A 144,179-nucleotide genomic window follows, 5' to 3' on the forward strand; every position below is an offset into this window, starting at 1 on the left:
GCAAAACAGAATTGAAATATCGTGAAAATCATTATTCTTTGGAATTTGAAAAAAGTGAAATTAATATATATTTTTATTTCATTTAGGTAAACATTACTGTAAATGACAATCCATAGGGCAATTTATGTACAAATTGTATATATTTAAGTATTAATATTAGCTCTCATCGTGAGGAGTTCGGTAATTACATCAGGACAGCAGTCAAAGTCTTCTACGCAGAGAACAAGTAATCAGTGACTTAATTCCAAATACTTGACAATTTACTGAATAGATGTGAAAGCAGTGCCTATTAAGAAACATATATTGAACGCCCAAATACATAGTGAGTGAAGACATAAATGTGAGGTTTAATTATTTATGCATAATCACCTTCACGTAATCCAGGGAACCCCCAGTCATCCTCTACTTCTTGTGCAGTTTCTGCAATGGGCATGTTAATGTAGCTGTTATCGCAGTTGAGACACATATTGGAACAATTGACGCCTGCTTTCTTGCATTCATAGTTGGTCTGACAGGTCTTTTCAAGAAATAAGTTTTATAACTGCTTCCGAAGCTGGTGGCTGGTAGAACTCGTATTCTTCCAAACTCACTGCACGGGATCATTTTCATTACCAATCGATTGTTGTACCCGAAAGTATACTCTTAACGAATGTTTCTGTGCTGCAGCCTCGGCTGAGTATTGTCACAAATATTAAAATGTTGCTAGACATTGTAGGGTGGTTTCGTCCCCCTTTGCGGAGGACATCTTCACAGGGGTTGTAGATTACATGAATGTTCTATTCACTGCCTAGTCCGCTACTGACTGCTGTAATAGTAGCCTTCCCCTGCCGCCACTCAGAGGCATGGCGTCACATAGCTTGAAAACTTGAACGCAGTTAGCTGTTGTCTGTTGCTGCAGTCCGCTATTGCTACCGCTCCACAGTGGAATCGAGAAACTATTCAGTTTCCCCTTCTCCTATTTCGAATTAAACTCGCCAGAACTTTAAACGCACGAAAGTGGATAGGGTTTTGACGTACAATACCTGAAGTAACATACAGTATGAAACCGTATCTACAGAGCGTAATCGATAGCTGTTTACAACGTGCTTCAATGGTGTACTGTTGTCGAAGGGAATTAAATAATATCACTCTTGCCTACAAAATCTGTGTTAACTACAGGACATGTTAGCCGTACGAAATATTGGATAGAATCGTCCTTGAATATTAAAGCACCTATTTCTTGTAGCCTGCTTACAAAATATGAAACTGACGTTTGTGTAAATTTAGCTTCTAAATGTTGTAAATAATAAAGAAAGCATTTTTGTAACGATTTCTTACTACGAAACTGCTTTGCTTCTAACGACGTAGCTCGAATAGTAAACGTAATTATGTTTTCCCTTCGCTTCCATCAGGAGGAAGTTTAAATTAATAATGTTAACGAAAGAGATAAATAGACCGGCGGCGTAAAAAAAAAAAAAAAAAAAAAAAAAAAAGAGAACCGAGAGTATACTGAAAATCTCGCACATATGCGCTACAATTCACGTCGTTTTTTTAGGAATATTTGACGCTGTTTCTCGGATAGGAACAGCGCAAGTGTCCTACATTTAACATTTCTTCTCGGCTTCTCCTATACCACTGTGGTACGTTGTAAGCAGTGGTCGTTTACACTCTATGTATGTAAAGAAGGAACATTTATAACACACATGGACCAGCCACATTAATGTGTCCATCAACGCCAGCGTGTGATAACCATTCACAGACGGCAGGTGGCAGAAGTAGCAGCGAAAAGCGTATAAAGCCTGGGAGAGGGGTGGGAAGCAGACAACAGTACAGTCATTGTCATGTCGTTGTCATCATGCCGAAACGGAACCATTATCTATCTGACGTCCGAAAGAGCACATGATCTTTGTCTTTTGGGCCAAGCTTGGAAGCACCTCCGAAACGACTAAGTTTATAAACTGTTCGGACACCGTCCTGGTTGACACGGGTTCCCAGGTAGATGCCGTGTTTCTTGACTTCCGCAAGGCGTTCGATACAGTTCCCCACAGTCGTTTAATGAACAAAGTAAGAGCATATGGACTATCAGACCAATTGTGTGATTGGATTGAAGAGTTCCTAGATAACAGAACGCAGCATGTCATTCTCAATGGAGAGAACTGTTCCGAAGTAAGAGTGATTTCAGGTGTGCCGCGGGGGAGTGTAGTAGAACCGTTGCGGTTCACAATATACATAAATGGCCTTGTGGATGACATCGAAAGTTCACTGGGGCTTTTTGCGGATGATTCTGTGGTATATCGAAAGATTATAACTATGGAAAATTCTAATGAAATGCAGGAGGATCTGCAGCGAATTGGCGCATGGTGCAGGGAATGGCAATTGAATCTCAATGTAGACTAGTGTAATATGCTGCGAATACATAGAACGAAAGATCCGTTATCATTTAGCTACAATATAGCAGGGCAGCAACTAGAAGCAGTTACTTCCATATATTATATGGGAGTAGGCATTAGGAGTGATTTAAAATGGAATGATAATATAACGTTGATCGTCGGTAAAGTAGATACCAGACTGAGATTCATTAAAAGAATCCTAAGGAAACGCAATCCGAAAACAAAGGAAGTAGGTTACAGTACACTTCTTCGCCCACTGGTAGAATATTGCTGACCAATGTGGGATTCGTACCAGGTAGGGTTGACACAGGAGATAGAGAAGATCCAACGGAGAGCAGCGCGCTTCCTTACAGGAGTAATCGCTAAAGCGTTACGGAGATGATAGATAAACTCCAGTGGAAGACTCTGCAGGAGAGACGCTCAGTAGCTCGGTACGGGCTTTTGTAGAAGTTTCGAAAATAATAATTTCACCGAGGAGTCAAGCAGTATTGCTCCCTCCTACGTATATCTCACGAAGAGACCATGAGGGTAAAATCAGAGATATTAGAGCCCACACAGAGGCATACCGACAATTTTTCTTTCCACGAACAATACGAGACTGGAATAGAAGGGAGAACCGATAGAGGTACTCAAAGTACCCCCCACCACACATCGTCAGGTGGCTTGCGGAATATAGATGTAGATGTTAAAGTACACCCTTCGTGGCAAATCTGCGCTATCCAAAACCTGCTCCGAGGCAACTGTGGTGTACGAAGCGCCATAGACGACAGTGGTGAACGGCGGCTGCGGAGATGTGTGAGGGCCAATAGACGTGGAACTATGGAGGAACTGACCACCCAGATGAACTAAGATGCTAAAAAATGTGCCTCCTCCACGACCGTTGAATGACTGTTCGTGCTTAATGACCACCACATTAGGCGCCTGGTTCATGTACCCCAGCTGACTCCTGTACATCGGCGACGGAGGCTGGCATTTACACCCCAATACCTAGACTGGATGTCCACTGAGTGACGACAGGTGGTCTTTTCAGATGAATCGCGTTTTATGCTCTATCAGTTTGACGACAGCCGTATCGTAGGAAGTGCCCAGACCAGAAGACCGAGAGCTATGGTCTCGGAAGAATTTTCGTGCCATTCGCTGGATAATTTCGTCATTCTGGAAGGCAGTGTGGATCAACCATAGTATGCATCTACCGTTGGGGATCATTTCCACACCTACATTGTTTCACTTTTCTGGACGCGGTGGAATCTACCAGCAGGACAGTTCAGTACGCCACGCAGCTCGCAGTGCTCACCCGTTGCTCGAAGAGCACCAGGATGAACTTGCCGGTCTCCCCTGACCACCAAACTGCTCGGATTAAACTAAATGGAGAATCTGTAGGACCACCTCGATCCTGCTGTCAGCGCCACGGGTCCTCAACTGAGAAAGCTAGCACAGCTGGCCATATGACTGTCGTCGTCACGGCTCCACAACCCCGTTCTTAGCTTCCACAACCTGACTGATCTCTTCCTGCACGTCTTGCAGCGGTCCGTGCCGCGAATGGTGGTTACTTAGGCTCTTGACAAGTGGTCGCATTAATGGGTCTTGACAATGTATATCATTAGAAACATATTTAAGGTTGTGAGGAGCAGTATGCGTTTGCATCAGAATGAAGAGGTAGGAGGAAAGAAAATGAAGCAATCAACTGACTTCATGGGTAGCACGATTTTAACCAGTCTACATATAATTGACTATTTCCGTCTCCTTCTGAAAAATCGATTCTTGAATACTTTCAATCCGAAATGTAGCCTCTTCTACAGGTAGAATTTACTGAAACTAGCAATATTTCGTCATTAATTGACTACTGGGCTACTGATGGACTACTTTGTGTCGAAAAATAAACAAACACACTTAGGTGAGCTGCCATGAATCAGATAGGCATTATGCCTTGCCGGCAGACGTGTCCGCTAGAATTGGCGAAAGCTGCCCCTGCAGGCCAGACTCCGTGAGTGATGAATGGCGTGTGTGCCACTGACACGTGACGGCTCACTCGCTCACTGGCCAATAACGCGTAATATATCGCAAGAGCACTTCATCATTACAGCACTAGCTAACGGAGTTGTTTAGCCAGGAGAGGAAATGTTAAGCACTTCACTCTCAAACAAACAAACAAACAAATACCGTGCGAAAGCACCTGGAAGGCCTAGTTGTACTGTGACAAAGGTGACGATTTCATGAAAATAATATTCTCGTGTAGCAACCGCTTATCTGTCTCTAAGAGCAGCTGTTAAGTAATTATGGATCTATGTCTTTCTAATATGCATTCATTGAACGTATGTCACCCACAGTAGAGGATTTCTGCAGGCTCAGTTCCTCATGGTTCTGTCTGCCTTGTTATTCTTTGTTTATGGGAAAAAGGGACCATGCGAGGCTGGCGCCAGTGGCCACACCGCACTAGAAACAATCTTTTATTGAAACAGTCTTGTATTCCTCAATGGCCTCCAAACATTTAGGACACGAACCGGCCTGCCATCCGTGATAGCGTAGAGAGTGCCTGTCTGTTGGTCCTTGCTCACACACGGTACAATGGACTTCGCGATATACTAAATGGCCTTCACTCCACAGGTTGCAGTGGCACGCGTCTATTGAAAAGGGAACTCTCCTTCACATTTTTATTCTGATCGACTTTGTTCAACATGCATTCACGAAGACTCTAAACGACTCATTTAACTAACCCACCAGAAGTAGAAATCAACGTGGAATTTTAGTACTTAGATGTGACAATGACTGAAATTTACTTTGTCAATACTCGTACTTTCATCCCTCAATGGAAATTCATTTACATTTCATACGTTTATTAATTTAATGGAGTTAGATTGTGATATGTGACACTTCTGATACAGTACTCACTTTTCATTACATATTCATTGATTTCAAAATTTGTGCAGATGTAGCTATGTTTAGACTTATTTGCAGAATTACACCAAGGGTAGTTCCATTGACCTAGCACAGATTTTTCGTGCACCTAAGTGCACGGTTTGTTAGCTAAGGTGAGAAATTTTTGAGAAATTGCTGACAAGTATTCATCCTACTATAAATTAATCACACTTATTGTAAGCCACCATATATTCACGCTAACTGCTGGGATGAAGGTTAAGGTTACTGGGGAGCTCCATCTCACAAAATTCGTTCATCCTCTTAAATTTACTTTGAAATTCTTATCCTTGATGTAAATTCTTTATTCACAGTCGTTTATCTTATGAAAAATGGCATTGCAAAATTTTAGAACTCTGTCGTGGAGGGATTATGGGTTAATTATGATACAATCTTTTTTCAATAAACTTTACTACATCACACTCATCTTTGACGTCAGTGATGCAGTCCCCAATGTGGTGTCTAAATTACGGAAGTTTTTCCCCTACCTCATCATTTCTCATCAGTACTAGAACGCCTTGAAGTGGCACAGCTCAGATGATGCGTCTTGTTAATCTATAGTGTACAGCTTGCATAACAGTGTTATGTGTGCTGGCATACTGAATTATTTACCTTCCTAACTTTTGCTCTTCTCACTGTGTGGTAATGATTTCAGAGCCATACCCGACTTTGGCAATAGTGCCAATCTTCGTGTGCTCCAGATTATGACTGTGACGCATTGTCTCAGTCGGACTTGGTTTTACCATATGTGATGAGGAATAGCCTCGAAATTTTTTAAGTGCACCTGGGAGCAAGGTAGCTGTGCAATAAAAAATTCGTGCCATAAGCTTTATTGTTGGTGACAGTACAACTGGAAAACCTTCACAATTCTTGTAGTAACCCTTTTGGAGGATTAGAAGCCAGGTGGCAACATGATATGTATATTGTCTTTATTGCCTTTGTCCTCTTCTGATACATGAAATTCTTCCACCTTCTAAAATCAAACTGTAGACTGTTGTACTATAGTACTAGTTTTGCTCTACCGGCCACGTGAAGGAAATAGTTATTAAACACCTTCTTTCTGATCTGCCGATTCTTCTTCTCAACGATATGAAGTTTCTGAAGTTAGAAGAGTACCTGATGGTCACAAGAAGCCTCTGCGCGATATCAGAACGTGGTGAAAAATATCTGTGGCATGGATGTCTCGTAATCCTCTTGCTAAAACCGGAATCTTGGGCACAATGTGGGAAACTGTCACAGGCTTGGCTTTTTCGCATGGTGCACAACTAATAAATACCATTCTCACATGTTTATCCATAGTACTGAAATGAACTGACTGCCTTTTTTTTTACTGATCGCTTCCGGGATGGACAGAATCCAATTTATTCATCTAATTAGGATTGGTTTGCATGAACTATATGTTATTTATAAACAGGAGGAATTCTGACTTTGGCTGCAGCACCGTCTTGCCATTTGTTCTTAATTTCCTCCAAGATTGATTCTCTGCCCTGCTCTTTGCCAGTACCAGCAAACATTGTCCCCATAAAATTCGTGATTATTATTCTCTTCATCTACAACACATCAGAATTGGTCTCTTTTAACTCCTAATCTTCAACACATCAAAATTGGTCCTCTTTAATTCTTAATTGTTGTCACATCTCAACTCATTGAGTGCTCATGACAGCATGTCTGCCTTACCTGGGACATGCACATTATGAAACCAGATTTCTTGTCGATACATAACCCTAGTGGCAAGGCGTCCACGCATTACTTTCGAAGTCGTAAACCTTCCACTTTACTACTTTCCCCATGCATCTGCTAAACTGATTTTGCCCTTTAACATTGGTTATTGTTGTTAGCCTGCATTAGAGATGATCACATTGATCAGAATGAACAAGAAGTTTAAAGCAGAAATACTTTAATGAAATCATGGCCCAGTATGATTGTTTTCAATTGATTGGTGATTAATACACCAACACAGAATTGATCTTTTACAGAAGTTATGCACAGGTTTATTGATCATAAAATAGGACAAACAGTTTAATGGTGATGACAAATAAATCATGATCGGTGGGAAAACATATAGACACAACAAACAGTTAACACTCAACTGTGTGGAGATTGTTTGGAAAAGATCAAGGTTCATCTGTTAAACTATTTACTCTGCCTCAAAACATGGTATCTAACGCTAAACAGTCTTTGATGGATTTATATTACAAAGAAGTTATACTACGTAGGTGCAGCCAGCCAATAAGTGGCAGGACTGTGTTTCCGATTGCCCTCTCAAACCGAAGCAGTAGTACTATACCCCTTTTTCAAATGATGGTTGCGGTTGAAGTGTCTGCAGAGCAGTGATGTTCAGCGCCCGCATTTGTTATCGCGGGCACGAAATACGCAATGTCACGGCTGGGGATCTGTCAGGAGCCTCACAATTACTCTTCAATGGAGCCCTAACATATTGGCAGATTCTAGTGTGTGACGCTCCCATTCGTGAGAAAATAATTAACTCCAGTTCTTACTGTGGACCAATTTGATTCATTTGTGTTGCAGTGCACACAAGGAGATCAAACGTCAATGGAGCAGACGTGACATGAATAAACTGGCCCTCTGCACAATGAGTTGTCTGAGATGACAGGTCTAAACCGTAAGTAAGAACAGCTAAGACCTCACCACAGGCTCCCAAGTCGGGACCAATGCTAGTGTGAAGGCATGCTCAGGACAAGTGTCCTAAGCGCTACCCACTCATTACAAGAGTCCAGACCAGGATCTGGAGTCTCAATCAGAAGACCTAGTTTCTCTTCACTTTCCGTCAAACCTTAGCAATCTACAAAAAAAAAAGCACTCTCACAACTGCCCCCCACAAGGATTTCGTGCAAGTCACAAGTCTTCCCCTACTCCATGTCTCCCATATAACTCGCTTGCTCCACCCATCGGCCAGTCCTAATCAAAGTTAACAATATTCCTCTCTTTTCTGGAGAAGCAGCCAAGCCCTGACTCACAACTTCCCACACAGAGAGGAGATGGCATTGTGATCCTGACCTGTCTTATCCCACAGCCACTTTACGCTGTGTGTATTTCGGGTTTCCCTTTAACTGTACAGTGAACAATACATTTATCATACAGATAATTATTTGGATGGTCCAAATGTTACAGTATGTCCGACCAGGGGCCTTGGCTAAACTAAGAAAAGTACTTCAGTGTCCCAATACAGACCGTTTCAAGGACACCTTGAATGTTGCATTCCATTGTAAAACTATTTTAAAGGCGTGAGGCTTTCCAAAAACTCGGCAGGCAGAGGGGCAACACCACCTGTGGCATCCCCGATAGTGTATGGTCCTTCGTGAACATAGAAAGTCGCGAATTTCTATGGCCGCCATCCCACTTCACTAAGGGCTTTTTCGACGCCGTCGACACACCTTGGCAGGGCGACATAATCTTTTGCGTCCCTTTCCTTGCTGTGGCTGGAGATGACTAACAGGTAGATCCAGGTAGGCTGTTTTTCCGCCTATTCGGCCAAAAGCATTGTCTCCACACCAGAGTGAGAAATTCTTCGACCCAGAATTCTGTACCTGGTAAGTGATTCGGGATGTTACCTTCCCTAGTAGCTGCAGATGTCTTCCAAGCCCTAAACATCCACTCTAGGGTTTACTGTTAATGACTGGACTTTCTACTTGCTCTCAACCCCAGAAAATACTGTTTGAAGGAGAGCCACCGAAAAGATCCTGCGTGCATTAATAATGTACATGCTGCCATCAGTTCCTGTTCGTGTTAATAACTTCCTCTTCTCTCACAAAAATGATGTCTTGGGTGTAAAATAAACATTAAAGAGTAGTCCTGAACAAGAAAATTAGTAAGAAAGTGACTCGTCCTCTCTCAAATTCTCCATCCTGGAACAGATGGACCTCAAGACCAGTTCATGACTCATAAATGAACACGTAGAGCCCTCTGCTTAAGACGGGATTAACAGAAGTGCTGCTCTGAACAGTGCCCCCTTCAGATCTTCAGACTTGCATTGTTCAACTTTTTTTCACAATTGATTTGAGTCCTAACTAAACATGTAGATGCCATTTCACTCCAGGTCACAAAATAGTTTTCAGCAGCTTTGAGCTTTTCTGTATCTGGCAGTATACATCAGCAGACATTACATAGCGCAGCAATACTACCTCCTAGCATCCGAAGTGCAACTTTATGAAGTTGACTGTCACTCTCCATTCTTTGAAAGTATTAAGTAATTGATTTAAAATTCTATTGTTGCCTCCAACATGTATTCTGCAACTATTTCATTATTTACATACCATTTCACTTTTTCCCCAATCCTACCAGGACCACAATGCAGTGCCTCTAATGAAGGCAGCCAACAATACACGCAGCATACGTAGTAAATTCATAACTGATATCACTGACTGTAGCATAGACTACTGTGTCTTGTCAAAATGCAGAATCCATTTCAATCTCCCAGTACATCGAAGATGATGCACACCATGGAATCATTGCCATAGTTCCTCGAGCACTTCTAGTCGTTGGGTCTCCGTCTGAATTATAGGGTTTATCAGCTGCCTATAAACCAAGCGTAAACGAAGCATAAACCAATCACAAACTGGATTGGTCCAACCTCTATCCTAATGCACCACAATGAATTAATATACGATCTGACCACTTCCTCTACTACAGTTTCTTTTAGTATTGATTAAATCTCACTCTACACTTTCTGTTAAAGACTAACGTCATTTGATAATGTTTAACTAAAATTTCTGCACACTTTCACACTGAACTGACATAAAACATGCAAATCATCCTTGGTGTACCTGAAAACAAGCTTACACATGGCTGTAATACTTCCTTTAATCATATTATCACGTCATCTGGCTCATTTTGTCCTACTTTCATCACTGTCCCGCTGCCAGTTACTTGAGCATCACTTCTGTTCTTCTGCAAAAGTCTTACAGCAGTCAAATTTTGTCCAGTGTCTCTTTCTACATACTCATCAAAGTGAAGTCTCACCTCATTATTTGCCAGCTGTTCCACAACAAATAATTTATCCAAATGTACAACCATTTGGAATTAATTTAGGCAACCAAGTCCTAGCATTGTATCAACTGTGAAACCTTGCACAGTCATGAAATTCGTATTAAATCCTTGTATCTGACTGTAAAATAAACTCGAAGTATTTCATTGATGTCTACCGTTTTTCCACTTACAGCACCCCATATTCTTACGTTATTCATCTTAAACATCAGTCATCGCTGTTGCCTATCACAAACATTATACGCACATTTATCTAAAACTGACATCTGGTTTTCAGTGTCAACACGCAATGAACTAATGAATCACTTTTCTTTACATTAAAGACGGAATATCCACAACTACCTACTTTACTTTCTACCCCTAGTAGTGCCTGCTGAGGCGCCTGGGAGCCTACATATGATGTTCTGGTGGATATCGTATCTTTCACACCTCTGTCAGAAACGGAAACACATATTTCGGCTCTCTCTCTATACTGATCGTCTCTCCTCTCATTATTTCTCCATTCATCTGGTCTATATTATGGCACCTAGTGTTCACGTTACTTTTGATGGTTCCAACAATTTCCGTTCCTTCGAGGTGGATGCGTGTCTCTCCAATTTCAGTTTCTTGTTCATATCTTCCTGTTTGGAAATTTGTCTGTACAAAGTGCACTGGTTCCTTTGCTGCTGCACCTTTATCATATCTAAACTCCTGAAATAATTACATATATCTGCTTCCTGTCTTAATCTCTCCTTGTAGGGGATGAAACAACTTTGTCAGACAGATACTAATCAACTCTCTTGTACAATGTATAGGAATTGGTTGTGGACAATGATTTACTTAAAATATTTGGCCAGATCGTTCCATCTTGAATTTATATTGGTCTGCATCACAAGAATTCCTAACTGCACTTAATCTTGTTTAGTATTTGATCGATACTCATTCAACGTTGCGTACTTAAAGTCTTCATCTGTTGTAAATTCTCCAGCGATATCATTCATGCAGCTACTTCTTCACGAAAATGCGAACAAATAAATTTATCTTTAGTGTGTGTGACTAGTACATAAGAAGTGCTCCCTGAAACTGCTCTCTCTAAAATCTTGGATGTAATCTGCATGAAGAATCCTGGAATAACGAGTACTTCTGTACTTGAAAGAAGTGTGTTTGGATTTCATCTTCAACATATGGATATTCTATTCCTACTCTTCCAACCGAACTTATAGCTGAAGATGATTGCCCAGACTTTGTTCTGAATTGACAAAAGCCTCTCTGTTATGTATCGTCAGTCTCTGTCTTCTCGCCTCTCCTCTTTTTTGCTCATATCCTCATCAGTCGTTTTTCATTATTCCCTGAAATCTTGCTTCATTCCATTTCCGTCTGTAATGCAACCAACACTTCCCTGTTCTACCGACTGTTGTAGGCCTCTGTTTGTTTAAACTGCAATACTTGCTTCATTGCGTCATCATCGCTCAGTCTGGTCAGAATGCTTTTATTTGAAGTAGTTACCACATACAGACAACTGTTCTATGGCTATGGTCCCAACTCCGATTCACTCCTTTACTTTGCTCATATATTTTTGCAACATGGCACTTCTTTAACAACCTTCACTTCCACTGTGACTTCTCCTTCTCACATGCAGTATGCTTCATGTTATCAACAACACCATTCCTTAATGTGTTGGTATCCCTTACTGTTCCGTATGAGCATCTCTAATTATGGTTAAAACCATGCTCTTGGTTATCTACTTTCTGTGTTAAGTTTACCCGCAATATTTAACTTATCTTTGACCTTATCTAATTTTACAAATTGTTCATCGTGGTTCTTCGATTTTTCTTTGATATTCCTGCCTCTTTGTTGAAATTGCTTTATCTTCTGTTTGCGCTGTTTCTTGAATTTTTTATTGTTGTTCTTCAAATGCTCTTCACTATTCTGGAACTGCTATAATAAGAGACCCTGCTGGAGCCTGATGAATCAGCTCAAGATATGCAACCCTCTGCTGCTGCTTCATGGCCGGCAGCTTCAAATGCTTTTGTCACCTTTCAAATTATCACATTATCCTCGTCTATGGAATGTGTTTCTAAAATATCCACCCTATTTAGTATGTTAACATGATCTATGTTCACTCCACCGTGTGACGCAAATGAACCTGGTGAGTCCTTTCCCTTGAGATCTCCATGTTCAACAAACTGTTTATTGTTTCCAAATTACTGGAAAACTCTCTCTTGCTCTCACTCATTTTTACCAAAATTCTCGCTCATGCACGTTTTGACTTCGGCGGAAACTGATAAAATCAATTGCTGTGTACCCCTTACACTTGCGCGTTAAGCCACAAAATCACAATAATGTGAAATTCTCTTCCTCCACTTACACGAAAGACACAATAAAATCCTAAAATGTGCAAAACACATGCACACAAAAATCCATTTACATGTGTAATAAAGGTTTGATACACTGGACAATGACTGTCTAACTCAAGCTAACTCTTCTTGCTGAATGATAAAACAGCGTTTAGTTATGCACCAGTAACTTATTTTACGGTCATTAATTCAATGACTCTTAAGGTGGCAATTGTGATTAAAATATTGTAACCTAAAGCTCACGAAGGATTAGGTGCTAAATCAGGAGACCACAGGTGAACATAATCCTGGCAGGCATCGCATATTCTCCATGTGAAGTATAGCTGCGCCATCTACATATCCCTATGGAAGTCATAATTACCTGTGCAGGGAGACCTTAAAAATAATCCGATCACTCCCCGCGTGATCACATGAATTTAATTATTTAATTACAGGCATCACACAATGTATGACTTAGTGAATTGATGAATTTAGCAAGGGTCACTCTACCACACACGAAACACGGATGCTGTAACTCACGAAGGTGATATAGGTATCATATTCATGAAATATCAATACAGGCTACAACTGAATCAAAGAACCAACACGCTGCCAAACGTTAGTCAGTGGAACTGGAACGAAAAGTTAGATTCAGCTCCACATTTGGGAAAGCAAATACATTAACTGAAACTGCACCATGTTTGCTGATTAGTAATTGAGAACGTAGGGAAAAACTACAGAAAGTTCATGCTATTACTTACTACTTGACTGAGCACATGTTGTACTTTGGTACTAATAAGCATACTTCGTATTTAAAAGTGAAAGTGCTAACATTAATCTGAAGTCTTCACATTCCACTTACTACCGAATTTGCGAAGCTGCTGTTGTTCACCATAATTAGACTTACCAGTTACTCCTACTGTCTTGTGTGATGGCTCCAAAACTCGAAGTTATTGGTCTTTCATAGACGGCTGCTCTGCATCAGAGCCTGGAATCGAAGTCCATCTCTGACATCCGGGGATCAAGATGTTCTCTGCTGAGCACTCACAGAAAGAACTGAATTTTTACTCTTTCTTTGTGCTATGGACTCTGCCTGATTCTTCCAAGGGCCATGCCATGAGATATGTTATAATAAGGTATTAAATAATTTCCGCTCCATTCTCAATTTCAATATTGTTAACCGACATTGAAGATATTCAGTGCTGGAGCTCTGAAAGAGTCAGGATTTGACACCATCTATATGCTCCATTTCGATTTCCAGCCAATCAGGTCTCCTCCACGTACACTGGGGGGCTCTAGCCCCTCACTCCAGAATTTACTTATACTACCCAAGGGTAGCAGCTCTTACTGTTTGTTAATGAAAGTCAACAACTTCAGTTAGCTTTCCGTTAGTCTCACGGCTGTTGGTATCACACTTCCAAGCATAAATTTGCAGGATGGTCTTTCATTATTCACCGCGTGGATCTCATCTCTGAACTGTTACCCTGACTAATAGCCTTTTTTTTTATTTCACAAGATTCGCTCAGCATGAATTCGATAAGGCTTCCAGCTAATCATTTCAGTAATCTTCCAGAAGATCTCAACATGGAGTTTAGTAGATGGATACGTCAATCACGGAAATTAACTTCATCTGTAGGAGTACTTTTATTTCTCTATAGAAATTGATTTAGATTAGATGAGTTTATCAATTTAATGGTGTTAGATTATGAAACATGACATTTTTCTTGAAAACAGTCACGTATCAAGTAGCCATCTTCCCCATTTTTTCCAGAATTTGGCGCATTTTGCACTGTTTGACACTGATGAGAGTATCTTAAAAGCATATAACTTGTCTTATTTTCTTCTGCCGTACAGCTTTCATTACGTAAGATGACGTCAGAGGTACCTCTTCAGTGCCGTCTCCCTTTCAAATGCCTAACTGATCGTCATCTAACAGATCCACAATTTTCTTTCCCAATCGTTAATATTTAGATGCATGAGCTGTCATTATGACGTATGATAGTGCTGAAATTCATCTGACGAGTGTATCTTCGGGGTTTTGAGGATTACAAATTTTTCCGAAAGTCTTATGTTATTTTTACAGACATTACAGATTTTAGACATCAACTCTATTAGTAAATATTTTGCCCCCTTGCCAATGATTTTAATAATTGCGAAGGTATTTCTATCTTATTTGACCGCCAATCTTACAAATCCCTGTCGAACGCTGACTGTGTCATCCTCATGAACTACCATTTCTTTTTCTCTCACGTCAACAGACAATTCCTCGCCCAAGTACATGCCTTAAACGTAATTATTCCACCTATCTGCCCCATCCTCTGTGTTTACCCATGGCTTTCCCACTTTGTATTTATTGCTAATTCCTTTGTTTTAATTTCATTTTCACTCATTTATATGCTGGAAAAGACATTATACTGACCTTTTGTCGATTTCCTTACATTTTTCCAGCATTCATTTTCGTTTGGTGTTGCAGCACTTGCTGATTATTGAATTCTTAAATGACCTACATTTCGATATGTATGGCTATGATAAAAAATTTGTACGCCTTTCTTTCACCGATCGATTGTAGTATTTCTCCTGCTACCCAAAGTTTCATCTACATCTAGATACGTACTCCGGGAGCCACCATATGCTGCGAGTCGGAGGCTACCAATCTGCAGTTATTTTATGTTTGTGCTACTTCTGTTATTGCTCTTTTCAGAACTGTCCGTTCCTCTTTACCTGAACACCCTACCGAGAACTTGAATTGCGTCTCATTGTTCCTCAGTACTTCATTGTAAAATTTAATTCCCTGTTGAATTTCACCGATATTTCTCTTAAACTTTACTCTCATCTTTCTCATTACTAAACTCTGATTTGAGTTTGTATCTGCTACTGGGTTCGACTTGCATTACAATGTCTGGTACTGGAATCTTCATCTGCCCATGGTGTGCTCTAGCTCGATACTTGGTGGATGAAAGCCCATGATTTAGATAGTTTCCACAGGATTTTTTCAAAACTTTCGTAATTCTACTTCCGAATGTGTAGATGTAAACTTTTTTTTTTGTCATCAGTCTACTGTCTGGTTTGATGCGGCCCGCCACGAATTCCTTTCCTGTGCTAACCTCTTCATCTCAGAGTAGCACTTGCAACCTACGTCCTCAATTATTTGCTTGACGTATTCCAATCTCTGTCTTCCTCTACAGTTTTTGTCCTCTACAGCTCCCTCCAGTACCATGGAAATCATTCCCTCATGTCTTAGCAGATGTCCTATCATCCTGTCCCTTCTCCTTATCAGTGTATTCCACATATTCCTTTCCTCTCCGATTCTGCGTAGAACCTCCTCATCCCTTACCTTATCAGTCAACCCAATTTTCAACATTCGTCTATAGCACCACATCTCAAATGCTTCTTCGGTTTTCCCACAGTCCATGTTTCACTGTCATACAATGGTGTAATCCAGACGTACATACATGAAATTTCTTCGTGAAATAAGGCCGGTATTTGATAATAGTAGACTTCTCTTGCCCAGAGATGCCTTTTTTGCCATAGCGAGTCTGCTTTTGATGTCCTCCTTGCTCCGTCCGTCATTGGTTATTTTACTGCCTAGGTAGCAGAATTCCTTAACTTCATTGACTTAGTGACCATCAATCCTGATGTTAAGTTTCTCGCCGTTCTCATTTCTACTACTTCTCATTACCTTCGTCTTTCTCCGATTTACTCTCAAACCATACTGCGTACTCATTAGACTGTTCATTCCGTTCAGCAGATCATTTAGTTCTTCACTTTCACTCAGGATAGCAATGTCATCAGCGAATCGTATCACTGATATCCTTTCACCTTGTATATTAATTCCACCCCTGAACCTGTCTTTTATTCCTCGATGTAGAGATTGAAGAGTAGGGGCGAAAGGCTACAGCCTTGTCTTAGACCCTTCTTAATACGAGCACTTAGTTCTTGATCGTCCACTCTTATTATTCCGTCTTGGTTGTTGCACATACTGTATATGACCCGTCTCTCCCTATAGCTTACCCCAACTTTTTTCAGAATCTCGAACAGCTTGCACCATTTTATAATGTCGAACGCTTTTTACAGGTCGACAAATCCTATGAAAGTGTCTTGATTTTTCTTTAGCCTTGCTTCCATTATTAGCCGTAACGTCAGAATTGCCTCTCGTCCCTTTACTTTTCCTAAGGCCAAACTGATTGTCACCTAGCGCATTCTCAATTTTCTTTTCCATTCTTCTGTATATTATTCTTGAAAGCAGCTTCGATGCATAAGCTGTTAAGCTGATAGTTCGATAATTCTCGCACTTGTCAGCTCTTGCCGTCTTCGGAATTGTGTGGATGATCCTTTTCCGAAAGTCAGATGGTATATCGCCAGACTCATATATTCTACACACCAACGTGAATAGTTGTTTTCTTGCACTACTTTGCGAGTACAATCGCGAATGTAAGTAGTTGACACTGCAGTACGTTCATTCATTGTTAATTGTCTAACATATAGACCAAGGTATATCAGACAGCGACCTTCACGTCTCTAGCACATTGATAGTAGTGCGTAACTTACGGTCTTTCTCTACGTTGGTGGAGGTCACAGGGCATTCTTGCATTCTTAGGATAAAGTTAGAGACCGAAAGATCTTCTCACATTGTCTTTGACCAACGCTCCCTGCAACTGAGTAGACCGCTACACACCACGTTTCGTGTAGGAACAGTGCGAACAGACGGTGTAACTGCTGTCTCGCACCCAACAAAGACCACAAGATTTCTCCAGATGCGTGAATGTCGTGGAGGTTAGCGCCTCATATCGGTGTGCAGTGGCTATGAAGCGGGAGTGATGATACAGCAGACGGTTAAGGACAAGAAACGGATGGATTTTCTGCATGACGGAGCCCCAGACAGATGGATTTTGCTGTGTTTTACGTAAATCAACAGCGCTGCCAATTCTGAAGTATTGTTCTTGTGTCTGGGGTCATTACCAAGAAGATATAGCTTAGAGATAACGTAACCACATGCACTCCTAAGGCTACAATGTTCTGCACTTGAAGCACGGTGTAATGGTCGATCATTGCAGTTTCCAACCTATTAGTCATATGAAACGCAACACTCTTACTATGCCAATGTACAAAAATGTTTCCAGCGCATGACATATATTCTCCTTGCAGGTTTCTCTACGATAAACTATGGTGATATATTGTAAAATGAAAAAACTTAAAACATCTATTCCTTGTGATACACGTACAATATAGCTTTCCTGAGGTGTGTAGCCCCCACTATTCAATCCGATCACTGATCAGAAATTATATTACGCTCACATCAGTCCTATATAAAATGATCGTTAGTAACGGGGACCGGCTCTTACAAAGAAAGGGACAAACGCATAGCAGCGGTGTTTGAAGTGTGAAATTACACGTCATTCCGCCACTAACTCTGTAAACAGGAATCTGTCGAGCAGATGTCTACACGGAGATTATAGTACCTCATAAACACCTGTCATTAACTTATAATCATCATAGTTATGAAATTGAAGACTCGATTTTATGCCCAAGATGTGGCAGGGACATGGAGTACGTCGCATAGATCTCCGTTCGTCTAAAGGAAAGTGTCGAAACAGGATGGAAGTCGTCTGAGATTTGCTGTTAATGATCGCAAGTAGACAGAAGACTGTTGTATGTGAGTCGAACGCAGGTCATGTCGCACAACCAATGCATCCCGACAGAGGAAAGGAAAAAAAAAATGGTCAAATGACCTGCAACAGCATATCCCTATCTCTCTAGAATGCATCAGCAGTTTACCACTAAATCCTACCCCTTTACATCTCCATCTCACCCTAACACTCCATTCACTCTGTCATCCTTTAACACATATACAAGTAAGATAAGAGGCAGATGGTTCTCTATTTTTCGGGAAAGCATCAAAGACAGAAATCATCTCGCGCGCGTCACTATTACCTCAATAGGCATACAGTAGCTTGCTGCCTCGACGAGAAATAAAAGATTGTATCCCCGATGGTACCCATTGTCTAGGGGTAGCGTCTTTGATTCATAATCAAAAGTCTTCGGTCCCGTGTTCGACCCCCGCCACTGCCTAAATTTTGATAAATAATCAGCATTTGCGGCCGAAGACTTCCGGCATAAGAAGTCAGACTCATTCTGCCAACGACCTTGTCAAGAGGTTCATGGCACCCTCTTGGCCTAGGGGTGGGAAATTGCCCCTAAAGGCGGAAGAATCAGCAATGATAAACGACATGGGGATGCAGAAGGCAATGGAAACCACTGCTGTAAAGACACGTAACGTGTATCCACAGGACATGTGGCCTGTAATTGAAGAAGTGTCATGATGATCTCTCTATTGGCAAAAGATTCCGGAATAGTCCCCCATTTGGATCTCCGGGAGGGAACTGCCAAGGAGGAGGTTACCATGAGAAAAAGATTGAATAATCTACGAATGTCAGAAGCTTGAACGTGGTAGGGAAGCTAGAAAATCTGAGAAGGGAATACAAAGGCTCAATCTAGATATAGCAGCGGTCAGTGAAGTGAAGTGGAAGGAAGACAAGGATTTGTGGTCAGATGAGTATCGGGTAATATCAACAGCAGCAGGAAATGGTATAACAGGTGTAGGATTCGTAATGAATAGGAAGGTAGGGCAGAGGGTGTGTTACTGTGAACAGTTCAGTGACCGGGTTGTTCTAATCAGAATCGACAGCATACCAACACCGACAACGATAGTTCAGGTATACATGCCGACGTCGCAAGCTGCAGATGAACAGATAGAGAAAGTGTATGATGATATTGAAATAGTAATGCAGTATGTAAAGGGGGACGAAAATCTAATAGTCATGGGCGACTGGAATGCAGTTGTAGGGGAAGGAGTAGAAGAAAAGGTTACAAGCGAATATGGGCTTAAGACAAGGAATGAAAGAGCAGAAAGACTGAGTTCTGTAACAAGTTTCAGCTAGTAATAGCGAATACCCTGTTCAAGAATCACAAAAGGAGGTGGTATACTTGGAAAAGGCCGGGAGATACGGGAAGATTTCAATTAGATTACATCATGGTCAGACAGAGATTCCGAAATCAGATACTGGATTGTAAGGCGTACCCAGCAGCAGATATAGACTCAGATCACAATACAGTAGTGATGAAGAGTAGGCTGAAGTTCATGACGTTAGTCAGGAAGAATCAATACGCAATGAAGTGGGATACAGAAATACTAACAAATGACGAGATACGTTTGAAGTTCTCTAACGCTGTAGATACAGCAATAAGGAATAGCGCAGTAGGCAGTACAGTTGAAGAGGAATGGACATCTCTAAAAAGGGCCATCACAGAAGTTGGGAAGGAAAACATAGGTACAAAGATGGTAGCAGCGAAGAAACTATGGGAAACAGAAGAAATACTTCAGTTGATTGATGAAAGGAGGAGGTACAAACATGTTCCGGGAAAATCAGGAATACAGAAATACAAGACGCTGAGGAATGAAATAAATAGGAAGTGCAGGGAAGCTATGACGAAATGGCAGCAGGAAAAATGTGAAGACATCGAAAAAGATATGATTGTCGGAAGAACAGACTCAGCATACAGGAAAGTCAAAACAACCTTTCCTGACATTAAAAGCCACGGTGGTAACATTAAGAGTGCAACGGGAATTTCACTGTTAAATGGAGAGGAGAGAGCTGTAGGTGGAAAGAATACATTGAAAACCTCTATGAGGGTCAAGATTTGTCTGATGTGATAGAAGAAGAAACAGGATCCGGTTTAGAAGAGATAGGGGATCCAGTATTAGAATCGGAATTTAAGAGCTTTGGAGGACTTACGGTCAAATAAGGCAGAAGGGATGTATAACATTCCATCAGAAATTCTAAAATAATTGGTGGAAGTGGCAACGAAACGACTATTCAAGTTGGTGTGTATAACATATGAGTCTGGCGACATACCATCTGACTTTCGGAAAAGCATGATCCACACAATTCCGAAGACGGCAAATGCTGGCAAGTGCGAGAATTATCGCACAATCAGCTCAACAGCTCATGCATCGAAGCTGATTACAAGAATAATATACAGAAGAATGGAAAATGAAATTGAGAATGCGCTAGGTGACGATCAGTTTGGCTTTAGGAAATGTAAAGGGACGAGAGAGGCAATTCTGACGTTACGGCTAATAATGGAAGCAAGGCTAATGAAAAATCAAGACACTTTCATAGGATTTGTCGACCTGGAAAAAGCGTTCGACAATATACACTCCTGGAAATGGAAAAAAGAACACATTGACACCGGTGTGTCAGACCCACCATACTTGCTCCGGGCACTGCGAGAAGGCTGTACAAGCAATGATCACACGCACGGCACAGCAGACACACCAGGAACCGCGGTGTTGGCCGTCGAATGGCGCTAGCTGCACAGCATTTGTTCTTATTTCAATTTCCAGGAGTGTATAATGGTGCAAGCTGTTCGAGATTCTGAAAAAAGTAGGGTTAAGGTATAGGGATAGACGGGTCATATACAATATGTACAACAACCAAGACTGAATAATAAGAGTGGACTATCAAGAACTAAGTGCTCGTATTAAGAAGGGTGTAAGACAAGGCTGTAGTCTTTCTCCCCCACTCTTCAATGTGAACATCGAGGAAGCAATGATGGAAGTAAAAGAAAGGTTCAGGGGTGCAATTGAAATACAAGGTGAAAAGATTTCAATGATACGATTCGCTGATGACATTGCTATCCTGAGTGAAAGGGAAGAAGAATTAAATGATCTGCTGAACGGAATGAACATTCTAATGAGTACACAGAATGGTTTGACAATAAATCGGAGAAAGACAAAGGTAATGAGAAGTGGTAGAAATGAGAACAGCGAGAAACTTAACATCAGGATTGATGGTCACGAAGTGAATGAAGTTAAGGAATTCTGCCACCTAGCAGTCAAATAACCAATGTCGGACGGTGCAAGGAGGACATCAAAAGCAGACTCGCTATGGCAAAAAAGGCATTTCTGGCCAAGAGAAGTCTACTAATATCAAATACCGGCCTTAATTTGAGGTAGAAATTTCTGAGGATGTACGTCTGGAGTACAGCATTGTATGATAGTGAAACATGGACTGTGTGAAAATCGGAACAGAAGAGAATCGAAGCATTTGAGATACGGCGCTATAGACGAATGTTGAAAATTGGGTTGACTGATAAGGTAAGGAATGAGGAGGTTCTACGCAGAATCGGAGAGGAAACGAATATGTGGAAAACACTGATAAGGAGAAGGGACAGGATGATAGGGCAGCTGCTAAGACATGAGGGAATGACTTCCATGGTATTAGAGGGATCTGTAGAGGGCAAAAACTGTAGAGGAAGACAGAGATTGGAATACGTCAAGCAAATAATTGAGGACGTAGGTTGCAAGTGCTACTCTGAGATTAGACTGATGCAAAAAAAAAAAAAAAAACCCGGTTTGCAGTGTTTCCGTCTCGCAATCTTCCCACATTCCACTGTGGTATACTCGTTCCCATGTAGAAGAATTGTTCTACACCAGTCAGAAGACATGCAAGTAATCCTTCAATTTCCCCGCATTTCGGGGTATTTTCCCTCAATTGCGTTGTTTTTCATTTTGGCGATATCCTTTAACGAAATTTCAATCTCCCACCCACACAGGGCGAAACAGGCTCTCAGCATTTGTTTCGTAAACGCTAGTATGATGCAGCATTGGACTGCTAAGAGGAACCCAGTCATAGTGTACAAAACAGCTACGATCTCATGAATTATATATAGCTTCTTGCTATCAAACCTAAAATGAATGGGTTTATTTTTGCGACATGTGTGCTAGTAGTGTGAAGGATTCCTGAAATGTTTGTAATACACAGATGCCAGACAGTTTATTTACAGACACTGAACGCAAGAGACGCCCTCAGGTCGTGTAGTTTGTTCAACAAGCAGGGAGAAGAGAAATTGCTTAATTTAGATTCTTTTTCTTTGGAGTTCACAATCTCGCTTTTTCTTTGCTCCTATGACGGTTGCGAAATAGCAAGGACATTTTGCGGTGATCGATACTTTTCACATCAAAATAGTCGACGTTTTTTTTACCTGATTTTACACAGGATTGGTATATCTTTGCTGATCATTAGTGTTCGATGGCGGTACACTTCACTGGACGTCAGAAAATAATGAGATGCGATTGCAGTCGAACCTAAAAACTGTAACAGTTTTGCTCATAAAACTAAAGGAAAAAGGACTTTGCCTCTTTTTGTGGAAAGAGGACATTTATTATCGTCACGCATGATTTTTCTTCCTTTTTTAATAGTTGCTTAATTATATGAGTCGAGTTTAAGCTAAATAGTCGAGAGCAGAACCGTGAGCGATTTCCCTACGAGGCTGTGGCTCTCCCTTGGAAGGAATAGCGGTCATTTATCATGGTTTTGTGTGACGCCGGTGCTGCGCTTTATACTGAAGATACTGCATGGGGGCTTTTTGTTTTCCAAAACAGTCAACTTTTGAATTAGTCATCTGGAGTGTCCTCAGGATAGGTTGAGTTATGCGACTTAACTTCCCTGTTGTTAGTCTAGGATCGCCACGTGAATTCATGGTGCATTTTGATAGTGCCACGGAGGGCCTGCACCAGAACGATGGTGGGCGGAAAAACAGTAAAGGACGCCAGACACAACCGCTCTCTGTGTAGGAGGGGTGATGCGTGGGGGCTCTGTCGCTATACTTTAGACGAGCAAGTTGCACTTGAGGTGGCCGTCGTTTTACCTTCTATTGTTTAGTTGACTTTACAGGCGTAGAAGTGTTGCCTTAAGGCCAGTTGGTGGAAAGCCAAGTGCGGGCGGCGGCCTTAGAGGGTAGAGGCGGGGGTGCGAAAGACTCTGCAGAGCATCGTAGAGGTTGGAGGGGTAGGCGTTAGGTGAATTGAGAAGGCCTTCGTTTTCGGATGTTTGTGATTGTACATTGAGAAAAGGACACGTTCCACTACCACCCCCTCTGCACTGTGCAGTCTTTTAGGACGACGATTTTCCCACGTACATTTGCTGCAATATGACTCATTCATTACGAGTGCTGGATTTTTCACGGCAATTTCTAAGAATATTACAACTGTGATGCATTTTTTTTTCACCTGTTTTGGTACCGTGTATTGACATCGGTTACCTGGGCTGTATGTGGTTTTTGAGCAGGCATCTGTAGAGAACTCTGATGTCAAACAATGATAGATATTGTATGCTTATAGGTAATACACTTTCTAAACTCATCTCTCTCTAACGCCAGCATCTTGTCAGTTCAACATACACTCCTGGAAATGGAAAAATGAACACATTGACACCGGTGTGTCAGACCCACCATACTTGCTCCGGACACTGCGAGAGGGCTGTACAAGCAATGATCACACGCACGGCACAGCGGACACACCAGGAACCGCGGTGTTGGCCGTCGAATGGCGCTAGCTGCGCAGCATTTGTGCACCGCCGCCGTCAGTGTCAGCCAGTTTTCCGTGGCATACGGAGCTCCATCGCAGTCTTTAACACTGGTAGCATGCCGCGACAGCGTGGACGTGAACCGTATGTGCAGCTGACGGACTTTGAGCGAGGGCGTATAGTGGGCATGCGGGAGGCCGGGTAGACGTACCGCCGAATTGCTCAACACGTGGGGCGTGAGGTCTCCACAGTACATCGATGTTGTCGCCAGTGGTCGGCGGAAGGTGCACGTGCCCGTCGACCTGGGACCGGACCGCAGCGACGCACGGATGCACGCCAAGACCGTAGGATCCTACGCAGTGCCGTAGGGGACCGCACCGCCACTTCCCAGCAAATTAGGGACACTTTTGCTCCTGGGGTATCGGCGAGGACCATTCGCAACCGTCTCCATGAAGATGGGCTACGGTCCCGCACACCGTTAGGCCGTCTTCCGCTCACGCCCCAGCATCGTGCAGCCCGCCTCCAGTGGTGTCGCGACAGGCGTGAATGGAGGGACGAATGGAGACGTGTCGTCTTCAGCGATGAGAGTCGCTTCTGCCTTGGTGCTAATTATGGTCGTATGCGTGTTTGGCGCCGTGCAGGTGAGCACCACAATCAGGACTGCATACGAACGAGGCACACAGGGCCAACACCGGCATCATGGTGTGGGGAGCGATCTCCTACACTGACCGTACACCACTGGTGATCGTCGAGGGGACACTGAATAGTGCACGGTACATCCAAACCGTCATCGAACCCATCGTTCTATCATTCCTAGACCGGCAAGGGAACTTGCTGTTCTAACAGGACAATGCACGTCCGCATGTATCCCGTGCCACCCAACGTGCTCTAGAAGGTGTAAGTCAACTACCCTGGCCAGCAAGATCTCCTGATCTGTCCCCCATTGAGCATGTTTGGGACTGGATGAAGCGTCGTCTCACGCGGTCTGCACGTCCAGCACGAACGCTGGTCCAACTGAGGCGCCAGGTGGAAATGGCATGGCAAGCCGTTCCACAGGACTACATCCAGCATCTCTACGATCGTCTCCATGGGAGAATAGCAGCCTGCATTGCTGCGAAAGGTTGATATACACTGTACTAGTGCCGACATTGTGCATGCTCTGTTGCCTGTGTCTATGTGCCTGTGGTTCTGTCAGTGTGATCATGTGATGTATCTGACCCCAGGAATGTGTCAATAAAGTTTCCCCTTCCTGGGACAATGAATACACGGTGTTCTTATATCAATTTCCAGGAGTGTATTTCCCACCAAAAACAATAAACGTTGTACCTTAGAGCCCAGCCTTTTTCCCACCAGCTTGTAGTTGGGGGGAAAAGCTTCATTGCGTCTGTCGCTAGTTTCCAGTGGTATTGTTAAATTTTTTCCCAGCAGGATAAGACAAGTTGTATAGTATCGTCAGTTTTTGAGTTTTGTTGCGCTTTTATGCTGTCCTTGTGTAGCGCTTTGCATATAGTTGTGTAATTAAGCCCAATCTTTGTGATTAATTACGTTATTAGGATCGATCTTTGCGCCAGTTTCCTGATCAAACCTTGCTCTCCCACATCTGGACAGTTTCCATGTTTTGGGGGTGCACTTGGGCTTTCCATCCAGTAGAATCAGCCTTCGAGTCCCAGAAGGGGTACAGCCATTTTTAGTTTCCCGTCAGTTTTATGTGTCTCCGGTGATTGAATTGCGTTATGGGGTGAAATAGGGCTTTCCACCCACGAGGATCAGGGCTCGAATCCCATAAAGGGCACCGCCATTTTTAATTTTCCCTTATTTCCAAGGACCTGTGTTGGTTCAATTGTGTTCAAGTGGTGCACTTGTGCTTTCCACACAGGAGGACCTGGGTTCAAGTCCCAGGAACAGAAATGCCAATTTTAATTCCCCATCAATTCCAAGTGCCTGTGGTGGCTTAAATGTAAATATGCTCTTGTAACATCGATGTAAATTTTTTATTCCTTATTTATGATAATTTACGTAATTATAATTAATCTATGAATGTAATTTTAAAAGTAATGTGCTGCAAAAGACTGTAGTGGTTCAGACTGTAACCACTATACAGATTAATGCAGAGGGAAAGTAGGTTTGTGATCATGTAAAACATGGAGGAAAAACCCTCCTCAACGGAACTAGATACGCAGTAATAGAAAAGTTGGAACTTGCTGTCGGACTGCAATGCTTGTTTGTGGTGTGAACCAGTCTGTCGCTAGCAGGCAAAGGGTGGGCATATTGTCAACATTAAGAGACGAAAAAAACTTCAAAATTATATAATATAGCCAAAGATGCGGAAGTAATTTGGGTCATTGTTCATGACATACTTTGGCTAGCACCGTACAGTCTTACGCTAAGGGAAGATTGTTGCACAAGAAGAGCCATACATACGTTTACTGCCTTTCTTGAATAGCATAGAACATCGTACTGCCACCACTTTCATCTCAAATCATCGGCCGAGTACTGTAGAACTGCATGAAGCAGTTGTTATGTGGTTTCGATTTCAATAAGAAGTTTGTGTTCTGTGGACTTTGGGTTGAGGCACTGTATTCTATCCTTAGTTACTTACCCCGACAGGATCATATCCTAACTGCCAAGATGAGGCCGAGTATCTTATTTTATTGAACTGAAAAGCAATTACCTCCCTTGACAAAAGTTAATAAATTCTGTGGAGCTCTAAAGAACCTAATTATTTAGGGAGCTCAAAAATGGTTCAAATGGCTCTGAGCACTATGGGACTCAACATCATAGGTCATAAGTCCCCTAGAACTCAGAACTACTTAAACCTGACTAACCTAAGGACACCACACACACCCATGCCCGAGGTAGGATTCGAACCTGCGACCGTAGCTGTCCCGCGGTTCCGGACTGCAGCGCCAGAACCGCACGGTCACCGCGGCCGGCATTTAGGGAGCATACGTTTTGAAATGCTTTGCGTGGTTTTCATAAATGGACAGCCAAAGAATTTGTTTCCAATATTTTTGTTAATGAAATACCAGTGTTTGCAATTTCATTTGTCATTTAGTTAACAGTGATTCCCAAATTGGGTTGTGACTAAAGTATTCTGCCTCAATCTGAGTTTACCGATAGATTAGTTTCGTGGTCCCCATGCTGGTAGTTGAGGCAGATTTAAATGTCATATTACAACAACAGCAATCACAAATAAGCAAATGCTTACAAATATTGAAACTACACTAGATCCAGGTGCCATATGTTCCTCTTGAGCTAAATAATATAAGGTAGCGAATACTTCTTGAGAACTCAAATAATAATCAGAACAAAAAAATTACAAATACTTCATAACTATTATGTCAATAGAAGCAATTTCCTATAATTAACCTGACAAAAGAACCTCTTGCCCAAGTTAGTAGTGCTCCACCATTAGTAATGATTTACTTATAATTATAATTATCTTCCTACTGTAACATATAGTGTTATTGAGACCCAGTTGTTGCCTAAATGCATACTCCTCGTGTGTAGCTCACGTCAAATCACTGGTACATTACCTGATAAACTGTGTTGTCACCTTGTATCTTATCAACACAACAGATGTTGAGAATCAAGTAAAGTCAGTCCCAACAGTTAAATTTTTTCTGAACAGTGCTAGTACTGTGTACCACTTCGTGTAACTGGGTTGGCGACCAGTTCCTTTTTCATATTTACAGTTTACTTGATTACTAATAGAACCTTTGTTCGATTCCCGTTTTTCTTGATGCTACTTTCCTTCAATAGCAAACTTAAGGGAAACAAAATTAGTCCTATAGCTTTCCATTACGTACGATTGTGGTCAAAGACGTAACATTATCAGCATTCTACTAAACTAATTGTAGCCGGTAGTGTTATGATTTCTCTGTGCTAAAGTGGGTTAAATTCAATCTCAAAGCCAAATGGTTCACGTTCCGTATTTTATTTCAGTCTGAATTCTGAATCTGAAGGCGATGCTAAATATTTGGAGTACTACTAGTGGAAACTAAATTAAGAACGAATCAGGTTTTTACAGATGCTTCATTATGTATCATACTTTATGAAACAGATGTTCAGTTACCCAGGACCAACAGTGGCTAATCGCAAAGAACAAATCTATAAGTGATCACATGATTGATTAATGATATGTGACATCTGCGCTGGTGGCGTAGCAATATTCCACGTTTTATATCACAGACTGCACAGTTAATACGATAGGATGATAATTTTTCCATCTCTTGTCAGTCTTCCCTACACTCTAAATGAACAGAAGGAATACAGATTAAGTTATAATAGCAGCAGTAACAGATTTGACGATGCCCATGGAAACTATATATTAGAATTTACTGTTTGTTTTTCGTTCTGTGTTACACATTAATTGTTATAACTGTTTTCGACAAAGTTGGTCATCTACATTTCTTTGTAGTTGTGCAAGCAGCCTGCTATATTCATATGGAACTACAATTCAGTATTCTGCTATCTAGTTCTTCTTTCTAGTTCCTCTTACGCATAGAATTCATTTTAGGCAGCTCTGTTTTTCAGACATACTTTGAAACTTTATCTCATACATTTATTGTAATAGATGTTGGCGCCAGAGACAAACGTTACTGCGCCACCTGCAGAAGGAAGAAAGTTCAGGTGAGTTATGTAACTATGTGTTTATTCTTTTCTTCCCAGTTGCTCAGCCTGAAACATTCCATCACATCTGTCGAGATTAAGTTTGCTGGTATAAAGTCTGCCCGTCAATCTCCGCTTTAGACTGTGAGTTCTAGTATTTACTATATTGTATTTCGACCAGAGCCACGTTTTTTCATGAGTCCCACGAAAGATTTTGCTTAAACTGAGTGAAATAGTTTCCGAAAGGCCTGTGAACATTGTACTAAATATGTCATAGTCATAATTCCAGTCACTACTATTGTTCAAAAGTTTTTCACTTTCTATTAAATACAGCCTGTTTCCTTCTAATATAAACAGAAATGTAAACTTTTTATTGTGACTAATGACAATTTTAGTGAGTATGGTTATATTAAGTACAGAAATCTGTCTTTTTTCCTCACTGAAATTCCAGCTCAATGTTTAATACTGTCTATTGAAGTAATATCACATTACATTTTTATCTTCATATTTTCATTGCCATTACCCATCTTACCTGATTATTCACCACCAAAACTCCTTTACTTTATTAATTGATTGTGGTTCATCTTTTAAACTATATTTAAACTAATGAAAACAGTGAGTGCTGTACCATCTGACGCATTTACTGCTGAAATATATTGTCTTAAAACGTAACTTTCACGTAAGTCTTACTAGTGCTGTTAGGGTTTACAAATACATCTCTACTGTAGTTTTCCCTCTCATACTCCCAGAGATATTTAAAATTTATTTTACTTCATTTGGCATATTCTATCAACATTCTGTCAACTTATACTAGGTGGCCAGTGCTTGTGAGACTCTCTCGTTTTTATTCTTCGTTGATAAATCATTCTTTGTGTGTATGTAGGTATTACTGTTAGGCAATTGACACTTTTATTTACACTTGAATATTCTCAATTTTCAAGTTAGTCTTATGATTATAAGTTCCATTCAAGAGGATGGCTTCTAAAAATGCCGCCATGTATGTGACATAGCCACTGACGTAAATCCTACTCTCCCATTTCTACTACTTGACTTAAAATATGTTTATCCGGCTATTTTTATCTCAAAACTATATTGCTATGCTTATAGATCGCCTGGTAGTTTTAGTACTTTCCTGATGACTTTCACTTCCTTAGTTAAGATGAGTCAACTCATGAAAAGTAGTCCTACAAGACCAAACCTTACTAAATAACATATAACTGTAATGTATATCAGCAACCAGTATAATGGAGGTTTGACAATGACTGTTTTATATAACGTTATTTTTTACATATGATTTCTGATTTATGATGGGTTAGTGAGTCTGTCGTTGTGATATTCGTAAATGTGGGCGTAGTCACTGGTAGAATATGACAGGGGGTAACCCTCTTGAGGCATGTAATCAATGAATTAGCTTCTCTGTAAGCTAATCTTCCTGAAGTTACCTGATATAATGAATAACATTTTACAGATCAGTAAGTTGCTGAATTTATTAACTGTTCCTAATTACAAAGAAATATGGAAAGAACTCTGCAACTGATAATACTGCAAATCATTTTTGATCAGTTGTGAGTTAATATTCATAGTCTGAGTCATAGCAGATATTGCCAACTTTTAAGACAAATTGTAGGATATTATTCATTTTTAGGATATAGTAAATATAATAAATTCAATTAAAGACCATTATGTTCTTCTCCTACTATGTGGATAGTAATGAATTTGCCGGGTAATTTTTGGTGCTATATAGCTCTACCATAGCAGCAGAACTGTTCTACTTATTGCCAAAAGCTTTGACATTACGAACCGTTTTTAAACTTGTACACTTACGCAAATTTCCTCGTATATTTTAGTGAGGAAGTTAACAATTGTATGTACTGCATACTAGTGTGGAATGTGTGCCATGATTCGAGTGAGGGAATGGATGCTCCATCTTCCATTCAGCCTGTCTTACCTGTTGGTATAAATGTGTTGTAGTGTTGGTTTCACTATGTAAATCAGTGCCGTTTTATTACACTGTTTTTGTCTCAGTAATGCTGGTTATTGCCTTGTTTAAAATCTTTTTAAGCCGACTATTATTAAGAGATACTTTAATTCTTTGAAGTAAAACCAAGGTAGGTACAGTGCCTGACAGCTCTTCAGTGATAGTCCACATGTTCCGTGTGACAGGTTTTAATTTACGAGATGGATCCATGAATCCATCTTACACTAGGGTTATGTGTGTCTCCACTGTGGTGTTTTATCGAAACTAGTTGTGAGATGTTTGTGAGATTTATGTAATATCAGATCTAATTTTAATTGCAGATTTGGGCAATATCACATTCTCCATACCATGTGCGAAATTGTTATGTCTGCCGATAGAAAAGTTTGGGGGAGCAGCTCACTGCTGGAGGTGGCTTGAGGTGCAGATGATGTAGGCAGCCAAAATGTTGTTAAAAACCTTTATTTCCAATCATAAATAAACAGAATGTCTACAGCAAGCCTAAGGCGAGTGGCAGGCGCTGACTGTGGGAGCCAAGTGTGTCGGTACGGACAAAACTATATAAAAGTATCCCTTGAAGGCGAGCATTTGCGTAAGTCTTTGCTGCTTCTGCATTGTGACAGATGACAGACGCTTGGTCAGGATTTCACAACAGTCTGGAGAGCAGTGGACCCCACAGTGAGGAACTGGCTGGATGTCACTTCCGGCCTCCGACTAGGTGGCAGGGAAATGACTGAAAGGGCCTGGAAAATCGGGAAGCGTTCGACAGTTTATGGTCCAGAGACGACCTTGGCGCTGCGTCATTAATGTATCACTGACTGCCACAAATTGGATGTCATAGCCTGCCCCAGCTGTCCGACAATGACAGGCTGCCTCTGGCGGTTTAAACACAGCTGTTTGGAGCTGACCCAGCGGAAAACGCACTTCTACCGTCCGATGAAGACCCTGGATTGCAAGGACCCTTCCTGAAAGTTGGTGTGCGCCCCTGACACCCTGTTGCCTTGTGGATGGGGGCGACATGGAAAAAACTACATCAACTGCGTTTGATGTGTCGGAAGGTCGTTGACTGCGACGGCACCCAAGCTACGGCTCTGGACCACTGCCTCGCCCGATGCTATTACAGCATAGTGATCTGTGAAATCATATTCGTTTCAGTTGCTAGTTAGTTTCTCATATACTCTCTCAAGGGCATATACTGGCCTGTGAGATGACAAGCACAATGTGCCATTACCAACTAATAAGTTTCATGCTTGAAATCAATTTTCATTTCCCTCTAGAACAATGCAGTTTAGCTTTTAGCCATACGACATATACTATGTGATCATAGCACTGTGGGCGGCGGTGAGTTGATGTGGCAAGAGACATGAATGATGGAATGAATGAACGACTGTTCTCCAAGTGAGTAGATAAGCGATCCGTCTGCACAATGGCAAATTGGCTGCACCAAATGATGCATGCTATCGTGTCTGTATGGGGACATATAAATAATGGCTAACTTACTGTTTTGCTCGAGTTACTGATGGCAACTTGCAGCTGATTCGCTGCCTCTGCATTGGCTTATTGTGATGCCGTCGAATATTGGTGGTGGTTAGTGCGCTGTGAGAAAAGTAATAGTTCCAGAGAGTACGTTGCACTGTTGCAGAATATACATACTCGTATGACCATCCTAATTAATGTTGGAACTGAAGACAAATGATGAAACTGAAAACTGATTTGGATGTGTCTGAAATGGGAATGCATTATATCTCCCCTCCTCTTTAAACCACATGTTATGTGGTACTGTTAACAGATTTCATCACAACACAACATAGTTGTTAATCTCTCCACCTACAAGCATTTATTTATAATGACGAGTCTGGCCCTAAGAACACTTACAGTACACGATTTGACACCTAGTCATTATCTCAGATTACTAGTCTGTTGGTAATAACAACTTTCAAAACCAAAGTAACTATATATAGTGACAAACACCGCATAATAACGTAATGGTCGAGTTAGATACGATTTTTATTCAGTGCTCAAATATCCATTTCAGATTTGAACCTGTTACTGAGTGAGGCCAGAAGAACGAAAAGTACTCTTAAGTATAAGTGCTTTCATTAATAGTTTTGAAACTAACTTGTTTCATGATCGCGACTAAGGAGAACCTAACTGTTACCCAGTTTCGCGGAATGCAGTACCAGGAAGACTGACATAAACTGCATGGACGTGAGAAGAATGGCCTAAGAGGTATGGAATACACTCACCGCCATGGTCTTACAGAAGCAAGAAAATAAAGTCATTGCTTTGTATTCATTCTTTGCTCGCGAACATAGATTTGCGGCAGAGCTATTGCAATTACAATGGATTTCTTTTTAAAGACTGATGGTCAGTTGTTAAATCAAGTGGCACAGCCTATAATATTATTGGGAGGATTCATATCTCGTTTTCAGTTTCGTGAAAATGCGTTTACTTTACATGATGAACTGAAATTAAGATTACCATATTGTATTTCCATTAGTTTAGTGCATTGTTTAGCTATTTTTTATTTCTGCTGACCCTGAAATAATTATTTGCTCTTTCATTTATCGTTTGGTATTCTTTGGTTCTGTCAGTGACTTCACGGATCGTGAAACTTAATGGAATGCAGTCCGATGTGACTTCTAGGGCTCCACTTACGACTATTGTAGTTTAACTTTGATTTTTCATGGTGTTTTTATTGTAGGCCACTTATAGCGGCGATAATCCCATGACAACATGGCATGTTACGAATTTTTGCTCTCTGGATCAGAGAACATTGGTAATCTTTGTATTAAACTCTACCTCCACTTCAATTTTTTAGAAAGGAAGGCGCCACAACAAATAAAATTTGAACTAATAACAAACTCTTCTATAGAATAAAACCTAGATTTCGAAGGATCTTCGCGATGTATAGTTGCCGAGAGAAGCAAACCGAAAAGTGGACATACACTTCAGACTCAACGTTGAAGAGGTCTGAAACATCTATGAACTGATGGAAGGTAGTGTAATTAATATTAGACTGTGTGTAACTGTGTAACTGAAATTTGTTTATCCAACTGCGTTTCAGTTCAATTTATTGAAGCATTTGCTGCTACCATGACGCATACACACATTTCGTTACACACACAGCACTTTTAAATTAGTAAACGGGATGTGTATGTGTATTTCTGGTCACTGAAGGTGGTCAAGATATTAAAGCGGAATGTGTGCTGCAGAGCACAAATTGGAATCAGCTGCTCACAAACATAGCCGCAAGGCCACTAATATAGTTTTGCTAGCAGCTGCGGACTGGCAGAACAACAACACTGGAGTTGAAAGAAAAACCTCAACTTAAAACTGAAACGATTATCAAGGTATTACAGGATGTTGATGATGATGATGATAAGATGCCGAAAACAGCTCTGTCCCAACCATAGAATCACACTAGATTTCTGTGGTTTTATCAGTCTGACCATTTACACTCGTGTACAGTAGCGCCAAGTTCCTATTAAAATTAAAAACCCAGCGATAGCCTTTTGGGTGGCCTCTGGGGACGTTCACTGTTGTATACGAAATAACGTGCTATAATTTATTCATTAGCTAGCAGAAGTTGTCCGATCGAGACGCAATTTTCTTTCAGAGATCAAGCCCATATTCTGTATTGGTTGTAAATAGTAAAATTACTATGTCAATGTTATCAATATCACACATTTAAGACCGTCAGCAAGTTTCTGTATAAATTGTTCAATGGAATTATCGTAGTGTGAGTGAGATCTATGGACAGAGAAGTATGAAATTTCCGTGGTTCCTACACTGCAATTCGACTCTACCGAAAATGAAACGTGAACTTGGTTGGTTGGTTTGTGAGATTAAAGGGACCAGACTACTGCGGTCATCAGTCCCAAACGTGAACTCTCATGATTTTGAGCATTTCTAGTTCCTATGTCGGAGACTGTGATTCGAAATTGGAAAATCCGTTCGGTAGTGAACAATGAATACGTCGGTACCAAGCATCCACGTGTGATCCCAATTAATTCTCTTGTCTCCGTCCAATTAACGAGCTGAGCCGTCTCTCCGGAGCTAATCTGCCGCTGTCATTGCCCGGTGTCGGCTGTTATCGCGTGTTGTCAGCGCCACCTGCTCCACGCATTCAGCACGCAGATGCATATGAATACCGGCGTGTGCTTCCGTTCCACACCTTTACCTTTTGAAATCTTATCGCGGGTCAACACGCTCTTCCATTATCTACCACGACGAAATACCTGCACAACTATGACGTCTATACAGAATGAGTCAGGAGGAAAGGTACATGCTTCGTCATATGATGTCCTGTTCTCAACAGTTTCCAAGACAACAAATGAAAACCATGGGGAACAAGACAAATTTAGGTGATAGTAAATGAAACACTGCCACCTAATATTTTGGTTAATCGTATACATTTCCTCACAAAAGATATTAAAAGAATCCACCGTCAACAGCAATGCCTTTTGAACTGTTGTAAACAGATGCTGTGTAGCTGACTGAGTTCATTCGTAGAGTCCTTTACTTGAGTGCACGCCTTAAAATACGAGCGATAAGAAATATCTACTGAGGAATGTCTTGGTTGTTGTTTCCGTCGAAAAGTTCGTAATAGGATTATCACCAGCCCAACTGGTGTAGAGGTCAGTTGACGTGAAGACACATTGGAACCCTTCTGCCGACAGCAGCTGGACCACTAAGTCAATGTGTATATGGAAAAAAGTCTGGTTTGGGAAAAACGACCTGTGGTCAGTACACTACATAGCCTGAAGTCACTGTGGTTGTATTCGCACGGAAGTGCTGTTGAAGGATGACATGTGAGTGGCGCCCTTGATTTTAAAAGAGCTGTATGTCGGACACGGTTACGAAAATGGCTTATCTTCATTTGAAGTTATCTATTTACACTGGAGCGCCAAGAGAAGGAAATGGTATAGGCATGCTTATTCAGATACAGAGATACGTTAACAGGCAGAATACGGGGCTGCGGCCGGCAAACCCTGTATAACATAACAACTGAACAACTGTCTGGCGTAGTTGTTAGATCGGTTACTACTGCTGCAATGGTAGGTTATCACGATTTAAGCGAGTTGGAACGTCGTGTTATAGGCGGCGCAACAGCGATGCGACACACCATCTCCGAGGTAGAGATAAAATGGAGATTTTCCGGTACGACCATTCCACGAGTGTACCATGAATATCGGGAAACCTGTAGAACATCAAATCTTCGACATCGCTGCGACGGGAAAAAGATCCTGCAAGAACGGGACCAACGATGAAAGAAGAGAATCGTTCAACGTGACAGAAGTGCAGCCGTTCAGCAGATTGCTGCAGATTTCAATACTGGACCATCAACAAGTGCCAGCGTGCGAACCATTCAACGATACATCATCGACATGGGCTTTCGGAGAGGAAGGGCCACTCGTGTAACCTTGGTGACACAGGACACTAAGTTTTATGCCTCTCCTGGGCCCGTCAACACCGACATTGGACTGTTGATGACTGGAAACATGCTGCCAGGTCGGACGAATCTCGCTTCAAACTGTATGGAGTGGCTGGACGTGTACAACCTCATGAACTCATGGACGCTGCATGTCAGCTGAGGACTGTTCAAACTCGTGGAGGCTCTGCAATGGTGTGGGGCGCGCGCAGCTGGAGTGAAATGGGGACCGTGTTACGTTTAGACACAACTCTGACAGGTGACAAGTACGTAAGCATGCTGTCTGATCACCTGCATCCATTAATGTCCATTGTGCATTCCGACGGACTTGAGCAATTCCAGCAGGACAATGCGACACCCCACACGTCCAGAATTGCTGCTACAGAGTGGCTCTAGGAACACTCGTCTGAGTTTAAATACTTCCGCTGAGCACCAAACTCCCCAGACAGGAATATTATTATTGAGCATATCTGGGATGTCTTGCTACATGCTCCTCAGAAGAGATCTCCACCCCCTCATATTCTTACGGATTTATGTACAGCCCTGCAGGATTCATGGTGTCAATTCCTTCCAGCACTACTTCAGATGTGTTGTGTGCTGTCCTTAGGTTAGTTAGGTTTAAGTAGTTCTAAGTTCTAGGGGACTGATGACGATAGCTGTTAAGTCCCATAGTGCTCGGAGCCATTTGAACCATTTGAACTACTTCAGATTTTAGTGGAGTCTATGCCACGCCGAGTTGTGGCACTTCTGCGTGCTCGCGGGGGTCCTACAAGAAATTAGGCAGGTGTACCAGTGTCTTCGGCTCTTCGCGTATAATTATCTATATTATCAACCTTTAGAGCATCTATCTTTCCTCGTCACGCATCCTGTGTAGCATTTAGTTTGTACTGTCTGGAAAATTAGACTTACATTAGCTCGCACGTGAGCACAGCAAAAAAGTTTTCTACGATAATCGTCTACTCTTCTCGTGGCAAGGTATGTCCCCCTGAGGGTGTAGAGCAGTAGGAATGTTGCGAGGACTTCACCCACATAATGAAAAGAAGCAGGAACTTTCAGTAACGTAATCACCAATTCATGTCAGAAACACATCTGGACGAATACAGAAAAGTTCGACGTTCGCTCATGAGTGTTTACCGGATATATTTCGCGTTATTGCTGTGGTAGCATTTAAGGATCAAAATGTCTTCTGCAGTTACCTGCAACAGAAAGAAGACTCTAGTTTGTTGTTTAGCTGCGGCTGGACGAAATGAAACTGCAGTTTAAAAAAGAGGATGATTTGTGACGAAATAGAAGCAGGCGAACGAAGACGTTTAAGTATTAATTCGTTGCACGTGCCGCTTCTCAGTCTCGGTAGAAAATCGTGAGACCTCAGAGAGAGAAACACAAATCTGTTTACTTCAGTTTATCGCCTAAAATCCCCTAGTCAGAGCCTTCGAATTCTATGGTGTTACTTTACTCTTGAGAGACATACCAAACCACTTGCGTGGAAATCTTTTTTCAACTGGATGGCATGGAGAGGTAATCTACGTTATGATACCACTCGTACGTGGCAGGTTACAAAATATGTTCCCACAGAAGCCCACTGCCCCTTCCCCTCGTCCGTCAGACACAAGTTAGCTATTATTAGGCTCATAGTAAGGCCCTCGAAATTGCACTATTCTTAGCAATAGAGAGCATGATTGGTTTTTTCCTTTTAAAATAAATACTAGACAGAGCTTCCTGTGCAACAGGACTAAATTTTTGAATCTTATCCCAGTAGCACCAAGTTTGATAAGAAGAAGCAGTTTACTTCCATTTGGCGTAATTATGACGTCTTTAAAAATTTATATTGAAAGCTGGAACAGCTAAGTTTGTTGTATTGTTCCAGCTTTAATAAAAGAAGCTATCTCTTCAACTCAGTTGAAAAAAATTAAAATGTTACATATTTATTTTTTTACTTTAATAATGATACTTAGCAATTCTATATTTTAAAATTTTTCATTGACCAAGGGGAAAATCTGGAACTGAAATTAAAAAAAAAAATCACATTACAGGCGTCTTAAACGTAATATACAGAACCTGAGTGCTACCAATGAAGAGAACTCGCCAGTTGGTAGTTGTATTATAGAAAATTATGCTGTGTAAGTAGTTGAAAACTGATAAACATGGACATAACATTCGTGGGACTGGAAAGGAAAGCACAAATCTGTGCTTCACACAATGGAGAAGTATTCCATTTAAGAAGGCATTTATGGTTCCTACAGTTGAACAGTGTGTACTGACAGTTTTGGCCTAAAATTTGATCGCACCTCCTCGTCATCACTAATTTCGTCCAGATTTATGGCGTATGGAATGCTTGAATAGAAATGTATGTGGAAAAAGTGCGATCCCAAATGGCTGACCGTTAAGAAAAGAATAGCGTTTCCGGGGCGGATTGGACGATGCGTGAGTTCCGTTTCGAAACAGTGGTTGGGGCAACAGGAATTATTCAGAGAATTAATCCGATGGTTGTGATTTTGTTTCCTTATTGTGCAGCCACTTTTTTTTAAATTTCTTCTTTTACGTTACTTATACTACAAATTCTGAAATAATAATCAATTGATTGTATTTACTAATATTTTCGTAAAAGCAATGATATTTAAAGGTAAAGGTAAACTTCGGATTAGGATCAAATTTTCAGGAAACGATGGTACTTACATGGTTCAAGAGGACTCTACAAATAACTTTCCCAGAACGGACTCTGATTAAAGCGTCCAATGAGATAAGTAATTCGAGAATTCTCATTCGTCGACGTAAATCGAAATGTTCTTTCGGACATGGCGCATTATGGCAAATTACATTCACATATCTTCTTTCCAGATTGCCAGTACCGGTCGACTTACATCACCCGAACGCTGGACCATTGAGGGGTAAAAAGGTACAGACGGTGTTTAGGAAGGAAAACCGGTGGTGGAGTGTTCGTCGCTGTTAGTAGTAGTTTATCCTGTAGTGAAGTAGAAGTGGATAGTTCCTGTGAATTATTATGTGTGGAGGTTACACTCAACAACCGAGCTAGGTTAATAATTGGCTCCTTTTACTGACCTCCCGACTCAGCAGCGTTAGTGGCAGAACAACTGAGAGAAAATCTGGACCACATTTCACATAAATTTCTTCAGCTTGTTAGATTCTAAGATGGAGAGTTCAATTTACCAGATATAGACTGGGACACTCAGATGTTTAGGACGGGTGGTAGGGACAGAGCATCGAGTGACATTATACTGAGTGCACTATCCGAAAATTACCTCGAGCAATTAAACACTGAACCGAATCGTGGAGATAACATCTTGGACCTACTGATAACAAACAGTCCCGAAATTTTGGACTCTTTATGTGCAGAACAGGGAATCAGTGATCATAAGGCCGTTGCAGCATCCCTGAATATGGAAGTTAATAGGAATATAAAAAAAGGGAGGAAGGTTTATCTGTTTAGCAAGAGCAATAGAAGGCCGATTTCAGACTACCTAACAGATCAAAACGAAAATTTCTGTTCCGACACTGACAATGTTGAGTGTTTATGGAAAAAGTTCAAGGCAATCGTAAAGTGCCGAGTAAAACTGTGAGGGACCGGAAAAACCCACCGTGGATAACAACAACAAAGTTAGGAAACTACTGCGAAAGCAAAGAGAGCTTCACTCCAAGTTTAAACGCAGTCAGAAACTCTCAGACAAACAGAAGCTAAACGATGTCAAAGTTAGCGTTGGGGCTATGCGTGAAGCGTTCAGTGAATTCGAAAGTAAAATTCTATGTACCGACTTGACAGAAAATCCTAGGAAGTTTTGGTCTTACGTTAAATCAGTAAGTGGCTCGAAACAGCATATCCAGACACTCCGGGATGGTGATGGGATTGAAACACAGGATGACACGCGTAAAGCTGAAATACTAAACACCTTTTTCCAAAGCTGTTTCACAGAGGAAGACCGCACTGCAGTTCCTTCTCTAAATCCTCGCACAAACGAAAAAATGCCTGACATCGAAATAGGTGTCCAAGGAATAGATAAGCAACTAGAATCACTGAACAGAGGAAAGTCCACTGGACCTGACGGGATACCAATTTGATTCTACACAGAGTACGCGAAAGAACTTGCCCCCCTTCTAACAGCCGTGTACCGCAAGTCTCTAGAGGAACGGAAGGTTCCAAATGATTGGAAAAGAGCACAGGTAGTCCCAGTCTTCAAGAAGGGTATTCGAGCAGATGCGCAAAACTATAGACATATATCTCTGACGTCGATCTGTTGTAGAATTTTAGAACATGTTTTTTGCTAGAGTATCATGTCGTTTTTGGAAACCCAGAATCTACTATGTAGGAATCAACATGGATTCCGGAAACAGCGATCGTGTGAGACCCAACTTGCTTTAGTGTTCATGAGACCCAGAAAATATTAGATACAGGCTCCCAGGTAGATGCTATTTTGCTTGACTTCCGGAAGGCGTTCGATACAGTTCCGCACTGTCACCTGATAAACAAAGTATGGTCCTACGGAATATCAGACCAACTGTGTGGTTGGATTGAAGAGTTTTTAGCAAACAGAACACAGCATGTCGTTATCAGTGGAGAGACGTCTACAGACGTTAAAGTAACCTCTGGCGTGCCACAGGGGAGTGTTATGGGACCACTGCTTTTCACAATATATATGAATGACCTAGTAGATAGTGTCGGTAGTTCCATGCGGCTTTTCGCGGATGATACTGTAGTATACAGAGAAGTTGCAGCATTAGAAAATTGTAGCGAAATGCAGGAAGACCTTCAGCGAATAGGCACTTGGTGCAGGGAATGGCAACTGACCCTTAACATAGACAAATGTAATGTATTGCGAATACATAGAAAGAAGGATCCTTTATTGTATGATTATATGATAGCGGAACAAACACAGGTGGCAGTTACTTCTGCAAAATATCTGGGAGTAGGCGTGCGGAACGATTTGAAGTGGAATGATCATATAAAATTAATTGTTGGTAAGGCGGGTACCAGGTTGAGATTCATTGGGAGGGTCCTTAGAAAATGTAGTCCATCAACAAAGGAGGTGGCTTACAAAACACTCAATCGACCTATACTAGAGTATTGCTCATCAGTGTGGGATCCGTACCAGATAGGATTGACGGATGAGATAGAGAAGATCCAAAGAAGAGCGGCGAGTTTCGTCACAGGGTTATTTGGTAACCGTGATAGCGTTACGGAGATATTTAACAAACTCAAGTGGCAGACTCTGCAAGAGAGGCGCTCTGCATCGCGGTGTAGCTTGCTCGCCAGGTTTCGAGAGGGTGCGTTTCTGGATGAGGTATCGAATATATTGCTTCCCCCTTCTTATACCTCCCGAGGAGATCACGAATGTAAAATTAGAGAGATAAGAGCGCGCACGGAGTCTTTCAGACTGTCGTTCTTCCCGCGAACCATACGCGACTGGAACAGGAAAGGTAGGTAATGGCAGTGGCACTTAAAGTGCCCTCCGTCACAAACCGCTGGGTGGCTTGCGGAGTATAAATGTAGATGTAGATGTAGAAAAGCAGTTCTCACGAAACAACAGGATAAGAAAAAAGAAGTTGGTGAGTAAGCGACAGAATAGAGGAAAGTCGCCATTTCTTCGTCCAAATATGGGAAATTTACAACACCCTGACACAAGAAATGTTAGACTAATGTCATTAAGCATGACTCTTGAGGCAGTGAAACAAATCGGCAAATAAACGAGGGTATTTTTAAGATGAAGAACGACTGTCATCGTGCAGTATTAGAGCGATTCCCCCTGTCCTCAAATGTACTCAACCAGTGTAACCCTGCGTGTCAGGTAATTAATTTGATTGCAATGATTCAAAACTACTCGTATTTCATCAAGAGAGAAAAAAAGAGTGCGTCAAAATACAGTCCATTGCACATCACTAGCTATCTTCACCAGTGTTTTCGCGTGGCAAGGGAGAAACCTTCAGGGATATAAATCATACCTTTTTTCCTACAGAAACTTTAAAACATGCATATAATTTCTAAAAATGCGACGTTTATAACGTGCGCATGACGCCGGGAAAACTATTACTTCCCCTGTTTTTACGATGAATATCGCCTCAGCGCGTGCGTATCATTAACTGTAAAATAATAAAAGTAATTTTATATACGACGTTCTCGTGAACACCTTGCAATCCCTTCCTGGAAATTTATTTGTAATGATACAGTTTCCCTTGCCCTCCTGTCCATAATTCTTGTGAAACAATTAACCAATTCAACATATTGTCAATTATTTTGGTTTATTTTCGGTGGGAAAATAAAATAAAAATGGTTACCCGAGAGGGATTTGAACCCACGGCGCTCGGATTAAAGTTTTGTACATCTTCTGTGCCTGCAGCACACTGGAAACAACAGTGCTGCGAGAGGCTCATACCTGGCCCGACGCAAGCCAAATGTGCTGTTTTTTGCTCACGTTTGATCATTTGAAGCCCTCACTTCTTTCACCTTCTTTTCTGGCCAGCATATGTATATACCACAAACAAAGATGAAATCGGTGACGCAGAATAGGAGCGGTCAATAGTGGACATGTAACGCCAGAGCTCCATAGCTCTACTGACATAAATTTTTCCTTTTTATCTATTCTACCTTCTGTCATTGTAAATATTGTTGGATTGTATTGATAGCACAAGATTGTACGCTTTTTTCCTTGTAAAAACTTTGATGTCATGGTTTGATTCTATGCAATGTAGTGTATCTGTCATTTAAATTCTTTGTCTCATTTGGAGGGAACAAAACTTAATGTATACAATTGTAATTTTGTTTAAATAATTTTTATAGAAATATCAATATGCGCAAACGATATGTTTTGTTTCAAGTAACTGCTTGCTGTTATGTAAAGACTGATTCTCACTGAGGGTTCTAAGTTCTTTTTATGTATTAAAGGTGTTGTGGTTCCCCCCGGGAACTGAATCGTGCAGCGCGCGCAAAAAGTGGTTGGCGAGGATAGAAAGGTGGAACCAAGAGTTAGTCGAGGACGAGCTACCAAACTATCAACTGCTGTACTCGAACTTATAGCAGAGCACTCGTGGCTGTCGCGAAGTTAGGCCGAGGCAGTTTCAAATAAGTTTTTAGGGTCCGACGATAATTTACGGATTTGTAGTTTTAGCTTGGCGATGTCCACTATGGACAAACGGTAGTTACCCCTTTTTCTGAAGAAGGTTGGGTTATCCCGACTGAAACCTAGGTAAATTCTAGGTAAATGGTGCAAGTGAAGCTGTTGATTATTGAAATTAAAATTAACTTATCAATAGTGTAACAGGACCCACAATTTGTCTATTGTACTCAATATAAATAACGATTAATAGAAAGACCACTATCCATGAAAACTGTAACTTCTTTTAATCGAAGGTCAGTGAGAAAGTGTTTGTTAGTGATGTATATTCAACTTTCATTCTAAATAGGAAGGTATTTAGCTGAGGAGACTTAACCTATGCCCAGATCATAATTTTGCCGTGAACTACATACACAATTTTTTGTCAGGTAGAAAAATGTTTGATAAGTAATATTGAACCTATGTCCAATTTGTGATTCTACAGTCAATATTAATAGTAATGTTACTGAGATCATTCAGTTTGAATAAGAGCTGAAGGTAATAGTATGTATCGTTGTCTATTATATTTATGTTAACAGTTTGTTCTACTGTAACTGTCAGCTCCAAACTTAACGTTAACATTTGCAGGTGACAGAGTTCATTGCACTCCCGTGAGACAAAGTATATACTGTTTGCCCATAGAAGTTACTTATTTTTCAGTTTCTTGAAGAAAAATGTTATTCTTATGCCTAATTAGGCTGGCGACCGTTTTCTTTATTTTTTGAGCAGTGTGGATAGGTTAAATATTGTTTATTACTGTTTAATTATTTACATAATTCTGACTTTCACTTCCGATAAGCCACTTCCGTTAGGTAAATCACGGTCAGCACAACAAAATTCCTTTCGCAGGGTAACACTGCTCTGCTTCTTTACACTGTAATTGCTTTAATAAAAATAATTTCATTATAGGCACTGCCTCCAGCTTTGAGGTTATAGTATAACAGGAGCGGACGGTAGTGTTATAAACAGAGCACTAGTTTGGCTGTGGAGGTCCCTGGTTCATCCCTCGGTGGGGCTTTGAATTTCTCCTCGTTCCAGTCCCTCAGTGACGTTGCCAGATGGACTCAGTCTGCTATTAAAATGCGCGCGAGAGGCCTTTGCCTGGGGTTAACGTCGGCCGTGGCGAGAGACCCGCCACTCTTCCCCCTCTTAGAACCGCCGCTGCACGCCACCAGAAGTCATGCTGATATTACGCTCGCGAACTTGCGTCACAGACTAAATATTTTTCTTTAAATATTACTACGGAATAGGCAGACCTGAAACAGTATATTATCTCTTGCGATGAAACGATTTGTAAAGGCTGAATCGACTATTACGCTGCAGATTAAGGCCGTGTTGCATGGCATTTGGAAGGCCTTCAATACTCCTATATACTTACTTCTTTCCTGTACCAATTAGAACAATACTTCACACTGCAATCAGTGACGGTTCATAACAATAAATTTGCATTTACCTCGGCGTGTTTGCAAAAACGTATTTATTGGAAAGTTTTCGGTTCTGCTATTGTGTACATTCACCGGTCTCAATTTTCGCTGCTAATTGTGACTCATGCTGGACACTTCTGCGCCTTCAGCGCCGTTCTGAGCTTATCATCACAAGCGGCTCCTTGTGTCGATTGGGCTGCAACTGGCCCTGTGTTCGAATGATTGCTGTGCTTATGTTGTTACCTTATTTGATGATTTGGGAGCTAAAGTTATCGGCACCTACAATACTTTTCATTTACTTACTTCCTATATAGTCGTCGAAAATATAATGGTACATTCCAGTGTGATTTACTTCCTCAGAATGCAAGAGATCAATATCTTACCACGATTTCGACAGCAAGGCATGAATAAGTCGAAATACTACATTTTGTAAGAAAGTATTAGTAGTTATTTACAGTTGGAGACTTGTGCACAACAAAATTTTCTGTTTCGGCTTACAGTGCAATTATCAAGTGCACCTGTGGGTGTTGTGTATAGTGTATCTTACTTGTGTCTTACAGATGATGACTACCGTCATTTTTATAAATAACATTTTTACTTACTTATAGGTGGAGTTGACGATCATACTTCTTCCACGGGTCAACTGAGAGCTGCATGTCACCTGGTAACAAAACTATAATCACGCAGTTTTTATAATTTGAAATTTTTCGTGATAATTGTTTCCAGATAATAAACAGATAGGATCCATAGATGCTGTATGGTTACAGATTTTTCACGTTTGGGAGTTCAGGGATAATGTGTTTGTTGCATAGATATTATTGTAAAAAGTTTTTTATGTGTCATCTGAAGCTTCATATATTATTCTCTCTCGTGGTCGAAAACTTCAGTGACATTTTCTCAGTAGGGCTTGTGTTTCACGTCAGTTCGTTTATTGAATAAGTAATTCAGGACACTTCTCTTACGTTTATATATCTCTAATTGTTCCAAAATATTCATAGTGTGTCCTTTAGATATTCTGTGTAAATTAAGATTCAAAGAACATACGATAGCATGTAACAGCAATCAATCAAATTCCTACCTACATCTTAAAAATGAAACCGACGTAACGAAACACATTGAAAAACACCCTAATGACGTACTATGCATATTTTGGAAGAATCAGAGGTGCACAAACATACGAGAAGTTTCTTTTACGACTTAATGAACCAGCTGAAGTGAAGCAAAAGCTCTATTTTGATAATTGTATAGAAATTTTCGACAACGAGAAGTGAGAAACGTATGAAATCATACATAACACATATAAAAAAGTATACCAATAGAAGTATACCAATGCAACAAACACACCGTTCGTGACTCCCAAAGATGGAAAGTATGTGAGTATACGGAATCTAAAAATCCAAACTTTCAAATAGCTGTCAACCAATTATCAAGAAAAATTTCATAATATACGAACTCCGTGATTATAGCACTACAACTGCATAGCAGATAACCCAAGTTGGCTTCTGTGTGCCATATGATGGTCACTCTACCTATACACAAGTAAAAATTTAGTTTATAAAAACGATGTTCTTTATTATAAGTTGTTGTTGTGTTGTTGTGGTCTTCAGTCCTGAGACTGGTTTGATGCAGCTCTCCATGCTACTCTATCCTTTGCAGGCTTCTTCATCTCCCTGTAAGTACTGCAGCCTACATCCTTCTGAATCTGCTCAGTGTACTTATCTCTTGGTCTCCCTCTACGATTTTTACCCTCCACGCTGCCCTCCAGTACTAAACTGGTTCTCCCTTGATTCCTCAGAACATGTCCTACCAACCGATCCCTTCCTCTAGTCAAGTTGTGCCACAAACTCCTCCCCTATTCTATTCAGTACCTCCTCATTACTAATGTGATCTACCCATCTAATCTTCAGCATTCTTCTGTAGCACCACATTTCGAAATCTTCAATTCTCTTCTTGTCCAAACTATTTATCGTCCATGTTTCACTTCCACATGTGGCTACACTCCATACAGATACTTTCAGAAACGACTTCCTGACACTTAAATCAATACTCCATGTTAACAAATTTCTCTTCTTCAGAAACGCTTTCCTTGCCATTGCCAGTCTACATTTTATATCCTCTCTATTTCGACCGTCCTCAGTTATTTTGCTCCCCAAATAGCAAAACTCCTTTACAACTTTAAGTGTCTCATTTCCTATTCTAACTCCCTCAGCATCACCCGACTTAATTCGACTAAATTCCACTATCCTGGTTTTACTATTGTTGATGTTCATGTTATACCCTCCTTTCAAGACACTGTCCATTCCGTTCAACTGCTCCTCCAAGTCCGTTGCTGTTTCTGACAGAATTACAATGTCATCGGCGAACCTCAAAGTTTTTATTTCTTCTCCACTCCACTCCCAACTTTACTTTTGTTTCCCTTACTGCTTGCTCAATATACTTTTGTTTCCCTTACTGCTTGCTCAATATACAGATTGAATAGCATCGGGGAGAGGCTACTCCCTTCCCAACCACTGCTTCCATTTCATGCCCCTCAACTCTTTTAAGTGCCATTTGGTTTCTGTACAAATTGTAAATAGCCTTTCGTTCCCTGTATTTTGCCCCTGCCACCTTCAGGATCTGAAAGCGAGTATTCCAGTCAACATTGTCAAAAGCTTTCTCTAAGTCTACAAATGCTAGAAACGTAGGTTTGCCTTTCCTTAATCTTTCTTCTAAGATGAATCGTAGTGTCAGTATTGCCTCACATTATCCAACATTTCCACGGAATCCAAACTGATCTTCCCCGTGGTCGGCTTCTACCAGTTTTTACATTCGTCTGTAAAGAATTTGCGTTAGTATTTTCCAGCTGTGACGTATTAAACTGATAGTTCGGTAATTTTCACATCTGTCAACACCTGCTATCTATGGGATTGGCATTATTAAATTCTTCCTCAAGTCTGAGGGAATTTCGCCTGTCTCATACATCTTGCTCACCAGATGGTAGAGTTTTGTCAGGACTGGCTCTCCCAAGGCTGTCAGTAGTTCTAATGGAATTTTGTCTACTACCGGGGCCTGGTTTCGACTTACGTCTTTCAGTGCTCTGTCAAACTCTTCACGCACTATCTTATATCAAATTTCATCTTCATCTACATCCTCTTCCATTTCCATAATATTGTCCTCAAAAACATCGCCCCTGTATAAACCTTCTATATACTCCTTCCAGCTTTCTGCTTTCCCTTCTTAGCTTAAAACTTGGTTTCCGTCAAAGCTCTTGATATTCATGCAAGTGGTTCTCTGTTCTTCAAAGGTGTATTTAATTTTCCTGTAGGCAGTATCTATCTTACCCCTCGTAAGATAAGCCTGTACATCCTTACATTTGTCGTCTAGCCATCCCTGCTTAGCCGTTTTGCAGTTCCTGTCGATCTCTCTTTTGTATTCCTTTCTGCCTGCTTCATTTACAGCATTTTTATATTTTCTCCTTTCATCAATTAAATTCAATATATCTTCTGTTACCCAAGGATTTCTACTAGCCCTCGTCTTTTTACCTACTTGATCCTCTGCCGCCTTCACTATTTCATTCCTCAAAGTTACCCATTCTTCTTCTACTGTATTTCTTTCCCCCATTCCTGTCAATTGTTCCCTTATGCCCTCCCTGAAACTCTGTGCAACCTCTGGTTCTTTCAGTTTATCCAGGTCCCATCTCCTTAAATTCCCAACTCTTTGCTGTTTGTTTAGTTTTAATCTACAGTCCATAACCAGTTGATTGTGGTCAGAGTCCACATCTGCCCTTGGATATGTCTTACTATTTAAAACCTGATTCCTAAGTCTCTATCTAACCATTATATAATCTATCTGATACCTATTAGTATCTCCAGGGTTCTTCCATGTATACAACCTTCTTTCATGATTCTTGAACCAAGTGTTAGCTATGATTAAGTTATGCTCTGTGCAAAATTCTACCCGGCTGCTTCCTCTTTCATTCCTTGGCCCCACTCCATATTCACCTACTACGTTTCCTTCTCTTCTATTACATTTTCGTCTCCCTTCACTACCTGAATAATTTCATTGATCTCATCATACACTTCATCAATTTCTTCATCATCTGCACATCTAGTTGGCATATAAACTTGTACTACTGTAGTAGGCGTGGGCTTCGTGTCTACCTTGGCCACAATAACGCGTTCACTATGCTGTTTGTAGTAGCTTCCCCGCAGTCCTATTTTTTTATTAATTATTAAACGTACTCCTGCATTACCCCTATTTGAATTTGTACTTATAAGCCTGTATACACCTGACCAGAAGTCTTGTTCCTCCTGCCACCGAACTTCACTAATTCACACTATATCTAACTTTAACCTATCCATTTCCCTTTTTAAATTTTCTAACCTACCTGCCCAATTAAGGGATCTGACATCCCACCCTCCGATTCGCAGAACGCCAGTATTCTTTGTCCTGTTAACGACGTCCTCCTGAGTAGTCCCCGCCCGGAGATCCGAATGGGGGACTATTTTACCTCCGGAATATTTTACCAAAGAGGACGCCATCATCATTTAATCATACAGTAAAGCTGCATGCCCTCGGGAGAAATTACGGCTGTAGTTTCCCCTTGCTCTCAGCCGTTCGCAGTACCAGCACAGCAAGGCCGTTTCGGTTAGTGTTACAAAGCCAGATGAGTCAATCATCCAGACTGATACCCATGCAACCACTGAAAAGGCTGCTGCCCCTCTTCAGGAACCACACATTTGTCTGGCCTCTCAACAGTTACCCCTCCGTTGTGGTTGCACCTACGGTACGGCTATCTGTATCGATGAGGCACGCAAGCCTCCCCACCAACGGCAAGGTCCATGGTTCATTATACGTAAGAATAATTAAAATTCTCTGTACACAACACCCACAGGTGCACATGAAGCCGGCGATGTAAGGCGCTACAGGCAAGATTGTTGTGCAGAAACCTCTACACAGTAGCGAACTAAGATTACATTTCAGCTACTGGAACTGACTTCTTACGAAGTGTCGTATTCTTACATTGCATTTCCAAGTTCTTAATGTTTCAAGTTAGTATATGAATCGTAGTACACCTTTTATTGCTTCAAGAGGAACACTAATCTTTTAATTGACGATCCCTAGAATTACAAAACTTCATTTCCATCTTATTGACCAGTCACTTACATATTCGCCGTACCTAGAGAAACGAGATAATATCGAGATGCTGTGGCGTATTGTACAAGTTTCGGATGGATCTAAACTTCTGTAACAGGGCTTATGGAAACATAGACCTCATATTACAAGTGTGTGTAAATAGGATCCTCTAGATTTGAATTTGTGTGCAAAGTAGGTCCACTCTAATTATCAAGGTATGAAAAGCAACATCTAAATACGTGGAATGAAACACATGAACAAGAGTAGGCCAGTAGGTCCATGTGGAGAACAAGTGTTTGTACGACTGTAGTTTCTTCACTAAATTCAGTGTTCCTTCTGCTTTGTTGCATCTTCTACATCACTCGTCAGTTAGAACGCAGTGCAAGGATTGTAAAGATCAACATATTGAAGAATGATAAGTACACTCGAAAGTTTTTTCCCCGATCAACAATACATCAACAACTGACAGAATTTGTGTTCTGTTAAAATGAATTCTAAACATATTTCCAGATTTGGGTGACTAGAATAATAAATATATGAAGATACAGAACTGTTTGTTAGAAATTGGTGTCAGATATAAGAGCAGATAATCTTACAGATTAAGGATGGGTACCTGGGGGTCCCAAAAATTTGAAACACTAGCGAACACATGCGTAAGCAAAACATCTGGAATAAAGGTAAACACACAGGAAAAATACAAAATCATATACTGACACGTACATAATGTATCTTCATCTGTAAATATCCAGTAATTTATCAGTTACCTGTCAGCCCGCTTAATCCTTGAAATCTTTCTGTGGCACAACAGTTTGTGATTCTTCCTGCTCTCACTTTGTCAATCCTCTCTGGCCGCTATTTACGTCCATACAAGTAAAGTGCAGTGCTCTAGTATAATTTTATAGTTATGTTCCTTAATTCCAAGAGAATAATTCTGATGAAAATGGCTTATGTCTAGTCATTTGGAAGGTAAACAAGATTTATTTAATCAGGGGATGGTCTGAATATTTTTTTTGCTCATAATTTTCTTGCAGCATCAATATTTAGGTTCATGCAAATCATTACCTTCATACGTTTTGCACTCTAAAAGTCGAGTGTGGTTGTGGATGAGGCTCTTCCAACTGTTACTGTTCTACCACAAATGTTGCTCATTTAGGTGTGGGTTCGCACATCGAATTTTTACATCCGCGAGGCTATGCTTCTGTCATCTGTCAGGAGGCGTTCCTTTTGACGTCTTCCCTGTTACATTTCGTCCCGAGAATGTTGGGTCCCTGCAGGACGATATCGTTTGTATATTCAGATCAACATTCAAATACCGTCATATACGGCGAAGTCAACGTGCTACACTGTAACTAAGCAGATAATATTCGAAGATATCCATAACAGCCGAAATCAGACATCGCCTATGTTAAATTGGAACTGTGAATGTAAGAATTCACAACATACAATTTTCCTTCTGCTTTTCCATCTGTTAACAGACGTTTCGTGTGCCTTTACACTAAATGATTTGTGTACATCGTCTTCCACACGACTGACGTTTCAATTACAAGTTTACAAATCATCGTCTTCTTCTCAGTTTAACAACATAACAGAATACTCGCCACTTGGTCACTAAGTGGTTCCATTGATTGGATAGGTCCATTTCTGGTTGATATGGCGTGTATTGCGTTCTACAACAGAATTTTAGTCCCATCTTGTGTCATGGTGCTAAACAGATCTTCAAGATTCTCACACACACGACCAATTATTTGACTCGTAATAGCTTATCATAATTTTCTGCTCGTTTATAATCATAAAGTGTTGTATCTGTGTAGAAATATTATCATTGGATTATTCCGTTATAATGCGAATGGCAAGACAGGTGAACGTCTCGTGATTCTTAGGTTCTGCAATTGGATACCATATTATTGTATTTTAGATCACGCATTCCGGACATCGTTACTTTCTTTTTCCGATTCCATTCCAGTTTCATTGCTCCGTCATTTATTTGATATTTAGGACGTAAATTTATACCTCAGCTTCCCATAATGAGAAATGTTGGTGTTATTCTAGAGCGACAAACGTCGGTCACCACAATTTCCTGTTGTGGTCTAAATTCCGATTTCTGGCCTGACTTGGCTGTCCACACTAGTCTATTCTGAACAAGATTTCCATCATTCCTGCATAACTGCTGCTATCGAAATCCATTTACACCTGTTTAATGTATTGAAATCTTGGTCTCTACGGTTTTTACCCGACACACTTCTGTCCGTTACAATAACGACGGTTCCTTGATGGACCGGGCTACGTGCCATCAACCGGTACTTTCCATTAATCAGCTTGTACACAACATTTTTCTTCACCCCAAATTGAATCAGTACCTCCCCATTGGTTATACGTCATACCCATCGAAGGCTGAATGTTCTTCAGCAGCATATTTCAAAAACATCTGCTCTTCCTAGCTGACCCGTTTACACGACCATGTTTCATCTCCGTACAAGGCTACACTCCAGACAAATACTTTTTTAAAAGACTTCCTCACATTCAAACTTACATTCGATTTTAACAGATTCCTTTTTTTTCGATATAATTTTCTTCCAATCGCCAATGAGCGTTTTATACACGTACTACTTCGGCCATTGTCTGTTACTTTCAATCGAAGTAATAAAACTCGTCTACTACTCTTGGTGTCTTAATTTTCTAATATAATCCCCTCGGCATCTTCTGATTTAATGCGACTCCTTTCCACTACTCCTGTTTTACTTTTGTTGATGGACATTTTATAATTCATTTCAAAACATCATCGATCCTTTTAACTTATTTTCCAAATGGCTGGATGTCTCTTACAGATTACAATTTCATCGGAAAAACCCAAAGATTTTAATTCTACCTCGTGAAGGTTAATTCCAATACCTAATTTCTCCTTGTTTGATTTACAGCTTGCTCGGTGTACAAATTCTGAGAAAAAAATCAGGAATGTGCTATATCCATGATTAACTGTCTCAAACACTGCTGCACTTTCATGTCCTTCGACTTCTAATAATTTCATTCAGGTTTGTATACAAGTAGTAGATAACCTTTTGCTCCCTGCATATTATTCGTTTTACCTGGAAAATTGGAAGGACTGCATTCCACTTATTAATGTTCATAGCTTTCTCTGCACTTAGAAATGCTGCAAACGTAGATTTACCTTACTTCAAAATATCTTGTGCGTCGCTAGGCCAATATTACCTCACGTGTTTCTACATTTCTCTTAAACACATACTGAATTCTTCGAGCTTGGTTTCTACCGTTTTATGCAGTCTTCTGTAAATAATTCGTGTGAGTATTTTGCAATCATGACCTGTCAGCACCTGTTTTCTTATGAGTAATAATTATTGCATTCTTCTTGAAATATCAGTGTATTCTGGAAGAATGTCTTCTCCAGGGGCTTTGTTTCGATTTAGATATTTCAGCGCTCTTTTAGATTCTTCTCGCAGTATCATATCACCCGTAACATTCGCATCTACTACATCTACATCTGCATCTATGTAATTGCTCAGCTATTCACAATAAAGTGCTTGGCAGAGAGTTCAGTCAACCACCTTCAAGCTGTCTCTCTGCCGTTCCCCTCTCGAACGACGCGCGGGAAAAAGAAGCGCTTAAACTTTTCCGTGCAAGCCCTGATTTCTCTTATTTTATCTTGATGATCACTTCCCCGTATGTAGGTGGGTGCCAACAGAATGTTTTCGCAACCGCAGGAGAAAACTGGTGATTGAAATTTCGTGGATCTCGTCGCAACGAAAAACGTCTTTGTATTCATTATTCTCTTTCTACAATATCGTTTTCGAGTTTGTCTATCTTATTTAGAGCAGCTATACATTTCTCCCACCTTTCAGCCACCTCTTCTTTCCTTATTTCTAGTTTTCCATCTGTCGTCTTAATAATCCTAAGGATGCTTCTGTTTACTCCAAAGGTTTCTTTAAGATGCCTATAGGTGACATGTATCTTTTGTCTAATGCACGCTTCTACAGCCTTGCTTCACCTCTGGCCTTTCCTATTTTACCATTTTGCACATTTGGCCAATCTACATTTTAGAAGTTTGTATTTCGTTATACCTACGTCATTGCCGGAAAGCTTAATTGGGTCTTTCGTCAATTAAACCCAATTCTTCCCTCTTGCTCCTTTTGAAACACCTCACGAACCCAGCTATTCTGCCGTTTCATATTTATCTTACCACCTTAAATTCCAACCCACTTTCAGGTTTTGACATCTCTGTCAGAACGTAATGTCATCTTTGTGAAACCGACTCAGGTCTCCGGCTCAAATCCACATATACATGTGACCAAGTTGCGACTGCTACTTAAAAGCCTGTCTTGCTTTTGTAGCGCCACAAAATATTATGACGTACACTTTCTACCTACAGATGAACATTTGGTCTTAATCGTCCGTGGAACAAAACATTTAATTAATGATTTTGATGGAAACGACTGTGTTTATGGCTGAATGCCTAAATATGTGTGTAGGCAATCATACTATTACTACAAAAACTATTCAATGCATGATACCACTATAGTACACAAGAATTTTTATTTTTAAATCAGATGGAGTCAAGTAAATCAGACGTCCCCCTCAGTTCCGTATTATGCCCTTTATTCTTTTCCAGTGATGTCTCATCATGTTTGTGCTATTGCATGCATCGCATGCAGGTTGATGACCTTCAGTTGCATAGAAGTGCAAAACCAAAAAGGCCGAAGCGAGCTATCGAGATTCTCAATACCGACCTGTATACGCTATCGAAATGGGCCCAGAATACAGGGTTAAAGCCCACCCCATCCAAAACCCAAGAGCGACTGGTTGGCCATTGTAGGCTCATTAGCCCGAAATATCGGGAATTCCTACCATGTTTTATCGTAAGTGGGACAGACAACCTCTCTTTCAATATGTTCTTTTTCTCGTCACGAAAACGCAAAAATGACCATAATAGTATCGTTGAACACGTTTATTTGAGTAAACCTGTCGTAGGCATCCAGGTAAGCTGTCAGCATTAGGGCATAGACAATGTGGCGTATAGAGGTTTGGATAAGTTCTGGAAGGGTATACAGACAGCTGCAATGGTTAAAACGACCGGTCGCAGTAAACAGGAATTCCGGTTCGGATCTCGGTAAGACGCAAATTTTCGTGTACCAGCAATAGGACTGATTTCCACGCCCAATATAGTGAATGTCAAAAATATTCGGAACTGCAACCTAATTTCGCAACATTACTTCGGCTGTAGATCGTCAGCAATGGCTGATCCTTGAGCCATGCTTGTGTATCTGAAGGAACAAAAATTCTAATAGTACGAATGATGTAACATGGCTTGCCCATATTAAGGTGCAAGAAATGTATTCCTGGCCATCTTATTCTCCTTACTTTTTTTTTTATATCGTCTGCTTAAAATGCTAAGCCTGCATTCCATTCAGGACGTTCTAATTATCGTTACTGCACTGCTTTTTTCGTCATAAGTTCAACAATAGAGAGACTGTAATCGAAAAATCGTTCCAGGCATGCCCCTCGATCTAACAAACGTACTTTGTTAGAATATGAAGTTCTTCGTACAGTTCCATTAAAAACAGTTGCAACTGAGAATGTAATAATGGGTGCGAGCTCAGAAATTTTTCTGTGCGTACCACCTATTTCTTCAAGTGCTCCACGCCTGCCAATTTATTACAAAGTGCTTCTTTATGAACGGAACAATGAATACCGGCTGTTGGTCTTCGCAATTTTTTGCTCTTTCATTGTCATCTGAAGGTTTACATTATGTCTGCATGGTACTATAACGTCGTTTCTTTGCAACTAGGGAGTACCTGTCGCTTATGCACACTGATATTTCTCATCGCCCTCTTCTGTCATTCTCATTCATTTTAAAGGATTGTGGCGACAGATTGCTACACAGTCTCTTTTTATGCAAGCAGCCGACAGAGCTGCGAACGTTCTTCATACCAGGAGCAAGTAGCTAAGGGAAAACAGCGCTGATAGTGCCGAACTGAAGAGGGTCTTGCCCACTGCAAACCGCCGCACCGCAATGCTGCATGAAGTTTCGCGCTCTTCTGGGTACTTCCGAGAAGGGCTGAGCAAAGCCGAGTGAATTTCGGGACACCGTGGACCGTACAGTCATAGACCGAAGCAAACAATGTTTTGCAGCCAGTGACAGCCGCTACAACGCACTTGTAACGTGCCCTACAGAAAAAAAAATCTTAAGCGTTAAAGCTGTTCTATTGTCGTAAACTAAATACACAACACCACAGAATTTTTCAATATGTTGTACAAATTTTTAAAACGTACATTTTCTTTTTCATGAGGACTCCATGGAATTAGCACATACAGACGCATGTCTGCCTATGGCTTAGGGAAGCGCAGAGTATTTATACTACTTGCGATATCGTTGGAAAGTGAAAGACCTTACAAACTTTTGTCCAAAGTCTTCATATTTAGCGGTACGTCAGTAGCGTCAACTGACTGGAAGAAGTCGCCGTGCCGGTGTATCTGCTGAGTGCGTCTGTGGAGATCCTCAGCAGGCGTCGACACGGGAGGAATCACGTCACAGCCATGAATTATTAATCACCGCGACAGCTGCGGATGCGGTGCGGAGGGACTGCGTTCCAACGGCCCACTGGTCGCTCACCGCCACAAACGACCACCGAACAGGAAACCAAAACTGTGGCAACAGCAAAGAATGTTTACAGATGTATCACGAGAGTATTTCGTATTCAGCACTAATGCAGCAGGGCGGGTTTATCGTCTCATCCATCATCCATTACACTTCCATTAACCTATCTCGACCGAACGCGGTAGCACAGTGGTTAGTACATTAGAATCGCTCCCGGTCATCCATACTTAGGTTTTCCGTGATTTCCCTAAACCGTTCCAGGCAAATGCCGAGAAGGTTGCTCTGAATGGGCACAGCCGACTTCCATCCACAATGTTCCCTAATCAGATGGGACAGATGACCTCACTGTTTGGTCCCCTCCCCAAAATCAACCAACCGACCACCTATCTCGATAGGGTTCTTGTTGTACTTCCCTTTCACTCTGTGTTGATAGAAACTCACTCTGCCGGTGAAAAGCAGCACTGAAGAAACACAGACTAAATAACTACCAAACAAAGGCCTCACAATTCGACTTAGGAGGCCGCGAGTCTATATAACTTGCTTGAAAGTGGTTAAAATTTAAGTAATTAGTCTTTACTGCCTCCAAAACAATCCGCGAATGACTGCGAAGTCGGTATGTACTGTCTAAACTATTACTGATGCATATTGGTTACTGTTATTGTTATATCCTAGCCAGTAGTGCCACCCGAGCCCGCTGCCGAAAGGTTGGCAGCATCAGAGTCCGGACGCCGTCCGCGTAAGCAGCGCCAGCGAGACAGGAAATCGCCGCAAGTCTGCGCGCGCCACCGCTGGGTTCTGGCTTCTTAAGCGCTGGAGTCGCGAGCGCTGGGACAACGTACGCGACGCACGCGACGCGACGGCAGACCACGCACGCACGCGGCGACGCGACGCATACGCATGCGGACGCGACGCATACGTCATGGCTGGACGCAGGAAGGGCAGCAGGATTGTGGCCGCGCTGGAACTCCTGGTCGATGCTATCGGCAACGACAGCGGACGCAGACGGCGCCACAAGAGGAAACAGCGCACCGAGCAGCAATGCTTTAAGTGCCAAAGAATGGAGCACATCGCTAAAGTGTGCAGGGGCACATTAGCGTGTCTGAAGTGTGCTGAGGCGCATGATACACGCAACTGCACCAAGCCCCGCGACGCGGCTGCCAAGTGCGTGAATTGCGGCGGTGCCCACGCCGCAAACTCGCGCAGCTGCGCCTACGTGCGGGGCTACAGACGCAAGATGGCCGCCCCACGCCCTGCAACGGCACGTGGCGTCGAGACGGACGCCCCACCCCCCCGCTCCCGCAAGGGTGGTGGATCGTGCCGCCGCGAAGCCGCCACGGACGACGCACTAGCCGCCTTCCACACCGCGCTCGCGGCCGAGAGGGCCGCCATGAGGGAGGAACTCGCGGCTGTTCACCGCCAGCTGCAACAGCTGCGTGAGGAGCTGCGGGTCCTTAGGAAGACGGCTACTCCCACCGCCAGCTCCACTGCGAGTCGGCCAGCGGGGGTTGACGCCTCCACCCAGACGGAGCCACCAGCGCCGCCAGTCAACGTGACGGGCGGACCGGAAGCACCCATGGACATTGAAGTGGAGCAGCCTGCTCTCCCTCCCGACGGGGAGGTAGAGCCGCGGGCACATGACGAGGAGACGCACACTGAGACAGCACCACTTGCTGCGACGGTGACTGAATGCCTGCCGCTCCCTACGGAGCACAGCGTTCGGCCTGTGCTGCAGAAGATCGCCGCGTCTCTTCGTGACGGGACATACCCGCACCTTGACAACCCCTATCCATTTACTCCACCCGACAGGACGAAACCGGCCCTTCCTCACCAGCCTTACGGACCAGTAAGGAACAACAAGGGTCTTAGAGGACTGGTATCGAGGAAGGACCTGGCCATCATCAATCAACACCCTGTCTTCACGCCCACGGACTGGAAAGACATCTTTGAGGTCTCAGCCTGGGGCGCGGCGGCTGGGGAAGTTCGCCCGGAAATACAACAGCATCCAGCATACCAGCAATTCCAAGAGCTCGAGAAGAACTTCACTATGGAAGGAATGAACCGATTCATTGATCAGAATCCAGACTTCATGCGCGTATTATGCCAGAAACCGTCTACTTCGCCAGTCAAACCTGCGAAGTAGCAAGAGGCCCACCCCATCGAGAGGCCATCCTGACAACACCTGAGCAGTCTAAGGAGGAACAGCAGCATCGCTGCTTAGCCTCCGTCACCACCGGACCGAGGAAGTCCGTGATCTCGAAGACTGTGCGAGACTGTGCGCTAGGACAGTTCTGTATTCGCCGCTCAGTTGTATACTCGCCACCGAATTGTGTACTTGCTAGTCAGTTGTGTGTTCATCGCAGCAGAGTTGTTGTTTGTCGTCAGCCGACGCTGACCTAGCCGCTCCGACTCGAACTAGACAGATCTCTGTGGACACGGAGTTCCATACTGTGTTTCTGTATCTTCGTTAATAAAGATAAGTACCGACTTTTATTTAATAAGAGTGTTTGGGTTTTCATCTTTCTGTTCACTGTTCCAGCGGACCGGTCAGCCCGCTATTAAAAGTGTGGCGGTGATTTCGTAAGCCGTTTCTACAGCGAATTGTTTGTTGCTACGAACACCGCCACAAAAGTTATGACTACAAAGTTTCACACGTAAGTAATCAGAGGTTTACCAATCCAACCGTAATTATTTTATCGTTTTGTGCAGTCACTGACCCACAGCTACTCGCTAGTTACTACGTCAAGTCGTTCAATGGGCTTCTTAAAAGTAAGTGCTCGCCAAAATGTTCCGAGCTCTTCACGAAACACGTCACGCGGACTTTTAAGTACGACATGAAATTTCACACGCAAGTAACTTCCGAATATATTCTTTTAAAATTTTCCGACATTCACTAAACTTTAGAAACTAAAGTCACGTCATAAATACGACAAAATAAACCGACAAAACGCAAGATATTCTTTAACTTAACAAAATTATGAGCGGCGCGGTTCGACATCAATCTGCTCAATTAGACGTTTCCTCAGCGACTTCTAGAGACACAGAACAGTATCTTGAAGCTCTACACAAAGCGTGCGAGATGCTTAATGTGGTGTCACCGCCAGACACTACACTTGCTAGGTGGTAGCCTTTAAATCGGCCGCGGTCAGTTAGTATACGTCGGACCCGCGTGTCGCCACTATCAGTGATTGCAGACCGAGCGCCACCACACGGCAGGTCTAGAGAGACTCCCTAGCACTCGCCCCAGTTGTACAGCCGACTTTGCTAGCGATGGTTCACTGACAAGTTACGCTCTCATTTGCCGAGACGATAGTTAGCATAGCCTTCAGCTACGTCAATTGCTACGACCTAGCAAGGCGCCATTACCATGCTGTAAAACCTGTACCGTCAAGAGCGATGTTCACCAATTATGGATTAAAGTTAAGTATTCCAGAAGGTACGTACGTTTTTTGCTAGTATAATTACCTTGTCCTGTTCCAGACCTCACGCCAGCCTGCGTGAGCTTAAACGCGTGCCTTTCGGCTTCCTCGTAGTGGCTTGGCTGTCTTGCCAAGCCACAACATTTAATCTTTATTGGCCGATGATTTAGGCAACGTCAGAGCGTCTGCTGCCGTCAGATACTCCCGTAATTCCTAAGTCATCCAGTAGCATTACAGAGAGCAATTTTTTAACGAAACTCCTAATTACTTGAAACTACTTATTTTTGATATAACTAAATACTAATTTTCCCTAGAAATGAAATACTAATTGATTTAGCATAAAACATTTCTTTTAGCTGCTTATATACAAACGCATGCTCACTAAATCATACGTACATGATTCATAACTGTACAAGAACTGCCACATGCATACGTATTACATAGTTTTAATAAAATAAAATGCCCACCATGTGTCCTTCATACAGACTCTCTGTCTCTCTACAACATTGGCACAGCAAAACTTAATTAAATATTAATTTTAGAAAATGTTACTATTTCGTCAGCAACCAGTTGTAATGATTCCAAAGGAATTTCTAAGAAAACAAATTATATGACCTTTTTCGTTATATTTCAAATAAGGCTGACAAATATCACAATACTGTTCCCATTTCAGTTTTGTAACACCGGAAGAGTTATTATGGGTTTCAGTTAAAAGTTGGTATCTCAGAAAGTGTGGAAGATAGTGAACTAACATTTTTGTCAATACAGTTGTATTATCAATACAAGTCTGTAGGTGGAGTATGAAAATTATCGCATAAAATTTGACACTATTTCTTTACATTCATGGGCAGTATACATAACGAAATAGAACACACATGGAAGGCAAATGTCTTGCCCCCAGAGGCCAGAGACAGCTGGTCTGATGCGGAAAAAAAGCTGAAGTCATGAATACCGCCTAATAAGACACGCTACAAGGTACCGTACTTCTCTAAAGGAGTAAAGATCCGCTATAATCTGCTACGTTATACTGCCTGTTTAATGTAATTCGTTGAAAGTTGTTTGCCGATATGAAAGTACAGGTTCGATACCGCTCATTGTTTCCTTATACACGTCGTTCTTTTCAATTTCTGTTGTATTTTAAATGTCGAGTATGACTTCGTGCTTGTTTTTACAATTTTTCTCCGCACAACCACTTCAACAGCTTTACATCCTTGACAGAAAATCGTAGGTTTTGAAGTAAGACCTGCCGGTGCGATATCGCAGACATAACTCCTGAACTCTACTTAACACAATAGACGAATCAGTGGTACGATAAACATTTCTCCTTATTTTTCCGCAGACCGTTTATCTCACTCCGTCCTTTGACAACGCGGAACATGTGAGAGCTAAATCCTGCTATCCTTCTAACTTGCAAAAACTTAGAGCAGTTAAGGTAGTCCTCTTATCTGTAAGCAGAAAACGGTGTAATATTACGCAACAACTTACGCAGTTACAGCAGAAGATGATTGCAACGCCATTCGACAGACCAGAAGAACAACCTAAAATGGGGAATAATTTCTTCGTGTTTTTCAGAAGACTTCATTTCCCTTCTAGTAGAAATGTAAGCTTTTTATGGCACGTAAACTGTACAGTGCATTTATGTGACTACGGCCTATGTTCGAGGGCAACGTGCACAACTACTTGTAGACGTCATTTGGCAGCACTAGCACTGGAGGGCATATAAAGCGAGTCAGGAGTGGCACGGAGCGCAGTGCACTCGTTGTAGTAGTGCGGAAGGAAACAAACACGGTCCGAACGGGCCTTGTGGGCCCAAAGGTACCGACCGGCCACCGTGTCATCCTCAGGCTTCCTGCATCACCGGATGCTGATACGGAGGGGCATGCGGTCAGCACGCCGCTCTCACGGACGTTGTCATTTTTCGTGACTGGAGCCATTACTCCTCAATCAGGTAGCTCTTCAATTGGCCTCTCAAGAACTGACTGCACGCTGCTTCCCAACAGCACTCGACAGACACGGACGCTGACCCACCCAAGTGCTAGCCAAGCCTGACAGCGCTTAACATCGGTGATCAGGCGGGAACGAGGGTTACCTCTGCGGCAAGGCCGTAAAGCGGAAATGGAGACACCTATCTGAGGTCCAAAAGGACATAATCAGCGGCTTTTGACCCAAGAGTGGAGTTTTTAAACTGTTCATTTATAAAGGGGAGCTGTCGTCACTCACTGGGTTCGGTATTGGCGTGCACAGGACAGAGCAGCATGGAGAGCTGCATCAAACCAGTCTCAGGACTGAAGACCACAACAACAACAACATGTGACGTCGTGGTTAAAGTATACCGTACACGGTAAAGTGGCGCAGTCAGAAGCCTGCGTTGAGGCAACTATGGTGCACCCATGGAGGTAAGAATAGAGGGAGACGCCGTGACGTCACAGCTGTGAAGCTATGTGAAGCCGAGGGTAGCCATCTCAATCCGAGCAAAACATTGCTGCTGTAAGCTTGTGTGCATAGGCTTGTCACTCGCTTTTGTAAGGATTTTGCGCTATTATGGTGACTTTTGTGGTGTTCAGATGTACGAATCGTTCTGATTGTGATGCGAAATCGAAGGGAACAACATTTCATGTGTAAGTTGTCTCGTTAAGTGTGATTTTACAACTTCATTGTGAATGAACGTGTGCTACATCGGTACTTGTACTATAGCGTGTTTTTCTCCTGTATTATTTTGGATTTCCTAAAAATGAAAGTCGGAAAGCTCTGTGGGAAAATGCCGTGAGGAGGAAGAATTCGCGTGCGTCTAAATGGAGAACTATATGTTCTCAGCATTTCCGAGAAGAGGACATAAACCGAACTTCCCTTTCAACAGTAAGGCTCCGAGAAAATGCTGTACCATCAGTTTTCCCTACACACACAAAACATTTGCAAAAGGTATGTTAATTCAAAGAATTAAATTCTTAGTTTTCAAGTTCACGTTTCAGTATAATACGTACGTATCGTCGATAATCGAAGTGTTGAGTAACTCACTTTGTCTTCATCATGTACCAAATTAAAAGCTAACACTACATTAACTGGCTAAAGTATAAGCCTAAACAGGACACTGTGTAGATTTGCCATTCTATGTACCGTATTTCAGTAAATATTGGTGGTAATGAACAGTATATCCCAGTAGTGTAACGTAACTGAAATGTCCCAGTACGTATTACAAACAAGATGTATTTATGTGGCTTTGGAGGGAGGGTATAGATAACTTAGTTTTCAGTTTCTATTATTTAGTTTGTGATACACGTTTATTACTGAATTAACAAAATTGTATCGTTTGCATTGAAGGCTAGCTATTCGTAATATTACATTAAAAACTATTTTTAATCAGAAGAAACACGGAATTTCGCCTTTACGCGATTTTGTTTTAAACAAAAACTTTGAAACAACCAATCTGATGACGCTACGTGCGTATATGGTGCAATTAGCGACTGTAATACACGCAGCGCTATAGCACACTGGCAATGTTTAGGTCAGTGTCATGGCAGCGAGCCACGCCCCCATGGCTTCAAAACGTAGTACGGCTGGGATACGCAGCGCCATCTCCCCTTATTCTTACCTCCATGGGTGCACCACACTCCTTAGATGACAGCGATGAACGATGGCTACGGAGTTGTGTATGAGAGAACAGCAAGTAACCCGCTCAGATGAACCGAGGAGCTACCAAAAGTGTGTCCTCAATGAACGTTGACCGAACGCTGCTGCGTGTGGAACGCAGCAGCAGGTGCTCTGTTCATGCACCCATGCTGACTGCTATTCATGGGCGACAGAGGCTGGTTTTTGCACGTCGATACCGACCCCAGTGAGTGGCGACAGCTTCCCCTTACAGATGTATCACGTCTTAAGCTCCATCGGTGTGAAACCTCTGAAAGCAAACACCTTGCAACAATCGTTGATATGGTCGAAGGCATAGGAGGGAGTTTTATGGTCCGGGAAATGTTTTCGTAGCATTATGTGGGTGATATAGCAATTCTTTAAGGCGCAGTGGATCAACGAAAGTGTCCATGTATCCTTGGTGACGCTGTCCGCCCCCACATGCAGTTTGTTTTCCCTCTGCACGATGGCATCTGCCAGCAGGACAACGCAACGTGCTGCACAGCTCATAGTGTTGCGTGCGCTGTTCTAAGAGCACCAGGATGAGTTTCACTTTCCCCGCTGGCCACCAAACTCCCTGGATTTATACCCAATGGAGAATCTATGGGGCCACCTCAATCGGACTGTTCACGCCATGGTTGCTCCACTGAGAAACATAGCGCTGCTGACTACGGCGCTGGAGTCAGAATGGTTCCATATCCCTATCAGCAGCTTCCAGAAATTCAGTGATTCTCTTCCTGCAAGTTTTGCAGCAATTCGTGCTGCAAAAAGTGATTATTCAAATGGTTCCAATGGCTCTGAGCACTAAGGGACATAACTGCTGAGGTCGTCAGTCCCCTAGAACCTAGAACTACTTAATCCTAACTAACCGAAGGACATTACATACATCCATGCCCGAGGCAGGATTCGAACCTGCGACCGTAGCGGTCACGTGGTTCCAGACTGTAGCACCTAGAACCACTCGGCCACGCAGTCCGGCGTGATTATTCAGGCTTTTGACAGGGCATCATGTTAATGGAACTGGACAGTATATTTACCAGTCAGAATGTTGAAAGGAAGGTACTGTTAGCGATCAATACACTTTAGACCCGAATCTTACTAGAATGTCTTTTTCATAAATGCGCTATCAAGTCCTCTGCGTCATGACTTTTTTATGTTTACAGAACGTTGCGTGCTTCAGCGAGTGAAGGATGCCTTATTCTGAAAAGTGGTGTATTGCAGATACCACTGTGAGCAGTAAAATAATGTGAACATAGCAAAATATTTCCGCTCCGCGGGAAGCTACTAAAAGGCAGGCTTCACTACCACACCGTCTTTTTCTATCATTTTGCTGTAAATTTTCCGTCACGCCAAGCAGGAATTTCAAGCTGTTCAACGCCAAATCAATCATCAGCGCCATCAGGCAATTCAGCAATCGTTCAGAGATGGTCCAGAAATCAAAATCATATTATTTTGAGCTCATTAATATTACAATAACATCTAAATGTTTTTACTGCTACAAGTACAGTGTTAGGGCGAGGTTATCGCAGTTCATTAAATTTCTTTAGTTACTCACGATAGTTCCTCTCAAGCTTTGCTTCACTCTTAGCTTTGTTTAGAACGTTTACCTACCTGTGTTCGGAAGAAATGCTTCTCGAAGCTCACAAAAACGGAAACATTTCAGCTAAGTATTCAATAGCACAACATATACTATTTTCTGACCGATAAGTTCAGAATTGAAAATAACTTTTCTGCAGAATTATACAACTTTCTTCTCAAATTAAGGAGAGCTAACAACGCTATCTGTTATCTCTAAGCATCCCAACAAGCAGAACAAACAAAATTCAGTATTTTCTTTCATTCGAGGATTACAGTAGATTAATTATGTAATTTATTGAATGTAATCATTGCTTCTGTTATTTATGAAAATGCATTCATCATTCATAATTCTATCATAAAGAAATGTTACTTAAATTTGTATTGAAAATATGTCGTCCGTTGTGACACTTACATGAGTGAAATGTAATGTTAATGTATAGGATCGCACTTCTTGTCACCAATGTTAATGTATAAGGCAGGGAAGGGGGGAAGAGAGATGTTACATAAGCCTTGTGACGCCAGTGTGCAGGAGATCGAGCGGCCAGAATTTGAGAGTGGACATCCAGGGCTGCCATTAAATGACAAAACAGGAAATTATGTACAATAAAGAGGATGCACGGTGTACAACTGGCGCTTCTAGGGTCGGAAATAACTAGGTTTAGGCCAGTCTAGGAGGTCGAACAATTAACTGAAATAGGCAACGGAAGGCGAAGCGGTTCATGTCAACTTACGTTGGTGGCCGGTCGTGAAAAGCAGAGCCAGAGGCTCGGCCTTCTGCTCGAGCTCTGGATTACAAGAGAGAGAGGCCACTGTGTTCCGCACCGCAGAACACTCCAGCGTCCACACATGTGACGTGTATCCCTAGCACACTATTGGCTAAAGCCAATGGCGTTAATAAGTTTCAGCAGAGATCTCAGGGCGTCTCTTGTCAGCAGCTTTAGTTGGACAGAACTGCTTCGGTTTTGCGAGACAGGCAACTTGTCACGTAGGCACAGCGTACGTTACTCTGGTAGAAAACTCTTAAACATTCCACTGGGCCTTTGAAATAAATATAGATATTTCGTGCTGATAATATCCCCTAAGAATACTTTACGATATAGATTATTCATGCAGTACTGACTAATAATTATTTAGCAGATAGTTTTTAAGGCGCTATACGGGAAGTGTTAGTTTCGAACTACAATTCAACAATTATTAGTACATTGCAATTACTATGACACTGAAGTATGGAAAACTAAGTTACGACGGTTACAAGAGAAGCAGGTTGTAGTTGTTGTTGTGGTCTTCAGTCCTGAGACTGGTTTGATGCAGCTCTCCATGCTACTCTATCCTGTGCGAGCTCCTTCATCTCCCAGTACCTACTGCAACCTACATCCTTCTGAATCTGCTTAGTGTATTCATCTCTTGGTCTCCCTCTACGATTTTTACCCTCCACACTGCCCTCCAATTCTAAATTTGTGATTCCTCGATGCCTCAGAACATGTCCTACCAACCGATCCCTTCTTCTAGTCAAGTTGTGCAACTACACTCCTGGAAATTGAAATAAGAACACCGTGAATTCATTGTCCCAGGAAGGGGAAACTTTATTGACACATTCGTGGGGTCAGATACATCACATGATCACACTGACAGAACCACAGGCACATAGTCACAGGCAACAGAGCATGCACAATGTCGGCACTAGTACAGTGTATATCCACCTTTCGCAGCAATGCAGGCTGCTATTCTCCCATGGAGACGATCGTAGAGATGCTGGATGTAGTCCTGTGGAACGGCTTGCCATGCCATTTCCACCTGGCGCCTCAGTTGGACCAGCGTTCGTGCTGGACGTGCAGACCGCGTGAGACGCCGCTTCATCCAGTCCCAAACATGCTCAATGGGGGACAGATCCGGAGATCTTGCTGGCCAGGGTAGTTGACTTACACCTTCTAGAGCACGTTGGGTGGCACGGGATACATGCGGACGTGCATTGTCCTGTTGGAACAGCAAGTTCCCTTGCCGGTCTAGGAATGGTAGAACGATGGGTTCGATGACGGTTTGGATGTACCGTGCACTATTCAGTGTCCCCTCGACGATCACCAGTGGTGTACAGCCAGTGTAGGAGATCGCTCCCCACACCATGATGCCGGGTGTTGGCCCTGTGTGCCTCGGTCGTATGCAGTCCTGATTGTGGCGCTCACCTGCACGGCGCCAAACACGCATACGACCATCATTGGCACCAAGGCAGAAGCGACTCTCATCGCTGAAGACGACACGTCTCCATTCGTCCCTCCATTCACGCCTGTCGCGACACCACTGGAGGCGGGCTGCACGATGTTGGGGCGTGAGCGGAGGACGGCCTAACGGTGTGCGGGACCGTAGCCCAGCTTCATGGAGACGGTTGAGAATGGTCCTCGCCGATACCCCAAGAGCAACAGTGTCCCTAATTTGCTGGGAAGTGGCGGTGCGTTCCCCTACGGCTCTGCGTAGGATCCTACGGTCTTGGCGTGCATCCGTGCGTCGCTGCAGTCCGGTCCCAGGTCGACGGGCACGTGCACCTTCCACCGACCACTGGCGACAACATCGATGTACTGTGGAGACCTCACGCCCCACGTGTTGAGCAATTCGGCGGTACGTCCACCCGGCCTCCCGCATGCCCACTATACGCCCTCGCTCAAAGTCCGTCAACTGCACTTACGGTTCACGTCCACGCTGTCGCGGCATGCTACCAGTGTTGAAGACTGCGATGGAGCTCCGTATGCCACGGCAAACTGACTGACACTGATGGCGGCGGTGCACAAATGCTGCGCAGCTAGCGCCATTCGACGGCCAACACCGCGGTTCCTGGTGTGTCCGCTGTGCCGTGCGTGTGATCATTGCTTGTCCTCTCGCAGTGTCCGGAGCAAGTATGGTGGGTCTGACACACCGGTGTCAATGTGTTCTTTTTTCCATTTCCAGGAGTGTATTTCTCTTCTCCCCAATCCTATTCAATACCTCCTCATTAGTTACGTGATCTACCCACCTAATCTTCAACATTCTTCTGTAGCACCACATTTCGAAAGCTTCTATTCTCTTTTTGTCCAAACTATTTTTCGTCCGTGTTTCACTTCCATACATGGCTACACTCCATACAAATACTTTCAGAAATGACTTCCCGACACTTAAATCTATAATCGATGTTAACAAATTTCTCTTCTTCAGAAACGCTTTCCTCACCATTGCCAGTCTACATTTTATATCCTCTCTACTTCGACCATCATCAGTTAATTTGCTTTCCAAATAGCAACACCCCTTTACTACTTTAAGTATCTCATTTCCTAATCTAATTCCCTCAGCATCACCCGACTTAATTCGACTACATTTCATTATCCTCGTTTTGCTTTTGTTGATGTTCATCTTATACCCTCCTTTCAAGGCACTGTCCATTCCGTTCAACTGCTCTTCCAAGTTCTTTGCTGTCTCTGGCAGAATTGCAATGTTATCGGCGAACCTCAAAGTTTTTATCCCTTCTCCCTGGATTTTAATGCCTACTCCGAACTTTTCTTTTGCTTGCTCAATATACAGATTGAATAACATCGGGGACAGGCTACAACCCTGTCTCACTCCCTTCCCCACCACTCTTTCCCGTTCATGTCCCTCGACTCTTATACTGCCATCTAGTTTCTGTACAAATTGTAAATAGCCTTTCGCTCCCTGTATTTTACCCCTGCCACCTTTAGAATTTGAAGAGAGTATTACAGTCAACATTGTCAAAAGCTTTCTCTAAGTCTACAAACGCTAGAAACGTAGGTTTGCCTTTCCTGAACCTTTCTTCTAAGATAAGTCGTAGGGTCAGTATTGGCGCACGTGTTCCAACATTTCTACGGAATCCTAACAGATCTTCCCCGAAGTCGGCTTCTAACAGTTTTTCCATTCGTCCGTAAAGAATTCGCGTTAGTATTTAGCCTCTGTGACTTATTTAACTGATAGTTCGGGAATTTTCACATCTGTCAACAACTGCTTTCTTTGGGATTAGATTTATTATATACTTCTTGAAGTCTGAGGGTAATTTACCTGTCTCGTACATCTTGCTCACTAGATGGTAGAGTTTTGTCAAGACTGGCTCTCCCGCCAGTAGTTCTAATGGAATGTTGTCTATTCTGGGGGCCTTGATTCGACTCAGGTTTTCAGTGCTCTGTCAAACTCTTCATGCATTATCGTGTCTCCCATTTGATCTTCATCTACATCCTCTTCTATTTCCATAATAATGTCCTCAAGTACATCGCCCTTGTATAGACCCTCTATATACTCCTTCCACCTTCCTGCTTTCCCTTCTTTGCTTAGATCTGGGTTTCCATCTGAGCTCTTGATATTCATACAAGTGGATCTCTTTTCTCCAAAGGTCTCTTTAACTTTCCTGTAGGCAGTCTCTATCTTACCCCTAGTGAGATAAGCCTCTACATCCTTACATTTGTCCTCATTCTACCAGACGTCTTCCTCTTTCGTTTCTTAGCCCCAATCCATATTCTCCTACTATGTTTCCTTCTCTCCCTTTTCCTACTCTCGAATTCCAGTCACCCATGACTATTAAATTTTCGTCTCCATTCACTACCTGAAGAATTTCTTTTATCTCATCATACATTTCTTCAATTTCTTCATCATCTGCAGAGCTAGTTGGCATATAAACTTGTACTAATGTAGTAGGCATGGGCTTTGTGTCTATCTTGGCCACAATAATACGTTCACTATGCTGTTTGTAGTAGCTTATCCTCAGTCCTATTTTTAATTTATTTTCCTGCATTACTCCTATTTCATTTTGTACTTATAACCCTGTATTCACCTGACCAAAAGTCTTGTTCCTCCTGCCACCGAACTTCACTAATTCCCACTATATCTAACTTTAACCTATCCACTTCCCTTTTTAAATATTCTAACCCACCTGCCCGATTAAGGGATCTGACATTCTACGCTCCGATCCGTAGAACGCCAGAGAAGCAGGTAGTAATCATAAACTCTAAGCCCCAGGGGTATGCAGTGGATATACACCACCGTGGTTAGACCTAATATTTCCTATGGGGCCGTAGTGTAGTGGAAGAAGGTAGAACAGTGGGTTGCTGCTAAAGAGCTTGCTAAGGTGCAGAGATTGGCCTGCTTAGCCATAACGGGCGGAGTTAGCAGCACACCAACTGCTGGAATGGAAGCCATGCTGGACATGCCTCCACTTCACCTTTTGTTGGCCAAAACTGGGTCTCATTTGGATATCCAGAATCACACACTAGCATAGTGAGTGAGGTAAATATAGGTATGGGTTGGGAAATGCCCGCTGACTATATAATAACTGTTTCGACAAGCCTTACAATATAATAATTGGAAGGAGGGAACAGAGGGAGAAAACTGTTCGACACCGTACGGTGGACATCGTTTGGTTCACCGATGGGTCGAAAACAGATCAAGGCGTTGGGGCAGGGTTGTACGGGCTTCAACCAAGACTGGAGAGCAGCATCTCTCTAGGGAAACTGGCCTCTGTATTCCAAGTCGAAATTACTACAATCAGGGCGTGTGTGAAGGTGAATATGAGTAGGTGCTACAATGATCGTAGCATCTACATCTATTCAGACAGCCAGGTAGCCCTGAAATTATTGGCAGCTCCTGCAACAAGATCTAAGATGTTTGCAGATTGCCACAGGGCTCTGGTGGAGCTTGGTGGAAGCAATAGGGTATACCTAGTGTGGGTCCCTGGCCAATCAGGGATCTGTGGCAATGCACAGGCCGATAGATTGGCTGGGATGGAGGTAACAACTCCATTTATTAGACCGGAACCTGTCTTCACAATCACCAAGGCTATGGGCTATGATCAAATTTGAACTACGGAACTGGCTTAGGAAACAGCACGTAGGATATTGGACCAAGATCCATAAACAAAAACATGGTAAGGTAATGATGGCCAAGCCGTGTTTTAAAACAAGCTCTGTAATCCAGGGATTGAATAGGAAAGAGATCAGACTCATGACTGGACTGATGACCGTCCATCGTAACTTCAAAAAACACCTACACACAATGGGTATTATGGAAGAGGACCCTAAATGATGGATCTGTGATGAGGGTGAAGAAACTGCATCACACCTAATCTTTGAATGCATGGCATTGGAGAGCAAAAGATACAGAATCGTCGGGACAACTAGACATGAAGAAATTTTGTCTGGTAGAAGCACTCCTGGCACTATTTAAGGGCACCAGTTGGCTTTACTAAATATACAGGGAGCGATGCCGCACAATAAACCTATTTTCGGAGCGGGCAGTGGCGGGTTAGACCTAAACTGTTTTAGCTCTCCTGTTAGAATCAAATCAAATCATAAATTCTAATCTGGAAAATATTCTTCTCCTTTTGTGCATCGCATATGAGCCAACTTCGAAGATAATATGCTTACACCCACTCCTCCCCCAGTTTTTAATAACTGTATGCGCGGACGATCATGAAACATTGAACATACTCTCTGTGATCAGTTTGAGAAAGCCATTCAGCTAATACACCTCTTCCGTTCAATTTTCGTAGCATATCTCGCGAAACGTAAGACCATGTGTGTGAAGCACACTGAAGGCTAACTTCTTAATATATCACGTGGACAGCAAATAATACACATCCGCAGAACGTTTGTTGTCGTCTGTAATTCTATTCTCCTGCTCGGTGCAAAATATAAGGCTAAGTGAATTGTAGACTGCTTTAGAAGTCCCGTTCTCGGTCGCTCCTGGGAAAAATCGATGCTGCGACACGCAAAATATGCCTCTCTCTCACCCCATTCCTCAATGCTCTTCTGGAATCTAAAATATCCACAACAGCAGCTTCCATAGCCTTTGTTCCATTTCTGTTGTACGCATACGATTTCTCAGCACTTTATAAAAGATGTTAATACTGACCATTGTAAATGTATTTTGTACATAATGAGATTTTCACTCTTCACCGGAGTGTGCGCTGATATGAAACTTACTGGCTGATTAAAACTGGGTGCCGGACCGAGACTCGAACTCGGGAGCTTTGCCTTTCGCGGGCAAGCGCTCTACCGACTGAGGTACACTAGCAAGCTTTACTTCTGCCAGTACCTCGTCTTCTACCTTCCAAACTTTACAGAAGCTCTCCTGCGAACCTTGCAGAACTAGCACTCCAGAAAGAAAGGATATTGCGGAGACATGGCTTAGCCACAGCCTTGGGGATGTTTCCAGAATGAGGAGAGCAGGAGAGCTTCTGTAACGTCGGTAGAGCACGTGCCCGCGAAAGGCAAAGGTCCTGAGTTCGAGTCTCGTTCCGGCACACAGTTTTAATCTGCCAGAAAGTTTCTTATTTTGTACATGTTGATCACAAGCTAAATTCCATAGAAACGGACACAAAAACTACACTTTTCCATTGAATGTCATTTGTAACATATTACAAATGTCCCCAAGAGCACCGTTACAACTAACCCCTACATGGCCTATTACGATTAAAACTGAATGGATCTGGCCGTATGAAGAAGTTAACCCTTCAAAACCGATACTACCCCATCTTACATAATTTCTTACACATTACTTTAAATAAATTGCCTTACCTGTAAATTAGTACCAAATGTTTCGGGAAATCAAGTTTAACGTCGACACACTAAAAACAAAATGGTTCAAATGGCTCTGAGCACTATGGGACTCAACTGCTGAGGTCATTAGTCCCCTAGAACATAGAACTAGTTAAACCTAACTAACCTAAGGACATCACAAACATCCATGCCCGAGGCAGGATTCGAACCTGCGACCGTAGCGATCTTGCGGTTCCAGACTGGAGCGCCTTTAACCGCACGGCCACTTCGGCCGGCCACTAAAAACAAATTCTGCTCTTTCACAGCAACAATGTGCAACACACCACCTCATTTGTTCTCCTCCTTACAGAAGGTAAATGAAGTATAGTACCACATCTGGAAAACTCTACGAAAGAAATACGCCGGAAAATTTGATGTGTTATTGTAGACCACTGTTACTTTTGACCGCAGTCTACCCTACTATAAATATCATAGACATATACACTTGTTTCTGTTACATCTTGCTCTACAGGAAAGACTAAAGATGTACATAAAAAACTGTGGAAAAAAATTAAAACAAGATATTTATTCTTACAATTATTTTGCAATTTAGTACCAATGTTCTTCAATTTGTATGTCACATTTACAATAACTGCCGATATATTTGTTACAATGTTTATATGGCAGCAACATACATACACACGGAAATATTAGTCCCGGATTATCGTTATAATGCCAGACGGAAGGCAAATGAACCGTTGACATGGGGCAGGCAGGAGGTCAAAAAAGTTACAAGAAACGTCACTTCTCCGATTCCCCATTGCAAAGGTAGTATGATTTCTCGCTACTCTCACAGAGATAGCAGAAAGTCAAGTCTAAGTTGTGTCTCAGTTGTTGCCCTCCTGCTAACAGTGCAACTGTGTCAACATCACGTGAGTTGGTATGGAGATGGGAGTACGTCAACAAGACACGGAGTTTACAGCTTTTACACAGTGAACAGTCATTTATTACTGTATATATGTTTACTTTATTGAGTCGTTAATAACATTAATCTCCATTGTTATTACAATAAAATGCTTTCGAAACCGGTTACATACGAACCGGTAAGTGAAATGTACCCTCAGTGAGATATACCTAATTACATTCATTTGTTGCATATAGATTTTTCTGTTGTGATAAAATGTGTTTATGTATTTCCTTTGTGCTGACTACATGCAAATACAAATAGAGCTGCCATCGCTTTTGGAAGAATGAAGAACGGAAGGTGTACTGAGATTTTGTGAACCTAAATCGTATACGTCAAAGAAATTTTCGTTTTCGTGTAATCAGTTAAGTAAAGAGAAAACCATGAAGACTGCGTAAGATCGATGGTCCTGCTTTGAGCAGAAGACAAGTGTATCTGCCACGTACTGTTTACCTTCAAAGAATGGGCATGTTCAAGTATGTGGGAAAACATTGAAAGATATCTTACCCTTATCACAAAAGCGTGGTTACGCTTGGATTGATAAAAAGAAAGGGGAGCACTGTTTTTCAAATATGAGATCTAAGAACCAATAATCGCGCTTCCATAAAATTAAATACACTCAAATTGACTGAGAGCTCATGAAGTCTCACATTTCGTCATTTCTTACAGAGATAAGCAATTGTTCAGAGCACGAAATTTCAGAACAGCTTTGAGCTTAATATCCAGAGAATGCACCGCAAATTATGGAATCCTATTCCGAAACAGACTTCAACCACTGGTTTTACCGAATGTTCTTTAGGATATAGTTTCAAAAATACCCCTTCCGTCGTCCTCAAGCTGACGCTTATTCAACTTGTGAGTTTATGGAAACTAAAACAAGTAGTGCAGTTGGACCAGAAAAATTGCGTCGTATTTCTAAAAAAGAACATCACAGCATGGTTGAGAAAGCTATTAACCTTTTAAGTGCTGATATAAATAATGCTTCTTCACGGTTGCCCTCAGCTGTCACATGCACTGGGGTGGGCTTGTAGCAGGTGTTACTTATTTCCGCGTCCACCCACTCCAACATGTTTTACATCTGCAGATACTAAACTTTAACCTTTGCATTCACGTTGGAAATACCAGCAAGAATTTCGTGTTCTTGAGGCACGATCGTATTATCGGTCGTGGAAGAAATTAGGTGGCCTCTTGTCGTCTATAGTTTCTCTCTATAGGTTTGTATAACTGAAAAGAGAAATTTTACAGTGTGATGTGACAACCGCGTGATTCTCAGTAAAATCTGAATGGTTTTAATGGCTTTAACCTACGCAGAATTAAAGACTACAGCTGATAATGTCAATTTGAAATTCGAGCTGGCCATGTGACAGAGATTTCGGCATAACAGAGAACAAAAAGATTATTTCAATATCAATGATCCTTGAATAAATAACTGAAATACTTAAAGAAGAAATTAATGCTCACTCAACGTACTAAAGATGACACAAGAAAATTTATATTACTTTGCCTCGGTATGCGATATAGTTTTCATTCCATCAATAACAAAGAATAGTTTAATTGATTCAGCTGTTTGTTCTTGGTGATTCTTAGTAAACTGTATTCACTAAACGAAACAAATTTTTAGCATTGTTTTTCATTAATCATTAATGCAACATAAATCGACAGGAAATGAAATGGCGCAGTATGCAGGGATTTGTATGTTCATACGCCGAGAGAATCAATTTTACTACAGTGGAAAGATTGGAAGGTCACTCTGCGCAAAGCTGAGAGAAATCCACAGAAGTTTAAGATTAAGGACACCAGATTTATCCTGCGCCGAACATTGCATCGACGGTAAATTACAAATACATAGTAATTGTAGAAGTGCTACACGCACAGGAAAAGGGTGCAAAGACTACTAAGAAACAGTAAAATTTGAGAAACACATATCTGTAGCCCACCATTTATTACTGAGAAAACAAACTCAGTTCAATTATACAGGGTGGACTATTGATCGTGACCGGGCTAAATATCTCACGAAATCAGCGTCAAACGAAAAAACTACAAAGCCCGAAACTTGTCTAGCTTGAAGGGGGAAACCAGATGGTGCTATGGTTGGCCCGCTAGATGGCGCTGCCATAGGTCAAACGGATATCAAGTGCGTTTTTTTTTTAAATATGAACAGCCATTTTTATTACATATTCGTGTGGTACGTAAAGGAATATGAATGTTTTAGTCGGACAACTATTTTCGCTTTGTGATAGATGGCGCTGTAATAGTCACAAACATATGGCTCACAATTTTAGATGAACAGTTGGTAACTGGTAGGTTTCTTTAAATTAAAATACAGAACGTAGGTACGTTTGAACATTTTATTTCGGTTGTTCCAATGTGATACATGTACCTTTGTGAACTTATCGTTTCTGAGAACGCATGCTGTTACAGCCTGATTACCTGTAAATACCACATTAATGCAATAAATGCTCAAAATGATGTCCGTGAACCTTAGGGAATTTGGCAATACGTGAAACGACATTCTTCTCAACATCAAGTAGTCCGCCTTCCGTAATGTTCGCACATGCACTGACAATGCGCTGACGCGTGTTGTCAGGCGTTGTCGATGGATCACGATAGCAAATATCATTCAATTTGCCCCACAGGAAGATATCCAGGTACGTCAGATCCGGTGAACGTGCGGGCCATGGTATGGTGCTTCGACGACCAATCCCCCTGTCATGAAATATGCTATTCAGTACCGCTTCAACCGCACGCGAGCCATGTGCCTGACATCCATCATGTTGGAAGGACATCGCCATTCTGCCATGCAGTGAAACATCTTGTAGTAACATCGGTTGAACATTACGTAGGATATCAGCATACATTGCACCATTTAGATTGCCATCGATAAAAAGGAGGCCAAGTATCCTTCTTCCCATAATGTCATACGATACACTAACCTGTCAAGGTCACTGATCTTCCAATTGTCGCAGCCATCGTGGATTTTCCGTTGTCCAATAGTGCGTATTATGCCGGTTTACGTTACCGCTGCCGGCCCGTGTCGCCGTGCGGTTAAAGGCGCTTCAGTCTGGAACCGCGTGACCGCTACGGTCGCAGGTTCGAATCCTGCCTCGGGCATGGATGTGTGTGGTGTCCTTAGGTTGGTTAGGTTTAATTAGTTCTAAGTTCTAGGCGACTGATGACCTCAGAAGTTGAGTCGCATAGTGCTCAGAGCCATTTGAACCATTTGATTTTACGTTACCGCTGTTGGTAAGTGACGCTTCATCGCTAAATAGAACGCGTGCAAAAATTTTGTCACTGTCCCGTAATTTCTCTTGTGCCCAGTGGCAGAACTGTATACGACGTTCAAAGTCTTCGCCATACAATTTCTGATCGAATAGAAATACAGTATGGGTGCAATCGATGTTGATGTAGCACTCTCAACACCGACGTTTTTGAAATTCCCGATATTGGCGTAATTTGTCTGCTACTGATGTGCCGATTAGCCGCGACAGCTGCTAAAACACCTACTTGACCATCATCATTTGTTGCAGGTCGTGGTAGACGTTTGTTATGTGGCTGAACACTTCCTGTTTCCTAAAATAACGTAGCTATCCGCCGAACGGTCCGGACACTTGGATGATGTCGTCCAGGATACCGAGCAGCATACATAGCACACGCCTGTGGGGAATTTTGATCCCAATAGCCATACATCAACACAATCTCGACCTTTTCCGCAATTAGTGAACTGTCCCTTTTAACCCAGGTATGGTATCGCGAAGCAAATACCGTCCGCACTGGTGGAATGTTGCGTGATGCCACGCACTTATACGTTTGTGACTATTACAGCGCCTTCTATCACAAAGCGAAAAAAGTGGCCCAACTAAAACATTCATATATCTTTATGTACTACACGAATATGTAATAAAAATGGGTGTTCTTATTGTAAAAAACGCAGTTGATATCCGTTTGACCTATGGCAGCGCCATGTAGCGGGCTAACCACAGCAACACCTTGTTTCCCCCTTCCAGCTAGACGAGTTTCGGACTCTAGTTTTTTCCCTGGTTGCGTATTTCTTGAGATATTTAGCCCGGTTATGATCAATGGACCACCCTAAATACCCCTATTATCAATATTACAATCCCAGCGTAGAATAAAAATATTGATAGCTTCATTTACGTAAAAAATGTTCGTTGTTATACACAATTCAACGCCAACGTATGTTTAGTCATAGGTATTGAAAATGCTCTCCCAATGAATTTTGTAAATCCCTGTGTCAATTTTTCATTGTTGTCGGTACAATTAATTCGATGGATTAAAAATTGACATGTTTATCTATGATTAGTTCTTATATGTGGCGTTAATTATGTACGAGAAAGCGGCTTGTAATCCCAAGCCTAGGTCGTATATTAATAAGAAAGTTTGTGAAAGTGTGATTAAAATGTGTTTTGTTTAGTAAATATCAGTTATGCTTCTTGGATTATAATTATGAGGGATAAACAATTCTTCTTATAAATAAAAGATTTGTTCAGTGAAAGGGAACGTGAAGAAAGCCAAACAGTGCATTTGAAGAGGGATAAACGTGTCTCGATCATCCCTGCAGTTCATTCTCTACCACCAACTGCAAGAAGGCCAATCGTAAGAGACGAAAAAAAAGCCCCTAGTGATATGTGAATACAAGAACGTCAAGTACTGTAATCGCTGTGCACCATAGTGTTGCAAAGATTGGTTTTCGCCAGTACCATAATGTCATGTATTGCAAAAGAGAACTCTGCATTTTTACAAAATAGGCCTTCAAAGTATGGACACAAAGCTATGAGAAGGTAAAAATAAAAAGGGCTATTCTACTGATAGGTTTTATGATCAACAATATTTCAGTAAGCAAATACACTGATCAGCCATAACATTATGACTGCCCACCTAACAGCTGGTATGTCCACCATGGGCATGGATAACAGTGGCGATGCATTGTGGCATGGAAGCCACAAGTAGAGGGACAGAATATGTTCTATCCCAAAGTACAGTTATCCAAGATGGCGGCCTGTAGACTTGGCCACAGTGTACAATGTAATCCAAAATGGCCAGCGTGACGTCAGCTGATTTACCAAGTACCATTACCCAAGATGGTATCCTTTGGTGGGATAGTGCTATGCCCTCCTGCTACACCCCTGGCAGGATGTTCAAATTCCATCAGGACAATGCAACACACCATGGCTTCCTTCACTAACCTAAGAAAATGGCGGGAAAAAAGGGCACTTGGGCTACTTCCACTAACCTAAGTCACCTGACTGCCACCTCTTCCTAGGAAGTGGTGGGAAGAGGACCTGGCCTGTGCTGGACATGTCTTTATTTAAACATTTAGAAGTAGTACCACCAGCAAGTGTGTTCGCCATACGGTCTGGAGTCCAACTGACCTAGTAAACAGTACTGCCACCAGAGGGCGCTGTCATCCCTCCCGTGATGTAATCCAAGATGGTGTTCTGGCCACATGGAAATGGCAGGAAAGGACTTAACATGTACTGGACATAAGTCTTTATTTTGCAGACAGTCTTTATTTCAGCAGTTAGATGCAGTACTGCCATGAAGTGTGTTTGCCATGAGGTCCAGAGTCCAACTGACATAGTACACAGTACCACCACCACAGGGTGCTGTCATCCCTTCTGTGTCATAATTCAAGATGGCTTCTGGAAGGGTAAAATGGCGTGAATATGACTCAACCTGTACTGGGCTGCTGGAGAGAGGAAGGAGTGTACTTTTTTTTTGGAAGAATTTATTTAATGGATTTAATGTAGTGTATTTATTACACTGATACAAAACACATACTTTGACGTGGTTGGGGTTCCAATTCACAGCCTACAAGCACACTAGCTACTCGTAAATTACCGAAATAACGAAGTTACATGCTCTGCACACATGCTCACTAATTCTAAATTGTCCAAATAATGCATTACAGGCCACACAGACGTGTAAACTACTGGTAAATTATCAAAATAATGCAGTACACTGATGCACAGACATGAAATCATCTTGTAAATGACCGAAATAAAGCAGATATAGTGCTCTGCCACAACGCTCACAACACTTAAACAGCCGAAAATAATGCACTGCAAAAACACTCAGTTCACGTTTTATGATCAACATTATTTCAGTAAGCAAATACACTGATCAGTCATAACATTATGACTGCCCACCTAACAGCCGGTATGTCCACCGTGGGCACAGATAACAGTGGCTGCGTATCAGAGGCTCCAACATGCGCATGCATCAACACTGCCACAAGCCACCACTGCTGCCGAGCCATGCGAAGGCGTCCATTCGGGATCTACAAGCAGGAGGCCGCAGCATTCCTTTCATACTTGACACCTGGGAAACTCCTGTCGAAAAAACGTGTTCACTTAGGCACTTTTGCTAATACAATGATGCATAGCTGGGTTGCGGGTCCAGCGCCAAGTAAATGTGCACATAGGAGCTAAAAGTTTCGCAATGTTATACTGGCATCACAGGTTGCACTATACAAATATGTTCGACTGCGATCCTAACTGAACAGCGCATCCATCACTGAATTTACTCATCAAACGGCAGCTGGTGTCGGAGCAACATCCACCATTGTCTTCTGCAAACAAGGCTTTCATTGGCAAAAAGGTATTTTTCTTTTCTACAGATCGCCATATTGCACTGACAGTTAAACCTTGCAAAAGTGCACTATGTATCATTAAATATGGAGTGGCTCTTACTCTGTAACACTGCTCTGCCAGTGAGGATGGGAGCAGAGACTCGACGGGATATTTCTCTCTTCCTTGCTATCCTAATGTCACATTCGAGGTGCATCTAGCCATGTATATGCACTTACCTGTTCAGCATGGCTGATGCATAGACGCGAAATGCACGTGAGTAGCTACACACTTTTGCAAGCGCATTTAAAAAGGTTCTCAACCCTTTACTGATGTCACATGGCTACGTAAAATAGGAAACAAGTCCACCTCTCTGAAATTGCATAGTGTTTGAGAAATAGTTGTAGGAGCTTTCGTAATGTCTCAACTTGTATGCATGAAAATTATTGCCCTAATAGAACCTGTTTACAAAAATAGCGTGGCCGTAATGTGGCACTCTGCCCGTCATGTGTTAACCTTCCTGCTTCCAACATACTAAAATGTAGTAAATATATAATTCCTGTCCTGCGTCATACAAAAATCACCTCATTTACATCATCCATATACGAGGGCGGTTCAGAAAGTAACCTCCGATTGGTCACAGTGCGGGTTGTGGGGGGAGTAGCGACGCCATCTGTGCGTTCACACACTCAACAGGTCAGTCGGCATCAAAAAAAGGTAGTCGAGTGAACGTCGTACCCGCGCTAGTTTAGTTTTTGTGGCAGTTTGAAATGTGTGCTGCAATAGAAATGTAAAGTGCATGCTGTCATAAGGTTTTTTACAGCCAAAGGATATTCTGCAGCAGCTATTCATCGTGAGCTTTGTGCCGTGTACGGACCAAGAGTTATGAGTGAAGGAGTTGTCCGGGAATGGGTACGTTTATTTAAAAGTGGACGAGAAAACGTTCATGATGAAGAGAGGAGTGGAAGACCATCATTGGTGACTGACGAACGCGTTCAGACAGTTGATGCAAAGGTTCGTGAAAATCGACGTTTCTCAATGTCGGAGTTGTCTACTGGTTTTCCACAGATTTCTAAGACTCTCTTGTACGAGACAGTGACAGCAAGATTGGGTTACCGTAAGTTCTGTGCACGATGGGTGCCCAAAATTCTTACCGACCACCACAAAACTCAAAGAATGGCCTCTGCATTAGACTTTCTCTCACGTTATGAGGACGAAGGAGAACCATTGTTAAACAGAATCGTGACCGGTGACGAAACCTGGATTAAGTACGTGAACCCTGAGACAAAAGAACAATCAAAGATGTGGGCACATTCAAATTCGCCTACCAAACCAAGAAAAGCCTCGCAAGATTTTTCCGCCAGAAAACTGATGGCAACGGTGTTTTGGGATGCCAAAGGGGTGTTGTTGGTTGAATTCATGGAACGTGGTACGACCATTAATCAAGACGTGTACTGTGAAAGAATAAAAAAGTTACGACGGGCTATACAGAACAAACGCCGTGGTATGCTGACTTCCGGTATCGTTTTTTTGCACGATAACGCCCGTCCTCACTCTGCTCGCAGAACAATGGCCCTTCTTGAGTCCTTCAAGTGGGACGTTATCAACCATCCACCTTACAGCCCAGACCTGGCGCCAAGTGATTATCACCTCTTCATGCATTTGAAGAAATGGCTCGGGTCACAGCGGTTTGATGACGACGAAGAGCTCAAAGATGCGGTCACAGGCTGGCTCCAGGCACAAGCGGGTGATTTTTATGCAGAAGGAATTTCAAAGCTTGTGAAGAGATACGATAAGTGCCTCAATCGCTATGGAGACTATGTAGAAATATAGTGCAAAGATGTTGTTGTAAGATGTATATATTAAAATATTTTTATTTGACTTGGTGTATTTTTTTAAATCAACCGGAGGTTACTTTCTGAACGGCCCTCGTATATACCGTAAAGACAGAATACATAAGACCGTGCACCATAGGTATACTTGTGGCACTAGATATTTCCCGTGAGGTTCGGGGGTCATCCACTCCCAACGAGGGACCTGAGAGCCCCCAGCGAATCGAAGTCACCCTCATAACTGTTGTGCAAAGATGGCCTCGTTTCGCCTAGTCACAAACGTGTCACTGTTTCTGGTCCAGAACTGTTTGCTTGCTTGCTTGCTTTCCTACACAAGTCTCAAGACCCTGGGATTGTAAGAACGTATGTGATTTAGCATGGTTTGCTAGAATATCATACCCTTTTTGCAGTACTTTTCGAAATCAAGCACATAGCAATATCACTTGGAGAACAGACCATTACATGAAAACTCGAAAAAGAAAATAGAGCTATCTGATATTTCCACTTACCTCACAAATACCAATGTGGGTGATGTAACAGATTCCGAATCATCCCTATAATTTACAAAGTCAAATAAGATTTTTCTCATATCTAGAGAACCTGCAAACATGTCTTCCACCTGCTATATGTACACAACGCAATCGATCAGCTCTTAACTAAATAAGGAAGTTAAATATGAAGAATCAGTCAACGGAAAATTTACATGGGAGGGAATCATGGCCCAGCACAAACACACATCCATATTGAATCTTGTCAAATTTCCACTTCATCACGAAAACTGTCCCACACGTACTATGCATTATGTCTGTATTCGGCCGTCTAGAGGACTACACGGTTATACCAACTACAGGGCCGCAATGGAACAGCCCTCTCAATTTGGACAGCCCCTGCCGTTGGTAGGAAATGTGAATCATTTCCACTACAGGCCACGCATAGACAGATTCTTCCTACAACATCAGTCGTATATATATATTTGATCCCTATACTTTCAATTAAATTTTAGGATCATGGTTTCAGTTGAACGACATTTGACAATGAGTGAAGTATCGGAAATACACCCTGATGATGGATTGGCTCTGCATATAGAAATATCTGTACCATTCTTATGACCTGACATACACCTCCCTTCGCCATCACAATATTCCACGTCCTATCCATACCTTCCTTTGCACGTGTCTGAACACAAAGTCATGCTTTATAAGCCTGATGTTCGAGGTCAGCCTATCACAGATCCCCTAAGTATAAAACTTCATCAATAAGTGATTGCCAGTGGTACAAAATAATACTGACCGAAAATCAAAGATGGGTTGACATGTGTAACAAGTTTTCTTGCGAGTGGTATCACTGTGTCCTAGAAAGAGAGGCATAATCGTCTTACAAACAGCGAGATGCTAGAAAACACCACCATATTACTATTACAAGCGGTCTTGGTTCTACAGGTGCATACAAGCATCCATGTTAAAAGCTATACCCACTTTACAAATCGAGGTACAACTTAACTCTGTATGAGGTGGTTTTTTGTTCACACAAATACTGTAACACTGAATATAGATGGTGATCACTGGAGTATACAGTATCAGACCAACAGTGCCCTTACATGTCACTGATGGTGCAACCTCGTAATAAAATTGTCTAATTTAGAAAGTGATTCGGTTAAGGAATGTGGTATGAAACAGGTATCTGCAACATCCTCACACCACCGCTGCTAGATATTTCTCCAGTATTTGTAATGCATTCTGTTTCGATGCCATGTCATCGACTGGGCTTGATTGACAAGGATCACAAACACAAGATGGTGTGCTGATTCAGATCGTAGGAAATGTACCTCAGCTTTTCAGATCTCTAGTGCTACGCTATCGGTTAGAAATGCTGTCTGTGATTTGGAATCAAGTCCTCCCCATTCAAGCACATACCTGCGTTGGATCGTACATAGAAGTCCTATATTGATTACAGCCCCTAGTGAATCATATATCTGGCACTCTCATATCTCGAAACAAGTCATCTTTCAAGATCTTATCTGCTATAGTAAACTTCCAACATTTTTTTTGGCTAGCCCCCATCATCTAGCAACTGCTTCCATTTATCAAGCTTTACGCATGTGACCATTCCAATTTAAGTCTGAACTGAGTAGGAATCAGAGGAAAATATATGTACCTCCTTCTACACCGATGGAGAAACTGGCTAAGCTGCATTACTGCGACAGGACTGTGTTTTTACCATTCGATGGATACAGGGACTGGGAGAAGAACTAGGATTTTTGCTGCCGCACTGTGATGCGTCCCCAAAGTACATTCAAGTACAACAGATCCACGTCCGTTCACATCTATCTTCCCAATATGCTATCTTCATTATTCTGTACCATCCAACAGAGAAAAGTTACGAACTATAAAAGCTCCACTAACTTCATTCGATAGAGAACTCAATATGATTTTTACAGCATTTCTCTTCTCACATATGTCGAAAACAGACACCGCATACATGGAGGCATGGAGCACATGTGACAATCCTATTAAATATACACGTGTTGACCAACTACAAAAACCAGTTTAAAGTTCCATCACCTGTACTATAGGAGGATGACAGTATACTGTAAGTTGCAAGAGACACGCCCTGTGACTCTATCTCGTTGTTTAAAACATTGCTTTTTTCTGCTGTAACACCTACAAACACTTTGTTTTTTTACCACAGCTTCGAGATATGTGTCCGATTCTAAACTGCCCTTAACACGTTATGATCAAAACTTCTAGCAGAAATATGGACGTCGCATCTTGTAAATCATGTTGTTACTCCTGTTACCATAACACACGGCACACACTGGATGATTTGAAATAAGTCAGTTGCAACATAACGAAATTGGATGAGTTTTGCGGCGTTGTGGAGGGTTTCCAAACTGCAGTCCGAAGGTGATTCAAATGGCTCTGAGCACTATGGGACATAATATCTGAGGTCATCAGTCCCCTAGAACTTAGAACTACTTAAACCTAACTAACCTAAGGACATCACACAGATCCATGCCCGGAGCAGGATTCGAACCTGCCACCGTAGCAGTCGCGCGGCTCCGAACTGAAGTGCCTATAACCGCTCGACCACCGCGGCCCGCACTCCGAAGGTGAATTACGAGCTTTACATTTAAGGTAATCCGTCACAGTGACAGAATAGCAGATGGCTCTGTGTTCCGTTTCGACTGATTCCTCATATTGCAGTCATACACGCGATCACTGTGTTGGTGCTAGCCATCCCCAGAAAGTGTCACCCCTCCACAAAACTCTTTCTCCAACTCAAACAAGCATTGTCAGTCATTCATTATGAGGTAACCAACAGCATGCCAGTGGATGGATGGGATGGAAAAGACTCCGCCGATGTACTGAAATAATAATCATTAAAGTTGACAGTGTGAACAATTTAAGCAATTTTACAGTAATTTCAATGATGTGACAGCATGATTCCTAATTTCAGTATCATAGTTAAACCAACCGTTCTCCATTTTGCGAGTATGATTGCGAAAGTAGGGAGATGACAGTGCAATACGTCCATTCGTTGTTAATTCTCGATCACATACATCATCAAAGTATATCAGACAGCACTCTACATGTTTCTAACACATCGATCATAGTGCTCATTTACGATCTATCTCTGTGCTAACTGGAGTCATTCTCGGAGTCGTTGGAGCATCCTTCTCAAAATATTAGAGGTGTTAACACACTGTCATATTTGAAAAGCCCTAATCTGGTATGGCTAAATAAGCAATAAATTAATTAATACTATCAATAATACAGATGAATAGATTATCCACTAAGAGTAATAAGAGTTAATAAAAGAATTGTGAGAGTCCCTAATGTTTCATGAATGAATATGAACCAGATCAAACATTAAAGAGCGTTATGAACTTGTGCTTCTTAAATGCTAACCCCCTTTTGTTTGTATGAAATTCGGTGAGATTAGTTCTGAATGCCTTACAGTAATATATTGAAGTCCCAAAAATTACGGGTCATCAGGTAGTCTTTCAAACATCTATTCAGTCTGGACTGGCTGTTTTCTGTAAGTAGACATCGGCTATAAGAAAAAAATTTTATCGTTGGCCGCAGGTAGATAAGAGAAAAATCGCCTCTCAAGCACTCAAAATTACTTACTTGTAATTTATAAGTTCCCTTAATACCGTAATGAGGAAAATTTAAACACCCAATAACTCATTGCAATGAAACGGACAGGGTTAGATAATAAAATTCTATTTTAAGTGAACATGTAAAGGCTACCGAATTGTTTGAAGTGATACAAAAGCATAAATCCCTTCATATTGGGTACTGCCGTGATTATTTTTCAAAAAATGGTTCAAATGGCTCTGAGCACTATGGGACTTAACTTCTCAGGTCATCAGTCCTCTAGAACTTAGAACTACTTAAACCTAACCAACCTAAGGACATCATACACATCCATGCCCGAGGCAGGATTCGAACCTGCGACCGTAGCGGTCACGCAGTGCAGACTGAAGCGCCTAGAACCACACAGCCACTACCTACCGGCGATTATTTTTCAGATTAAGGGGATTTCGTACTGTTGGTCACTGTGTATCGTCTGAACGTTTTATACATGGTCATGGTGAAAACTAAACAGAAGATAAATAGGAGTAATTCACTACAAAGGTTTTTAAATACGGCATAGAATGCATGTGGGTGCCAATAGGAATTCTGACGAACAAATCACTAAACTAAAATATAGTCTCTGAAGAGAACGCATTACTTGGAGACTATAAAGACGCAGTTGTAATGGCCTTAGGTGAGATTCAGTCTTACAGTTATCAGGTCTAAGATAAGCAGCAACTATTCGCAATGCAGGCAGGCTCAATGACTGATAGTGATATCTTTCCTGAAGAACTGGCAACTAACACAAAGACCAATCATAGGTGGAAATTCTATTGACATGATGTCTCAGTGGCACAGCATCTGAATTTGTTATGGTCATTAAATTAACGTGTGCATTGTGGGCAGTGCACTCCCTACACATAATTGTTGTAGGTTTTTGCTCGCTTCTATGGGTACACTGGAAATAAGTTACTACTTAATATCAGAAGTTTAGTCAAATGTAGTTGTGTCTGTTATAGTTATAATGTTAACTGGCTTTAACGGGTAAAACTGGTGCCAGATGGCACCTTTATTACTTGAATGTTAGGGGCTGCTCACCGCAAATACGCAATGCAGCCTCGTGTCTTTGTCTTGAAACAATATTCGAATTATCATTTCAGATGCATTGCTCCACTATAGTTGTATTAACGTAAGAATTATCAGCTCGTCGTAAAACATCGACTGATATATTGTTGCACTTCAAAGACGAAAGATGAACAAAAGCAGTACCTGTTACTACAGGTATTTTGTTAACATCAAGCTATGTATGTGTTTCGGTAACTTACATACTTTTTTTGCATCTAAGCCAGACGAGCATCGCAGTTCACAGTGTTGGATTGAAGGAAAAGCAAGAAAAGAGGAGCAGCCAAACTGGCCTGTGCATTACTACAAAACAGGGTCAAGGAATGTAGAATGTTTGTTTCAGGAACGACGGTGATTTCAATGTTACAAACGGTATATTTAGTACGGGGCAGTGGAAGAGATGTACCTTGTTCATTAACAGCGAGAGTGCAGCCCTGTTTAGGATCCATTCAGAGCGACTGCAATTATAACGTTGTCGAGCTGCGATCTGGCTTCGCAGAATAGCAGCTAATTACTGGCAAGCTGTGCGAGCAGCTTCTGGGAGCTGTCCGCATAGTGGACGTCAGCTCTCGGTTATGGATGAGGCCACCAGAGTGAAGGGCTACCGGTACGTGGCCAGCTTACGATGCAGAGGCTACATGGCCACAGTGAGAGGTGCGCTCAGAATTAGTGATCTGCAGCTGAGGAGTGAAGATAGTTTGAAATAACAGGGAATCACTTTCATCTGTTCAACAAATACCACTATTAATTTTTTTAGTACTAATTACCTTCCAAATGTGAAAATCATAGAGAGCGATATAAGGCAGAACAGGAATGTCTAGAGGAGAAATGGATTGCTAAAAAAAAAACAGCGTGCCACCGTATGGGAAATATTTATGAAGAGTAAAGAAATTACATGAAATCGATAAGGAGGAAAAAGAAGCAGCCTCAAGATGACCAGTAAGTACTGAGCAACAAAGCGGGGGATGATACCTGAGACCAGCTTCTAGTAGTGCTATGGAACGGCCGGCCGCGGTGGTCTAGCGGTTCAGGCGCTCAGTCCGGAACCGCGGGACTGCTACGGTCGCAGGTTCGAATCCTGCCTCGGGCATGGATGTGTGTGATGTCCTTAGGTTAGTTAGGTTTAAGTAGTTCTAAGTTCTAGGGGACTGATGACCACAGATGTTAAGTCCCATAGTGCTCAGAGCCATTTTTTTGCTATGGAACGGAGAAATATATGACGTCAATATTATGAAAAGGGTATAGAAGTGACTGAAAATAAGATATAATATCATACACACCACGAACTCTGCTATGGTGAAGCTGAGAAGTTTACCAGTGGATTATAAAATGAAACTAAAATTAACCCATAGCTGCGTAAGTTGAGGAGTAAAACAACTGAGAACAAAGAAAATGACGAAATAGTAAAATGCTGACTGGCGGTTGCAAGAAAACCTTTTATGAAATTGAGTACATAAATATAAGCACTAATAATCCGTCTCTTCTGAGAGTATCTGTCTGGATTGTAGCCTTGTACCATAGATAAACATAAACGATAAACATTACAGACCAGTGAGAGAAGAATGGTTCAAATCCACCCACAACCATTAAAGTTGTGTTTTTAATTAGTTTCCGAATATCGTTTAAGGCAAATGCCAGGATGCATCCTCTGGTAGGCCAAGACACATTTCCTTCCCTCTTTCCACAATCCGTGCTAGTGCGCTGTCTCTCATAACATTGTCGACGAGACGTTTAACCCTACGCTTCCTTCTTTCCTTCTTAAGGTGAATCTTACTCTGCATCATTTCCATCATTAGTCTTTCGACTTGTCTGAAGCAGGCTGCCATGATTTCTTCTCCTCGGTCAAGTTCTTTCTTCCAGAGTGGTGTCTGCACCCAACGTCTTGAATCACTTACAGCCTACATTCCAATCTCTGTCTCTCCCTGCTATTTTTACTCTCTACAGCTCCCACTAGTACCATGGAAGTTATTCCCTGATATCTTATATGGTATGTCATCACATACCCTCTTTTCAGTGTTCGCGACATATTTCTACCCCGTCGCTTCCAAAGAGAACTTCCTCACTTCTTCTGTCATCAATTCGCTTCACTTTCAGCGTCTTTCTATAGCATCATATTTCGAAAGGTTGGATTATCTGGTTCTGGTTCCCCGGCAGTCCACATTACACTTCCATTCAATGCTGTGCTCCAGATTTACACCGTTACTCATTTATTCTTTTAATTCAGGCCAGTAGACTGTTTTTCAGCAGAAGTGTCTGGTTTACGTAGATTTGTTCAAATGGTTCACATGGCTCTGAGCACTATGGAATTTAACATATGAGGTCATCAGCCCCCTAGAACTTAAAACTACTTAAACCTAACTAACCTAAAGACATCACACATCCATGCCCGAGGCAGGATTCGAACCTGCAACCGTAGCAGTAGCACGGTTCCGGACTGAAGAGCCTAGAACCGCTCAGTCACCGCGGCCAGCTTTACGTATGTTTCTCTGAATTCATGTTCACTTGGGTTCTTCCATCATACGTTAATTTGCTTACAGGGTAATAGAATTCTTTCACGTGTACTTCATGATCTCCAGTTTTGAATATGGGTTTTCACTGCTCTCATATCTGCTACTCCACATTAATTTCGTTTTCATTTACTCTCACTCCTCATTTTTTCAACTGGAATATTAATGCGAACAACGGATCTTATCGATATTTCTTCACTCGGAAATTTAATAAAATTCCTGAACCTAACTTTTATTTACGTCCTGGCTTCTCACTTACATTAGGGAAGATACCATGCATCCCCCTCTTACTCATTTTTAAAACAGAGCACTTCGCACTTCGTCTCCCATCCTAATTGTTTCCTCTTGGTTTTTGTACAAAATGTGTATTAACCGTCGCTTCCAACACCATCTGCCTATTCGTCTGAGAATTTCCATCATCTTGCACCAGTATACTCGTATGATTGTAAATAACATTTCCTGTACAACGTTTCTCGCTATCAGTGTCTTTTACTTTAAGTGTGGTTCACTAAACGATAGCCGCAGATTTGTTCTCTCGCGCAAAGGAATTTTTCAAATGCTGACACACTGTAAATAATCTTAAGTCTGCTTTGATATTAAGATGTCAGTTGGTAATGATTTCAGTAGTAGAGCTGGTCCTTTGTACCTAGTGGTCAAGTTAGTACCATGTGCTGTGTTATACGCGATATCTTTGCGCAGCTGATGGTCAGCGGTAAGTCCGTGTTTATTGTTTTTTATTATTTATTATTGTTTATTATTTTTTATTTGATAATAGTCTAAGCAAGTACAAAGATTGTAGCCTGCAACTCGCATGACCATGAGCCAGCAAGCAAATGAAAACCATACATTTTATATATAATGTCACGAAATAAGTTGCTTCCAAATTAAATATTGAGTAATGTTCAATGATAGCATGAAACCACTTCACCATTTTATTGTAGTCAATTCTTGACAAGCAATCGTGAAAACTACGACACATTCGTAGGTGCAAATTACAATCGACTAATCCTTCCACTAAATAGTTTACACAGGGACGTAAAATAATCAATTTTTTTCATAATTTAGCATAGAAACAACATTATGTCTTTCTGTTCCGTCTAGACCGGGCGAAACATGGGAGTGGTTGCTCAATCAGAGATAACAAAACGCGCTCTGTACTCTTACGATATCCGCTAACCCACCTCCTACTCTGCTACAAAAAACGTGACAATATGCAACGAGACATTATAATGCACTAGAACGTGATCAGGTATGATTAAATACTTAATATTTCTACTACTATTAAACTTCCAAACTCTTAAGAGGGATGCCATTGATTTCTTCTTGAACGCTAGAAACTGTTCTCGCTTTTCACTTTCAGAACCATCTTGTAATAAAGTTTCTTCTTCACATAATTAACATATGTTTCTCAAGATGGATAAATGGCCATACTTCAGCCGTGTATATAATATGTGTATTCACCAATAAATAATTCATTATTGTTTTGCACGAATTAAAGCTTTGATATCACAAATTCGCATACACTTGTTTTTGTATTAAGAACTTCCCATTCAGTGTATTAGATTTCATCTTTATCGTTGAGTAAGTATTACATTCACATTACAAATTTCTCATAGTTGTTGCTGCATTCTATGCTAGTTACAGGAGCTTAGCATGACACATGCATTCAATTACAACCTTTTCTTACCACTATTATCTCAAGATTGAATTCATCTTGCCTCTAGAGCCTTATACTGTTTAGGAGCTAGTGCTTCCGTGGATTAAATTATCTTTTAGCCTTCCCCATTCGGGTTTGGTATCAAGAAAAACCAAAGCAAAACCAAGAGATAATCTTACAACCTTGAGAAGGCATTTACAGTTTAATGGATATCATGTTATTTTTCAAAATAGCTGATATGGTTAGTGTGTTAACCTAAAATTTTTGTTGTTTCCTTTTTGTTTGACTTTAAATTCGATACATGCACACAGTAAGAAACTACTTCAAACCTTAGTTCTTATGATGAACACATAATGAGTAATAAAATTCGTATTGGTTTCTACAAAGGTCTATAATAGTTGGTGAGTGTAGGAATATGAACGGCTGCTTCCATTAAATACCAAGGTTAACATCTTTTCTGTAAAGTTTATTCTCGTCGTCTACATTTCCATGTACATATATATCCATACTCTGCAGTCGACCTTACGGCACGTGGCAGAGGGTACCTCGTACCACTACCAGTCACTTCCCTTTTTGTTTCACTCACAAACAGAAAGAGGGAAAAACTACTGCCAATATGCCTCCGCATGAATCCTAATTTCTCGTATCTTATTTTCGTGGTCCTTACGCGCAGTGTATGTTGGAGGTAAGAGAATCGTTGTGCAGTCAGCTTCATATATCGGTTCTTTAAATTTTCTTAACAGTTTTCCATGAAAAGAGTGTCGCCTTCCTTCCAGAGAATCCCATTTGAGTTCCCGAAGCATCTCCGTAACACTTGCGTGTTCTTCGAACCCACCAGTAACAACCTTGCAGCCCGCCTCTGAATTTCTGCGATGTATTACTTGAATCCGACCTAGTATGGTACCCAAACCCGCCCGGTTGGCCGTGCGGTCTAACGCACGGCTTTCCGGGTGGGAAGGAGCGCGTGGTCCCCTGCACGAATCCGCCCGGCGGGTTTGTGTCTAGGTCCGGTGAACCGGCCAGTCTGTGGATGGTTTTTAGGTGGTTTTCCATCTGCTACTGTCGACTGGTGTGAGACGTTACCGCGGGGAGGGGGGGGGGGGGTGGGGGGGAACCGGGGGCCGAACCGCACAATAACCGTGGGTATGGTGTGGGGCGGCGGTGGGGTGAAGTGGACTGCGGTAGTCGTCGTAGGGTTGTGGACCACTGCGGCTACGCCGGGGACGGAGCCTCTCCATCGCATCTAGGTCCCTGGTTAACGTACAATACAATACATTATAATGGCACCCAAACACTCGAACAGTACCCGACAGTAGGTCGTACTAGCGTACCATATGCGGTGTCCATTACAGATGAACCACACCATCTTAGAATTCTCCCAATAAACCGAAATCGACCTGTCACCTTTCCTACAACAATCCCCAAATGCTAATTCCATTTCATATTGCTTTGCAACGTTATGTCCAGGTGAGAAGCTGTGATGCGGTATTTATGCTGTCTCCGGCCATTGCGTATTTGTTTCTCCTGCTCTTCCGCATTCATTTACATTTTTCCACGTCTAGAGCTAGTTGCCATTCATGACATCAACTAGAAATTTGGTCTAAGTCATCTTGTATATTCCTGCAGCCAGTCAACTTCAACACCTTACTGTACACCACACCATCATCAGTCAACAACCCTGTCCCCCAAATCATTTATGTATATTTATGTTTATCACAGCGGTCCTATCATACTTCCCTGGCGCACATCTCACGATATCCTTGTCCGTGATGAACCCTCGCCCTCGAGGACAACATACTGGGTTCTATAAACTGTGAAATGCTCGAGCCACACACATATTTGTGAACCTATCCCATACGCTAGCAGCTTCTTAAACGACATGTAATAGGGCACGGTCTTAAATGCTTTCGGGAAATATAGAAACATGGAATCTTCCACTTGCCTTTCATACATACTTCGCACTATATCACGTGAAAAAACGGCAAGCCGACTTTCACAGCAGCGCTGTTTCTAAATCTATGCCGATTAGTGGACATAGGCTTCTCGGTCTCAAGAAAATTTATTATCTTCGAACTGAGAATATATTTAAGGATTCTGCAGCAAACCGATGTTTGATATATTTGTAATTTTCCGGGTTATTATTGTTGTGCTTCTTATGCACAGCAGTCACATGCGCTGTTTCCTGTGGCTTGGGACTTTCACTGGGTGAGTGATTCGCAGTAAGCGGCAATGCCGTAGCGTCTAACATCGGTTTGGCGCAGAATCCTTAAACATATTCCCAGTTCGGATATATTTTCTTGAGACCGAGAAGCTTAAGTCCACGAATCAGCACGGATGCAGAAACATCGCTGATATGAAAGATATTGCCCTTTTTTCATATGATGTGCGAGCTATGTATGAAAGACAAGAGGCAGATTCCATGTTTCTAGATTTCCGAAAAGTGCTTGAGACGGTGCCCCATTACAGGTTGTTTATAGGATCACAGATATGTTAGCGGCTCGAGCACATCATAGCTTATAGAATCCAGTATGTTGTCCTTGTTGTCTTAGAATTCGACGGTATGTTTGTACGATTCTCCTTCGTGAACGGTTTCTTGAAAGTGAAATTTAAAACTTCGGCTTTTGTTTTGCTATATTCAACTGCCGTACCAGACTGCTCAACAAGCGACTGGATGGAAGCCTGATCCACTCAGCGATTTTATATTCCACCATACTCTTCTCGGGTTCTCTGCCAGATCTTTAGCTAAGGTGTGACGGTGGTACTTGCATGATCCGCGTACAGATTTTTTCACAGAAGAATGAATATCTACTAACCATCGCTTATCATTGTTTGCAAGTTCTCTTTTGAACCGAAAATGCAACAGCCTCCGCTTGCTCAGCATTTCCCAAATCTCGTTATTACACCATGGTGAGTGCTTTCTTTCCTTTATCCAAATATTAGGTATGCAGTTTTCTAGATCATGATTTACAGTCTGCTCAGACTTAACCTATAATTCCTCTACGTCCATCGTACTGGAAGTAGGTGATGACAGTTCACTAAGTTAGATGCTAACAACTGCTTATCTGCTCTTTCTGGCAGAAATACTCTCCTAACCTTCTTAACTGATTTATTAACTTTCGTAACCATAACTGCTATAATAACATCACGATAGTTTCTATACTGACTTGGTCGATAAGGTCTGGCCTATTTGCAGCTACGAAGAGTAAGATATTTCCATTGCATGTGGGCTGCCGAACTAGCAGGTCAAGAGAGTTTTCAGAAAACATGTTCAAAGATACTTACTTAGCATGACTGTCTGTCTCTAGCACCTGAGATGAATCCGAAGACATCTCAGTCTATTTTCTATAGCTTAAAGTCGCCTCCGGCTGGTAATGCGTGATCAGGTATTTACGCGCTGCTGACCACAGACATTCTTTCAATGACTATAGAACTGTCACAGTAGAATCGGGTGGCCGGTAAGAACATGCAGCAACTAACCTGGCTTCACCTAGACCTGTTATATGCAACGAGATAACTTCACTTCCACGCTCAGCTTCGACTACAATAGAGATAATATTTTGGTCAGCTGCAATGAATACTCCCCCTCTTTGGCCTCTAATATGTAGCCGGCCGTAGTGCCCGAGATGTTCTAGGCCCTTCAGTTTTGAACCGCGTGACCGTTACGGTCGCAAGTTCGAATCCTGCCTCAGGCATTGATGTGTATGATGTCCTTACGTTGCATAGGTTTAAGTAGTTCTGAGTTCTAGGTGACTGATGACCTCAGGTGTTAAGTCCCGTAGTGGTCAGAGTCATTTGAACCATTTTTTTCTAATCTGTATTTTCGATATGCGTCCCATGATTAGCTAAATAGATCACAGTTTTCCACTTTGGGTTTCATCCAGCTCTTGGTCCCGAGAACAATTTGAGCGTGAAAACTTCCCTGGAGGGCATACCTCGACACGTTACTAACAAAATCTCGGCAGTCGAAGTGTCTACTCTAAACGCAGCCTTGCTGCGTATCGATTGGTGAGTGTTTATCAGAGTACCTCTTAGTGCCGCCTAGCATATAAACCCTTATGTGCACTGCACAAACACTCTGCTAGCCGAGTAGCTGCTTCCCTTGTGTAATTCACGCTTGATTTACCAACGGAAGCCCTACAAATCCCCTATCGTCAACGCAGGTCTAGAAATCTGCAGCCAAGACCGTCTCAGAGTGGACGAAACCTTTGGTTGAGACACTCGACTCGGCGGCAAACCAAAGGTCTCAGACCAACTCTGGGAGCAATGCTGCAAACTGCGAGCTTTCCTTGCACCCTGCACGTGAGGCCAGTAACCTATCAGCCGCCTGTATGAAGTGAGGATGGCTTCAGAAACCATGCGACAGGCGCTGTTGTAGCCGATGTGAGCCACAAATTGCAGGTGACTGCACAACGTACGATCGATAGTCAAAGTCAAGGCCACTCCAGGTCTCGGATGAGCAGCCCCTCTCCACACTGGTAGATACACCGAGTACATACTGGCTTCCTTTCCTGCCTTATACGCTGCTCGAGACACTCCATAACGCGGCTAACGTTGGAGCTCCCGACAGCTAGTAAACCCCTCGCCCTGTGTAGACCGATGACCTTGCAGTTTGGTCTCCTCCCCCTCAAATCAACCAACCAATCAACCAATCGCCCTGTGTGCCTGGACAGAAGACCCCACTGAAGGAGTGGCCGCCTGTTCACTCACAGGGAGAGGCCAGACGAGCATTCTCCACATAGGTCTTCGGCCCCGACCGGCGCGCACTCGTTACCACCCGCCACTCATTCTGCTGTGAGGACAAATCGACGGGTTCCGATACACTAGGCGGTGGTGCCTCGGTAGCAGAGCCCGTCGGCGAAACAAGCGACACCTGAAGTGTCCATGCCATGCACCAGATTGCCCGCCACCGCTACACTCCGAGGCAGTAAACTGAATGTGACTGACCGAAGCCAAAAGCGCGTTCAGCTGTTCGCAAACTGCGGCCATATCCTCCTGCATAGGCACACAACATATACAGACCGTATTAATCGTACCAAGACTAAGTGAAAAAGTAAACTATAAAACCAGACTAATTCTAGACATGTAACTTGCTACTCTCCTGATGTGTCACGAATGAACGCTGTTGACTAAGTTAGCTAAGTAGCTGACTGTTCAGAAGAAATGAAAACTGTACTACAGACTGCCCGAGCTTCCACCTCCTAAATGGAAGGACCCATTAAATGTTAGAAGTGTACTACGATCAAAAGACAGGAAAAGATAAACATAAACACTTAATTTGCCGCTCTGTAGATGTATGTCAGCCGAGAGCTGGCACCTCACCGATAGGCTTACTGAACGAACGGATGCTTGTCTTCAGAACAAAACGAATGAGCAGCTACTGCACGACAGACTGAATGAATTTACAATCACAAAAAGGCCAGATATAACCTCTTAAACCGCAAAACACTAACGAAGTTTAATAAATATACTGCGAAGATAATGGAAGCTGTCAGATAGATTATTTAATGATAAGACAGAGATTTAAGAACCAGATTTTAAATTATAAGACATTTCCGGGGGCAGATGTGGACTCTGACCACAATCTATTGGATATGAACTGTAGATTGAAACTGAAGAGTCTGGAAAAAGAATGGAATTTAAGGAGATGAGATCTAGATAAATTAAAAAAAAAAAACAGAGATTGTAGAGAGTTTTAGGGAGAGCATTAGGGAACGATTGACAGGAATGGGGGAAAGAAATACAGCAGAAAAATAATGGGTAGCTTTGAGAGATGAAATAGTGAAAGCAGCAGAGGATCAAGTAGGTAAAAACACGACGGCTAGTAGAAATTCTTCGGTAACAGAAGAGATAATGAATTTAACTGATGAAAGGAAAAAATAAAAAAATGCAGTAAATGAAGCAGGCAAAAAGGGATACAAACGCCTCAAAAATGAGATCCACTGGAAGTGCAAGATGGTTAGGCAGGGATACCGAGGACAAATGTAAGGATGTAGAAGCATGTATCACTAGGGTTACGATTGGTGCTGCCTACAGGAAAAGTAAAGGGACCTTTGGAGAAAAAAGAAACACTTGCATAAATATAAAGAGATCAGACGGAAACTCAGTCCTAAGCAAAGAAGAGAAAGCAGAAAGGTGGGAGGAGTATATAGAGGGTCTATTCAAGGGCGATGTTCTTGAGGAGAAAATTATGGAAATGGAAGAGGATGTAGAAGAAGATGAAATGGGAGATATGATACTGCGTGAAGGGTTGGACAGAGCACTGAAAGACCTAGATCAAAACAATGCCCGAGGCGTAGACAACATTCCATTAGAGCTACTGGTAGCCTTGGGAGAGCCAGACCTGACAAAGCTCTACCATCTGGTGAGAAAGATATATGAGAAAGGCGAAATACCGCCGGCCGGAGTGGCCGCGCTGTTCTAGGCGCTACAGTCTGGAGCCGAGCGACGGCTACCGTCGCAGGTTCGAATCTTGCCTCAGGAATGGGTACGTTTGATGTCCTTAGGTTAGTTAGGTTTAATTAGTTCTGATGACCTCAAAAGTTAAGTCGCATAGTGCTCAGAGCCAAGCCAGGCGAAATACTCTCAGACTTCAAGATGAATATAATAACTCCAATCCGAAAGAAAGCGGGTGCTGACAGACGTGCTGCAAAATACTAACACGATTCTTTACAGACGAATCGAAAAACTGATGGAAGCCGACCTCAGGGAATATCAGTTTGGAATCCGTAGAAATGTTGGAACACGTGAGGCAATTCTGACCCTACGACTTATCTTAGAGAATAGATTAAGAAAAAGATTAAGGTAAGGCAAACCTACATTTCTAGCATTTGTAGACTTAGAGAAAGCTTTTGACAATGTTGATTGGAATACTCCCTTTCATGTTCTGATGGTGGCAGGGGTAAAATACAGGGAGCGAAAGGCTATTCATAATTTCTACAGCAACCGGATAGTAGTTATGAGAGTAGAGGGGCATAAAAGGGAAGCAGTGGTCGGGAGGGCAGTGAGACAGGGCTGTAGCCTATCCCCGATGTTATTCTATCTGTATATTGAGCAAGTAGTAAAGGAAACAAAAGAAAAATTCAGGGTAGGAATTAAAAACCATGGAGAAGAAATAAAAAACTTTGAGATTCGCTGATGACATTGTAATTCTGTCAGAGACAGCAAAGGACCTGGAAGAAAGGTTGAACGGAATGGACAGTGTCTTGAAAGGAGGATATAAGATGAACATCAACAAAAGCTAAACGAGGATAATGGAATGTAGTCGAATTAAATCGGGTGATGCCACGGGAATTAGATTAGGAAATGAGACGCTTAAAGTAGTAAATGAGTTTTGCTATTTAGAGATCAAAATAACTCACGATGGTCGAAGTAGAGAGGATATAAAATGTAGACTGGTAATGGAAAGGAAATCGCATATCATATCTGCCTCACTCCCTCCCCTATCACGTGATAATACAAAACGAGCTGCTCTTTTTTGCACCATTTCTATGTACTCCATCAATCCCACCTAGTAAGGATCCCACACCGCGCAGCAATATTGTAACAGAGGACAAACGATAGTAGTGTAAGCTGTCTCTTTAGTGGACTTGTTGAATCTTCTAAGTGTCCCGCCAATGAAACGCAACCTTTGGCTCGCCTTCCCCACAATATTATCTATATGGTCTTTCCAACCGGAGTTGTTCGTAATTTTAACACCCAGGTACTTAGTTGAATTGACAGCCTTGACAACTGTACTATTTATCGAGTAATCGAATTCCAACGGATTTCTTTTGGAACTCATGTGGATCACCTCTAACTTTTCGTTATTTAGCGTCAACCGCCACCTGCCACACCATACAGCATTCTTTTCTAAATCGCTTTGCAACTGATACTGGTCTTCGGACGACCTTACTAGACGGTAATTACAGCATCATCTGCGAACAACCTAAGAGAACTGCTCAGATTGTCACCCAGGTCATTTATATAGATAAGGAACAGCAGAGGTCCCAGGATGCTTCCCTGGTGAACACCTGATATCACTTCAGTTTTACTCGATGATTTGCCGTCTATTACTACGAACTGCGACCTTCCTGACAGGATATCACGAATCCAGTCGCACAACTGAGACGATACCCCATAGGCCCGCAGCATGGTTTGAAGTCGCTTGTGAGGAACGGTGTCAAAAGCTTTCCGGAAATCTAGAAATACGGAATCAACTTGAGATCCCCCGTTGATAGGGGTCATTACTTCGTGCGAATAAAGAGCTAGCTGCGTTGCACAAGAACGATGATTTCTGGAACCATGCTGATTACGTATAAATAGATCGTTCCCTTCGAGGTGATTCATAGCTACAGTAGAATGCTGACGATTAGATGGGTAGATCACATAACTAATGAGGAGGTATTGCACACAGTTGGGAGAAGAGAAATTTGTGGCACAACTTGCCTAGAAGAAGGGATCGTTTGGTAGGACATATTCTGAGGCATCAAAGGATCACCAATTAAGGCGTGGAGGGTAAAACTCATAGAGGGAGACAAAGAGATGAATACACTAAACAGATTCAGAAGGATGTAGGTTGCAGTAGGTACTGGGAGATGAAGAAGCTTGCATAGAATAGAGTAGCATGGGGAGCTGCATCAAACCAGTCTCAGGAGTGAAGACCATAACAACAACAACGAGGATTATACAGGAAAAGATAAACAATTTGCCGCTCTGTATATGTCTTGCGCGATGGCAGCAGTCTTCACCACTTACACTACCCAATAACGCATGTCTCGAAATCTGCAGTCAAGACCATGACAGAGTCGACGAATCTTTAGGTTGAGACCCCCATTCGGCTGCAAACCGAAGGACTAGGATCAGATCTGGGACCAATGCTGCAAATTTTGTGATGGCAGCAGTCTTCAACATTTCCGCCAGCCACCTGTATGAACAGAGGATGGCCTCGGGAATCCATGCGACGGGCGTTGTGTCTCAATCCGTAAGATTAGGAGGGGGTGGAGATCTCTTCTGAACTGAACGTTGCAAGGCATCCAAGATATTCTTAAGCGAAAGTGTTTCAACTCATAAAACTGTTCCTGGAGCCAGTCTGGAGCAATTCTAGACGTGTTAGGTGTCGCATGGTCATGCTGGAATTGCCCAAGTACGCTGGAATGCACATTGGACGTGAATGGACGCTTAAGTACGTGTCATCTATCAGAGTGGTATCCAGACGTATCAGGGGTCGCATATCTCTTCAATTGCACACGTCCCACACCATTACAGAGCTTTCATCAACTTGAACAGTCCCCTGATGACCTGCAGGGTCCGGCCGGCCGAAGTGGCCGTGCGGTTAAAGGCGCTGCAGTCTGGAACCGCAAGACCGCTACGGTCGCAGGTTCGAATCCTGCCTCGGGCATGGATGTTTGTGATGTCCTTAGGTTAGTTAGGTTTAACTAGGTCTAAGTTCTAGGGGACTGATGACCTCAGCAGTGGAGTCCCATAGTGCTCAGAGCCGTTTTGAACCTGCAGGGTCCATGGATTCAAGATGTTGTCTCCATCCGCTAGATACAATTTGAAACGAGACTCGTCCTACCAGGCAATTTGTTTCCAGTCATCTACAGTCCAATGTCGTTGTTGATGGGCCCAGAAGAGGCGTAAAGCCTTGTGCCGTGCTGTTATCAAGGGGACACGAATGAGCCTTCGGCTCAGAAATCCCATATCGATAATGTTTCGTTGAATGGTTCGCATGCCGACACTTGTTTATCGCCCAGCAGTAAAATTTGCAGCAAATTTTGGAAGGGTTGCACTGCTGTCACGTTGAACGATTGTCGTTGGTCCCGTTCTTGCAAAATCTTTGTCCGGCCGCAGTGATGTCGGAGATTTGACGTTTTATCCGATTCCTGATATTCACGATACAACCGTGAAATGGTCGTACGGGAATATCCACCCTTCATCGCTACCTCGGAGATGCTGGGTCCCATCGCTCGGGCGTCGGTTTTAACACAACCTCCAAACACACTTCAATCTTAATGCCCTGCCATTGTAGCCGCAGTAACCGATCTAAGAATTGTGCCAACAGTTGTTGTCTTATATAGGCGTTGCAGCCCGCAGCGCTGTAATATTACTGTTTACATATCTCTGTCCTTGAATACGCAATCCTATACCAATTTCTTTGCCTGTTCAGTGTATTTTTGCAAGGAACAAACATGGCAGATACAAACACAAAACAAATGCGGAAATGACACTATGTATTTGCACTCACACTCTTCTGTGTTGATTCAGACAGCTGTCTTCTGATTGTTCGAGTGTCAAGAGCAGTCAAAGTCATCTAAAAGCCATGGCAGTTTAGGCCATGAACCTAATATTCCTTTGCCGTAAACTCAGAAATATGGACACTATCAAATACCAAATAGAACTTCCCAAGGCAAAGTAAACCTTTGTGCCCTTTCTCTTAGGAAATTAAGGCCAATTATACAGACCACGATCAACCCATCCACAATTCGGAGGATACATCCATTTGCTACATTTTCTATTATTACTTCCAGGCATGTCAATGCTCTTAAATTTTTTTAACGGGTCCCAATGGCTTGAAGGGTTCGACAGTTACTGGACAGGTAATTGGTTCTACATTTTCAAAGAATTTTGTGAAAAACATCTCGATACGTCTCTTACCCAAGACCTTTTGTCCAAGATAATTATGACGATAGCTTAGCAGTTCTTGCAATTACTGATGGCTTTGGAAATGTTTCTAGTCAAAACTGCACGATTTTTTTCAGAACAAAATTCTTGTTGGATATCATAATTATCTCACAGGGATTAGTTAATCCCAGTGCAATACCTATCTCATCTCACATCCGACATTTCGGGGATACATGGTGTCGGCTTCAGTTTTCCTCGCTTGGTTCAGTCGAATGTCTACTACTGCTGACAACTTGCGTAATGACCGGTGGGTGATTTTGACAATCACTGTTGTTTATTGTTTGCTGTTAGTTATTTTGCCAATAAATGTTATTCAGTGGCATATAATCAGGATCAAACCGATGATCCAATCTTTCAGTTACTGTCTGTTACTGTTGGATTCATGATTGTAATAATTTCCCATATACTGAATCGGTGGACTTTTGGTTTGACTGGATCCACGACCATGGATTCTGTTAGGTCCCTTTACTTGATCCATGGCCCATGCCACATTCGTCTTAAAGTCTTCATGTATCATGTCTGCCGAGACCAAGACCGATATAAATTACTCCAGAATAGCCTCTGACACATGAAATACCTCTCCTTCTGTCATCTGGAAGTGCATGTAGCAGGAAAAGGTACAGACATGTTACACAATTTAACACAACACACGTTCTGTGTGAAAGAGTGTCAGTTAATATTGGCTTCGTTAAGGATAGATACAGACAGTGCTAAGTTGTCGGACTAAATAAATCGTTGAAGTGCAGGCGGACTAAATATCTCACGAAATAAGAATCAAACGAAAAAAACGACAAAGAACGAAACTCGACTACCTTCAAGGGGGAAACCAGGTGGTACTATGCTTGGTCCGCTAGATGGCGCTGCCATAGGTCAAACCGATATCGACTGGCTTTTTTTAAATACAAACCCCCATTTTTTGTCACATATTAGTGTAGTACGTAACGAAATATGAAAGTTTTATTTGGACCACTTTTTTCGCTTTGTGACAGATGGCCCCGTAATAATCATAAACGTATATGTACGTGGTATCACACAACATTCCGCTAGTGCGGACGGTATTTGCTTCCTGATACATTACCCGTGTTAAAATGGACCGTTTACCAATTGCATAAAAGGTCGATATCGTGTTGATGTACGGCTATTGGGATCAAAATGCCCAACGGGCGTCTGCTATGTATGCTGCTCGCTATCTTGGACGACATCATCCAAGTGTCCGGACCGTCCGCCGGATTGTTACGTTATTTAAGGAAACAGGAAGTGTTCAGCCACCTGCAACAAATGATGATGCCCAAGTAGGTGTTTTACCTGCTGCCGCGACTAATGCACGCATCAGTAGCAGACAAATTGGGCGAGAATCGGGAATCTCAAAAACGTCGGTGTTGAGAATGCTGCATAAACATCGATTGCCCCCGTACCATATGTCTATGCACCAGGAACTGCATGGCGACGACTTTGAGCGTCGTGTACAGTTCTGCCACTGATCACAAGAGAAATTACGGGACTATGACAGATTTTTTGCACGCGTTCTATTTAGCGACGAAGCGTCATTCACTAACAACGGTAACGTAAACCGGCATAATATGTACTATTGGGCAACGGAAAATTCAAAAATGGTTCAAATGGCTCTGAGCACTATGCGACTTAACTTCGGAGGTCATCAGTCGCCTAGAACTTAGAACTAATTAAACCTAACTAACCTAAGGACATCACACACATCCATGCCCGAGGCAGGATTCGAACCTGCGACCGTAGCGGTCACGCGGTTCCAGACTGAAGCGCCTTTAACCGCACGGCCACACCGGCCGGCAACGGAAAATTCACGATGGCTGCGACAAGTGGTACATCAGCGACCTTAGCGGGTTAAGGTATGGTGCGGCATTATGGGAGGACGGATAATTAGCCCCAATTTAATCGATGGCAATCTAAATGGGGCAATGTATGCTGATTTACTGTGTAACGTTCTACCGATGTTACTACAAGATGTTTCACCGCATGACAGAATGGCGATGTACTTCCAACATGATGGATGTCCAGCACATAGCTCGCATGCGGTTGAAGCGGTAATGAATAGCATATCTCATGGCAGGTGGATTGGTCGTCGAAGCACCATACCATGGCCCACACGTTCACCGGATCTGACGTCCCCTGATTTCTTTCTGTGGGGAAAGTTGAAGTGTATTTGCTATCGTGATCCACCGACAACGCCTGACAACATGCGTCAGCGCATTGTCAGTGCATGTGCGAACATTTCGGAAGGCGAACTTCTCGCAGTTGAAAGTAATGTCGTTACAGGTATTGCAAAATACATTGAGGCTGACGGACATCATTTTGTACATTTATTGCATTACTGTGATATTAACAGGTAACCACCCTGTAACAGCATGCTTTCTCAGGAATGATACGCTCTCAATGGCATATGTATCACATTGGAACAACCGAAATAAAATGTCCAAACGTACCTACGTTCTGTATTTTATTTTAAGAAATCTACCAGTTACCACCTGTCCGTCTAAAATTGTGAGCCATATGTTTGTGATTATTACAGCGTCATGTATCACAAAGCGAAGAAAGTGGTGCAACTAAAACATTCATATTTCCTTACGTACTACACGAATATATAATAAAAATGGCGGTTCGTATTTTTAAAAAAACGGAGTTGATATCCATTTGACCTATGGCAGCGCCATCTTGAGGGCCAACCATAGCGCCATATGGTTTTCCCCTTCAAGCCAGACAAGTTTAATTCATTTTAGTTTTTTTCGTTTGATGCTTATTTCGTGAGATATTTGGCCCGGTCACTATCAAGGGACCACCCTGTATAAAACCTTTAATTTGTACCTAGTGGCCACATTATATCGTACAATGTGCTATGAGCACGACACGCCTGCGCAACTAACGGTCAACTACTAGTATGCTTAATATTTATTTTTTCTTTCGTATTTGAAAATAGTCCTAACAAAGGTGAATATTGCAAGCTCTAACTCGCTTGTCCACAAACCAGGACTATATTTTGTACAAATGTTAGAAAATTATTAGTTTCGCAATAACTTCAGGGATACTATGCAACTGTCTCACTTATTTGTTGCAGCCAATTCTTGAGGATCTGCAGTGAAAATCACGATACATTCAACATGGAAACTGCAATCGACATTTCTTTTCACTAATTACCGTAACCAGGAACATATAGTAATGTATATACTTTTCCAAAGCTATTTGTCAAATTGCATAATATCTTCCTTTTCGTTTAGACCAAACAGAATAATAAAATAGTTCCAGACTCTGGGGTAACATTGCGCTCTCTGTGCTCTTTCGATATCCGCTATCGCAAAATCTACGCTAGGCAGTAAACGCGAGATTATGTAGTCTGTGTATGGGAGCACTCACATCTTTCCGGAGCTACATCTGTAGGCGATGTGCACAGGTTTCTGCCTTTCTACCCTTTCTCCAGTCCCAGAATAGATGACCATAAATTGGAATGCTGTTGTCGTACACCTCACATACTGTTCTACCTGCAGATACGTTGTACTTCATAGTTAAGTTAATAAATGTAGGTCAATAAGAGCCAACGTCCTTGCCGCAGTGGTAACACCGGTTCCCGTCGGATCACCGGAGTTAAACGCTATCGGGCTGGGCTAGCACTTGGACGGCGACCATCAGGTCTGCCAAGCGCTGTTGGCAGGCGGGTTGCACTCAGCCATTGTGACGCAAACTGAGGAGCTACTTGATTGCGAAGTAGCGGCTGCGGTCTCGGAAATTGACATACCGTCGGGACAGTAGTGTGCTGACCTCATGCCCATCAATGACCGCATCCACTGACGCCTAAGGGCTGAGTATGACATGGCGGCCGGTAGGTACCGTTGGGCCTTCATGTCCAGTCAGGGAAGAGTTACTTTTTATAGTTAGTCTTGCTAGGATGGGTGGGACAGTGAAAAATGGTTCAAATGGCTGTGAGCACTGTGGGACTTAACATCGGAGGTCATCAGTCCCCCAGAACTTAGAACTACTTAAACCTAACTAAACTAAGGACATCACACACATCCATGCCCCAGGTTGTATTCGAATCTGCGACCATAGCGGTCACACGGTCCCAGACTCAAGTGCCTAGAACCGCTCGGCCAATCCGGCCGGCTGGTCGCATGAGAAGCTAGTCGCAGTTCGCGATCGGTTGAATGTGTTTATGCCACCTACAGGTTACTGCCTAGGGGTGCAGTGGTGGCGGAGAATCTGTCGCGATGGATTGAACACCTCAGATGTCACTAGCTTCGGTCACAGGCTCTCCTGCCGAGGCAGCTGCGTTCGCATCGCTCGTAGCAGATTGTTCATAAGAAGGCTGGACACCTGACCTCGCCTATGCGCAGGTCCGAGCAAGCACCCAGGAGCTGGGGCTTGCTAGTTTTGGGCAGCTCCAACTTAAGGAGATCGTTAGGATGACATCGTTCAGGGCAGGAAAAAAAGCCAATGTCTACTTGGTATGTCTATCATGGGGCTCCCTTCGAGATGTGGAGGCAACCTAGCCTGCGGCTATCAAGCGTGCGGGGTGTGTCATCTGCAGGTCCTGGCTGACGTTGTTATCGCATCCTCAGGTGGAGGTAGTGCAGGCTGCTGGTCTCGTGTGTGGAGTGCAAGCAGGGCTTGCAATTTGCAACACTGTTCCCAGAGTTTATTGGGGTCCTTTGGTCTGGAGCCGAATGGAGGTCTCAATCAAAGCTTCATCGATTCTGTGACGGTCTTGGCTGTAGATTTCTAGTCTTGCGATCCCAGATGGAGAATTGTAGGACCCTCTTGCTGCATTACACAAAGGAAGTAGCCAGTTGCGTAGTAGAGTATTTTTGTAGTGTACATGGCGGTTTTTTAGGCTATGCGGTAGTTTGGTGGTTCATGGTGTGGGTTCCAGTAGGCATGTCCTAGTTCATGAACCACAGGCAACGTATGAGTGGCCAAGTAAGTGGTCTCGACAGTCGGGATACCAGTTACTTTGGAATAAGGCTGGGCATCTCGGACATATTCTGAGTCGTGGTCATCTTTGTGCTCATACGGCAAAGACTACCAAATCCACCGGTTAGTCCCTCAGCCGTTAGGGGTAAAACCCAATGGGACTCGGGGCAAGTAAGGCTAGCAACCTGCTTCCCTGGTACTTTAAATCAGAGCAAAATGCCTCGGACCTTTGGAGGTGACGGAGTCCCACCTCTAACTGACAAACCAGGGACTCCTATGATACGACTTGGCAAACAAATGGTAATGAGATGGGGAGCTATTTATATCAATGGGGGCTACTCTGGGAAGAAGGTAGAGCTGGCAGAGGCTGCAAGTAAGATGGGGCTGGCCGTTTTAGCTGTTAGTGACATTCGGGTAAGGGGTGAGATAGAAGTGGTAGTGGGAGATTACAAGGTCTACCTGTCAGGAGTCAAAGCAGGAATAGCACAATGGGGTATAGGGCTTTACATCAGGAAAGAAATGGAACCCAGCGTAGTTGCAATAAGGTATGTAAACGAACGACTGATGTGGATAGATTTGACAGTGTCTAGCAAGAAAATTAGGATTGTGTCAGTATATTCGCATTGTGAAGGGACAGATCAAGATAAGATGGATAGTTTTTATGAGGCACTCAGTGATGTAGTTGTTAGAGTAAAGGACAAGGATAGTGTTCTGCTCATGGGTGATTTTAAAGCCAGGATTGGAAATCAAACAGAAGGGTATGAAAAGGTTATGGGTAAATTCGGAGAGGATAGGGAGGCCAACAGGAACGGGAAACAAATCTTAGACTTCTGTGCCAGTATGGGCTTAGTAATCACAAACTCCTTTTTTAAACATAAGAACATTCACCGGTATACTTGGGAAGGCAGGGGAACCAGATCTGTCATCGACTATATAAAAACAGATCAGGAATTCCGGAAGGCTGTGAGGGACACACGTGTATTCAGGGGATTCTTTGATGACACTGATCATTATTTAATCTGCAGTGAAATTGGGATTGTGAGGCCGAAAGTGCAGAAGGTCAGGTCCATATGTAGGAGGATAAGAGTGGAGAAACTTCAGGATAAGGAAATCAGGCACAAGTACATAACAGCGATCTCAGAAAGGTACCAGTTAGTTGAATGTAGTCAATTACAGTCATTGGAAAAGGAATGGACAAGGTACAGGGACACAGTACTAGAAGTGGCTAAAGAATGTCTTGGAACAGTAGTGTGTAAAAGTAGGATGAAGCAAACAGCTTGGTGGAATGATACAGTCAAGGCAGCCTGTAAAAGGAAAAAGAAGGAGTATCAAAAATGGCTAAATATCAGAACCCAGGTAGTCAGAGAAAGTTATGTTGAAGAAAGATACAAAGCCAAACAGATAAATGCAGCATCCAAGAAGAAATCATGGGAAGACTTTGGAAACAGGTTGGAGACTATGGGTCAAGCAGCTGGAAAACCATTCTGGAGTGTAATTAGCAGTCTTCGAAAGGGAGGTAAGAAGGAAATGACAAGTGTTTTGGACAGGTCAGGACAACTGCTGGTGAATCCTGTGGACGCCTTGGGCAGATGGAGGGAATATTTGGAAGAGTTGCTCAATGTAGGCGAGAATGCGATCAGTAATGTTTCAGATTTCGAGGTAGAATGGGATAGGAATGATGATGGAAATAGGATCACATTTGAGGAAGTGGAAAAAATGGTCAATAGATTGCAGTGGAATAAATCGGCTGGGGTGGATGAAATTAAGTCGGAACTCATCAAATACAGTGGAATGTCAGGTCTTAAATGGCTACACAGGATAATTGAAATCGCCTGGGAGTCGGGACAGGTTCCATCAGACTGGACAAAAGCAGTAATCACACCAATCTTTAAACATGGAAACGGAAAAGATTGTAACAACCACAGAGGTATCTCTTTAATCAGTGTTGTGGGTAAAATCTTCTCAGGTATTGTTGAAAGGAAAGTGCGAGTATTAGTTGAGGACCAATTGGATGAAAATCAGTGTGGGTTTAGGCCTCTTAGAGGTTGTCAGGACCAGATCTTTAGCTTACGGCAAATAATGGAGAAGTGTTATGAGTGGAACAGGGAATTGTATCTATGCTTTATAGATCTAGAAAAGGCATATGACCGGGTTCCTAGGAGGAAGTTATTGTCTGTTCTACAAGATTGTGGCATAGGAGGCAAACTTTTGCAAGCTATTAAAGGTCTTTACATGGATAGTCAGGCAGCAGTTAGGGTTGACGGAAAATTGAATTCATGGTTCAGAGTAGTTTCAGGGGTAAGACAAGGCTGCAACCTGTCTCCACACTTGTTCATATTATTTATGGATCATATGTTGAAAACAATAGACTAGCTGGGTGAGATTAAGATATGTGAACACAAAATAAGCAGTCTTGCATATGCGGATGACTTAGTTGTGATGGCAGATTCAATAGAAAGTTTGCAAAGTAATATTTCAGAGCTAGATCAGAAATGTAAGGACTATGGTATGAAGATTAGCATCTCCAAAACGAAAGTAATGTCAGTGGGAAAGAAATATAAACGGATTGAGTGCCAAATAGGAGGAACCAAGTTATAACAGGTGGACGGTTTCAAGTACTTGGGATACATATTCTCACAGGATGGCAACATAGTGAAAGAACTAGAAGCGAGGTGTAGCAAAGCTAATGCAGTGAGCGCTCAGCTACGATCTACTCTCTTCTGCAAGAAAGAAGTCAGTACCAAGACTAAGTTATCTGTGCACCGTTCAATCTTTCGACCAACTTTGTTGTATGGGAGCGAAAGCTGGGTGGATTCAGGTTACCTTATCAACAAGGTTGAGGTTACGGATATGAAAGTAGCTAGGATGATTGCAGGTACTAGTAGATGGGAACAATGGCAGGAGGGTGTCCACAATGAGGAAATCAAAGAAAAACTGGGAATGAACTCTATAGATGTAGCAGTCAGGGCGAACAGGCTTAGATGGTGGGGTCATGTTACACGCATGGGAGAAGCAAGGTTACCGAAGAGACTCATGGGTTCAGCAGTAGAGGGCAGGAGGAGTCGGCGCAGACCGAGGAGAAGGTACCTGGATTCGGTTAAGAATGATTTTGAAGTAATAGGTTTAACATGAGAAGAGGCACCAATGTTAGCACTGAATAGGGGATCATGGAGGAACTGTATAAGGGGGGCTACGCTCCAGACTGACCGCTGAAAGGCTTAATCAGTCGTAAATGATGATGATGATGATAGTTTGAGGGACTATGGTGAATATTCGCAAGTCGATAAGCAGATAGGAACGTCAGGCTGGTTTGACACTAAAGACCCTTCACCTATCAAAATTTTGTCAGTTAACGGTGTAAGTGTTCGTACCAAAGTTCCTGAATTTACTGCTCTCCCGGAAAGCATCTATTCTCAGATTGTACGTGGGACAGAGAGCTAAAGCCTGACGAAGGAAGTTCTGAGATATTCAGCGAACCGTGGAACGTTTATCGGAAAGGCAGATTAGACATTATAAGGTAAGGATTGGCCCTAAAATGGCTCTAAGCACTATGGGACTTAACATCTGAGGTCATCAGTCCCCTAGACTTAGAACTACTTATACCTAACTAACATGACATGGTACACATTAATGCCCGAGGCAGGATTCGAACCCACGACCGTTGCAACACTGCGGTTCCACACTGAAGCGCCTCGAATCGCATACCGGACGGCAGGATAAGGTGTGTACATAGCAGTTGACAAAAATGTAGTATCTCTTGAGGTTGATAATGAGTGTGACAATGAAGTTATGTGGCAACGTACAACAGGTCTGGGCGACACCAAGTTCATTACTGGACAGTTTTACCAGCCACCCAGTTCCGCTGTGAGTTAGAGATTGATTCAAGGAAAGCCTACAGTCAATAGCACGTAAATGCCCTGATAAAACAACACTAGTTTGAAGAGACTTTAACATATTGATATGAAGTTGGTATCTGCACAGATATCATTGGTGATCTTGCAGCTAACGAAGAATGAGGTTATAATGAAATCTAGATCTTTCGCTGCTGAAAGACGTTGGTACATATCAACGGGGACAGCTGGAAAAAGTGTGCCACGACTAGGTCTCGAAAGCGGGACCTCCTCCTACCCGACTGAGCCACCGACGACGTAAACGATATTGTGTCTGTAGAGACTTATTTCTATCACTCTCCCCGTGAGACCCACACTTTCCAAATTTCTGTCCACACACTACATTTGTAGTGCCCGGGTTCGAGTCCTGGTCGGGGCACACGTTTTTTAACTGTCCCCGTTGATATTTATCAACGCCTGTAAGCAGCGAAAGGTCTAGATTTCATTAGAACTTCATTAACATACTGAGTATAAGCTGGGACGTCTACGGATTCATTGCAAGGAGCGCACACAGACATTCTTGCTAAATAATTTTGAACACAGTTTCAGAAAACTGTGTTGAGGAGATGCAACTGAAATATCTTGAACCTTGAAGCTACAAACAGGTCGCACACTATCGGGGGCGTGAGTATTGAGACGGGGACTAGAGATCATGGTGTCCCCACAGCGATTTTGATTACGAAAGTTAATACATCAGTGAAGAAGGCTACGAGAATATTTCTGCTAGAAAGAGCAGTTGTTAGCATCTCACTTGGTCAGTGAATGAACATCTTTAAGTTCCGGTGTCATGGACACAGAATAATTATGACAAAATTTAAACAGGCTGTAAATTGTGCTCTGGGCAAGTATCTGCCTTGAATTAAGGATGGAAATTATCCGTCGTGGTTTAGCAACGAAATTCTGAATGTCCTAAGGAAGCAAAGGCTGTTGCACTCTCGGTTCAAATGACGACAGGTAAAAGTTAGTAGAGATTTGTGCATCTGTGGAAAGATCTATGCGCGAAGCACAGAGCAACTACCACAACCAAAGCGTAGCATAATACCTGGCCAAGAACAAGAGGAAATTCTGGCCTTACGGGAAATCGCTAAGCGGATCTATGGCTTCCATTCAGCCTCTTGTTGACCAGTCTGGTGTGGCATCAGAAGTTAGCAAAACTATATACGAAGTTTTAAATTCCGAGTTTAAGAAATAGTTCATGCAAGGAAACGGTATGGACATCGCACACAGTCCCGTATGATCGACTAGTAAGAAGTATCGCTGTCGTAGAGAAACTGGTAAAAGAGTTCAAACCAGAGAAGTCGCCAGGTCCGGATGGAAACCCAATTCGGTACCGCAAAGAGTACTCCACGGCTCTGGCCCATTAGTTAGCTTGCATCTATCGAGAATCAGTCGGCCAGCGCAACTTCCCAAGCGACTGGAAATGCGCCGGTGTCTTCTGTATGTAAGAAGGGCAGAAGAACGGCCCCACAAAGTTATAGACCGATATCCGTAACACTAGTTTGCTGTAGAATTCTAGAACAAGTGCTTCGTTGGAACATAATAAATTTCCTATAGATCGAAATGGTTTTTTCCGAGATTCTGCACAGTTTTAGAAACATCGCTCGTGTGAAAGACGGCTTGCCCTTTTATCACATGATACAGTGCGAACTACGGATGAAGGGCAACAGGCAGATTGCATATTTCTAGAGTTTCGAAAAGCATTTGACAAGGCTCGTCACAACAGACTGTTAACGACGGTATGAACGTACGGAGTAGATTCGCAGGTATGTGAGTTACTCGAAGACTTCGAAAACAATAGAACACGGTATGTTGCCCTCGACGACTAGTGTTCATTAGAGATACGCGTAGCAAGAACAGGACTGCGCTGGGTGCGTGTGGTTCTGAGGTGAGAGGAGAAAACATACTCAATCTACTTTCATTTATTTTCTTTTGACAACCCGGCCTTCCAGGCTACTTGTAGCATCAATGTTGAAATTGTTGCAAAACTCTAAAAATAAGAAATAATATACAAAATATCAATGAACATGTATTATAGCAATTATATATATGTCACATGTTTTCCTTCTTAGAATATCAATTTGAAATGTTGCAATAATTTAACAATGAGAAACAAAATACATAATACCAATTTATATCCAGACTACCAATGAAATATTAGCCACGTGTTTTCCTTCTTAGAATCCAAACGGCACTAGAATTTAGCAATATCAGGCATCAGTTGTCAAAATATTACAATTTATGACACACAGTCACAGTTCAGCACCTATTTGGTACCCAACAGGTTTTCTCACAACCACTGCTACATATCTTGAAAACTCAACTCTACACATTTTTTCGAAGCTTGTTATAAATAGCTACTAATAGGAAAACAGAAGGTCACTACGAATGCACATTCGGCAGTTCAGATATTCAATTCTAATGCAGCTACCAAAACTAGCAGGAAGAAAAGGTTACGAATGACCAGCTGACAATAATGATTTGGTCAGAATTCAATTCGTCGCCAGCACAGCGACTTGAGCCACTAATTCTAATTACACCAAAACCACTGATCGGCCGAACAACAAACCCTTCTGTAAGCCCTAACCGCCCAAGCCAAGTCATGTGCTAGGAGCACACAATCACATTTTCTTTCAGGAGACCTCTCCACTGGGCAAATTCTACAACAGTAGTAACAAAGGTTAAAGTGTTTAACTTCACCCAATCACCAAGGACATGAAGACATGTATAAGCATAGCTTCTTATGTACCATACGCCAAAGCATAAACAGTTATAAATAGTCAGTATCTGACACAAGAAAAGGCCACAATAGCTCTGTAACTTAACTAAAAAGCACAATTAAAATAACAACCTCACCAGTTAACAGATTTCTGGACAATTTCGTTCCATCAAGTCACTGCTTTGGCACAACTGTCTAGTATCGTAAAGGCTTCACTTTTATTTTCAGTGAAATGCAAGGTTAGTTTTTCCACGCACTTAAAAACAGAGGTACCGCGCAACACAAGCGGCAAGAAAGCCCAACACGTTCAGAACACTTGCAGTACCGCAGTGGATAAGTTCGCCAATATCCACCGAGTTCACAAACCCCTCAGCGCCTATGACAATAAAGTGGGACACAGTAGGAAATTTAGTATCCCAGGTAGAGTGCTTATAGCAGACACAACACTTCATCCCAAACGTGCAGAACACTGTTTGCAGTAAATGATACTCTTTACTGCAAGTAACACCAAGGTCATTCTGCCCTATCCTCTGTGCCGACTATTTGCCAGCATATGTCACAACCCGGACCGCCACAGCCAATGTCGGCGTACGTCCTCCTCAAGTCGGTGTTCAGGGACCACTTTTTACTTCCTGGATGACGACGGGAATCCCAGTCCGCTCCTCCTTGCCGAGCGTCGAACTGCCTCTCGCCGTCCACCATGCCGACATCTTTCGCAGCTGGCAGACAACCGCTGTTCTCTGGCGGTGTGCTCTCCTCAGCTGCCGACAGCAGCGGTTCAGTTCAAACAGCGGCCCTGGGTGTGACGCCGTAACGTCACAATAAGGGTATCGTCAGAGTTTCCCCAGGCAAGTGTGATAGGGTGCAGCTGCCCATGCAGCTTCAACACGACACCACAGTTAATCAAGAGTAGTGACTGGCGTATTGTAACGAGGCAGTAGCTCGGCCACCATTGACAAGACGTTTTCAATTGGTGAGAGATCTGGAGAATGTGCTGTCCAGTACAGCAGTCGAACATTTTCTGTATCCACAAAGGCCCGTACAGGACTTGGAAGATGCGGTAGTGCATTATCCTGCTCAAAAGTAGGGTTACACATTGATCGAATGAAGGGTAGAGCCAAGGGTCGTAACACATCTGAAATGTAACGTCCACTGTTCAGAGATCTGTCAATGCGAACAAGAGATGATCCAGACGTGTAACCAACAGCATTTCATTCCATCACGCCAGGTGATACGCCAGTATGGCGATGACGAATACACGCTTTCAACGTGCGTTGACCCCGATATCGCCAAACACGGATGCGACCATCATGATGTTGTAAACAGAACCTGGATTCATTCGAAAAAATGTTTTGCCTTTCGTGCACCCAGGTTCGTCGTTGAGTACACCGTCGCAGGCGCTGCTGTCTGTGATGCAGCATCAAAGGTAACCGCAGCCATGGTCTCCGAGCTGATAGTCCATGCTGCCGCAAACGTCGTCGAACTGTTCGTGCAGATGGTTGTTGTCTTGCAAACGTCCCCATGTGTCGACTCAGGGATCGAGACGTGGTTGCACTATCCGTTACAGCCACGATGATAAGATGCCTGTCATCTCGCCTGCTAATGATACGAGGCCGTTGGGATCCAGCACGGCGTTCCGTATTACTCTCCTGAACCCACCGATTCCATGTTCTGCTACAGTCATTGGATCTCGACCAACGCGACCAGCAATGTCACGATACGGTAAACCGCAATCGCGATAGGCTACAATCCGACCTTCATCAAAGTTGGAAACGTGGTGGTACGTTTTTATCCTCCTTACACGAGGCATCACAACAACGTCGGTCAACTGCTGTTTGTGTATGAGAAATCAGTTGGAAACTTTCCTCATGTCAGCACGTTGTAGGTGTCGCCACCGGCGCCAACCTTGTGTGAATGCTCTGAGAAACTAATCATTTGCATATCACAGCATCTTCTTCCTGTCGGTTAAATTTCGCGTCTGTAGCACGTCATCTTCGTGTGTAGCAATTTTAATGGCCAGTGTTGTACATACATAAATGACTGGCGGACAGTGTGGACAGTAGTCTGCGGTTGTTCGCTGATAATGGCGTTGTGTACGTTAAGGTGTCGAAGATGTGTGACTGTAGGATAATACAAGTTGACTTTGACAAAATTTCGGCTTGGTGTGATGAATGGCAGCTGGCACTAAATGTAGTAAAATCGAAGCAATTGCGGATGAGTGCGAGAAACAAAACCGTGCCTTTCGGGTACACCATCAGTAGTGTGACACAGTCCCATCCTTTAAGTATGAGGGCGTAACGTTGCGAAGTGATGTGAAATGGAACAAGCGTGTGAGGACTGTAGTGGGGGAAGCGAATGGTCTATTTTGGTTTAGTGGAAGAATTTTAGGAAAGTTGGGTTCAGCTTAAACGATCCCGCACAGAGACGCTAGTGCTACTGCTCTAGGGTTTGGGATGCATACCATGTCGGATTAAAGGAACACATCGAAGCAATTCAGAGTCAGGCTGCTAGATTTGCTACTGGTAGGTTTGAACAACACGTGTGTTAGGGGGACGAATCGAGATCTGTAATGGGAATGCCTGGACGTAAGGCGAAGTTAGAAGTAAGCGTGTTCAATGTATCATTGCAAAAGAACGGTGAACCATTCGGATACGAATTTGGGCTGGTAAATATACTTATAAATCAATAAATATATCTACGTCTAGTAGCTAGGGAACAGTAGATGAATAAAAATTAACTGCTGTCGCTTTACTGAACCACTAGATTGCACTGCACTAGCATAACAACGGAAAAATGTGTGTGTGTGTGTGTGTGTGTGTGTGTGTGTGTGTGTGTGTGTATGTGAGGTTTTTTTTTTGTGCGCGCGAGTGCGCGCGCGCGTGTGTGTGTGTGTGTGTGTGTGTGTGTGTATATATGCGTGCGTGCGTACACCATTTCCTTACCTCAGATTCTTCACAAAGCACATGTAATATCGGCGTTGTTTAGACCTCCGTCATTATTGTCGCCCGGTCTCATATAGAGAATACTTATTATTTATAAATGTAGTAGTACATGAAGGGTTCATTAACTTCTTTTTAATATCAGTGCAAAAGTGCTTTGACTGCCAATATCGGGACAAGTGCGTCGTTCAACATTAGCTAGTAATTAGTGCGCAGACCGTCAATGAGCGCTCTCATACGATGACATCTTCTAGCATATGTATCTGAGTACTTTAATTAGAAATTCATCGATACGTACACGTAATCGGAAATGTGCGTGACAGACCGATGTTGTTACGACATGGATTGAAAATTTAATAGGTGGCGATTATTATCATAGCTATCCTCTTGGGCTGCAACTAACAGCTGTCTCGCGTTATGAGCTGTCGTATCTTCCCGTCAAGAGAACAATTTATACTCACGGAAGAAATAGAAAATACCATAATAATAGTGTATCATACTTCATAACTATCAGTTATCAATGTGAAATAACGAAAATTTCATGGGTACATCCATAGTGCACATTAATCGCAGCAACTGTAATCGTATATTAGCTCCAATGTCCGTTCGGTTCTTTTCCCTTCTTAATCTTCGTTCTGTGTTTCTCTTTTACATACACACACATGCCCACCCACTCACCCTCACACACACACACACACACACACACACACACACACACACACACACACGTACACATACACACACACACACACACAAGGAGAGAGATAGAGAGAGAGAGACAGAGAGAGAAACAGGGTAATCCCATCCGTCTTGATATTTAACATGTAGGCCACATTTATCTGCCATCATAAGCCGTTCTCACTAGCTGGTACCCCACAGTGGGAAGCCGCTTTCAGCTGAAACTCAGCAGATTACTTGTTAGAGAGGGTGGCATAAGCCGAGTAAATGCGGCTGGGGTTTGCGGTTCGGAATTCATCCCAGGAGTAGCCTCTTGCCTACTATTAATTACTTCATAATTTCAACACAAGCATTGTCGCACAGCTTCATCGTATTTTGTAGTACTGAATATCTCGAAATAGAAGCAAAGAAAACAAACTGCGTACATTTAGTGTTGTCCAGCCGAAACTCATGTGGCAATAACACTGTTAAGGAATGTGTACGAAACCCTATTATCCGATTAGTATAATGGTTTTTATTTTATTTTATTTATTATTTTTTTTGTAATACCTGCAAACAAGGGCACGAAGTTTCTTATTTCCTTATTTCCATTTCTGAACTGAAGCTTAAACACGAACAATGTGTAACTAGGACGTTAGGATTTCACTTTTTCCTTTCCAAATCAATTATGAACTATTGGGATGGAATTCAGAGATCAACGAAGTGTATAGAGATTTTTAAAATTGAAGTCTGAAACGGAGATACAGAGCCGAAACCTGGGTGTTGATTACACACCAAATTCAATTACATATCAAAATCTATGATACAGTATTTATCGTACACATGTAAATACTTCGAAATTCATGCCCATTCTGAGAAAACACCTATGTCAGTCTTAATGTCTACAACAGTTTTAAATGATGGTTATCGATATATTTTAGACTCGATCGTTACACTAATTTTATAATTATATAAGTGTAATTACACTACGTTACTACATTTTTCACTGCCGTACACGCAGCGTGGTGCTACATTGACAATCCTTGAAGTGGTTTTTAAGACAATTGTCGTAAATTTCTTGACAAATATGTTGCGTAACTGTCATACTGTTCTCGTGAACGATTTATGTGCCATCGACACAATACCTGGTCCCATTAACAAGAGGCACACTTACATTAATATCTCGACAAATGCACACATCACCCTGGTTGCCAGAACTCCTAAAGATAGACGTCGATTGTGGATACTATATCACAGAAACAGTCCGTTTGACTGTTCAGACAGAGATGTCACTAAACCCGCCCAAAGATGTAAACAACCGTGCACGAGCAGCCCCTATTAGACGGAGGGGGTCCGACAGCCGATCAGTTCCAGTCATTTCATCAGGAAGGAGGTACACGCCTCGTGCTGTCTGTAGTTCAGCCAGGCCTAGACGATCAATACCGCTGTTCACGTATCTGCGTGAACCAAAGCGATGTTGTTCGGACATGGAGGAGAAACAGAGAGACAGGAACTGTCAATGACATGCCTCACTCAGGCCTCCCATGGGCTACTAAAGCAGTGGATGACCGCTACCTACGGATTATGGTTCGGAGCAACCCTGACAGCAACGCCACCATGTTGAACAATGTTTTTCGCGCAGCCACTGGTCGACGGTTACGGCTCAAGCTGTGCGCAACCAGCTGCATGATGCGCAACTTCACTACCGACGTCCATGACGAGGTCCATCTTTGCCAGCACGACACCTTGCAGCCTGGTACTGATGGGCCCAACAACATGCCGCGTGGACCGCTCAGGATTGGCAACACGTTCTTTTCACCGATTAGTGTCGCATATGCCTTCAGCCAGACAGTCGTCGGAGACGTGTTCGAAGGCAACCCGGTCAAGCCAAACGCCTTAGACACACTGTCTAGCGAGTGCAGCAAGGGGGAGGTTTCCTGGTGTTTGATGGTCGCATCATGTAGGGCCGACGTACGCCGCTGGTGGTCATGGAAAGCACCGTAACGGCTGTATGATAAGTGAATGCCATCCTCCGGCAACCATATCGGCAGCATTTGGCGAAGCATTCGTCTTCATGGACGAGAATTCCTGCCCCTGCAGTGCACGTCTTGTGAATGACTTTCTTCAGTATAACGTCATCACTCGACTCGAGTGGCCAGCATGTTCTCCAGACATGAATCCTATCAGACATGCCTGGGGTAGATCGAAAAGGGCTGTTTATGGACGACGAGACCCACCAACCACTCTGAGGAATCTACGCCAAATCGTCGTTGAGGAGTGAGACAATCTGGACCAACAGTGCTTGATGAACTTGTGAATAGTATGCCACGACGAATACAGGCATGCATCAACGCAAGAGGCTACTGGGTATTAGAGGTACTGGTGTGTACAGCAATCTGAACTACCATCTCTGACGGTCTCCCTGTTTTGTGGAACAACATGCAATGTGTGGTTTTCATGAGCAATAAAAAGGACGGAAATGATGTTTATGTTGATCTCTTTTCCAATTTTCTGTACAGGTTTCGGAACTCTCATAACTGAGGTGATGCAAACATTTATATATTTATATATATATATATATATGTACAACACTGAAAGTATGAACAATAAAGCCAATTATTCCCTCCTGCTGCAGAAATATCTACTTTGCTATCATGAACCATGACAGGGGGAACTGCTTTTACATAAAGCACTTACTTCTACTACACCCGTATATGTAATAGTGACATGCTTCTGACCTAAGAGTCTTTTTTCTATTAAAAAGAGTATGCTAGTAAACACATTTCAGCTTACACATAATTCAATTTGTAGAATTCGAATGCACTGTGCGAAGTAATAAACGTGGCATAAATGCAGCATGTAATACAAACCAACACGATAAAGGGCGTTGCAAAGAGAAATATGTTAAACAATAGCTGTTTAGTACATCTGCGTGTCAATCGTCGTTGCCAAATATTTATATACTATCGTGATATCATTTGTAAAGTGGAAAGGTCCTAAAATAATCAGAATAGTACCTACTTTCGTTCCAGAAAGGAAAGAATAGTTAAGATGTCATGGACCGCGACGTTTGAAGGTAACTCTGATGTTTTATTCAAAACTTTGTTCACACTGTCAGTTGAACGTTGCTTATTGTGAATGAGATCGTATTATGGAGAGGATTTACTACAAGATAGGTACTGGATGATGTTGACGAATCGTTAAGAGGTGGTGTCTAACGACAGTAGCGGTGGATATCTGACAGACATTGCAGTAGCACCGAGCGAGGTGGCGCAGTGATCAGACACTGGACTCGCATTCGGGAGGACGACGGTTCAATCCTGCGTCCGGCCATCCAGATTTAGGTTTTCCGTGATTTCCCTAAACCACTCCAGGCAAATGCCGGGATAATTCCTCTGAAAGGGCACGACCGACTTCCTTCCCTAATCCGATGAGACCGATGACCACGCTGTCTGGTCTCCTTCTCCAAACCAACCAACCAACCATTGCAGTAGCTATGTGACTCGTCTTGATTGAGTTTAGAATAAGTATTAAGTTTAGCATTGCCACCGTGAGCGGTTATGCATGGATTGCAGAATAAGACAGGGATATGACCAGTTCTAATAGTTGGGACCACTTCCTACAGTTAGGCTTCTTTTTTAAGACATATGCTCAGGTGACTTATGTAATGGAGTGGCCGATATTTCGAGGAAAGGAGACTTCGCCACCTTCGAGGCCCGAAAACCGATTCCATATTCGGAGGTTTCCCGAATTTCATCTGCTGAAATTTGGATTGAAGGGTAGTTGAGAAAATGGTAAAGAATGGATAGCTGAGTTTGGGTGTGTGAAATGACTACCGAAACATGTCGAGGAAATTCTGTAGATTAAATATTTGGTAGAAAGGTTTTATGAGGTCTCCCATAAACGCAAATATTCTTCCTGTTGTCAACACTCTGTCTTGGGCTATAGAATGTGGGCTACGGCTATAGTGTTGAATAAAGGATGAAAATAAGGATGTTACGTGTCTGAAAGAAGGTTTCGTATCTGATATCGGGATATTTTGAAAGTTATAACTTGGATGGAATGGAGGAGGTGTAAAAGGGATTTTATACTGCTCGCGTGCCTTGTTGCAAGGCCAATGAGAGATTTTGAGACGATGGAGGATTGGAAAACGTTTTGATAATGATTTGTAGGTGGTAAAAATGGAATGTTCTGGACTTGAAAGTTTAGGTGCGGTTACGTCAATGACTGGAGTAATTATATGGTGAGTGTTGTTGAACAGATGTTCAGAATTTTAAAGCTATGCTTCACGGAGTGACGAATAGCTATTCATTCCACTTATATGGATGTGAAAGAAAAAGAAAAAAAATGTAGCAGAGTTGACGACAGAAACTCGCTGCGAGTTTTGCGAGACGACTGTAAATGCATTGCATGTATGTATGACGGGTGGTAGATGTGGTGTGAGAATTCTAGATGTGCTGCGTGAGTTGGAGTGGGTGCATAAGAGAGGCTTCATCTGCAGACGAAAGAGAAACTTGAGGATTATAGCAGGCTCAAATGATCGGTATATATACGGATATTAGGATAATATGAGAAACATAGCGAAAAATAAGAAATGTGGTACTCGGAATGTAATTCTCTTAGGTAAACTATCGATGATGCATCCAAAATCTTAAAATTTATAACAACACAATATCTAAAAGGAACTGTTTTAAATAACTAGGAGAATGGATAGCAAGCAAACAAAGGAAAAGATAGCCGCAGAAAATACAGTATGTAAAATGAAAGGGGAATGCCATATTTAAAATTTTTTTTACAAAAATACTATGTTCTGGAACACAAAAATAAGAAATATGTAAAAAGTTGGGGGTGAAGGAGATGAATCCTATGACACTGAGACTAGCAATAATAGTAATGGTGGATACAAATTAAGAACAATCAGAGAATTATATTTCAAATGGAAAGCTAACTGATGTAAAAAGAAAAAGAGGACTACAGTTACATGGACACATGTATCGAATAGATAGTAATAGTTCACCTTCAGCAGATCTTCAACTTACTAAACAGGTGCAAATCCAAACCCACATGCTTCACCGAAATTGAAAATGATATGAAAAACACTGGAATTAAAAAAGACATAACACGTAAATGCATAGAGAATCAACATAGCTGTGAGGCCTTCAGGAAAGGAAGAGGTCTGGAAAAGGATGAAAGTGGACGCAGGAAGAAAATAAGACAGACTCTCGAAGTATGAAGGAAATCGGGGAGCAACGAAAATTTAACACAAAGGAGCAAACCAAAACTGATTTATCGTACCCTCAAAAATAAGTATTCGAGTAAAGAAATGAAACTAATGAGACGATTTTGCAAGTGCAGTGACGAAATTGTAGTAATTCATAGCAAATGCCCCATTGCGAATAGAATCCCGGATGTTCCTCGCCCCGTTTCTCGGCTGATGGGGTTTGTTCCAAACTCCAACTCAAGATTTCCATCATGCAAGACATTTCTTCAAATCACTAGTATGAAAATGCCTAAATTGTCAGAAACTGATAAACATGTCAAGGTCAGTATCGTCGGACGGAAACAATAGACACAGTGAACAGTGGTAGTGGAGGGATGAGGAATAGTTAGCGAGCATTGGAGGCTGGTGAGCTAATTAGTGACGTCACGTGAATATATAGGTCACGTTAGCGCCATAGGGTGAGGCGTAGACAATACCGTTGCCTAATTTGCATGTCCAAACCAAGCGCTCAACACTCAAACAGTTTCCCTCGACGAGATGTCTTACAGGAACAGGGACTGAACTGCGATTGCACTGAACTGAATACCCACACGCATACAGAGAAGAAAAACTGTGTTAGTAACCCTTAAAATTCATTAACTGTGATCTGCTATTCCACCAAAAACGCATTAGCGCATGAGAATCGGGTAAGAATGGAATTATACAGCCATTTAAGTAGTATACGTTAAAACACAGTAAGGAAAGAGAAGTGTATCTCAACCAAAAACATTATAGTCATGTAAGAGATTATTCGTAGGATCGAGCACACTGCCTTTGTTATTTGAAAAAAAAGAATAGAAATGTAATAATCATATATGTGATGAAACCCAGTCCTAGTGTTGAATCCAATCCAAGGAATGCTGTTACTGATAATTTAAATTAAAACTTAGAATTGTCTTCCAGATAAAGAACTTATATTAAAACTTAGAATTGTCTTGCAGATGGTCGATGAGGATGGATGGATTTTCAGTCTCAGTACTGCGATATCTGAGACACACGTACTTCGTATCTGGCCGTTGGGAGCTCCTTGAATTGCACATTATAATTTCTTAGCAGACGTGCTCCAAGTACGTAGCCAGCAACCAGCCACACCAGAGAGTAGTCTCCGATTTAATGTGGGGTATGCTAAAACCGTAATCCACAAGCCACATGCGGCACAACATTGGTCTGACAGCGGTTCGCCTCACCGTATATTCATTCTTGCAACTCGTCGTGCCATACCTAATTCTTAAACTTCCACAGTTGCACAACAATGAGGTCATGGCAACAAGAGCGGCACACAGGCCGGCAGGGAATGACAAAATTTATACCTCAGTCCAAAGGACAAAGTGACTCACAGTCGAACATAGGAAATGGCGGTGACGTAGGTTACACAATATGGCTGCGACAGGAATAGCTGAGGTATTGCGCTTTGGAGATATTCATACGCTGCTAAGTAGCAGCCAATATTGCGGTGCCTTCGCAGAGTGGGAATGATCATATGAATTCTCTGCCTACTTCTCTTTGGGACATTCTCTCGAATAAAAAACAATCAAACGAATCACACAGAGAAACAATACGCACACAAAAAAAGAATCCTGATTTTTCAGCAACTTACTCTATGGCCTGGCAACTGAGGTGGCAGTGCGATGTGACAAAGGCAGAGAAAAGTTATTATCAAGCTCACTCCCTGACTGGTTCTTGCTATAGTAGATGACGTGCAAACGACTGAGCCCTGTATAGTTATAAAGGAAATAACAGAAATAATTGAATTAAAAAGTCTGGTGGAGTGGCCGAGCGGTTTTAGGCGTTTCAGTCTGGATCCGCGCGACCGCTACGGTCGCAGGTTCGAATCCTGCCTCAGACATGGTTGTGTGTTTCGTCCTTAGGTTAGGCTTAAGTAGTACTAAGTTCTAGGGGACTGATGACCTCAGATGTTAAGTCCTATAGTGCTCAGAGCCATTTGAACCATCTGGATTGGTTATGTGAGTTATAAATTATGAAAACTACTAGCAATTAGTGAAACTTGTTAAACGTGCGACTTCAAAGGAGGACCTCTTGATTACTAAACTCTATGGCCATATTTAGTCGTTTCAGTGTTAAAACTGTTTCAAGCCCAGCTGAAGACGGTATTTAAGCCGATTTTACTGTTTGGAAGGTTAAATGCAATAGATAAGATGGTCCAAGTGTCTCTAAGCACTATGGGACATAACATCTGAGATCATCAGTCCCCTAGACTTAGAACTGCTTAAACCTAACTAACCTAAGGACATCACACACATCCATGCCCGAGGTAGGATTCGAATCAGCGACTGTAGCAGCAGCGCGGTTCCGGACTGAAGCGCCTAGAACCGCTCGGCCACAGCAGCCGGCAAAAGGTAAGAGCACACGCGATAAAGTAGTTGGTAACTTGATATCAGTTCTCAAGGCGCGTTTCACTAATTACAAGGTACAGTTGTGGCTATGTACACTCTAAGACAATAAATAGCCACCCACCACGAAGAAATTATCCAAATGGGACAGAAATAGGTGTATGTGATACACATGTACAAAGAGTCAAACGAGTACGATCTGATAAAAAAGTGGGTGGGATATTCAAGAGAAAGAGATTCACACTTGAGCAAGTCAGCAACTCATTGGTCCATCTCTGGCCCTTCTACACCGTTACTCGGCTTTGCATTGATTTATAGAGTTGTTGGATCCCCTACTGAGGGATTCCGTGCCAGACTCTTTCAGACTATAACATCGTCAAAATATTGAAGTGGTAGGAGGACCCTGTCCATAGCGCTCTGACCGTTCTCAATAATGGAAAGATCCAGTGGCATTGCTGGCCAAGCCATCAGTAGAAACTCTCGCCATGTGCTAACGAGCATTTTGTTGCTGAAATGCAAGCCTGGCTTGGCATAAAGGGCTACAAAAGGAGGATTAGAGTATGTTCGACGTACCACTGTGCTCTAAGGATGTCGCAGATGACAACCAAAAGGGCCGTGTTATGAAACGAAATGGGATCCCTGACCATAAGTCCTACTTGTCGTGGTCTCGCGGTCGCCCTTTTCCTTCCCAAGCACGGGTTCCCAAGTTCGACTCCTGGCGGGGTCAGGGATTTTCACTTGCCTTGAGATAGTGTTTGTGTTGTCCTCATCATTTCATAATCATTCAAGAAAGCGGCGAGATTGGACTGAGCAAAGGTTGGGAATTTGTACGGGCGCTGATAGCCACGTAGTTGAGCGCCCCACAAACCAAACATAATCACCATCATCATCATAGTTGTCGGTCCATGTAGCAGGCAAAAATGAGGCTTATATCCCACTGCTGTCCGGGACGTCTCCAGACATGTCTTCGCCCTGCAATCTCATTGACTAGAGGAGAATTCTCTTCATTGATGAGTCCCACTTCTATGTGACCCAGATGACCAGAGCAGCCGACAACCAGGAGTAACTGCCTGGGCTGCCACTTCTTTTCGTAGCAGAGCCCCTTTGGTTGTCATGTGTGGCACCATTGCAGCACACCGGTATTGTATTGTATTGTATGTTGACCAGGGACCTAGAATCGACGGAGAGGTTCCATCCCCGTGGCTGCCGCAGTGCTCCACAACCCCACGACGACCACTGCAGTCCACTTCCCCCCCTCCCCCCTCCGCCACCCCACATCGAATCCTGGGTTATTGTGCAGTTCGGCCCCCTCTGGACCCCCCAGGTAACGTCTCAAACCAGACGAGTCTAACCCCAACGGTTGCGTGGTAGAATAATGGTGGTGTACCCGTACGCGGAGAACTTGCTTGCTTAGCAATCGCCGACATAGTGCAACTGAGGCGGAACAAGGGGAACCAGCCCGCATTCGCCGAGGCAGATGGAAAACAACCTAAAAACCATCCATAGACTGGCCGGTTCAGCGGATCTCGACACAAATCCACCGGGCGGAATCGTGTTTGGGACCAGGCGCTCCTTCCCGCCCGGAAAGCCGTGAGTTAGACCTCACGGCCAACCGGGCAGGCTCAGTACACCGGTACGTCGATGATGTTCTACGCCTCGGCAGTTTATATGGGCTTATATTTCAGCAAGATGGTGGCCGTCTGCATACGGTAAAAGTTTCTACTGTTTGTCTTTGCGACTTAAAAACTCTTCTTAAGCCAGAAGGATCAATGGAACTCTTCCCAATTGAAAAGGTTTGGAGCATTAAGAGCAGGGCCCCCAAACCTTCTCGCGATTTTAGCGATCTAACGCGCCAATTGGCCAGAATTTGGCACGATATCCCGCACAATACTCTGTCAGTCAATGCCAAGCCGCCTAACTGCTGGCATAAGGGGCAGATGTCCACCAACAGGTTACTGACTTGCTCAATTTGTGAAACTCTCTCTGGAATACATCATCCATTTGTTCACAAACTGCATAAATTTGTTAGTCCGTAGATGTACATCATATCACCCACTTCCGTCCCATTCGGCTAATTCCTTCGTGGTGTCTGTGGTGTCACCGCCAGACACCACACTTGCTAGGTGATAGCTTTAAATCGGCCGCGGTCCATTAGTACATGTCGGACCCGCGTGTCGCCACTTTCAGTGATAGCAGACCGAGCGCCACCACACGGCAGGTCTAGAGAGACGTACTAGCACTCGCCCCAGTTGTACGGACGACTTCGCTAGCGATGCACACTGACGAAGCCTCGCTCATTTGCAGATCAGATAGTTAGAATAGCCTTCAGCTAAGTCAATGGCTACGACTTAGCAAGGCGCCATTAGCCTTACATAGCTTGTATCTAAAAAGTCTCACTTGTTTCGTCAAGAGCGATGTACCACAAGGATGGATTAAAGTTAAGTATTCCAGCAGCTACGTACTTTTCTTTATAGCATTCATTACGTATCGTGTTTCAGACCTATCTCTAGCCTGCGTGAGTTAACGCGTGCCTTTCGGCTACTTCCGAGTGGCGTGGCTGTCTTGTTACGCCACAACAGTGTCTTTTCTGTGTCATAGATTGTAATTGTAGCAACCCTTAAGACACTTTGCATGGAAATGAACCACAACTGGTGCATCTCATCTCCATCGAAACTACGAGACACCTTGAAACACATTTCGATGAATCAAGTAGTTTGAACTTCTGTAGTGGTGTCGCTGCAAACAACTTTAATGTTTGGCTACCTAATCGCTTGAGATGTGCTAGCCTTTATAGGTCAATGAATATCTTCGGATAAACGTTTCCGTAATTAATATATCAGAATAAATACTCGCTATGCAGCGCTGCGTGCGCTTATTTGAAACTTCATGGCACCTTAAGACTGTGAGCTGGCATTTAGGGTTCGATTCCCGGTGGGGTCAGGGATTTATTCTGCCTCGTGATGACTGGGTGTTGTGTGCTGTCCTTAGGTTAGTTAGGTTTAAGTAGTTCTAAGTTCTAGGGGTGCTAAGAGCCATTTTTTTTTTTTTTGAATTTAGGCCCTTCTTCTCTCACTGGCATATTTTCCACTGATTTAACTATCGATGTACGGTACCATACTGGTGGAATGCGGCGATGGGAGTGGTTCGTGAGTCGCTCTCGGATATCTCAGACGGTAGAGAAGTTTCCTGTGAAACGCAAAGTTTCCGGCTTCGCCTCGCAGCCCCAAATTACGTTTTAAGCTAGGAAGCCGTTGTCTATCGACATTTAGCACTAATGCTGCACTTGCCTACGAAAAACTAATCCAGATACATATCAAGGGAACTTCGAATTCAACACAGTGTCACCTTTGAAACTAAATTTTGCATTCATTATTTCAATATACACTGTCATATTATTTGTTAAATAAAATGAAAATGAAGCTACTTTATCTTCTCACGTTTCTAAAGCTGAGGATTTTTGGACAACGGAACTAGCAAAGTTTTACACTCCTGCTGTATGGATTAGTTTTGTGAAGTTAGAGCTGGCCACACCTGATGCCGATTTGTTTCATGCTGTAAATAATCATAGCTCCGTATTCTAACTACAAGCTCTCTCTCACATAGCAAAAGATGAACCATAGACACTAGTAATTTTTTCTTTAAATTTCTTCTACAGTTGCACGTTCTTTATACTACCGACTAGTTCCAAATGCAGTCGATCATTTTCAAGGTACTTGACTGAAAGCATAGTTCCACTGCCATACTTAAGTGACACCCATACAATACATGGTCATGCAGTAGAAATGGAATGATCTTGTTATATGGCTGATATATTCATCAGATGAAATAACGCTGATGAAAGCTACGGCGCAGGTAATAAGGACACTAAATAATTGTTTTAGTACTATGTGTCGTATGGTCGTTACTCATGTATATCAATGAATTTTTTTTATTTGATAAGTACTTTTATAGTAGGTCTGGTTCGAAAACGAACGGCTACCTGAGAAACTCATCACCAGTATAAATTACACGCAACCATGAGAGAAATGAAAATTTAAAATCACCATATGTAATTTGCTGGTCTTTCCAACAAAAATTTTGGTTATACACGCATACAGTACATTGATAGTTAATTTGCAGCCTCGATGTATACCTTCAGAATACACTGTGTACAAAGAGCACTTCCCCTGTCAGTTGCCAAGTCGACTTTAATTGTCGTTCTTTCGATCGTACGAGGTAAGTACGAGACATAAACGACGGTGAAGCCGCTATAAGACGTTAGAAATTTATCCTACAGTCTGTTGACAACACTTAACTTCATCGCTTCGTATATAGCATGGTTTTAGTCCGGCTGTTACTTTCTGTCGCCGTTTTATACTGTTAATTATTTCTTTACACCAATACAATACATTGACAGCTCCAGCAGTTCCGTTACTCTTACACAATCAGTTCACTCAATTACATTTTCGTCGGCTGTGAACAATGTATATGGCAGTACATCTTCAAAATAAAATCATACGAAATAATTAGAATCCAGTGACAATTGATATACGTATCGAAGGGTTAATTCTAATAATACGGTGACAAAATGTAATCAGAGCTATACAGCAGTTAGTTTTGAGGTTACTTCTGTCGGAATACCCATATCGCGATCTGAAACAAGAATCTCTTGTGCTTAAGAGATCTGCACGGCACGAATAATCTGATAATTTTCGAACAACTTGAGCATCTAACACAGTTCAGAATTATTCCAACCAACTCGTTTTCTTTACGATCCTCAAAACTCTCCTGTGATCTGTTTCATCTGCCCACGTAACTTGCCTGAGCGACGGCAGATAACCCTTTCGAAATGTGAGAGCCGGATGGTACGAAATGGCGCAATTAAATGGGTGAATTTTTACATCTTGAAACACAGGTATTTACACACCCCAGGAAGATACTAAAAGAATGTAAACACGATACTAAAAGCATCGAGCTAAGTAAGAGTAAATGGTCACACCATAAGACGGAGTATATACGACACATTTAGAAAACATAGCTACATACTGCTCCGAGGCCCAGGGAGATGAAGTAATACGAAACTCATACGGGATCCCATTAACATACGTATACAGGTTTCTGAGACTGAGTCTGGTCTGTTGTACCTTATTTGGAGTCTGCAGCCAGTAAGGTAAGACAGATACAATATTGATGGACTGCCAAAACCTGTTACCTGGTAATCGCTCTACGGTGGTGCTCTTGCGGCCCGCCATCCTTGATACAGAATCGTTTTATCTCGGAGTATCCTGAGAAAGACAGAGAGAGAGAGAGAGAGAGAGAGAGAGAGAGAGAGAGAGAGAGAGAGAGGGAGACAGACAGGCCGACAGATAGAGAGGGAGGAAGAAAAAGATTTAGTGTGTCCAGATATACGATGGAGGTTTGAAATACAGCTATGAGGTATTACGAGTTCATCTCCAGAGTTATAAAGAGTGTTTTTCAGCTCTCAACCTACCATTCCGTAGCTCTTTCTGTGTTCTTCTTCTTCATAATTTTAATCATAACAAGTGTTCTAGTAGATGATGTGACGCTGTGTATAATGTTTGCAGTAGCGAAACAATCCGCTGGAAAAGCAATTTTATTCTCAAATCTACACGCAGATTTATGCAATGATGTGTCCATTTATTCTAAACTGTTCTAGCAAGTACTTGTTACGCTAAAGAAGGTACATACAATAATCTAATAAGGTACAGAGTACCAACAACCGTGTTAATAACCAAATGTGAAAGTCATGGGTTTCTATTATTACTTCCTTTAGCGTTCGGAAAATATAGATTTTTCACAATTATAAAAGTAATGAATGTTGGCTATATTACAGTAAACAGAAAACTCACAGGCCTAGCTGATTTTACCAGAGGTAGTACCAATAATAATCTGCGATTATTTCTTATGTAGCAAGTTTTTGTTGGACCTCCACGATTCCGATTTGGTGTTGTCATCTGCAACACATTTCCTATTGCAGTCAATAGCATTTAAGACTGGGGAGCTAGCAGGTGTCAACACAAAGTTTTGGTAGCTTGCAATGAAGTTCTGTGACTAAGTGTCGGTGCCCACAAATAGAGATGACCTGGCAATGCTATTTGAAAATAGTTGAAAATAAGGTCTGTCGACGTTTTAGCAAATAAGCAACTGTTTCAGAAAACACAGACTGCGTTCGTCACTCCTGATTCCTGCGTACAGAATCTGTCGAGCCCCACAGTATTGAAACATTCCATCAATTAATGTAGTTCTGGAACGGTTCACCTTTCCGGCCGTTGTTCGTACGTTATTTATCAAGGCCTATCCGAAATCATTCGTCAGTAATACACAACTCACTAGAATACAATGCGTGCTGCAAATGCGTGTATGACTCTCAAGTTCGTCCACACGTTGTATTCAGACACTGTCATGTTTTGTGTGGAGCTCATAACACCCTGTGTTGCGTAGCTAATTCAAATGGGCACTGCAGGTGGATTATAATCGGATTGCTCTCTCGACGGCCGTCGGTACACCAGTATTTCTATGTCACGACATGCTAATTGCATGAAAAGGTCCGCTATCTGAAATTAATTCGGTGAGACCATTTATTATAATTGCATCTAGTTTATTGAATCCCCACTGAACACCTTAAATTACTTTCAGAAAATTTAATTCAACTAAAATACAGTATTACGAGTAATCTGTTGTAATAAGGTGAAACTAAAAATCGCCATGTGTGGCAGCAATGGTATTTCCTTCGTAGTTTGCGCTAAAAATGACGGCAATGCGATTACATCCAGGTCATTCTGCAATATTAGTACCTTTAATAAAGGTGGCAAAAGCTGTGGGACAATGGCAGTACTGGAACAAATTTTAAACGAAATTGGTATGCAGATTAATTACATTATTTAATTAATTACCAACCACAAACCATTCCTGCCACCACCACCTGCCACCTCCCTCCCACCACCACCGTCAGATGGTATCATGGGTTTTGCCAAGCCAGCACGTCGATCACCGACCCCTCCACCTCCCCTTTACTCCGCTCTACTCCACTCCCCCTCCCCAACTGCCCTCCGAATTTTGGCATGAATGACGAACTGTAGTGGGATTTTGGTATTTTGACGGGAATTACAAAAATTGCAATCCCATGCCTCACCTGGGAATTGGCGGGAAATTCAAAATAGTGGTGCACTTTCTGGAACTCAAACCCCAGTCCTTCTCAGTGGAAAGCCCAGGTTCACCTCCACACTCAGGGATACTTCCCAGATGCTGGAGAGGAATGTTTTGTTAGTGTACTTTATTTATTTTGTGTGGGAAACTGAATTAAAGTTGGGTCCTAATTACCAAATAATCACAAAAAATGGTTCAAATGGCTTTGAGCACTATGGCAGTTAACATCTGAGGTCATCAGTCCCCTAGAACTTAGAACTACGTAAACCTAACTAAGGACATCACACATCCATGCCCGAGGCAGGATTCGAACCTCCGACCGTAGCTGTCGCGTGGTTCCAGACTGAACCGCCTAGAACCGCTCGGCCACACTGGCCGGCCCAAATATTCACAAAGTTTGGCTCCAATTAGACCTAGTTGTATAGTGCTATACAAAGAGGGCCTGAAATCTCCATACAGCCCCAAAATTTACGATGTCATACAACTGTTGTTATCTTGCAAGAAAACATAATTCACAGTATCAGTCGAAACTAATGACAGACATCCTCAAACCTTATGTGGGATGATCCCTATACCTACAAGTTGGCACTACTCCTGCTTTCACTGATTGCTTCAGCTGGCGACCACAGTTACGTGATGGAGTGGAAGGAATTATTATTATTTTTGGCAGGAAAGGTCTTCAACTAACGTGATGTTGGTGTTGTTCAGAGAGCAGTTTAATAAGTGTATTTACCTTTATGCAAACAGCAGGGGACTCTGTCCATTCCTGTTTGACACTGAAGTTCGGTACAGATGCCTCCCACTCCATTGCTCAACAAACAGGCTGGTGTTCGTAATTAAAATAAATGGAGCTATCTTCATATCTCGACAATTTGTCCTATTCCACTGCCCCCGAAAGATCATCTTGGTAGAGCTGCTGTGTACAAAGTGAGAAGGGATAGGGAAACAAACCACAAAAGTGTGAGGAAGGCCCATACATGCTAACACAATTGATGGAAAATACTGTAGTGTTCTAGTTATACGCCGAAATTGTCATGAAAGAAACCAGCACTTGTAAGCAATGGGTCATAATGTAAGACATATACTGTGAAATCAGAAGAATCATCGCAATGACGCAATTTACGCAGAAAACCGACCCAAAAGATAGCGCTAGGAGGGAGGGTTGCCATTTGCATGTGCGTTCTCGTCACGAGCTAACGAGCTTAGAGCCAGACGTGTCTTAACCCCTCACCACCCCTCATCCCTCCCTCTCCTCGCCGTAGGTGGGGATATATGCCTGTTGTATCCTGTTACTGATGCTTCACAGAGGTCCATCTGGTGACGATGATACAATGTCTCCGGTGTGCAGAAATCAGTCACAGATGGACAAAAGACTCAAGAGCAGGACGTTTGCTGCAAGCTGTTGAACATATTGCACGGAGAGATTGGACACCCCTCCCCCCTCCAACTCCCAAGAACAATAACGAAATTGAGAATCCCCGAGAACACTGTTTTCTAACGTCCACTGGTTGAGAAACAGGCAGCTTCCGGAACTGTTTCAAGATAAGGCAGGGGCTGTGAGCAGCTGTAGCCGGGGGCTCAGTCTCTCTGATTGAGCAGGCCGTCCAGCCAGTCAGCGCTATCAGTGCTGGCAAAAGCTGCAGATACACTATAGGCCACAACACCAGTGGGTCACAGAACATGGCGAGATAAATGACGGATATCACGACTGCGTGCTGCTTGTCTAAAGGTGCAGCTGTGGCAGTACTACCCATGTTTTGACTGCTTGCATTCGCTGGCGCCCACAATTCTCCGAGAAAGAATTCACTGTAACGGCTGTACCTTATGTCAACGCTTCTCTTATAACGAGCATCTAAAAAAAAAAAAAGGTAAATCAAAAATGCGAAGACGAAAATAAACTATAGTCTTGTTTCCACAAAAATAGGCGCATCTCTTTTCTTTTAGTTTTATGAGCAACGTCGATATAGTATTTTACGGCCGACTACAAGATCAGTTCACATCTCTCTCCCCACGAACCATTATTTTGTGACATCCAATAACGTGAAAAAAACTCGGTACTGCCACCAATTACAAATGAGCATACTACAAGGTTTGGAGCTCTATTGCGATACATCTGACAGATGTACGCACTTATCTCACATCTCCTATACGTCTCAATGCTGCGTAAAATGGTGAAGAAACTTTTACTGTTTTTCTCCAAAAACTACCAATCACCACAAAATTCAGAGTAAAGAAAAACTGAGAATTAAAACTCTTAAGGAAGGAGCAAAAGCAGTCTAAGGAAACAATTATGTTATGTAGTTTCTTTCAAATTCGTGAACGAAATTACACGATTGAGGGTGTCCCCCACATTCAAATAATTCTACATAAATAAATTTCCATGCATGTGTGTATTACATACATTTCAGACACATGACATAACATTACATAATACAGCCCTTCTCTACATTTGTTCACATGTCGGAAAAGATGCAATCATTTTACGATCAGCAATTACAAACTGTAATTCAAGAAGACATTGTTGTTTTGTACACTGTAAGAGGTTACATTGTACTAGTGCTTTGGGATATCATGCTGGCATTTACGAAATGAAACATAGAAATCGTGTGTGCATACCTTGTAACAGAACCTCCTAACTTCACATAGTAGAGAAACCTATAAGATTCCTCCAATACGTCGAAAACAAATACCGCCTACGCGCTGACATCTGACATCCATGCTCCATAACTCACCTCTACCGACTAGTTTCTATCACCTGTACTTAAAGAAGTCCACATCCAGCAGACCATCAATAGCAATACGAGCAGATTCTTGTGTTGTAGTTTCGTAAGCTATTTGCTCATCGCAGACCAGCCTATTTCATGCAGTCTACTCGCATGTCGGGCTATAACACGATCACTTCCAGGTTCCACAACGAGTTTTAATAGACGTCGTAGCAACATTACAAGTATGTTATGAAGTATGAAATAATGCAGGATTTAATAGTAGCAAATCTTCTTAAGTGATAACAATAATAATGAAAACAGTCATGATTCCACGAAAATAGATAAAATCGATTTCTATTAGTTTTATGAGCAAAATCGGTGTAGTTTGAGAGCATTATGTGTGCTTAAATTACAAATTGTAATGCATAAGAGCTTTACATTCATTTCCGATGTATGAAATACTGATACAGATCAGCATGTGTACAGTCATTTATTACTTCAGTAGCACTCCTCATCGTTAGTTTCAAACATCCAGAGTGTGTAAGAAAACTACAACCTATATTCAGCTTAACTTTAACGATTCATACCACTCCTTGTAATACAAGCTCCTTACATCCTATAATATTTTACCGCGTCTCTCCCTTCCAGTACATCTAAAAACAAATACCATCTAGCACGTTACATATAGATGTACTGGTCCATTGGAGAAGGTGACCACAGACCGAAGTCACTTGCACAAATGTACTGCAGGACGATAATATCCCACAGTCTATCAATGAAAGGAGATGTTTCCTGTGTAATTACTTCATAAGCAGTATGATACATTGTTTATCAGCTGTAACACATCAAAGTAGTGTATGACTACACTTTTGGACACTGTCATACATGTTGTTTTTCTACCAAGACCTGGAAATCTATGTCAAGTGCTAAACCAACAATGACATGTTTTGATCCATTGGCTCTCACAGAAATCTGTATATCGTATGGTGTAAGTTATGCTGCTCCGACAAATCACAGAATGGTAGAAATTAAAACACAGAGGCTATGTTTCTCACTGACAAAAATGTGGAAGACATCACAGCATATGGAACCAGGAAGAGTTTGCTGCATTGTGGAGCGTTTTCAAACATCTGTGTGAAGATTTTGACCTCTATATTTAATCCTGTGTTCCACAGTGACATGGCACCAAATGTCTTTGTGTTCTATCTCGAAGAAGTTAAGAACATTGTTTCCTCACTTTGCACCAATATGTATGATCAATGTTCAGGTGTTTACCACCCCCCCCCCCCCTCGCCAATGTTCTGTTCACAATATGTGGGCGGTAGTAGAAATAAAAAGGGGTACTCTTACATTTTTGGTAGAACAGTTAAAACAGCTGGAGGGTATCGCAGCGTCTGTAAACAGAACGAGTCTGCAGCACTGAGGAACGCCTCCAAACAACTGTCTAAAGGTGATTAAATCTTCATTTAACCCCATGTTCCACAGTGACAAGTAGCTGATGTCCAGCGTTCCTTTAAGGCTCTCTGCATCTGAAACAAGTGGTGTCAATCAATATTTCTGTCGTGATAAACAGTGTACCAGTGGACAGATGGGATGGAAAAGACACCATCGACATGGGTTGAATACTGTAATAAGAACTGCAGTAGTTAACATGATCAATTTTAGCTATTTTACCAGCCGTTCCGTATTTTCAACACCAGCCAATGACACAACAGAATGCTTCAAAATTTCTTTATCATCTCTGAATTTCACCTCTACTACTTTGCGAGTAACATATAAGAGACTACGAAGAGCCTGCAGTACGTCCATTTGGTCATGTACACAAAATGTACAAGAAAGCTTCCTATACCGATTCAGTTAGGTTATCTGCATATTTCTAGCAAATGTATCATAGTGCAGAACTTGCAATTATGATTAACCATCTTTCCCTGTATCGATGGGAATCACAGAGTATTCTCGTATTTATAAGATTGAAAGACCTTCCCACATTGTCCATGACCAACCCTCCCTGCCGATTTGATCTGAAACTGACGAGAAGTAGGAGGGTACCATACTCGCTATATTCCACTTCTCGTGAAGAAACAGAAGGAGTTTACCAGAATGCGATTTTCACTCTGCAGCGGAGTGTGCGCTGATATGAAACTTCCTGGCAGATTAAAACTGTGTGCCCGACCGAGACTCGAACTCGGGACCTTTGCCTTTCGCGGGCAAGTGCTCTACCAACTGAGCTACCGAAGCACGACTCACGCCCGGTACTCACAGCTTTACTTCTGCCAGTACCTCGTCTCCTACCTTCCAAACTTTACAGAAGCTCTCCTGCGAACCTTGCAGAACTAGCACTCCTGAAAGAAAGGATATTGCGGAGACATGGCTTAGCCACAGCCTTGGGGATGTTTCCAGAATGAGATTTTCACTCTGCAGCGGAGTGTGCGCTGATATGAAACTTCCTGGCAGATTAAAACTCTGTGCCCGACCGAGACTCGAACTCGAGACCTTTGCCTTTCGCGGGCAAGTGCTCTACCAACTGAGCTACCGAAACACGACTCACGACTTCATACTCATTGCAGGACATACATGTTTAAGAACTGACATTTTAACACCCTGCAAGTTTTCTACTTCAGTCACTATGGCGACAAACTTTAAGACCAAAAAACTACTTCCTTCTAAACTATTCAGGTAGCCTAGGAAGTGGCCTGCATACCCGCCTCTTGAAGTGTTTACAAACCAACTAAATCGAAGTCGGGAGAATTCTGTTCTGTCGCTTAGGAAATTGACTGATTTTATATGTCTTCTTAAGTCGAAAACATATGTACCCTCAATCATATTTCCCACGTCAGTCGTGTTTATTGGTAGTAGTAGCAGTTTTGACGGATGTCACTAGGTGATAGATCGAGGGAAACGACATGAATATTTTCGATACGTGATATATAGAGTTGTAACTCACCCCCTGCTGCATGAAAATGCAACCGAAGAGCAGCAACCTCTCATGATGGACTAAGCCCCACGATCAGTAGGCAGAGGAGATGTAGCAGTCTTACTGCTTTTTACAGTAGAATCACCATGTTTGTGGTAGCATTCATCTTGCACACAAATGTTCTAGTTTGATATCAGTTTTGCTCATGTGTAGGATGTGGCATCAATCCAACATTTAAAAAAAATTTCAAATGTGTGTGAAATCTTATGGGACTTAACTGCTAAGGTCATCAGTCCCTAAGCTTACACACTACCAACCTAAATTACCCTAAGGACCAGCACACACACACACATGCCCCAGGGAGGAGTCGAACCTCCAACATTTATTCGTCTCCTTAATACTTATGGCATAACACTGCTTGCGTGCACTAACGGTAATTTGGTATTATCGATATTCGACTGGATGTGTGATAACTCAGTCATGGATTCGAATACACATGTTTCACATGCTTTAGTATAGTGCTACTATGTAATACTTATACTGCCTTTGTTGAAATATGTGTTACGGAAACCCACGTAGTTCACAAGGGGAGGGGGCAGTTCAAAAGTGAATGCAGACAGAGCATAATTTTTAACCTGTTCTCGGTCTTGAGTGTCTGGATACCCCAAAGGAACCTCAATTCCTCGTATTTCATGGTATTTTTCTATATTTTTCTGTATTCTCAGTGAGTTTAGGTAATTTTGCAATGTTTCCGGTATTTTACATGTATTTCCCGTAATTTCACATGTTACATATCAATTTGTCTTAATTATAACAGGTTGTCCTCGATTTTTTCTTATTGTATGTCATTCTTCGTATTTTTCGATACTTTTTCCTATGTAAATGGTGATATTGCTGGCATACCCATGCGTTGTTTGGTTTTATACCTGGATATTTGTGTGTCTTATACACCAGCCTAATAAGACACCTCCTACAGATGATCGACATATATATATATATATATATATATATATATATATATATATATATATATATATATTGGATAGGACGCTCATGAAAATTATAGTAATACTCGCTTCACATCTCGATGAGGCTCAACGTGTGGCGCTGACTGGAAATCAGAAGTCTGAAAACAATTGCGTGTACTGCTATGACACATCAGAATGCTTGTCTGCAGACTCATGTAGTGATGCATTTGATGGGAACTCAGAATCTGGGACAGTTTTACACATTAACCTACTTCCACTCTATCACGTAAGGATCTGCAACAAGGAGTTGACCTGTGTACACAGTTGGTTTCTATTGCAGCTGATACTTTTCCAACAAGTGTATCCTCTTATTGTTTACCAGATGAGCTTCGATAATTTAGTTTATATCTGCCAACTGTGATACGATCCATCGACCCTGTCAGGATATCTACAAATTAATGATTTCAGGAATCATTTTTTACACTAGTAATAAGCAACTCATTTGCTGACGGTGTGTCGGATGCACTTAGCTTCCTGCACTTAGAATCCTGGATCATAGAGATTTCCTTCTCCCTACCTGCAAAGTGCAGCAATGTAATTTATAGACGTACAGCTAGGAAGTTATGCATTGCAACTACAACCGTCTGCCACTGACAGCTCTACTCACATACATACTATGCATGTGTATTACCTATAGCAAAGTCTCGATTTCCACCACTTCTACGTTATTTTCGACAGTGCTACAGCCTTTCAAATAGCGAAAAACTCATTGCAGAACAGTTCTGCGTGGAGATGCAAGAACATTTAAAATCGTCCTGATTAAGATCATAACATCTTGGCTGTAATATCACATAACAAGATATTTTATATTCTCGAGTAATTTTTTTTGGTCATCTGTCTACTGACTGGTTTGATGCGGCCCGCCACGAATTCCTTTCCTGTGCTAGTCTCTTCATCTCAGAGTAGCACTTGCAACCTACGTCCTCAATTATTTGCTTCACGTATTCCAATTTATGTCTTCCTCTACAGTTTTTGCCTTCTACAGCTCCCTCTACTACAATGGAAGTCATTCCCTCATGTCTTAGCAGATGTCCTATCATCCTGTCCCTTCTCCTTATCAGTGTTTTCCATATATTCCTTTCCTCTCTGATTCTGCGTAGAACCTCCTCATTCCTTACCTTATCAGCCCACCTAATTTTCAACATTCATCTATAGCACCACATCTCAAATGCTTCGACTCTCTTCTGCTCCGGTTTTCCCTTAGCCCATGTTTCACTACCATACAATGCTGTACTCCAGACGTACATCCTCAGAAACTTCTTCCTCAAATTAAGGCCGGTATTTGATATTAGTAGACTTCTCTTGGCCAGAAATGCCTTTTTTGCCATAGCGAGTCTGCTTTTGATGACTTCCTTGCTCCGTCCGTCGTTGCTTATTTTAATGCCTAGGTAGCAGAATTCCTTAACTTCATTGACTTCGTGACCATCAATCCTGATGTTAAGTTTCTCGCTGTTCTCATTTCCACTACTTCTCATTACCTTCGTCTTTCTCCGATTTACTCTCAAACCGTACTGTGTACTCATTAGACTGTCCATTCCGTTCAGCAGATCATTTAATTCTTCTTCACTTTCACTCAGGATAGCAATGTCATCAGCGAATCGTATCATTGATATCCTTTCACCTGGTATTTTAATTCCACTTCTGAAGCTTTCTTTTATTTCCACCATTGCTTCCTCGATGTACAGATTGAAGAGTAGGGGCGATAGGCTACAGCCTTGTCTTACACCCTTCATAATACGAGCACTTCGGTCTTGATCGTCCACTCTTATTATTCCCTCTTCGTTGTTGTACGTATTGTATATGACCCGTCTCTCCCTATAGCTTACCCCTACTTTTTTCAGAATCTCGAACAGCTTGCACCATTTTATAATGTCGAACGCTTTTTCCAGGTCGACAAATCCTATGAAAGTGTCTTGATATTTCTTTAGCCTTGCTTCCATTATTAGCCGTAACGTCAGAATTGCCTCTCTCGTCCCTTTACTTTTCCTAAAGCCAAGCTGATCGTCACCTAGCGCATTCTCAATTTTCTTTTACATTCTTCAGTATATTATTCTTGTAAGCAGCTTCGATGCATGAGCTGTTAAGCTGATTGTGCGATAATTCTCGCACTTATCAGCTCTTGCCGTCTTCGGAATTGTGTGGATGATGCTTTTCCGAAAGGCAGACGGTATTTCGCCAGACTCATATATTCTACACACCAACGTGAATAGTCGTTTTGTTGCCACTTCCCCCAATGATTCTAGAAATTCTGATGGAATGTTATATATCCCTTCTGCCTTATTTGACCGTAAGTCCTCCAAAGCTCTAATAAATTCCGATTCTAATACTGCATCCCCTGTCTCTTCTAAATCGAATCCTGTTTCTTCTTCTATCACATCAGACAAATCTTCACCCTCATAGAGGCTTTCAATGTATTCTTTCCACCTATCAGCTCTCTCCTCTGCATTTAACAGTGGAATTCCCGTTGCACTCTTAATGTTACCACCGTTGCTTTTAATGTCACCAAAGGTTGTTTTGACTTTCCTGCATGCTGAGTCTGTCCTTCCGACAATCATATCTTTTTCGATGTCTTAACATTTTTCCTGCAGCCATTTCGTCTTAGCTTCCCTGCACTTCCCTCCTTTCATCAATCAACTGAAGTATTTCTTCTGTTACCCATCGTTTCTTCGCAGCTACCTTCTTTGTAGCTATGTTTTCCTTCCCAACTTCTGTGATGGGCATTTTTAGAGATGTCCATTCCTCTTCAGCTGTACTGCCTACTGCGCTATTCCTTATTGCTCTATCTATAGCGTTAGAGAACTTCAAACGTATCTCGTCATTCCTTAGTACTTCCGTATCCCACTTCTTTGCGTATTGATTCTTCCTGACTAATGTCTTGAACTTCAGCCTACTCTTCATCACTACTATATCGTGATCTGAGTCTATATCTGCTCCTGAGTACGCCTTACAATCCAATATCTGATTTCGGAATCTCTGTCTGACCATGATGTAATCTAATTGAAATCTTCCCGTATCTCCCGGCCTTTTCCAAGTATACCTCCGCCTCTTGTGATTCTTGAACAGGGTATTCGCTATTACTAGCTGAAACTTGTTACAGAACTCAATTAGTCTTTCTCCCCTTTCATTCCTCGTCCCAAGCCCATATTCTCCTGTAACCTTTTCTTCTACTCCTTCCCCTACAACTGCATTCTAGTCGCCCATTACTATTAGATTTCCGTCCCCCTTTACATACTACATTACCCTTTCAATATCCTCATACACTTTATCTGTTCATCTTCAGCTTGCGACGTCGGCATGTATACCTGAACTATTGCTGTCGGTGTTGGTCTGCTGTCGATTCTGATTAGAACAACCCGGTCACTGAACTGTTCACAGTAACACACCCTCTGCCCTACCTTCCTATTCATAACGAATCCTTCACCTGTTACACCATTTTCTGCTGCTGTTGATATTACCCGATACTCATCTGACCAGAAATCCTTGTCTTCCTTCCACTTCACTTCACTGACCCCTACTATATCTAGACTGAGCCTTTGCATTTCCCTTTTTAGATTTTCTAGTTTCCCTACCACGTTCAAGCTTCTGACATTCCAAGTCCCGACTCGTAGAACGTTATCCTTTCGTTAATTATTCAATCTTTTTCTCATGGTAACCTCTCTCTTGGCAGTCCCCTCCCGGAGATCCGAATGGGGGACTATTCCGGAATCTTGTGCCAATGGAGAGATCATAATGAGACTTCTTCAAATACAGGCCACAAGTCCTGTGGATACACATTACGTGTATTTAATGCAGTGGTGTCCATTGCCTTCTGCATCCTCATGTCGTTGATCATCGCTGATTCTTCCGCCTTTAGGGGCAATTTCCCACCCCTAGGACAAGGGAGTTCCCTGAACCTCTATCCGCTCCTCCGCCCACTTTGACAAGGCCGTTAGCAGAATGAGGCTGACTTGTTATGCCGGAAGTCTTCGACCGCCAGTGCTGATTATTTATCAAAATTTAGGCAGTGGCGGGGATCGAACCCGGGACCGAAGGCGTTTTGATTATGAATCGAAGACGCTACCCCTAGACCACGACGCCCCCTTTCTCGAGTAATACCAGCAAACAAAGGCATTCTAATGCGTCTATCACAATTCCTTTTGTACTCTAAAAGATCCATGTTAATGGTGTATGATCATTCCAGTTCCGCTATTTTTTGTGCCATATGTCCATTGGATGGAGGGAAACAGTCATTCATGAGTATCATTCTTATATACGAGATACAACAGCAGATTAATCTGATGGTGTAGTACATCATTGTAATCGAATGCACACAGTCACTTACAACCATACTTCTACAGATGCAATGGACTTGCCCTATCTTCTGTATGTCTATATCTATGTGTGTGTTGTTGGTGGATACAATGACTCAGGTTGTGGCTGAGAAAGTGGTCTAATATAGACAATCAGAAAATAGACCAAATGCACTGCATCTGTAGAAAGTATGTCAGATTTTGCACAAATGAGTTCTGCATTACAGTATGAAATACATTGAATTCTGCATGACTAATACTTCGGAAATCACCTGGCCTCAACAATATAATGTTTTTAGGTGCAGAATACTGAAGCCTTGGAGTTTGTGTGTTTATGCTCTACAGTCATTTCTCCATTGCCAGTACGTTCATGGTACTGACTCCAGACTCTGGAGTATAGCACTCCATCTTCAGGCCACAAGTGGCCCATCGGGACCATCCGACCGCCGTGTCATCCTAAGCTGAGGATGCAGATTGGAGGGGCGCTGCTCTCCTGGTTGTTATGATGGTTTTCTTTGACCGGAGCCGCTACTATTCGGTCTAATAGCTCCTTAGCTGGCTTCACGAGGCTGGGTGCACCCTGAAAAATGGCAACAGCACATGGTGGCTCAGATGGTTACCCACCCAAATGCCAGCCACACCAAACAGCGCTTAACTTCGGTGATCTGACGGGAACTGGTGTATCCATTGTGGCAAGGCTGTTGCCCCAGATACTGGAGTAATACTTCAAAATTGATAACACAGCTGACTGAAGTAAAATGTTTCAAAATCCATCCATCTGGAGACATATCATGCATAAGCCATATGTCTCTTCTTAACCATCTGTTATAACACCACAACGCTCTCATGTTTACTATTAACAGATAAGGGGTGCTAACCTCCTCAACATGCATGCATCTGGAGGGGGAGATATTTCAATCTCCAACTTTATCTTATGTAGGCGAGAAAACTCTATGACTCCCATTCTCATAGGGAAAACGGTGAGTCCTAATCGTAAATTCCACACTATGACTGATGTGCTAGAAATATGTAGATAACCTAACTGCATCAATAGAGGACGCTGTCTGCAGTAGTCTGGTGTTTATGACCAAATGGACATACTGCTCAGATATCTATCTGCATTCGGAGTCTCGTATGTGGGACATGCAGAGTAGTGGAGGGGTGGTTTACTTATCATACAGAAACGGGAAGCATTCTGCTGCGTCATTGACTGGCGTTGAAGTTACAGACCAACTAGTGAAATTGCTAAAATTGATCATGCTGTCAGCTGCAGTGCTTACTGCAGTACAGTCTCCTGTATCGATGGTGTCCTTTCCATTAGTCCACTGGTATGCTGTTGATTACAACATAATAATTACCTCATGACATCATTTATTTAGGATGGAGAGAACATTGTAGCAACACTGGATATTAGCTACTTGTCAGTGTGGAACGCAGGATTGAATGTAGAAGTCAACACCTTCAGATAGATGTTTGGAAACGCTCCACAATGCCGCAAGCTCTTTCAGTTTCCATGTATTGCGACTTGTTCCACATTTCTTTGTGTGAGAAACAATGCCTCTGTGTTTCATTTCTACCACCCTATTAGTTGTTGG

This window comes from Schistocerca americana, chromosome 4 (genome assembly GCF_021461395.2).
Source record: "Schistocerca americana isolate TAMUIC-IGC-003095 chromosome 4, iqSchAmer2.1, whole genome shotgun sequence".
In the NCBI taxonomy this organism is placed as follows: domain Eukaryota; kingdom Metazoa; phylum Arthropoda; class Insecta; order Orthoptera; family Acrididae; genus Schistocerca; species Schistocerca americana.